The 144,179-nt window shown below is 39.1% G+C and overlaps 9 protein-coding genes and 1 long non-coding RNA gene across 16 annotated transcripts in view; 7 read left to right on the forward strand and 3 right to left on the reverse strand.

Annotated features, from left to right (window-relative positions):
* Nucleotides 1–12,908: 12,908 nt before the first annotated feature.
* Nucleotides 12,909–29,696, forward strand: kif22 (kinesin family member 22). 3 transcript variants are annotated; one of them, XM_053640333.1, is made up of 13 exons: nt 12,909–13,299; nt 13,820–14,012; nt 14,331–14,458; nt 17,185–17,339; nt 19,340–19,549; nt 20,279–20,672; nt 20,757–20,877; nt 23,699–23,819; nt 23,928–24,132; nt 25,152–25,240; nt 28,277–28,498; nt 28,600–28,659; nt 28,764–29,696. In XM_053640333.1, the coding sequence occupies exons 2-13, from the start codon at nt 13,822–13,824 to the stop codon at nt 28,791–28,793; spliced, it is 1,926 nt and encodes a 641-aa protein (XP_053496308.1). In that variant the 5' UTR covers nt 12,909–13,299; nt 13,820–13,821; the 3' UTR covers nt 28,794–29,696. The 3 variants fall into 3 exon arrangements, with proteins under 3 accessions (XP_053496308.1, XP_053496310.1, XP_053496311.1); XM_053640335.1 differs by lacking the exon at nt 12,909–13,299 and adding an exon at nt 13,431–13,716; XM_053640336.1 differs by lacking the exon at nt 12,909–13,299 and having other exon boundaries at nt 13,744–14,012.
* A 1,786-nt stretch (nt 29,697–31,482) lies between these two features.
* On the forward strand, nt 31,483–38,187 carry prrt2 (proline-rich transmembrane protein 2). Its single transcript, XM_053640684.1, has 5 exons — nt 31,483–31,778; nt 32,983–33,288; nt 34,336–34,646; nt 35,535–35,664; nt 36,584–38,187. Exons 2-5 carry the CDS (start codon nt 33,057–33,059, stop codon nt 36,598–36,600), a joined length of 690 nt encoding a protein of 229 aa, XP_053496659.1. The 5' UTR covers nt 31,483–31,778; nt 32,983–33,056; the 3' UTR covers nt 36,601–38,187.
* A 2,318-nt stretch (nt 38,188–40,505) lies between these two features.
* On the forward strand, nt 40,506–50,108 carry cep55l (centrosomal protein 55 like). Its single transcript, XM_053640263.1, has 9 exons — nt 40,506–41,465; nt 41,869–42,080; nt 42,601–42,873; nt 46,875–46,919; nt 47,024–47,174; nt 48,266–48,576; nt 48,814–48,885; nt 48,972–49,097; nt 49,415–50,108. The coding sequence occupies exons 2-9, from the start codon at nt 41,880–41,882 to the stop codon at nt 49,631–49,633; spliced, it is 1,398 nt and encodes a 465-aa protein (XP_053496238.1). The 5' UTR covers nt 40,506–41,465; nt 41,869–41,879; the 3' UTR covers nt 49,634–50,108.
* Nucleotides 44,268–48,106, reverse strand: LOC128617216 (uncharacterized). Its single transcript, XR_008387546.1, has 4 exons — nt 47,684–48,106; nt 46,859–47,026; nt 44,991–45,103; nt 44,268–44,412 (listed from the first exon to the last, which is right to left on the reverse strand). It is a non-coding gene; the product is annotated as an uncharacterized LOC128617216 (long non-coding RNA).
* A 378-nt stretch (nt 50,109–50,486) lies between the features above and the next one.
* rbp4 (retinol binding protein 4, plasma) lies at nt 50,487–51,918 on the reverse strand. Its single transcript, XM_053640264.1, has 5 exons — nt 51,770–51,918; nt 51,512–51,648; nt 51,320–51,426; nt 50,817–51,029; nt 50,487–50,696 (listed from the first exon to the last, which is right to left on the reverse strand). Exons 1-5 carry the CDS (start codon nt 51,869–51,871, stop codon nt 50,680–50,682), a joined length of 576 nt encoding a protein of 191 aa, XP_053496239.1. The 5' UTR covers nt 51,872–51,918; the 3' UTR covers nt 50,487–50,679.
* Nucleotides 51,919–58,068: 6,150 nt separating this feature from the next.
* On the forward strand, nt 58,069–69,218 carry pde6c (phosphodiesterase 6C, cGMP-specific, cone, alpha prime). Its single transcript, XM_053639883.1, has 22 exons — nt 58,069–59,052; nt 60,269–60,421; nt 61,169–61,258; nt 61,358–61,498; nt 61,615–61,689; nt 61,802–61,866; nt 61,982–62,048; nt 62,896–62,943; nt 64,085–64,234; nt 64,329–64,472; nt 64,576–64,641; nt 64,807–64,953; nt 65,356–65,463; nt 66,825–66,934; nt 67,020–67,107; nt 67,768–67,868; nt 67,955–68,062; nt 68,196–68,259; nt 68,345–68,419; nt 68,523–68,606; nt 68,816–68,960; nt 69,121–69,218. Exons 1-22 carry the CDS (start codon nt 58,585–58,587, stop codon nt 69,162–69,164), a joined length of 2,541 nt encoding a protein of 846 aa, XP_053495858.1. The 5' UTR covers nt 58,069–58,584; the 3' UTR covers nt 69,165–69,218.
* fra10ac1 (FRA10A associated CGG repeat 1) lies at nt 69,008–95,422 on the reverse strand. The gene is made up of 14 exons (XM_053639884.1): nt 95,109–95,422; nt 93,223–93,302; nt 89,826–89,918; nt 89,705–89,750; nt 89,260–89,336; nt 88,444–88,527; nt 88,270–88,354; nt 88,142–88,187; nt 73,551–73,664; nt 72,902–72,944; nt 72,695–72,825; nt 72,169–72,213; nt 71,906–71,990; nt 69,008–71,452 (listed from the first exon to the last, which is right to left on the reverse strand). The coding sequence occupies exons 1-14, from the start codon at nt 95,136–95,138 to the stop codon at nt 71,410–71,412; spliced, it is 1,002 nt and encodes a 333-aa protein (XP_053495859.1). The 5' UTR covers nt 95,139–95,422; the 3' UTR covers nt 69,008–71,409.
* Nucleotides 95,423–97,349: 1,927 nt separating this feature from the next.
* On the forward strand, nt 97,350–103,812 carry lgi1b (leucine-rich, glioma inactivated 1b). 2 transcript variants are annotated; one of them, XM_053640070.1, is made up of 8 exons: nt 97,350–97,933; nt 98,058–98,129; nt 101,727–101,798; nt 101,881–101,952; nt 102,056–102,127; nt 102,243–102,412; nt 102,588–102,752; nt 102,998–103,812. In XM_053640070.1, the coding sequence occupies exons 1-8, from the start codon at nt 97,740–97,742 to the stop codon at nt 103,810–103,812; spliced, it is 1,632 nt and encodes a 543-aa protein (XP_053496045.1). In that variant the 5' UTR covers nt 97,350–97,739. The 2 variants fall into 2 exon arrangements, with proteins under 2 accessions (XP_053496045.1, XP_053496046.1); XM_053640071.1 differs by having other exon boundaries at nt 97,868–97,933; nt 98,058–98,761.
* An 854-nt stretch (nt 103,813–104,666) lies between these two features.
* On the forward strand, nt 104,667–116,346 carry slc35g1 (solute carrier family 35 member G1). The gene is made up of 3 exons (XM_053640073.1): nt 104,667–105,233; nt 113,073–113,244; nt 114,385–116,346. Exons 1-3 carry the CDS (start codon nt 104,924–104,926, stop codon nt 115,130–115,132), a joined length of 1,230 nt encoding a protein of 409 aa, XP_053496048.1. The 5' UTR covers nt 104,667–104,923; the 3' UTR covers nt 115,133–116,346.
* Nucleotides 116,347–127,531: 11,185 nt separating this feature from the next.
* Nucleotides 127,532–144,179, forward strand: part of plce1 (phospholipase C, epsilon 1) — a 102,172-nt gene continuing 85,524 nt past the window's right edge. For 3 of the 4 annotated variants that reach the window (XR_008387505.1, XM_053640051.1, XM_053640053.1), the window contains exons 1-2: nt 127,532–127,994; nt 131,257–132,523. Coding sequence is in view for 3 of the 4 variants with exons in the window: in XM_053640051.1 (XP_053496026.1) it covers nt 131,435–132,523 (1,089 nt within the window). In the remaining variant the exon portion in view is untranslated. Of the gene's footprint in view, nt 127,995–130,338; nt 132,524–144,179 lie in introns of those variants that run through there. The other variant, XM_053640052.1, reaches the window with a different exon arrangement.

Genomic DNA, 144,179 nt, shown 5'->3' on the forward strand with positions numbered 1-144,179 from the left:
GCAAGAACAACATCTCGATTTTGACCTGCCAGTTCCTTGGATCGTGCTAGAAATAACCAGTCATCCAGGTAGTTAAGTAAGTGGATGCCCTGGAGTCACAATGGAGTCAGAATGACATCCATGCTCGTCGTGAAGGTGCAAGGGGATAAAGCTAGCCCAAAGGGAAAAACCTGATATTGATATGCATTGCCTCCAAACGCAAACCTCAGGAACTTCCTATGTTGCATAAAATTTATGATAGAAATAAAACAAATGGGAAACACATGTGGAAGATGAGAATTTATAAGAAAGAGGGAGCTACAGGTTAATAAGGAGGACTGGTAGGCATGTAATCACTAGGTGAAAGAGGTTAGGAATACTGGGATTGTTCGGGAGAATATTCAGGACTGCTAGGAGAATGCAGAGTGGGGCTGATGGAATCTGGGGGAGGGCTGAAGCCAGGGTCAGAGAAAGCCATATCTTCATCACAGGGTTTACAGGGATCCCCAGAGGTAGAGACCAGAGGTGGTTCTGTCTGAGTAGAGGCATCCACAGACACTGTTGCAGGGACGATCCTATAGCGCAAAGGTGGAGGGAAACCAGAAACACCAGACTCAGCTTGTAGGATGTCAATCAGTAGAGACAGATCAGCAGTAAGATGCACTAGTTGATAGCGAGTGTTCAGGTCCAGGCCTGAGTCATGGAAGCTCGGTGGAAAGACGGGGTGCTGGTCAGCTGTAAGGATAACCAAGAAAAAAAACAAAGGTACACTCTTTTCCTCATAAAAGAAAGCCCTCATTACATTACATAGCCTCAGCAGAAATTGGAAGCACATACACACACCCACACAGAACACATAGAATAAGATACAGAGAATAACGTTAACATTTATTTACATTTTAATAATCATACTATACATATACTATTGACAAATAAAGAAATACATACACTTACCCATGATAAAGAAGAAAAGTACAAAGACAGCTAAGGTCCTCACTCAATGATGGTCAGATCAAAATGCATCAAAAGCAGAACTTGTTTTTTTTTTTTAAAAAAAAAGGGAACTAGAAAAGTTCGAACTTAAGGGTAGGAAAAAATACCTAAAACTCGAACATAATGGTTTCGAAAAGTACCAGAAAATCAAACATAATGGGATGAGAAAAAACCTTAAATTCAGACATAATGGTTGTGGAAATCATCCAGAAATCATACATATTGGTATTTGGGCAAACCAATGGTGTATACAAATCTTGAAAAACTATATAAAAAGAAGCCCCTCAACTGAGGGGTTTTTAGATCACTGTGTGGATCTCGTGGGGTGGACAATAAATTTGGACCCTTGCTGTTCTCACTCATGGTTCTTTGTGGGGTTTTTTTCATCCACAAGTTGATATAAGTATTTGACTTTAAACTTGGTAGTATTTAACTTTTTGGAAAATTTGGTACAACACCTGTGACTGGGCAATATTTCTATGTGGAAATATGCACCTTTTAGATCTATCATCACAAACCAGTCCTAAAACTGAATCTGTGGAACAATACATTTGGGCATCAGCATCTTGAACCTGTATGTTCGAAGAGTACAGATCAGATGATGCAGATCTAAAGTTTGGCCGCATACTCCCCTATTTTTTGCAGACAAGGAAATAACGGCTGTTAAAACCTCCTTCCATCAGGGAACGGGGTACATGTTCTATGGCCCCTTTGTCCAAGAGGAATCTTACTTCCTGCACTAATGTCAGGCTCTGCTATGTGCTGACTACTTTGGTGAGCACATCTCTGAACCGGGGGGTTGAACTCTGAACTGGACCCCGTAACCCTTTTCTATGGTAGACAGAACCCATGGAGACACGTTTGGCAGTAGTTTCCATGCTGCCAGATGGTCTTTTAGTGATGTTAACTTTTCCACATTCTATTGGAGGCAAAGCATCAGATTTTCGTTACCCTGTGACAGCTTGCTGACCAGAGAACACTGAAAACTTGGGACAGCCTTGGCTAGGGGAGGCCCTACATTAATACTCTGGGCTAACTGCCCTAACAACCTCAGGTCCCCTGATACATCCCTCCACGGCCCTCAGGACCGCTCCTCCTTTGTCTGCTTGGCCTTTATGACCATTCTCAGCTCAGGCCTAGTAGCAGGCCATGACTGGCTATCTGCGGGGGGAGCCGGGCTGCCTCCCTCGCACTAGTGCTCGTGGATGCCTGGGTGAACTTGACACAACAGGGAAGGAACTGGCTGAATGCCGCCATATGTCAAGCTCACTCAGCAGGTCTGCTTGGTCTGCTTGGTAGGCCTGCAATGCTGCCATTGTCCGCAGTGACCCACAAGCAAGCCCCACTACTGCATAGGCCTTACCGACCCATGCCACGGTGGCCTTACATGGCTTGGATGAAAAAAGCCGGCCCCCCTTAATTACCTGCCGTCGATGGAGAGAGGTAGCTCATAAGCGCCTCCTCCACCTTCAGGAAAGCTAAATAGCCATGCCAGTCATTCCCCACAATGGCCAAATAATACGACATTGTAGGTTATAAATACGGCTTATGCATGGTTCTCTTCCAAAAGCCTGATATTTTGTCATGCACTTCTGGGAAAAAAGGTGAGTTTTCTGCAGTGTGAGGGATTTATTTTCACTGGGGAGAAAAAAGCTCATCCAGCCTTAGTAATCACTTCAAGCAGCTCTTTATATGCTGCTCTTAGTTTTTAGCACACCTTTCTGGCTCCTCTGAGTCAGAGAGGAATTTGTGTGTGTGTGTGTGTGTATGTTTAGGGTTTTTTGTTGTTGTTGTTTTCCATAGCAGAAGGAGGAGTCGCGACGCGAGCTCCAAAATCCAGCAGAGAGCCGGAACCGGAAGACGGAGCAAGAGAGAGCAGCGCTCGTCTCCAGCTCCTCTTCCAGATCCATATGAGATCCCCAGGACCTAAGCCGGCTGGCTGCCCAGATCCGCAAGGCTCTGAAACCCACGAGTCCCGAGCGGAGCTGCCTAATTCTAAGGCGTTCACAATGCATACAGTTAGACCTCTCGAGCACTGCCCTGGTGTACTCCATTCCTAGACACTTCACACAGAAAGTGTGTCCGTTCTCCCCGTGATGAAACGGGAGCAAGGCGTGTAACACACTTCCTGAATTCTCTCACTCATTTTTCATTGTTTCATTTTTTTTTTAAAAGAGAGAGAGGAAACAAAGAGTCTTTTTGTAAGCATTACACAAACAACTGACATGCAGTCTCGCTGAAGATAATAAGGTGTCGTTTATATATCACGTGCTTAATTGCCACATCACCTGATCATGGAAGGCATATAAATAGGCATGATGATACACAAGCTTCATACCGGTCCCACAGCGTTCAGCTAACGCAGCGGTTAACGCAACGTGGAGTTCCCTTTGAAAGGGAACTCTAGGGATGTCCCTGCAACTGCCTATTATGGGGTTAATCTAAAAATTCAGTAGATAGTAGCCTAAAGCATAAGCCAAGTGTGATAGACTCTTGCATTGAGGCTATGCTGTTATTAATGTCATCCTGTCGTAGCAAAATCTATGGTCATGAGCCACTGCTGATATAGATGCTTGAGTTTCTGAAAATGTGAATTTTAAAATTTGAATCTCTTTCGACTGAAATAAAACTACAATCCCAAGTTGGGACAGTATGGAAAATGCAAAAAAAAGAGGTAATTTGAAAATTCAATTCACACTGTATCCATCCCTCTTCTATACCTTCTTCTATATATTTTTCAGGGTCACAGGGAAACCTGGAGCCCATCGTAGGACACAATTCCACACACATATTCATACACACACACACACACACTATACAGATACTTTGAACATGTCAAACAGCCTACCATGCATGTCTTTGGACTGGGAGGAAACCCCCACAGCACAGGGAGAACACACAAACTCTGAACACACAGGGCCACCGTGGGAATCAAACCACCAATCCTGGGGGTGTGAGGCGAATGTGCTAACCACTAAGCCACCGTGTGCCCCCTAATTCACCCTCATGGGGGAATTTTCATGGGGGAATTTTCCCCCATTCATGCTGCCCTCACAGTTGTGCTAGTTACCCATGCCATGGGCACTGACACACCCCCATACCATGACAGATGTTGGCTTTTGGACCTGATGCTGATAACAGCTTGGATGGTCCTTTTCCTCATATGCCCGGAGAACACGACAGCTGTTTTGTATTTGAAATGTTGACTCGCTGGACCACAAAACAAATCCATCTCAGATGAGACCGAGCCCAGAGAAGTCGGCGGCACTTCTGGACAGTGTTGATGTATGGCTTCTGCTTTGCATAGTAAAGCCTTAACTTGCATTTGTGGATACAGCAGCGAATTGTGTTGACTGACAAAGGTTTACCAAAGTATTCCTGAGCCCATGTCAGGATATTCATTACAGACTCATGATGGTTTTTAAGACAGTGGCGTCTGAGGGATCAGAGATCACATGCATTCAGAAGTGGTTTTCTGCCTTGACGGATTCCCTGAATCTTTTAATTATATTGTGTACAGTAGAAGGTGAAATGCCCAAAATCCTACTGATTTGTCTTTGGGGAATGTTGTTCTCAAAGTGTTGGATTATTCGCTGAAGCATCTGTTGGCAGATTGGCGAGGCTCGACCCATCCTTGCTCTTGAAGGAGTAAGCCTTATGGAGGCTCCTTTTGTACTATGATTAGATGATTGCCCCATCTGTTTCACATCACGTTCTTATTTCAACTTGTCACATCACTATTAGTCCTAAATTGCCCCAGTCCCATGTTGCATGCATTAATTTCAAAATAAGTGTTTACCTTCAAAATACTATGTAATTGATTAGGTAAAACATCAAATACCTTATCTTTATATGTTTTTAAAAAATAAAATACAAGTCAAAATACATTTACAAATCACTCCTCTTGGTTTATATTAGCATTTTCCATACTGTCCCAACTTTTTCTTAATTGGAGTTGTACTTTGAATTTCAAGGAAGGTCATTCAAAACAATTTAAATACAGATATGTAGTTTTAGAAAGTAATATATTTTAATTATGGGCTGCGCTTATATAAATTATTTGAATTCAGTGGTGTTTAACTTTAATTGTTCATTATTAAATCAAAATAGATTTAAGCGAACCATTCACATCACATGTGTTAGGTTTGATGCACATGATTAATTTTGTGCATAAAATACAGTCTGGTCCATAAGTATTGGGACAGTGGAGAGTTTTGTCTCTTTACACCATTAAAATTTATTTTAAATGAACCAATCAAGATGTGATTGAAGTGTAGACCTAAAACTTTAATTCAAGAGGTTTAACATATGGTAATATTGCATTAACCGTTTAGGAATTACAGCTATTTGTTTACAGAGTCCATCCATTGTCAAAAGTAACAATGCTCAAAAGTAATTGGGCAATTGACTGATTAGCCGTTTCATCGCCCAGAGTGGCCTGTTTCCTCATTATTTCAAGACAAATCGATAAATCTTATCGATAGATAAGAGTTCTGGAGATGATTCCAGGTGTTGAATTTGCATTTGGTAGCTGTTCAAGGGAACTCTCAATATATGATCCAAAGAGGTGTCGATGCAAGTGAAGAAGGTCATCGTTAGGCTGAAAAAACAAAATAGACCTATCAGAGAGATAGCAGAAACTTTAGGAGTGGCGAAATCAACAATTTGGTAGATTCTTAAAAAGAAGGAATGCACTGGCGAGCTCAGCAACACCAAAAGGCCTGGAAGACCATTGAAGATAACTAAAGTGAATGATCACAGAATTCTTTCCTTGTCAAGAACACTCTAAAGGAGCTAGACTCAAAGTCTACAGTCAAGAGACACCTTCATGAATGTAAATATAGACAGTTTACCTCAAGATGCCAATCACTGGTAACACTCAAGAACAGAAAGGCCAGGCTAGACTTTGCTAGAAAACATCTAAAAAAGCCTGTCCAGTTCTGCAACAAGATTCTTTGGACAGATGAAACCAAGATTAACTTGTAGCAGAATGATGGGAAGAGAAGAACATGGAGAAGGAAAGGAAGGGCTCATGATCCAAAGCATACCACGTCATCTGTTAAACATGGCGGAGGGGGTGTTATAGCCATGGGCATATATGGCTGCCAATTGAACTGGGTCACTGGTGTTTATTGAGGATGTGACTGCTGATACAAGCAGCAGGATGAATTCTGAAGTGTAAAAAGCTATATGTTCTGCTCGGATTCAGACAAATGCGCGTCACAGTACAGATGGATAATGATCCAAAACATACCGCAAAAGCAAGGCAAAGAATTGGAATGTTCTTAAATGGCCAAGCCAATCACATGACCTCAAACCAATTGAGCATGCTTTTCACTTACTGAAGGGTGAAAACAAGTAGCAGCTGAAGGCAGCTGCAGTAAAGGCCTAGCAAAGCATATCAAGGGAAGAAACTCAGCATTTGGTGATGTAAATGGTATCCAGACTTCAGGCAGTCATTTACTGCAAAGGATTTGCATCCAGGTATTAAAAATAATCATTATATTTATAATTATGTTAGTTTGTCCAATTACTTTGGGGCCTGTGATAATGGAGGGACAAAAAATGCTGTGATTCCTAAATAGTTAATGCAGTTTAAAACCCCTGAAAATCTACACTTCAATCACATCTTGATTGCTTCATTTCAAATCCATTGTGGTGGTGTACAGAGGCAAAATTATGAAAATTGTGTCACTATCCAAATACATATGAACTTGACTGTATACTGTATGTAAGTTGAAATAAGTATTAGAACAAATGTGGGGGCACCGTGCAGAAATAAGCTTAGGTTAGCAACAGGAAATAAAATCAACTATGGTTGACTTTACATGCTTTTTGTTTTGTTTAGAATGTATTTCTGTTTAAATCTGAGGCACAATTTATTTTGTACACATTAAGAAAATTAAATAAAAGGTGGGGAACTAGAAATTTCATGTACCCTATTACTGAATCTTGAATATGAGGTCCTTGGTGCATAAAGGTACAGTTGTGCATTCCTGGCAGTTAAGACTACACTTCATTCAACAGCAGTTATCCACCGTGAAAACCTATGGTGTATGTTAAGCCTTTCTTCCATCTGTCCAGATTGCAGAAAAGTGATTGACTAAGAATAAAAGATACATCAGTCAGAGTCCATATGTTCAGGCAGAGCCAACATGCAGGTGCTGGGTCGGGTGTACACTTCAGGGTCACTGATGCCTAGTTCCAGGTCAAAGAATTCAGGAAGAAAAGCAATCGCATGGGAGGAAAATGTGAAATACAGTAGACAGACAGTATTTATTTTCATTTGTGATGTGGAGACAACATGCCACACTGAAAAGCAAAACATTCACTGCATTGCAATTATGTCACTATATCCCTTCTGTGAAAAATAAAAAACAATGCTGACTTCATGGCTGAAGTAAATATAATTCTCAATTGCACTGGAGTTAAAAAAAAATTTGCAGTGGTGCCAGACTGAGATACGATCCTTGTTCAGTCACAGTCCTAAGATGTACTCATGGGTGTGGTTGTAATGAGAGAAGGGGAAAACATCATGAAAGCATCACTTTCTGGCAGCATTACTGTCCACATAAAGGAACATCTTTTATAGTTTATTGCTTGTTTCTGCATTCTTACTACATTTACACCTGCATCTTTTCACAAAGCTTTTCACAATTTTTACTACAACATAAGTGTTAATGTGACTAAAAATACTGAAAGCTCTTAGCAGGGCCTTGGAGTTATGTTATCAAACAAAATCTTACTTCACCTTCTAATTAAGAAAATAGCCTTACTTTACATTGAATATATTAAAATCAAAACTGCGCAGTGTCAAATACAGTAAGCATCCCTGTGTTAATGTTATTGCACTTGCTGTGTCTGTAGGTCATTCAGAACGTTTATCCTGATAAATGATCGCCTCCCTTAATACCTGACTACATCTTCAACACGCACCAAAGCTCAGATCCTCCCTGTCATGCTGCTTCATACACACAGCCAAGAGACAAACACCATTCACATTCATGTTATTATCTTTATTTTGGGGGCACACAGTGGCTTAGTGCTTAGCACATTTGCCTCACACCACCAGGGTTGGGCGTTCGATTCCCGCTGCTGCCCTGTGTGTGTGGAGTTTGCATGTTCTCCTCGTGCTGCGGGGGTTTCCTCTGGGTACTCTAATTTCCTTTCCCAGTCCAAAGACATGCATGGTAGGCTGACTGGCATGTCCAAAGTGTCCATAGTGTCTGTAATGTGTGTATGTGATTGTGACCTGCAATGGATTAGCACCCTTTCAGGTTTGGAAAATCTCTATTTTCAAGTTCTTGAGGTGTTCCTGATTGTTGCTTATTTGTTCATTAATATGTATTGAAGTGAGCAGACCTGCACAATAGGGGGAAATAAACCTGTACACATTAATCGTTGACCTCCTGTTGTGGATCACACTGATTGAACCTAAGTTTTCCATTGTTTAGGCCAGTATTTTGAATACGGTGTCACGTCCCGAGACGTAATGGAGTTGAGTACGGAAGCAAGTGCAGGAAAAGACATATTTATTAAAGGAGACAAAGGCAGACAAATCCAAATCGTAATCCAAAAACGTAGTCAAGACAGGCAAAGGGTCGGGCGATCGGCAAACAGGCATAAACGGGACAAAGCAGGAATCAGAGTCGCGGTCACAGAACACAGGGTCAAAACACAAAACAAGAAACATAAACTCATACTAAGGACTGGGAGCGGAAAAACCAGCGTGGACTAAATGGACTAATTTAAAGTTTAACCTAACTAAATTTACCAAGGAACATAACATGGACAACGTATCTAACTATATTAACTATCTCTACTATAATACTCCGGAAGGTGTACAGGGAAGCGAGTGGTATATATCCCAAAGATAATCAGCCCTAAGCGCTGGCAGCTGAAAACAAAACCTTCACACTCTCCTCTGTACAATACAGTATATTGCACACATGAAGGGAAAAATTAAGAGCACCATTGAGGAGTTAGAGAGAGAGATAGGAACAATAGAAAATGATACAATCACTAAAAATCACACAGGGAAGAGAAATTAGGCACTAGGTTCCTATCTTCATGAGCAGGCCAAGGGGGCCCTTATTAGGGCCCAAATCTCTAACGTCAAAGATACTGATGTCCCAACCTCTTATTTCTTCAACCTGGAACAGAAAACCAGACCTCACAATCTCATGCTGTATCTAAAGTGCCCTGATGGAACTATAACTACAACACCAGCAGAAATAAGGAAGATTGCAGTGGACTTTTATAAGGATCTGTACTGTGCAGATGTCACTGACCCACAACGTAGAGAGGAGCTACTAAAGGACCTACCGAAACTGAGTAAAGGACAGGTAGAAACATTGGACCTGGACATCAAACCCCAAGAACTAGCTATTGCAGTACAGCAGCAATCCACTGGGCGAGCACCAGGCATCAATGGACTACCAGCAGAATTCTACAAACATTTATGGCAAACAGTGATAGCAGACCTATATGGCGTTTTTAAATGGTCTACAAACAATGGGAAATTACCCATCAGTTGCACACAGGCTATTTTATCTCTCCTCCCAAAAAAGGTAACTTGAGTTTTTAAAAAACTGGAGGCCTGTGTCACTTTTATGTACAGATTATAAAATTCTCTCAAAGTGCATGTCAAATAGGTTGAAGGAACACATAGGCACACTGGTAGAAGCAAGTCAAACATACTGTGTGGCTGGACGCACGATAATGGACAATGTATTTCTTGTACGTGACATGATTGAAGTGTATAAAATCAATTCATTAGCGCCCTCATGCTCTCCAGCGCGCTGCCTAAAGGGGAAACCGTGACATAACCCCCCCCAAGGGCGCTCGCTCTGCTTTTCTGTTCTGCAGAGGACATCGCTCAGCTTACCTGTTCCACTTAGGACGCCACCCTGCTTTCCTGTTTCGCTGAGGACGTCGCTGTTTTTTTGTTCCGCTGAGGACGCCGCACAGTCTCCTGGTTCAGCTGGGGACATTTTGCCCAGGGGGCCGGGACCGCCAATGGAGATAGATGTTTCATGGTGCTCCCGGCCCCCTGGGCAAAATGTCCTCAGCTGAACCAGGAGACTGTGCTGCATCCTCAACAACAGGAGGAGGATTACCAAGCTGAGCCACGTAAGCAGCAGGTCGCCAGGAAGTACTTGGGCTTCAATCTACCACCTATGTTCACGGAGAACTATGCCACACCACAACAGGAGGAGGAGTACCAAGCTGAGCCACGTAAGCAACAGGTCGCCATGAAATACCTGGGCTTCACTCTACCACCTATGTTCACGGAGGACTACGCCACGCCACGCCAACAGGAGGAGGAGTCCGGGTACAAGGGAGAGTCTTTGTTCGGGGCTAGTATCATCTCCCACCCTCCCTCCCCTATAATGGATCTAGTTCAGCAAACGGAGTCAGCGGAGAACGAAAGTCAGCCTCCCTGCTCGTCTGAGGACACCGCTCAGCTTTTCAGGTCAGCTGAAGATGCCGCTCAGTCACCCGGGTTGGCTGAAGACGTTGCTTCGTGTCCTGACATACCCAAGTGCTCCCCTCTGTTCGCCAACCGTGCGCCCAACGCCGCTGTGCTTCCCGGTTCAGCTGAGGACGTCGCTCTGCCTTCCTGCTTGGCTGAGGAAGTCACTCTGCCTACCTGCTCGGCTGAGGACCTCGCTCCACTTTCCTGCTCAGCTGACGTCGCTCTGCCTTCCTGCTCAGCTGAGGTCGTCGCTCTGCCTTCCTGCTCGGCTGAAGTCGTTGCTCTGCCATCCTGCTTCGCTGAGGACGTCGCTCTGCCTCCATGTTCCGCTGAAGACGTCGTTCCTCTTCTTTGCTGCGCACCGTATGTCACTCCCCCTTCCTGCTCCATGGAGGACATCGTTCCCCCCTTATGCTCCGCAGAGAGCATGAAAAACCTCACTTCTCTCCCTGGCCTCGTGGAGAACCTCACTCCCCTCTATGGCCTCGCAGAAATCTTGGCGCTTCCCTCGGGCCTCGTGGAGAACATCGCTCCCCTCTCCTGTCCTGCGAAGGAAGTTGTCCTGCTGTCCTGCCACGCAGACGTCGCTCTGAGCTCCAGCCCCGCTGAGGACGTCACTCTGAGCTCCAGCCCTGTTGAGGATGTTGCTCTGCTTACCTGTTCCGCTGAGGACGTCACTCTGCTTTCCTGTTCCAATGAGGATGTCGCTCTGCTTACCTGTTCCACTGAGAACATCGCTCTGCTTACCTGTTCCGCTGAGGACGTCGCTCTGCTTACCTGTTACACTGAGGATGTTGCGTTGCTTTCTTGCTCCGCTGAGAACACCGCTCAGTCTCCTAGTTCTGCTGGGGACATTTTGTCCAAGGGGAAGGACCACCAGATGGAGGAGCACCCTTGGGGGAGTTCTGTCATATATCAAGGAGGTAACTCTGGACTTCAGTTTCCATCAGCCACTGCACTGTACTACAGTATGTCACATGACCACCTGCACCTGAATCACGTTTCTGTTAACGACCACTCCTACATATAGCCACTGTTTGTACTGCTTCCTTGTCTCACATAATTGTCTTCTATGCTTTTGTCCACGCTTCCATGTTTAGTTTTTGCCACAGTATTTTGCCAAGTTGTCTTAGTATATTTTTTTGTTGTTTGTTCGTTTATTAAACTGTTTGAAAATCTGCGATTGCTTCCGCATCAACCTTGAAAAACGTGACACTCTCTCTCCCTTTCTCTCTCTCTCTCTCTCTCTCCCTGTATCTCTCTTTCTCACTTTAACAATACTTTTCGTTCTCAAAAATATATTAGAAACAAGAACAATTAGGAAATTTCAGCTGTTTGATTGCTTTTGTTAGATATACATAAAGATGTGCAAAGAATTCTGTACAAAGAATAAATATTTCCTTCAGTTTTCACCACCGGCTTGTGTGTTTTTAAAACCAATTAAATACCATGATCCCAACCATAAAACCAGTTTTAAACTTCGTTATTACACTCTGAACATTTCTAGAAATGTTCTACTAAATGTTTTAACTCTTTCGCCTATTGTAACACTGTTTATAATTTCATTCCTGCCCACTTTAACACAGTTTTCTTTCCTATTAGGTGTACAAAAGTTGCTGAAAGATGAACAACTAAATAATAAACCAGGACACATTTCATGTTGTGAGTATTTATACCTGTTTTAAGACAGTTATTACTTATAATAGTCTCTATTCACTGTTTACAGCCCGATAAAAACCACACAAAAACCCTGAACACTGAAAAATAATTATTTAGTAACATTACCCATGCTAACTAGCCGGCTAGCTAATATTAGCTTTGCTAATGTTCCTCCTCAGTGTAACTATTTGACTTTAGTAAACTTTAAGAAAAATATCTGACTTTTCTAACAAGATAGAAAACACAAAACAAGCGCTAACAAGCCCGCTAACATTAGGCTAATTATTATGTTTCTTAATCCATTAGCCGAATGGTTCATTTCTGCCAACATTAACATTTCTAAACACATTAACACTGTTTTCTCATACCTGTTCATTTCCCTGTAGTTTGTTGCTTGTACTTTAACACATTTAATAACATTTTAAGTGTGTTTGCCTGTTTTAAACACTCTTAAAACTGTCTGCAGTTCTGTACCCTTTATAGCTATAATGCTCAAACAGCTATGTGCTAATGCTAACAGCTAGTTAGCTTAGCAACAGGTCCTCCGCAGCATGACTATTTCACTTTATCCAACTTTTCTGACGTTTATATATATATATATATATATATATATATATATATATATATATATATATATATATATATACATACATACATACATACATACATACATACACACACACACACACACACACACACACACACACAGTGCAGTAATGTAGTGTTGATTGCCGTCTATCTCATCTCACTCACTCACTCTCTAAGTAAAATCCAAAATGTATTTTTTGCCTTTTGTTGGTGTTGTATAGATGGGGACGAAGTGGACTTTAATTTCTTTATTTTTATATCATTTAAGGAGGGAAGGGATGGGGGGGGGTGACATTGCTCATTTGAAACTGCAGGTGGCGCTCCGGCTCTTCACATGGATCCCCATAGTACCGATGACGAAAATGAGAGCGCGGCTTAGCCGGTAGCAGATTGGTCCGTTACTCAGTAAAAGGGCGGGGCATTCTACATTTGAAAATAGCAGTTGTTCAGGGATGCACCCACGCACGCGAGCGCGCGCAATAGAAGTCTTTTATTATACGGAACCCAAATGTTCTCATCTAATACGTTAATAAAATAATAAATTTTGCCGGTTTCACTCAAGACCATTTATAGTTGGTGAACGTAGTTGTGCTGCAGAAGCGGTAAGTTTGTTTGATATCGGCTCAAGTTTCAGCGTTGTACTTTTGAAACGTCGAGAAAATACAACTTAACTGGCTAGCTAATGTAAAAATACAACCCCCCGAAAAGAGGTATGTTTTTAATTGACTTTAATCTGTGGTGCAGTTTTAAATGGGTTAGTATTGTGCATGTGTTGTATAAAGTGTAAAAGCTGCTGGTCTTAGCGACACGTTACTGTACGTGGGACATTATAGGGTTAAATCTCCAACTAGTCGCCTGATATGTTGCTTCTGGTCGCGAATATAAAGACAATAGGTCTGGAGCTCGTGTAAGAGAAAATGTTTAGATACCAAATGTTAGTTCTGACACACAAAGATACAGTGGAACCATTTATCTACCGAGTTAAACGACTAAGACTGAAAATGGTGGCAGTTTCCTAGGTAGTTGGTTAGCCATTTTAAACTGACCCTCTGTTTTGACATGCTAATGGATTACTTTGGAGATATGTGGTGTAACTCCGCTGTATTTCTCTCTCTGTGTTAGAGATGGCACAGCGTGTTACCGTGAATGAGGCCGCTGGGCCTAAACGGACCGCCAGGGTTCGAGTAGCGGTGCGGCTGCGGCCCTACATGGACAAACAAGACGAGAAAGGCGAAGGGCCCTGTGTCCGAGGACTTGGACCTCAGATCCTGGAGATAGTCAACTGGAGGAACGCCACTGAGACTCTGCAATATCAGTTAGTTGGGCTTTGTGTTAGTTTTTACTCTCTACAGACATTTTGTCGTTTTACTATCCTGTTGCTTTGTTTATTATTTTTATTATTATTATTATTATTATTATTACTTGGAGCATCTTAACAGGTCTCCCGTGTGTGGTAGGCCCTGATTTGGTAGCTGGTGCTGAGATCAGGTTTCTCCCTGTAATTCAACCTCTGGCTCTTATTGTGCCTGCTGGGGACAACTGGGGAGACATTTCTGTTCTGTCTTTGATGATTTTAACGTTGAACGTTCTCAATCTCCGTGTTTGGCATTGTCACTCTTTTCCTTGTGTGTAGGTTTGACGTGTTCCATGGAGATCAGACGACTCAACAGGAAGTGTTCTTGTCTTCAGTGAAGCCTGTTATCCCCCACATTCTTAATGGACAAAATGCTAGTGTCTTCGCTTATGGACCCACTGGAGCCGGTATGATGTACAGAATCCATCCATCCATCCGTTTTCTGTACTGCTTATCCTGTACAGGGTTGCCGGGAGCCTATAACAAAAGGAACTCTGGGTATGCTCTGGACCTGTCGCAGGGCACAACCACATAGGGCTGCACGATTATGGTCAAAATGATAATCACGATTATTCATTGATTTTAGGGACAACATATTTTTATTGCACTTTCACATTTAAATAAACAGACCACTGCTTTTACCTCCATGTTGTGCTATATTCCTGTAATGTACAAATCTTTGCATCAAATTAGACTGGTCCTTAAAGTGCATCATCTCCTAGAAGGAAAATATGTAAAAATAAAAATGCCATCAACCAAATGAAAATATGCATCAAATATAACATTATGCAACCAAATGAAAACAATTCAGGCCTATGCAGAAAAGACAATAACAGTGTTTACAGGAGGAGAGACAGCCAAATCACCCAAAAGAGAGGTGCAGGGATGACGTCATTTTGTACTGGAACTCGGAAGTTAGCATCACACTGGCTCCCTTCGACAAAAACACTATGATTTCTCCATAGAATTTTGGATTATTACAAAAAAATAAGCTTTGTGAGCAACAAAAGTTTACAACACTAACCTGTTTTGTGCATCAAGATAATTTTCACAAATGAACACAACTTTTATTAAGTTTGAAGCCTAAGTACAATCACCAGAAATAAACATCTAACAGTATGCTATAAACGAACTACAGCACGTTCAGAGTCACCATCACGAAGCTTCCGACAACTTTTCACTTCATTTAAAATCATTTTCCATAATATAGATTTACTCTGTGGATGAATCTTCATCCATTTGTTGTGTTTTGTTTTTTTTTGGGGGGGGGGGGGGTGGTTGGGTTTTTTTTTTTTCTTCTCTTTTTTCTTTTGCGTGAATTGTGCACACCATACCGGAACCAGTTTATCTGCAAAGTTTTTTCCTGTTTGGCGTGATGACATTTAATGTCCCCGACAATGTCTGTAGTCCCATTTGCAACATGTTAGTGTCATGATTTCCCCTCACGCAAGTGCTGGAGCATGACATGAGCTCTGAAACCCGAAGCGAAGCTGGCAGCGTGAGCGCTAAAATGCTAACTCGTTTCCGGGTTTTGGAATTGCAAAATGACGTCATCCCTGTGTCGCTGTATGGTGACTGGCTGTAAGTTTAGGAAGTGCTTGATTTGATATGCAGCGGAGTTTTCTATAAGCGCAGGACGAACTTTAACGTCATTATTGCAGTTGATCATGTTCATGTAATCGTGGGCAGTTATCGGGATCAGTATTCGATTAATTGTGCAGCCCTACAATCGCACACGCATTCACATGCTACGGACAATTTAGAGATTCCAGTCAGCCTACAGTGCGTGTCTTTGGACTGGGGGAGGAAATCCCAAAGCACAGGGATAACATGCAAACTCTGTGCACACAGGGCATCTGAGAGACAGTTCATTATTGAAAAGTTTTGGGTTGCTCTTCATAGCTCAGTGTACTGGGGGGTTGTTTTTTTTGCTTGCTTATTTATTTATTTATTTTACTCCAGCAACTGAACTGTTAAATAAAAATATCGAAATTGATATGTGGATATAAAACCATTGCCATGATGATAAAAATGCTCCAATTGTGATTTGGTAGTTCTTCAGTGCCAGTGATCAGTGAGTAGGTTCAGAAGAGATTCATTAACCACCAGTACCTAAATGGCATTTGGTGTATATAAGTGCCTTGACATCTGTGTAATACGAGAGGGGCCATTAATACATTGGATAATCTAATCATAATCTTTAGGGCTATTTGTACAGGACTAGTTTTATATGGGGAGGTAACGTAATGATTACAAGAGCTTTTCTGTGATTTTAATCCCGTGCAAACTGGTCATGTCAGTTCTTTTTCCAGACTGCACGTCCCTGTGCCGGTGAAGATTACATCATCTCTTACCTTCTGTAAAACAGCCTGTAAAGAAAATAACCCCAGGTTAAACTAATCCTGTGCAAATGCGTTCTTTAAGTAATCCGATACTCTGTCAGAGACACAATAGTTCTAAATTGATTAAGTTTATTTAAAGATTGTACAAAATGTTCTCAGACTGTAAACCATGCTGAATTTATTACATTCAATACATAGTACGTTATAAACATCTTGTCTTACAGAAACTACTCAGCAGAGGAAGCAGGAAAACACATTCAAAAGTCTTATTTTTAAAATCTGATTTGAGCAGAAAGGATCCAGTCTGACTGTTCAAAATTCTTACTTTTCATTTAGAATATAAGCTATGTTTGTATGCACATGTGACTTAATTTAATAAGAAATCAAGAAAGACAACGTGGGCTAAAAATCAGAACGGAGGCCGGTTTTGAGCTGTGAGCACCTTGGCATAAACCCGTGTAAATACAAAAGTGTGATTGGACGCTTGTGTAGAAAGTGTAATCTAAGTTGTTTTAAGCTAATGCTTGCCTGCTCCCTACTACCAATTGTAGCCAGATTGTTACTGCAGCAGCCATGCGAATGCAGTCTGAAGAAATTTATTAGATTTAATTCCATTTAGTTCATTTTCAATGTGGACACCATTAAGATTGGATAGGATCTATTTCTATTACTTCCGGCTTTTCATATGATTTTATTTGGTGATTCTGACTGTAAATGGTCCTGTTATGTACTGTATGAGCTCATTAGTTACCATGTAATTTTTATTTTTATTATTTATTTTCTTTCTATAGGAAAGACCCACACAATGCTGGGCAGTCAGGAGCAGCCGGGTGTGATCCCCAGAGCTGTTCGTGAAGTTTTCCAACTGGTGCGCTATCAAATGAAAGACCAGGATGAATGGGAGTTTTCTGTAGGCATGTCATATCTGGAAATCTACAATGAAAAGGTAATAGTACGATGTATTGGCTTCCTTGTGTGATTTATAGCTACATTAACTTGCGATTCTTCCGGACCTGATGGGGGCAGCAAAAACGCGCAAGTGTTTTAGTCGTCCACAAGTGAAGAAGAGGAACGCCTATAAGCACACGGGAAAAACTACAAAAGATTAGCTTAGCTTAACAAGTTTAGCTCATTAGCTAATATCAGTGAATTTAAACTAATGCTTGCATTCAGAGTATAAGGTGTGTGCGTGTGCACGAGTCTGTGTGCATGCATGTGTGTGCGTTTAGGAGTGCACGTCCACTCATTATCAGACAGTGTTTGATAACTAAAATATAGCCCCCCCTTCTCTCTTTGCCAGTATTAGCCAGTGGAGGATATCCTCCAGGAGAGTTTTTATTTTTATACCACACCGTGGTATCAACTTTGGTATCGAGTATCGTGTACTTTTGGTGGTATCGGTACCGACTACCAGATTTTTGGTATCGTGACATCCCTACTGCAGACAATACAATAAATAGTGATACTTGTTCACCAGCTTATCACATGCGTACTCTTTCTTTTTTCTTTCTTTCTCTCTCTCTCCCCAATAACTGTGTATCAATGGCTCAAGCCTCTGCTTCACCTTGTGGCTGCATTACCACCCCGGTGCGTGTTGTTTTTCTAATAATTCAACGGCCTGTTGTCAATTATTCCATACGTATTTCTGGAAAATCGACATTTTCTGCCATTTTGTTTGTTGTTCAATCTGTGTGCTGTGGTGGACAGTAGGCTAACTTTTCCGTTATTTCAGGTCAGTTGGCAAAGTGTTATGGACCTGTAATGTGGTCAAGACCTGACCGGAACTACTTTAGCTGTGCATTTACTGAAATATATAATTTTGCACCTCAGAATGTCAGTCAGCCAATCAGAATCGAGAATTCAACAGCACTGTTGTATAAACATGGATAATCCTGTCGTCATCTGAGAACTATTGTTTTTAACGTCGTACGTGCACTAGTGCTAGGGATGGCACGATACCAAAAATCTAGTAGTTGGTACCGATACTAGCAAAAGTACACGATACTCGATACCAAAGTCGATGCCATGGTGTGGTATAGAAATAAAAAATTTTAAAAATAAATTTAAAAAAAACTCTCTTGGAGGACATCCTCGTCTGGCTGATACTGGCAATGACTGGGAGAGTAGGGGATATCTTAGTTATCAAACACTGTCTGACAATGACTAATAAGACACACACACAGCTTATAATCTGAATGCAAGCATTACTTTAAATTCACTGATATCATGGCAGGCCAAAAAGATTTATCAAAACCATTAACATTTGAATAATTATTAATGACATTAGGCTACATTTAGCTGACAGGACACGGGCTGAATGGTGATGCATGGTGGCTATCGCAAACATTACATGGAGCATAACGTTAGCTGGTTTCACGGCCACAATGCCAGCTGCCTCAAACAAACATAACATAGGACCTGTCTTTCAGGTGCTTCGCCAAATTCGAGGTGTTTCCTCGCTTTGTTTGGAATGAACAATAGCATCAGTTGCACACTGGCTTCAGAGTGTGTGTTATGTTTGTCATCTGCCTCGAATGCGAAGTATTTCCATATTTGACTCCTACCACCTTTCCTCTCAATGAGTCGGGGTGGAGTTAAACTTGTCGCCATCTTCTGTAGTTTTTCCCCGTGTGCTTGTAGGCGTTCTTCTTCTTTACCACTTGTGGACCAACTAAAACATTTGCACGTATTTGCTGCCCCCATCAGTTCTGGAAGAATTTCAACCTCAGTACCTTCATTACCAACAGTACCTTCATTATCAACGGTACGAACGGTACCTACGCTACTTCAGAAAAACAAGTACCATCACGTTTTAAGAATGTTTGTACCGAAGTATCGTTTCTCCTGACATCCCTAGCTAGTGCTACTGTGTGAAAAGTATGTTGAATGTTTTTATTTTTGTTATTGTTGTGGTTTGGACTGCTGAAGTCTGTTCTGCGGTTGCAGGTTTTGGACCTTTTGTCCCCTAACTCTCAGGATCTGCCAATCCGTGAAGACAAGGATAAAAACATCATTATTCCAGGCTTGACTCACACCCCCCTCTCATCTTTCTCCGATTTTCACACCCACTTTGTGCCAGCCAGTCTGAACCGCACCACAGCCTCCACCAAACTAAACCAGCGCTCCAGCCGCAGTCATGCAATCCTCCTCATCAAGGTACCATCTTCAGTCCTGCCTCCTGTAGCCACATGCTCATTTTTACTTGAAGCATCTTAACAGGTTGTGGTCTCTGTGTAGTAGATCATAATTTGGTAGCTGGTGCTGAAATCAATATTCTCCCTGCAACAAAACCCACTGGCTCTTGGTATGCCTGCTGGGGAAAATCAGGGTGAAAACACAAGATGTCTACTATGTTAAGCAGGTATTTCTGAATGTTGGAGCAGAGCAAGCTCTTGCTATCCAGTATGGTATACTGTGATCAGGAAAACTGAAATATTTGGTAATTGCATTGCACTACTGGCTTATATAATTTCATCAAAAAGCATAATTTTCCGAAATAGCTTGTTTTTCTAGATTGTTTTGATAACCTACTAGTAGGCTAAGTGTGAGCCACTTTAAATAAATATTCTACAGATTGCTCATAACAGGATTATTTCATATTTGCATTGCTTCAAGTGTTATGGCATTAAATATTGTCATCTTTGAATAAGTTGTAAGAAGCGATATACTACCCAAAACTGTGAAAATGGTTTGTATATTTAATACCACACATTTTTCATACTTTTTTACTTTTCAGTTAGTTATGAATAAAAGCTAGTAACGATCTAGTCAGGTGAGCAGGAGAACAAATGCTTACCCATTCCTATTGGCATTTATTTTTGTTAACCCTTTGGTTCAGTGACTAGTATGAAGACTTGGAGAACTTGTCTGTGTTTATTACCTCAGGTGGTGAAATGTCAGCGTGTTCCTCCTCACCGACAGCAGACGGGGAAGTTGTATCTTGTGGACCTTGCTGGCTCTGAGGATAACCGACGCACAGGAAACCAGGGCATCCGCTTGAAAGAAAGTGGTGCCATAAACTTGTCACTCTTCACCCTCAGCAAGGTTGTGGACTGTCTAAACACGGGGGCGGGGGGGCGTGTGCCCTACAGGGACAGCAAGCTCACCCGTCTTTTACAGGACTCGCTAGGTGGTTCAGCTCATTCAGTCATGATCACAAACATTGCCCCTGAATATAAATACTATTTTGATACATTCACTGCCCTCAACTTTGCTGCCAAATCCAAGCAAATCATCAACAAGCCATTTGTCAGAGAGACAGTGATGCCCCCCATGAATGGTGAGCATTTTCAATCCTCTAGGATCAGTTTGTTTCGTTTGTTAATAGCATTTATTCAGTAGATATGTGGATCTTTTCTTTCAGCTGCAGGAAAGAGGTCCAGAGAGGAACAAGATGCTAGGGGATCTGGAGAACCCCAGAATAAGAGGGTGAAGGAAGGCAAGAAAGTGGAGCAGCCATCACCCACACTCGCACACCCCCATAGGTATGTTGTTTAGATCAGTATGGGTTCAACACAAGCATTGAGAGCACAGTGTAGGCAATAAAATGTAGATATTATATTGTAACAACTACCTTAAAACAGTACAACTGTAGTTACCGTTTTAGGATCCCAGGGATCATAAAGTCAAAATTTGAATGGGAGTGTAAAAACCTGCCCCCTCGTTTCTTGGACAGGTAAAATCTTTCTACTGTTCTGAAAGACTTAACATTCCATAATTTGAGTTTGCTTTGGGCACATCTCAGAATCAGGTCTGTTAAACCATAAACAGGGCTCCAGACAAAAAAAAATATCTATTAAGCAGTCATTGGCTCTTATAAGAAAAAACCAAACAGGTGGCAAATTTTTAAACACTTAATTTCAGGTATTCTGGCGTGTTTGTACGTCTGGGCTCATTTTATAGCGTCAGCATTTTCATCCAAGTTCACTTAAAGTGGGAACTGAATGTCTTTTCCAACTTGAGAACTATACACAGTCACAAAGAATTGTTCTTTACATTTGTCACTGACCATAATTGTCCGCATCGTTTGGCCATTGAGTGTAGTGTGGCCTCCTCCTCTGTTTTGCAGAAAGCCAGCGTTTGGCACATGGTTCAGGATCAAACTGTTCAAGTGATGATCCTGATGAGGTCTTCCAAGGTTAAATTGCATACTTTTTGGTTTTGAGTTGAAAAGCCACATTCACACTGAACAGCCAAAATTGGTAGGACAAGCAATATCTAGGGGTGTGTGTGTATTATATATAATTACATAAAATATAGTAATAACTAGATGCAGTCTGCTCAAAGCACATGCTGTCGTCATACACATCCAGCACACATCATTAGTAATATTTGAGAGGTAAACTTGGTGAAAGGCAGCACTTTACATGCAATCATATAGGTGGTGTTGAATTTTATTTTTAGCTTCTTCCATTTGGTCTCATCATGTAGTTCACATGCACAAGACACTGCTTGTGCTAACCGGGGGTTTTAGGTCTTTTTTTTTTTTTTTTTCTCCTTTCTTTTTTCTCTCTGCGATTACATGCCAATGAGCTTTTTTTATGCTTTTGACTATTGCCCTGTTTTCTCAGTCTCTTTCTTGATTCATTGGTGATGAAATCAGTTTTCCCCACTATTTCTCTGCCCGCTTTGGAACAAAAGTCACAAAACATTTTCTGTACACGATGATCATACCTGAGCCATGCAAACTCTTGAATCCAAGAAGTCTTGAAATGCCTTTCTGGACTTTTACTCAGGCATTCATTGATCAACACGAAAGATGATCCTCTGCATCGTTTTCTGTCTCTCATGCTGGCACAATTGGATCCTGCTTTCAGCGTTGATGCTCAACAGAGATGAGGATTGTTTGAAAACAATTGACTTGTTACTCCTTACAGAACACACTAAAAACATATTGCATGCAAAAAAAAATTATCATAACGTGTGCATTTTCATATTTTCACCAGTAGCAATCTGAGCAGAAATGGTTTGAAAATTAATATTTGTCTGCAAATGCGACCATTTTAGGCGCAGTATAGAGCACTGATAAACCAGCATAAACGCACACATGTGCTAGCATCATGATAAATGTGTGGTGGGTTTTTTTTTGTTTGTTTTTTTCCCCCCCAATTCAATTTTATTTGTATAGCGCTTTTTACAAGAGAGATTGTCTCAAAACAACTTTACAGAAATATCAACACGGTATATAGATATTAAAAGTGCGAATTTATCCCAACTGAGCAAGCCACTGAGTGGCGACGGTGGCAAGGAAAAACTCCCTAAGAAGTTAAGAGGAAGAAACCTTGAGAGGAACCAGACTCCGAAGGGAACCCATCCTCATCTGGGTAACAACAGATAGTGTGAAAAAGTTCATTATGGATTTATATGAAGTCTGTTTGGCCTTAGAAGCAGCTGTAGTCCCAGCAATCTGGAATTGGAGTAGATGAGAGCTCCATCCAGAGATAGGACATCCGAAACGGATCAGGCAAGTCTGGAGAGCAGAAAGGATCAGGATCTCTAGTATCGCCATAAAATTGTGTGCAGCTCAACAGAAGGAGAGAGGGAGAGAAAAAATTATTAGGACTGTGCTTAGGAAAAGATCTTTCTATTCTGTTGTGCAATATATTGCCAATGTGGTCCTGTTTGTGGCCAATGAAGTAAAGATTGCACTTTAACAGGTCCTGGCCTTGTGTGGTAGGCCATGATTTGGTAGCTGGTGCTTAAAACAATGTGTCCCCATAGCGAAAAACCAGAGGGTCTTTATACCTTTTGGATCATTATTGGGGAAGACATGTTTATCTGTGGCTGTATCACTCTTGAATAACTTCTGTATTTAAAGGTTTGTCTGAAACGGTTGGAAAAAGGCTGTTTTTTTTTTTTTTAAAGGGGCTAACATACCTTAGCTGAGCTGACTTTCAATTATCAGTTGTCTTTCAGTTATTTATTTAGCTTATAGCACACTCCATAAATTTTTCAGTGACTACAGAGAAATTAATACCTGTATTTACAAGAACAATGTACATCTGCACCTACCATTGGAATGTAGTGACATTTTCCATAATCAAACACAAAATGTGTGGCCTGTTTGCCTCTGAAAATGCTCATAAAGCATCAAGGTGAGATTATAATTTGAGCACAGGTGAATTGCTTTCTGACTTGTAAGAAAGCATGACCCTGTTTTCAAGCATGACATTTACATACACCCACAATTACTTGGGTATACTGAAAGTCCCACAATGGTGAGCTACATTGTGTATTATTATTATTATTATTATTATTATTACTACTACTACATCAAAGTTCCACTTCTGTAATCTTGTCTTTCAGCCCAGTGGATTCGTCAGTTTTGGATAGACTTTTGGCTCTGGAGAAACTGATGATGGGCACCCCAGAGAGAGAGAGACTCAAGTTGCTCAAAACAGTTGCCCAGTCCCGCAAAGAGATACAGGTGGCCGAGTACTAAATATTCCTTTACACAGTATAGTCGGTTTGATCTCGCTCTGGTTCTTTATTACTCATAGGTGCCCCCTCTGAAACTTATTCTGAATCTCTACAGAGGTTGAAAGAGAAGCAAAAGGAGCTGGAGGAGAAGGCAGAGATGTTGAACAAACTAACAGGAGGCCAGAGTGGACTGAATGATGAAAGGGATGACTCAGCAAGCAGCATATCTCTCTTCAAAACAGATCTGCCCCCCCTCCAGAGGAAACAGTCCGTTTCAGCAAGACCCAAGAAACAACAGGCAATTGTCACCCCATTACAGGGTAAGATACACAGGCAGTGGAGATTAGGAATGTACTAAAATTCAAACTACTGCTGTAAAGGTTGTTTGAAAAATGTATGTTAATTGTCTTTAAAAATTGTCTTTTGTGGGGTAGATTGCAGGATTCTGCAGAAAGTGTTGCAGGCAATGTAGCACAGGCATGACGGCAAAGATTTAAGTTTGGGCTGTTAATTAAAATACCGGGAACATTTGGGTAGTACAGCAGGTGGTGGTAGTACAGAAGATAAGTTCACAAAGTAAGTTAGCGAGGGGGGGGAACCTAAGTGTTAGTTTAACACTGAATTCTATCATGTTCTGCTTTCTTCATTTCTGTTATACAGCCGGCCCTCTACATTTGTGGGTTTAACTCTGTCGAATTTTGATTATTCGCAAGTTTGCCATCGATAATTAAATGGGAATTTCTTTATTATAAAAAATTATATTTTGTACAAAGTTTTAGTGTGCTTTAAGAACTGCGGTCTGCGAACGCTGTTTGGGGATGCCACATTCTTTCTCAGTACTAACCAGCCTCACTCAACTGTTTTGTGTGTTGTATCTCATGTTTCTCTCAACTTCTTTAAAGTACAATAAAATATCGGCTGTTATGATGGGTCCAAAGTGTAGTGCTTCTGAAAGTGCTCCCAAGAGGCAAAAGAAAGTGAAGACCTTACAAGAAAAGGTCAAATTATTAGATGTACTTCATACCGCAAAGTCGGCAGCAGCGGTTGCCTGCCATTATGGCATCTGTTGTGGTATAACGTATTGTTTTACTTTTTGTGTGTTAAATATGGGGCTTGGAGATATTTGTGGTGTGGTGTCCTGTGCCCAAACCCCAGGGAATGTGAAGGGTCCACTGTACCTTCTTTTTATATAATATTTTTTTTTTAATGATTTATTAAACTCGCACTTGTGACCTCTTGGGTCTTCAAAACCAGATAATCATTATTTATCAATTATTTGGGAGTGTATTTTAAACATGCATGTCCTTCATATACTCTTCTTTGTCCTTCATATGCCCAGTGTCCCAGGTGCAGCCCCTGCAGGATTGTGCTGTAGTCTGTAAGGCATCCCAAACTATTGGCAAGAAGAAAAAACACATCAAGGCAAAGGTCAGCATTTTTCATGTTCTTCCTTGTTTTGTCATAGTCAATAAATGGATTTTGTTATATTTTTATGTTCTTCCCGAGTTGCACTTAACATTTAAGTTCTGGTGAGATAAAACATGTTTTGTCAGTATTACCAGAGACCTTGTAAGGAGTAGAGACCATTCACTGGTTGAATGCAATAACTTGTGATATATCGATTTTTTTATTGTCCCTACTCGATATAACATTGCCACTATGTCAGCAGTGATTGTTTTAGTACAACCTCAATTTTGAAAAAGTTGGGACAGTATGGAAAATGCTAATAAAAACAAAGGAGTGATTCGTAAATGTACTTTGACTTGTATTTAAACAAAAAACATATCAAGACAAGGTATTTTATGTTTCACTAGAGCTGTGTATTGCCAAGGACCTCCCGATACAATATATTGCGATACGATACATATTGTGATGTATTGCAACACTTTTTATTTGCATTGCAGAGTCACTAAACGGTGAACACACTGAAATGTATGAAGTGCATTTTGTCACTGAACACTTTTAACTAAAAAATGTAGATGCAACAAAAATCATCTAAAAATAAACTTCAGTTTTTATATATTTTGTTAACTTAATGAACTAGTCAGCATGTTGTAAAAAAAAAAAAAAAATTAAGTGCATAAAGTAAACATTCATAAAACTGAAACAACTTTTGAGTTGACTACAGTATGTTATTGTTTACAACATTGTAGAGCATACTAAGTGTTTACTATATGTTGACTCATAAATGACTACATTTTAAGTTTCCGATGTGATTAACTTTACCGGTCCTGAGTAACTTTAGGCCCTTCTGAAGTGAACACTGAACAAACTCTCCAACAACAAGGATATAGTAGTAGGCCTGAAGCCGGGGTTTTTCAACCACACTATAAGGACGCAAATCCTTACCAATGACATGCACCGCCGACTCGTTATCATCTTTGCACGAGCTGAGGTAGACGGAAGCTTGGTGGTATTATCAAGGAATCCGGTCAAATCTCGGTGCGTAAAGGGCGAGGCCGAAAACCACTTCTGAATGCACGTGATCTCCGATCCCTCAGACGTCACTGTCTTTAAAAACCGTCATGAGTCAGTAATGGATATCCTGACATGGGCTTGGGAATACTTTGGTAAACCTTTGTTAGTCGATACCATTCGCCGCTGCATCCACAGATGCAAGTTAAGGCTTTACTGTGCAAAGCAGAAGCCATACATCAACACTGTCCAGAAGCTCCGCTCACTTCTCTGGGCTTGGTCTCATCTGAGATGGACAGTAGCACGGTGGAATCGTGTTTTGTGGTCCGAGTCCACATTTCAAATAGTTCTTGGACAAAACAGCTGGGCCAAAGAGGATATGGACCATCCAAGCTGTTTTCACAGTCAGGCCCAAAAGCTAGTGTCTCATGGTATGGGGGTGTGTCAGTGCCCATGGCATGGGTAACTTGCACAACTGTGAGGGGACCATTAATGCAGAAAGATATGAACACATTTTGGAGCAACATATGCTGCCATCCTAAGCAGGACAATGCCAAACCCCATTCTCCCCAGATTACAAGCGCATAGTTGCGTAAGCAGAGAGTGCGGGTGCTGGAATGGCCTGCCTGCAGTCCTGACCTGTCTCCGATTGAGAGTGCCTTATCTTGCACCACACAATGAAGGCCCCATACAGTTGCGCAGCTGAAGAAATGGATAATGGATGAATGGGGGACAATTCCACTTCTTAAACTTGACCAACTGCTGTCTTCATTCCCAAACTCTTAAGTGTTATTAAAAGAAAAAGTAATGTTACACTGTCACAACTTTTTTTGGAGTGTTGCAGTCATCAGCTTTGAAATTAATGTATATTTTCAAAAATAAATTAAATTAACAAAGTAAAGCATCAAATTATGTGTTCAATAAAAATTAATTGAATTTTCAAATGACACTTTTGGTTTTTTTTTTTTTCTTCTTCTTTTCATTTTCCATACTGTCCCAACTTTTTTGTAATTGGGGTTGTTTTACCAGACCTGCTACTCTTCACCCATTTTCTATGGGAGTCTTTTTCTCCTAAATATAATTAAGCAATATTGCTTAAACTATCATGCTGTTGTACTGAATATCAGCATTGCAGTGATTCGGCCATAGGCCCTGCTGGTATTCAGTTCAGTTGTATAATTGTGTGTGTGTGATGGGGAACTTGTAAAAAGGCCTCCGTACAACTTTTATTCTGTTCTTTATTTCATCTGCGAGTGCTTTTCAGCATGTCCTGCTTCCATATACTACAAAAAACCCAAACTCTTACCCACTCATTGTTGTTCATGTTTGTTAGCTCTATCATCTCTCTCTCTCTCTATCTCTCTCTATCTCTCTCTGGCACACTGTCCCTACTGAGAGGAAAAACACAAGTAGGCTTCTGGTAATAAACCACAGGTGGGAACAATCATGTATTGCCTGCTGGTTTAACCCTGCTCTTTGAATTTCCCCTATGAGGACTCAATAAAGGTGCATCTTATCTCACTCTGTCCACTGCCGATGCTTGACCACACCACTGTTGTCACAAAGTGATGCTGCTTTTTATCCATTTTATTTTGCTATTAAGGAGTCCTTCGTGGGGGAAGACATGAACAGCTAACTAATGTCTGCATTCATTCAGGGTTCCTTAATAGGAAAAGGGTTAACAAAATTGCTCAATAACTACAATATCTTGCAGTATTGTTGATGCCTACATTACCAGTACATTTTCCAAGTAGTTCCTGACTATGCAGCTGATATTACACCCTCTTTGACTCACCTTAAACCTGGTGGAAGTGCTAGTATTAAATGTATTAATTGGACAATTATAACCAACAAACCAATCACCTTGTTCTATTGAAGAGTTTGACTTTGAATAGCTGACTTTTTTTATTATAAAAGTTACATGCTATCCTAGGCTTGTGTGATAATGATTTTACCCTGTTTGCAATTTTTCATTAAAAGAAATTGCAGGTGCAAATTTTATTAATTATATTTTCTTCAGTTTTCTTTGTCCTTTTGCTCTTTGTCCAGATCTCTGAAGGTAAGGAGAACAGTAGTCTGGAAGCAGCCTGTGAGGAAGAGGCAAACTGGGAGTCAAGGTTAGACTTGTCATTATTAGACCAGTCCAAGAAAAAGATTCTCCAGACACTCAACTCAGGCTCGCACAAAGAGCTGAAGAGTCTGCAACTCATTGGTGACAAGAAGGCCAAACTTATCCTGGGCTGGAGAGAAATCAATGGAGATTTCACACAGGTAGAAATAAGTGAAGTTAACATAAATTGTTTGAAGCATGCAGTTGAGAAATGGGTTCATGAGCTATTCCACTATTGTTCTGACTATTGTCCTCTCATTAGGTGGAAGATTTAAAGAAAATTGAAGGCATTACAGAAAAACGCTTTTCATCTTTTATTAAGGTAAGTGTATGCATAAAACACAGTAAAAGAAAAAATAAAATGGACTTCGTTTGTATGCTATTTTATGTTTATGAAATTAAAATATTCTGTTTCCTCCTCCACAGGCCAACATTCTAAGTGCGATGGGGAAGTGATAGTGTGTGTGTGTGTGTGTGTGTGTCTGTGAGTGAGATGCCATGTGTGAAGTTTTTTTTGGGTTGTTTTATCTTAAATTTTTGTACATATTTTTTTTTCTTTTTTTAAACATTTTTAAATTCCTGATGTTGCATTTAGGGCTTGTATTTAACTGTCACTGTATGTTTATGGTATGATTTTAATCCAGTGATAAACATGCTGCTTAATAAAAGCTGCTGCAGAGCCACACTGCATTTGTCAGTTTAATTTTTGCCTGATCGTCTCAGTTTTATTAAGATGACATTTGTCCGGACTTGTTTAATCCATGAACAGCTGAACATTGCAATTTCCTGTTTAGCTGAATCTCATGGCCTGAAAATAAAGATACTGTGACTTGTCTTCCAGCAATCTCAAAGTAGCACATAGGTTATGTTCTATTATAATTAGGCAAAGCATGGCAAAAAGGTAATACAAGTAATAATCATAAAGAAAATATACTTTTGCCTCTGTATTATAACTTGGCACTGGGTATTACATATTTTTGATGCACTTGTACTTTTACACCCTGCTTTGCAGTGACCTGTCTCTACTTTTCAGTAAGCAATTGCATTGTTCGAAGTCATGCCTAGCAGTTTGGGGCACTAGTGTTTCAACAGTTAAGGCACTGGTTTACTGATCAGAAGATTGGGAGTTCAAGCCCAGCACAGTCAAGCTGCCACTGCTGTGGCCCTGAGCAGGGCCCCCAAAGTCCCTGTGAAGTGCCTTGAAACATATAACATGAAACATTCAATGTGTTGATTGTAATTTCCAGTGAAACAGGAAGTCGGGGTGGGACATAGCTGCCCCCTTTTTAAATAGCCAATAGCATTTTGCTTACCTACCAGCAAGCAAATTTACAAATGTTGGGGGGTGGGGGACTTCAGATGGTAGAGAGCATTTGATTAGGGGTGGGGGGGATCTGAGAAGCTGAAGTGCAGAATGACGTCATCACAATTGTTGATCCGTATTGGTGGTAGAGAGAGACCGTAAAGTTTGAATGCATTGAATATCTTCTAAATATGAAGTGTGTCATTGTTTTGAAGCACACTAGCTTATATTGATGACCTTAAAGCTAACATTTGCACTAAAAGACACAAAACTTCCATTTTGATTTCATAAGGACTTTAACCATGTGTGCTCCATGGGTCCCATATGGCTGACCTTGTGCTCTGACTCCAACTTCCTAACAAGCTGGGGTATATGCAGAAAAAGAATTTCACTGTATAAGTAACAAATAAAAGTTGCTTTTTCTAGAAATTTATATCCATGTAGACCACTGACTGCTTTGACCTTAACAAAATTATTTTTTCAGTGGAAAATGAATGATTGATTTGTTTTCCAAAAAGGCTTCAATGCTGGAACTTAAGCACAATCCTGCCAGGGGTCATGAATCCTCCTTTTTTCGTGGATGGCTGTGCGAAGAAGGGTGTGGCAGGGGAGGAAGAAGCAGGCAAGCCTTCAGAACACTCACGATAAAGAATGGATAGTGACAAAGTTTGCAGTGGCAGCAGTATGCAGGGTTCTGCTGAGGTTGAGGACTTCTCTCCTCCTAAATCCCCATGGCTAAATAGAGACACAATAGATAGTGGTGCAGGTCCTCTGTCTGTGCCTATGGAGGAAAACACAACTGGAGGCAGCGCGGATAGGAGAAGTGTCGGAATGGTAGCTAGCTAATAGGCTCAAGCTTTTCACAAATAAAAAGGGGGAAAGCACTTCCCTTGAAGACAGCCTCTTGTTGCATAGTTTTGCATGCGACGGTTTGCGGAGCTTAAGCGATTTGATTGGCTCAAAAGGCAAGTAAAACTGTCCTGGTTAAAAATTAGTCTCATACCTCATTTGAAGGAATGGAAAAGTCCTCGGGACTGAGTAACGCATCATTGTGTAGGAGCAAGTCCGAAGTCCACTTTCTCCAATTCTCGTAGCTCTCCAGAGCCAACAGGCTGGCACTCTTACACCACTGAAACACGAACCATTTGAATGCTTCTCTCATCTACTATGTCTGTAGGAAAGCACCGTGCTGTCATGATTAATTAAGACAGCATCTTCTCATAGGATAAGAACATGCAGGCTCATGAATAATTGAGACTCCATGATGTACTATAGTACATTGCCACGTCACTGGCAGTGACACATGATATTTTAAACCGGAAAGACGAAAATAGCGGGGGGCCTCCAAATTAACCAGTTTTGCCTACAATTAAAATTAACGGATGCTAAGATTGTCTATGATGTGTGACACGAACACCTCTGTTAAAATCTCAGAAAATGTAGTTTAGTGTTTCATGATTCTTTAAGCTCGAGTCCCAAACCACATACTACCTTACTCATTAGTATGTCCAAGTCTCTACATAGACACAAATAATCAGGCGAGAAAGGAAAAGGGTCACATGTCCTTATATCACTAAATACAGCCTAACAGGAGATACAATGGGCAATGCGATTTAAACAAAAACCCACAAGATTAGTCATATAGTCAGTAAAGCTATATACTTATTTTTGTATTGAGTACAACAGGACCACGCGCTATATTCATGCCAGCCACGTGACCTGGACATCAGCCATGCATCAGCTACATACACATCCGTATCCACTCTAACAGTAAATAAACAATCGGTTCGGCCAAGTCACAAACCGCACACTCCTGTACCACAGAAACAGTCTGTGATGAACACTACTGTGACAGGCTGCTTAGTAAGGGAGTATGCGAATTGGGACGTAGCCTTGGTGTCTTCCCCGCTCCCCCGCCCCCTAGTCCTCCCATTCTGTTAGTTACCTCCCTGGGATGATGCTGCCTTCGCGCATCTCTCAATTTCATATCTAATTTAAAAATTAATATGCTCATCGGAGAAATACGACCGCGTGGGATTTTTTTTTTTTTAATTCTAATGCAAAATTAGTGATTAACAATTAGGGACAAACGCGCACGTGAAATCTGTGAGTGGCTTCAAGTGGAGAATGTGAATGAGGTAGGTTTATAACCCTTATAACACCTTATAACACCTTAGGAATGAATAGATAAGATATGGACAATGCGATTGTATTTTGGGGTGCGTGCGCGCGCGTGTGTGTGTATATGTATATGTGTGTGTGTTTGTGTGTGGAATGGGGGAGGGGGCTCTTTGTCTTGTTTTGCAACCTGCTAAGTAAGGTGAAGCCTACCTGTGGTGTTATTGACTCCAGTGCCTAGTCCTGTTTTTACCTATTGTATCTTCTGTACAATCATATTTTCTACCATTTTCTTTTTCTTAACATCCCAGAATGTTTTTGGTGATTTAGCTGTTTGTCATTCTGCCTTGATATGGCTCTCTTCATCCCTGTGGCTTTGTTCCTTTGCCCTAATGTTCTCAGGTCCTCAGATATTCATTTGTTTATTATTACTCGAGCCAGTCATCATATACTCATGCCCATAATGAATTCTCTTGATTGTTTAAAACACACACACACACACACACATATGAATCCCTGTATGGTAAATGTTTTGTTACATATATTTTTTTTCTGTTATTTCTTAACGCTGAATTCTAATTTATGGCCCTCAGTAATTTGCACAGCTTTATAGTTTAATCCAGGGGTTCCCAAACTTTTCCAGGGCAGGGCCCCCCAAATGGCATTAACATTTGACCGAAGCCCCCCTTTTGCAAGATATCTTTAAAACACATTAAAAATACAGACTTCTGCATATATCCCCCCCTTTTTTATTATTTATAATTACATCTTTACATTACATTACATTAGGAATTGATTTTGTGTGTGTGTGGTTGTCAGAGTGAGAAAGAGAAAACACACTAGTGGGAGGGATGGGCTTGGTGGCTCCAACCAAATTGTTGAGGCCCCCTGGCGGCCCCCAAGGGGGCTTGGCCCCCACTTTGAAAACCACTGGTTTAATCCATCTGATTCTGTGTGAAGCAGTAACCTGTTTAACAGTTGGGAGGAAAAAAACTCACATTTTATTTGATTTTAACTGATATCTTCTAAATAGACAGGAATTTGATGTGAAGGTATAAAACAATAAGGCTATGATTTACTGGCAGCTGGGGTTTTTGTTGTTGTTTTGTTTTTTTGTCCCTCACAGCCCATAGCACAAGAGTGTGATGATGCACCTAATTACACATTGCTGATCTGATCAGCGTTGATGACAGATTGCTTATAATGTTCTGTCCTACATTTTAGGTGGATATCTTATCCCTGTTCACACCTAACTGACCATCATCAATTTGGACAATCTGACCTCTTTCTCCATAAAAATGGACAACCACCAGACACTGACAGACTCATTGCTTGGACCCCAGGATAGAGAGCCATCAAGCTGTCAGACTCCAGGCCCTGTTACAACTCAGCCTTCTGAGACAGCCTTTTCTACACACAAGTCTGACTCATTCCCTTGCCTGCAACCCCTCTCATTGCACCAGCAAACCCAGGGAGAGGGACATGAGTCTGGAGTGGTCGTAGTAGTCGTCAAACAGAAGACTGCAAATGGTAGTAGTGTGATCTTTCTTGTTGAGGGCTGGGTTATATTGAATGCAATTGTTGGGGGGTTTTATTTTTTATTTTTTATTCACTTTAACCTTGTCTCTACAGTTGGCAGTGTGATGATCCTGGTGACTACAAAGATTCTGTGTAAATGTGCAATTATCCTCAAATGCCTGCCACCACAATAAGTTTAAATTCGTACACAGGACTCATAATAATGTCAGGAAAAAGAGAGATATTAGATAAAAGGCTTGTTTTCGTTTCAAAAGCTTGTAGATAATGGACCAGCTATAAATTATTGCGATGGTCTGACCGATGAAGCATTTTGTATACCTGAAAGCTACAGTGATTTATTCAGGGAGCACTTTATGTCAATGCTGATGGAACCAGCGGTTAACTGTTAAGCCAATGTAGCATACTGTAAATAATTTGCCATTCATTACAAGTGACAATCTATTGTAAGTAACCACAGTATATTTCCATGGTTTGTGGTGGGTTGACGGTCTGCTGAGTTGGACATTTTCATTATTTAAAAGGCCAGGGAGACATAGTTTATGAGGTCATTTTGAGTAAAAAAGCAAGATCTGTTTAATCCACTGAGAGGGTGTACACTTAATGTAATTAAATTTGTGCATTCTAATTAAAAATGGCCAGAAGATTGTCCTATCAGGAGAAGCAAGGGAGACCCTGATGTTATGAAGATTGGCACATTAATTATTTTTGTTTGGTGGTTAATTAGATTTTTTGTTTATAGATCAAAGACTGCCAGTGTGGTTTTCGATCACTGTCAGATGGGGAAGGGGGCATGTGAGACAGATCAGACTGCTTCCAGCTCAGCCATTTGATGGCTAGCTGAGACTAATGATAAGCTGTTTTCTCTGTATATATGTATAGATCAGTAAAGAAAAACGACTCTATCTATTATTTGTCTATAATCTTTCATCATGTACGTATCTTGAGAACAGCTGTACCACAACACCGTAATGAAATGTGGAAGCAATACAGTATCCATTATTCTGTACTGATTATTGAATCCCCCATCTCTGTCAACAGGTCATGGAGTCTACTCCTCTCCTCCAGAAGCAAAAACGTCAGTTCCCAGACTTTCCTCTCCGCCTCGGCGTCATCATTCCCTGCCCCATACACACCCCCCTCACTTTGGACGCACACGAAAGGGTAGCAGATCCAGTTCCATTGCTTACACAGCATTCTCCCCACGACCATCAATCTCTCGCCACTCCAGCTTGGCCACCAACCCACCGCTGGATCGCTCCAAACCCAAAGATTACCTTATCCTGGCTATTATCGCCTGCTTCTGCCCTGCTTGGCCAGTTAACATTGTGGGATTTGTCTACTCAGTCATGGTGAGTAGAGATACAGAATTATGTTTATCTTGTTTTGATGGGAAGGTGAAGATTGCACTATTATCATAATTATAATAAAAATCCAGAAATTATCGTAGACATAATCAGATCAGTATTGTTAAGCCCAGTTTATGTATGAAGGTCTGGAACCAGTATGATTGTCGTGTTGATACACTATATGGCCGAAAGTATATGGACAGCTTACGATCACACCCATATGTGGGTCTTCTCAAAACTGGATGCCTTTCCCTTCACTGGACCTAAGAGGTCCAAACCTGTTCCAGCATGACAATGCCCCTGTGTACAAAGTGAGCTCCATGAAGACATGAGGTGCCAGGTTGGGAGTGGAAGAACTCGAGTGTCCTGCACTGAGTCCTGACCTCAGACCTCAACCCCTCTGAACACCATTGGGATGAATCGAAACGCCAAATGCCCCCCAGACCTCCTCACCCAACATCAGTGCCTGACCTCACTAATGCACTTGTGGCTGAATGGACAGAAGTCCCCACAGCCATGTTCCAAAATCTAGCGGAAATCCTTCCCAGAAGAGTGGAGGCTGTTATACCACGAAAGGAGTTACCAGCACTGTATGATTTTGGAATAAATTAAAGCAAGCACATAGGGCTATGATGGTCAGGTGTACACATACATTTGTCCATGTAGTGTATCTGTTGATTATAGAGTTTGAAATAATGAAAGGAAGTAGTAATTCAATGGTTAATGTTCTGTGCCAGTGACTGGAAGGTTGTGAGTCTAAATCCCAGAACCGCCAGAGAGCTACTCTCAGCCACTCAACTGTGTGTTGCCTTACTGTGTAGAAAATTGTGTAGAAATGTTTGCCAGAACAAGTAATTAACATAAATGTCACTTTTGTCTATTTGTTTCTAGTCCCGCAACAGCTTGGAACAGGGGAATATCGATGGAGCCATACGGCTTGGCCGGGTAGCTAAGCTACTTTCCATTGTGTCAATTGTGGGTGGGGTTGTCATCATAGTGGCATGTGCTGTCAATTTATCAAGTAAGTGACTTCTGTTTCTGTTCCTTATAATACTATGCAGAACATAAATTTGTCTGGGTATGCTCATGCCTGTTTGCTTGCAAAAACACTGAAATGTGAAATAAAAATCATATTCTTAGAGATTAAAGTAAATTTTTAAAAGGCTATGGTAACTGACTCTATGGTATATTAATATTTTGTATGTGCTTCTTCCCAAAGACATCTCTTTAAGTGCTTCAGTTATTCACGTACATTAATTGTGAATAAAAAATATTTAGAGCTACTTAAATATTTAGTTCCTGTTTTGAAATGGGTGCCAGAGCCATATCTCTCTGCAGCTCTCACCTGGTTTCCCACTGATGCTAAGCAGGGTTGAGTACCTGGATGGGAGACCTCCTGGGGAAAACTAAGGTTGCTACTGGAAGTGGTATTAGTGAGACCAGCAGGGGACGCTCACCCTGTGGTCTGTGTGGGGCCTAATGCCCCAGTATAGTGATGGGGACACTATACTGTAAAAACAGCACCTTCTTTCAGATGAAATGTTAATTAAAAATCCCATGACACTTATCATAAAGAGTAGGGGTGTCCTGGCAAAACTCCCCCATTGGCCCTTATATATCATGGCCCTCTAATAATCTCCATCCCTGAATTGGCTACATCACTCTCCTCTCCACTAATAGTTGGTGTGTGGTGGGTGTTATGGTGCACTATGGCTGCCGTCGCATCATCCAAGTGGATGCTACACACTAGTGGTGGTTGAGGAGATTCCCCACAAAAGAAAAGTGCCATAATAATTCCTTAGATTTATATGTTTATTTTTCAAATAAAATATTCAGTGTATTCAAAAGGATTACTTCATTAACCCATTAACATCTATATTCTCGAAACCTTTAAAGCAGAAACATGTAAACTGTGTTCATTTTTTATGTGTGTTTTGCAGTTAATGTGAAATCCTGAGGTGAACTTTATGCTCTCGAATTCAGCTTCACATCAGACTACTGGCAGGAGACCATGCATCTATCTGTTCCTGTGATCACAGTTTTAGCTAGGTGGTTAAAAAGTAAGCTGACACATTGTTCCTCTCTAGCACTCTCTAATTAATAATAACAGTAATTCAAGGCTACATTCAACCTCAAACCCCACCACAAGAAATGGAGGAGAAATGCATGAATGTTTGAAGTGATGTTTGCAGCAGACTGTTTTAGCCAAAAGCACTTAATGGTCGTATTGAAAATGATGAAGCCCTAATCCACACACTATCCACATTATGAGAATATGGCCTGGTCAGGATGCACGTTTCAGATCAGCTGTGAGAATCGCACTGTGTCATGCAAAATATTTATGTCAGAAACTTTTCAAGTCCTGAGACTTTCCCTTGTCATGTGAAGAGGAGGAGAATACACATTGCACTTTTAGAGTGTTAAATGATATGGCCACATTGCCAGATACTGAAACCAGAACTTAATGTTTTAATGTGAAAAATGAACGAGGCATTGCTGGAGTATTAGCAGAAAGATGGCAGCTCATTAATTGATACGAAATTTCTGTCATTGAAAAACATTTTTTAGTTTGTTTTACACATATTGAAAAATATACATTGTAAAGTTGTTGTTTTTTTAGCTTATTTAAATTAACTATTTTTTAAAACTTATTGAACATATTTTTGTCACTGTGCTTGACATAACATTCACAAATTCTAGTAATGACTGAACCACTTGCCTTTATGTACTGGATTTACTGTATTTTATCTTGTGTTTTTGCTTATGTTTTACCATAAATTTTCATCTTTGTGATCATTTAAAACTGTAGGGTCATAAATATGGCCCTCAAAAAATGCAATAATGCAGTGACACAAATTTCACTTTTCTTGATTTCTTACAAAACGAAATATGTAGCCTGTTTGATTGGGGGAAAAAAAAAGTATGCAAGTGTTTGAAGAAAAATTTGGATGGTTTCATAGGACACAGGTAAAGCACTCATTGTTGTATATAGACTTTATATGCTGTGATTCTTTTGTACTGAAAGGTATTGTAGGATTCACGTATAAGCACTGTGTAACCTTTAAAATCAAACTTTTCTCACTCGTGGACTAACAATAAACCTCATGTTTCACATTATATCGCTATATATTAGCTAGTAATGATTAACCCTTTCTATACCTGCAGTGAGAATATTGGATTCCTGACAGTTAATATTAGTGATTTGGATTTATTTTTTATATATATTGTGGTATTTTTAATTATAATTTTGTGAGTAGTTGTCCACAATGTAGTTATAAGAAACAGATCCTTTTTACTAACAACAATATGATTTGAGTATTCAGAAAGTTGATGAACTGGCTGTATTTTTTCCACACTTTAATTTGTTTAACTTACAGTTATTGTCTGCTCTAAAAAGACAATGTGGTAGAACTGTTATGTTTGTTTTTGTTTTTTGCATTGTGTAAAACACGCATATTATAAGCATGGTACTTATATTTGCATGGTCTTTTTTATAAGTTGTGTATCCTTCACAGTGTGTATCTAAAGGAAAAAGACAATAAACTGCTGTATAAATATCTGTTATTAAGCCTAAGGAGCCATCTTTTTCTTTCTTTCTCTCTCTCTCTCTGATTGATTTTTTATTTTGCTGGAAAACTGTCAGCTTTTGTTAAAGTGCATAGGTTCTCAGAATTAGCACTGACATATTGAACTTGACAAGAGTATTAAAATGTGTTGATTTCTTAATGTTATTAGTGACAGTTATGAAGATAGAAAGTGGCAACATAGAAGAGTGCCAGTTTGCATGTGTGCATCTGTGTGACTTTATATGTCTTAGAGGGGAAGAAATAGTAAAGAAAAAAAAGAAAAAACAAAGATAGCAGACTTCGCATCAGAGTTCTTTCTGAAATGGAGAGAAACCCCTCCCAGGAGATCTTCATGTGAGAGAAGGAATAAACACATGAGAGAGCAGGACGGGAGTGAAGAAGGGAAGAGGTGAGGCTACATGCCATTACCCAGTGAAGCATGAGGAGAAAGGATGGAACAGGGAAAGCTGGGAAACAGGTATCCAGGAGGGAGTGTTAATGTGGAGTAACAGTCATAGAATTAAAAACAGAAGAATGGAAAATTCTTAAGAGGGAAAATACAGTCCCCTCTGAACGTATTGGAACAGCAAGGCCAATCAATTCTTTTGTTTTAGCATTACACTGAATACATTTGGGTTTGAGATCAAAACATGAATATGAGATGATGGATAAGAATTTCAGCTTTCATTTCCTGATACATCTACATGTGTTAAACAACTTACAACATGGCACCTTCTGTTTGAACCCTCCCATTTTTCAAGTGATCACAAATATTGGAACATGTGATAGGTGTTTCTTGCTACCCAGGCATGTCCTGTTAAATTGATTGCTTAAACAATTAATAGTACTGAATGTCTACTCTTGGTTTGAGCCCTAGGTTGTACCTGTGAAGACTGCATTTGTTAAAAAGGATAAACCATCATGAAGACCAGAGAGCTGTCTATGGAAGAAACGCAAGCCATTTTGAAGCTGAGAAAGAAAGAGGAAATTGATCAGAGCAATTGCATAAGCATTGGATATAGCCAATACAACAATTTGGAATGTCCTGAAAATGAAAGAAACCACTGGTGTACTGACAAGCAGACATCGAACAGGTTGGCCAAGGAAAACAACAAAAGTTGATGACAAACATTGTGAGAGCTGTCAAGAAAACCCCAAAAAACAGCAGTTAGTGACATCACCAACCACCTCCACAGGGCAAAGGCGAAGGTATCACAATCCACTGTTTGAAGAAGACTTTAAGAGCAGAAATTTTGAGGCTATACCACAAGATGCAAACCACTCATCAGCAGTAAGAATCAGAAAGCCAGGTTGGAATTTGCAAAGAAATACAGAGATGAGCTACAAAAGTTCTGGAACCAAGATTAACCTCCACCAAAGTGATGGAAATGCCAAGGTGTGGAGAAAGAAAATATCTGTTCATGATCCAAAACCTACAACCTCATCAGTCAAGCATGGTGGTAGTGTCGTGGCTTGAGCTTGGATGGCTGCTTCTGGAAAAGGCTCACTAATTTTTATTGATGATGCAATTCATGATGGTTGCATCAGAATGAATTCAGCAGTCTACATTAAGATTTCTAATTGGGAGGAAGTTCATCATGCAGCTAGACAATGATCCAAAAACACAACTCAACAAAGGATTTATCAGTGGGGAAAATGGAAGGTTTTAGACTGGCAAAGTCAATCACAACAGACTTTAACTCAACTGAGCAGCATTTCACCTCCTGAAGAGGAGACTGAAGGGTGAAACCCCCAAAACAACAACTGAAAGAAGCTGAAGTACAAGCCTGGAAAAGCAACACAAAAGAAAAGTGCAATGGTTTGGGGATGATAGTGGGTCACCAACTTGATGCAGTTATTAGGATATGCAACCAAATATTAAGTGTTATTTACTTTAAGACAATCTGTTTCATTACTTTTGCTCATCTAAAAATTAGGTGGTCTGTCACAAAATGTGCTATGTTCTAAGTTGTTTAACACATCTAGATGTAAATATCAGGAAATGAAAGCTGAAATTCTGATCTATCATCTTATATGCAACTTTTGATCTCAAGCCCAAATGTGTTCACAGTGTACAGCAAAAACAACAGAATTAGCCTTTCTGTTCCATTACTTTCAGAGGGGACTGTATTTTAGAGGCAGCATAAACGCAAAAAGTAAAAGTAACTCAGTAACTCATGTTCTCGTAACTCATTTTCTTGATTTTAAAACGAGCTGTACTTGTATTGCTTTATTTTTATAAATTGTGTATATAATGAATTAAAACAAATTAAGTCATCTTTCTCCGATTGAATGGCACAACTTAAAAAGGAAAGAAACCACAAATTTATGTTGTTTTTTTGTTGTTGTTGTTGTTGTTGTTACCAGTTGCAATACAGATGCATCACATCATTCCCCATTTTAGAAGCCTTCCTGCTGAGATCCTGAGAATGATACACAGACACACACACACACACACACTCACTGTGACGGGATTCAGTGTCTGAGAGAGAGAGAGAGAGGGAGAGAGAGAGATGTTTCTGTTTTTTTTGTTGTTTTTTTTTTACATACAAGATGACTTTCTGCTTTCAGGTTTATCTATAACATAAAAAAGTGTTGTTGTTATCATTGTTGTTATTTTAATATGGAGATGGTGAGGGAAAAACTGCTTATACCTGCTATAAGGTAAGTGATAATAGAACTAACTCGGCTCTGGTTCACAACATGAAATTCAATTGTATATGACGGGCATGACGTGTGTGTCATTAACACAGTAAAAATTGTCACTTTTAGCAAATTACTGTGGTATAAGTGGAATTAAACACTTCCGGTGTGCTGTTATAGGAAATAATCCACTTTATCTTGTTTTATTCCTTACTTAATCAATACCCTAAATGTGCTGACACCAGCAACCATAATAGTTTTATTATTATTATTGTTTAGTAGTTTTATTTATTTATTTATTATTATTATTATTTTATTTATTTACATTTTTACTCGAAAAACACGTTTTTACACCCTCATCCTTGCATACATACGGCTAAACAAACATTATCAAAGCTGCTCGCGAGAGGAGGCGGAGCTTGTCGGAATATGGGTAGGAAAAACAACTCTACTCGAACACACCCGAAATTTAAATATGCCGGAAGTGACGCAAGATGCGGCGCCGCATTTAAACTTGTTCTTAACAAGGAAGTGTGACGGGAAAAGCCCGTTTCTGTTATTCAGCGATGTTATGCTGTAGTTAATTACAAATTCTGCAACAAATACTACAATCGTAAGTTATCATTTAAAAAAAAAAATATTATTATTTGTTTTTTTATATATATGTGGAGTTGGATAGCTGTGTTACCTAGCTATATTTACACGCATTTCGGCTATGGCCTTTACTAGTAGATTGGTCTGGTAGAAAATTCTTTAATAAAAAAAAAGCTACCTTTTAACTTATAAGGTCTTATAATAACACCTTATAAACAACATTTAATCGAGGTGCATAAAAATACTTATACTAATTAATACTATTAATTACTATAATGTTTAATTACTTTTAGTATACTTCTATCTGTCTGCTGCTGTAACAGGTGAATTTCCCTCTGAGATAATTAAATCTATCTATCTATCTATCTAACTAACTAACTATTAAATAAATAAATGCTTGGTATACACTTGTTGTTTTCCAGGGAACACTCCAATGATGGCATCTAAAGGAGCCAAGGAAACTTTTGCAAATAAACTAGGATTTAAAAGCAGTGGTTCAAAGGCTGTAGAAGCTGAGCTTGAGAAACTGAAGAAGGAAAATGCCCAGTTGAAGAAGACTTTGGATGAAATTTCAAAACGAAACGGAAGGCATCATCTGACACGTCCTGATTCAGATAAGGCCAAGCTGCTGGAGGTGAGTCTCTTTTTGTCTGTAGAATTCAGACTATAAGGGTGTAACCATGGTATGGACATTGGTATGGCTTATTTTGTTAAATATCAAAAATCTAAAAGGTGTGCATTGTCTCAATCTCTTACAGACTGAGTTGCTAAAACATATCAACGAACTTGCGTTGAGTATGGGTGCAACCAAGTGTACAATTGGGGGGGCACACCTATTTTCCTTAACAAACGTTTATATATATATATATATATATATATAAGGAATAGACAAATAAATAGAATAGATGAAGAAAAGACAGATCCGTTGGCAGGGTTCATTGAAGGGGGGCATATATAAAATATTTTGTATTGTATATTGGGGGGGGGCAGATTGGTATTTCCTCAAAATGGGGGGGGACGACCCCCCCCCCCCCCCCGCCAGACCCCAAAGATTGAGTGGTTACGCCCATGCTTTGAAAGATGCACCCCATACAGGTCAAGGAACACTAACTTTAGCCTTTTTCTAACACAATGAGTCGCATTTTGTGTCCCAGAGAATTTTGTCACTGGAGACACTGAGGGAGAGAAATGCACAGCAGCTGCTGGCTAAAGAACAAGAGATCTCCAGCATGAGGCAGCAGCTGCAGGCTGAAGGTGGAGAGGTGGTGGCCTCGCTGCAGAACCTGCTGGATCAGAAAAGGCAGGAGGCAGAACACAGAGAGAAGCTTTTTCAAAACCTTTCCCAGGAGACCGAGGACCTGAAAAACAAATATTTGGCTGTCACTGCGAAGTGCCAAACACTTGAAAAGCACAGTACAGACATGCAGGTCAGTGACTTCTTTTTACTTTACATTTAAAAAATTATTTTTATTTGTTTGTTTGTTTGTTTGTTTGTTTATTTATTTATTAATTTATTTATTTTGGTGACTTATATTTACATCATTTGGCAGACATCCTTCTCTAAATCAACTTACAGAAGTGCTTTGTAGTCAAAACATATCCCCTGCTAGGATAAAAGCTAAAACCCTGTTTGAAAGGAGTACACCCAAATAAAAAACACCCAAGTCAGTTTTTTTTTTTGTAAGGACAGGCCAGAAATTCTCTTGAACATGTTCATATAGCCTGATCAGCTATAACATTAAAATCTCTGACCGGTGAAGTGAATAACATTTGATTGTCTCGTTACAATGGTACCTGTCAAGGAGTGTGATGTATTAGGCAACAAGTGAACAGTCAGTTTTCGGAGTGTTGGAAGCAGGAAAAATGGGCAAGCGTAAGTATCTGAGCGACTTTGACAAGGGGCAAATTGTGATGGTTAGAGGTGGACCATGGAGCAATGGAAGAAGGTGGCCTGGTCTGATGAATCATGTTTTCTTTTACATCATGTGGATGGCCTTGTGTGTGCGTCGCTTACCTGGAGAAGAGATGGCACCAGGATGCACTATGGGAAGAAGGCAAGCTGACTGAGGAAGTGTGATGCTCTGAGCAAAATTTTCTGCTGGGAAACCTTGGGTCCTGGCATTCATGTGGATGTTACTTTGACACGTACCACCTACCTAAACATTGTCACAGTAAAAGTACACCCCTTCATGGCAATGTTATTCCCTAATGACAGCGGCCTCTTTCAGCAAGATAATGTCTCCTGCCACACTGTAAAAATTGTTTAGGAATGGTTTGAAGAACATGACAAAGAGTTCATGCTGTTGACTTGGCCACCAAATCCCCCAGATCTCAATCTGACCGAGCATCTGTGGGATGTTCTGGACAAACGAGTCTGATTCATGGAGGCCCCACCTCGCAAATTACAGGACTTAAAGGATCTTGTGCTAACATCTTGGTGCAAGATACCACAGCACACCTTCAAAGATCTTGTGGAGTCCATGCCTCGACGGGTCAGAGCTGTTTCGGCAGCACAATGGGGACCTACACAATATTAGGCAGGTGGTTTTAATGTTCTTTCTGATCAGTGTATATTCTTCAGGAGTGAGCAAAGACTTCTGGATTGTGCTCATATGAAGTGGTACATTTAGAGATGCATTCATAGTTGGAAGACATCATTAAGTTAGTAGCTGATTGTGCTACTTCTGTGTTTTGACATGGTTTAAATTCAGTCTGAAACTATACTGTTTAAAAAAAAAATAATTATAATTGTCTCAGTATAACTTTATTTCGTGGTGTTTTTTGTGGTCCCCCCCCCGAAAACCTGTTCACTTTATTTACATTAATCACATCATATTCATAGAAGGGGGCACAGTGGCGCAGCCTCTCTGATCCAGGATCCCTGGCTTGATCCTGAGCTCAGGTTACTGTCTGTGTGCATGTTCTCCACATGTCCACCTTGATTTTCTCTGGGTTCTCCGGTTTCACTGAAAAATAAAACAGTAGGTGGATTAGCTATGCTAAAATTGCCTTTAAGTGTGAATGTGTGTGCGCGTAGTAGGGCTAGGTATTGCAACCAATTTGGCGATTCGATTCTTATTTATATGGTTTCGATTCTATTTTGATTCAATATTGATTAGGTATAAATATTTTATTTAAAATGTTAGTTTTGCCGACATGGAATCCATATTTTAATATAATTGCTGGTAACTGAAAACCTCCTACTTGGCTATATTACTGAAATACACATTTACAATTGTTTCTTTACTTTGAGTAACAAACATTGTAACAGGAAATCATAAATATGTGCACACAAGGTAAGCTCAAACTGCACATTAAAACCATTTAAATGTGCAACAGTGAAATTCATGAACAACTTGAAACATGTTTAAGAAATAAATCCGTTTTCAAAATTCAAAACATGAAAGATGGTGACATGTTCATGATGAGAGGTGAACTACAGATAATATCCTCTCAAGTAAAGCATGCACATTAAGAATATATCATTTATATCGTTTATATATATTGGAGATCGATTAAAATCGGAGAATTAGTATTTTTTTACCCAGCCTTAGTGCATAGTGTATTCCTACCACGCTTCCAGTGTTCTATGGATAGATCCAGATCCACCTGGACTCTGAGCGGAAAGCATTTACTGAAGATGGAGTGAATCACTTACTGAAAATGAATACATATTCATTTTAAGATTTATATTAGACACTGAACCACTAATTCTTACTGTTAGAGCATGCACAGACCATTGTTTTAAAGAGTTTTATAGGTTTCATATAATTCATATGTGGCTATACAAAAAGTGTGACCAGAGCTATATGCGGAGGAAACAGCATGATGAATAAAATTAACATCCAGAATGCCTCGTATTTGCTAGGTGGTGTTCATGGTGGATCGTTTAACACTGTTAAGGGGACTGCATTATGTACAGTATAGTGTTAGTAAGTGGAATTTGTTTCTGTAGGATTGCTTGAATAACCTGAGTATTCCTCAGTCTGTGCAGATTCAATTTAGATAAGATGATACTATATTTTATCCTAATTAAATAGCTCACAGGATCTGAATAAATTTAGGTCATTCTGTTTATTAGAGGTGAGTCGATTGATCGGCTATGCCTATTAATCAGCACCGATAACCGAACGCTGGAACTATCTATTGGCAAAATCCACACCAATAGTTTTTAACAGTTGCATCCATTGTGGGAGCAGCTGAGAATGGTCCGCTGTCATTATACAGTACAAGAGCTGGCCCTAGAGGCAAAATAAAAATTTATCACTGGCAAATTTTGTTGTTATTTGAAGTTTAAAAAAAAAGTATTCATTTTGGTGTCTCCTATTGTTATTGTTATTTGGAGTGTTACTTTTTGTTTCAGTTTGAATGCATATCTTCTTTTATTTACTTTAATATTTATGAATAATTGTTATATATAAATATTTAGTTATTTCATTTAAAAAGACTACAGTACATTTTCATGGTACAGTCGGTACTGTTTATTTTTACTGTTTAGGTTCAGCAATAGTTTATTTTTAGTTATTTTTTTCATTCAGTATCAGTTTTAATCAGTTTATTAATTGGATATTGGCAGGTACCGCCCAACTTGGTTATCAGTATCTGTAAAATCCACTATCAGTCGACTGTTTATATATTTACTGTAACCCAGTGCTCTCCCTGATGGCAGATGTCCACCTTCTAGCAGGTGTTTGTTTGATTCCACCCCACTAGATGGTAGTATTTTCTTAAAAAGGCTCACACACAATGTCAACACAACACATTCACCTGCTTGGTTTCTGCTGTGTGTTTGTCTGTTGTTTGTCAGGGTACCTCAAGCAAAGTTTCTAAAATTCATTAATAATTGTTTAAATAGTTTTCCCCTCAGCTATATTCAATACAAATCAACAGAGGTTCTAATCGAATGTCAATGAGTGGGACAGTAGTAGCTCAGCAGTTAAGCTGCTATACTAATGTCCTGAAGTTTTTACTTCAAGTTTCAAAGCTCTTAACCCTTTAACTATTGTGTTCTATGCTTGGATGAGTAATTTTGCATAAAATCTTTTCCCAAATAAATAAATAAAAATCAACAATAATATTAAAAGCGAATATTTTTACTTCATAGTGGTAAAAAGTGAAGAAACTGAACAGATGCAAATAACTGATCTTTCTTAATATGGTTTAAATCTTAAGCCTGTCAGTTTTCCTCTGGAGGCTAGCCCACTGTCTAGATAGATTTAATTTGTACTGAATAATTCTGAATGAGTGAGGTTTTTATGGAGAGGGTGGCTTTTCATGGTGGATGAGACAATTATAAAGTTGCAAGTACATTAAGATTGTACATCAGCTTTGAGTATTCAACAACACCATGGTATGAAAATGTTTTAATATGTGGTTGGAGTTTTATTGTGCATTAGTTGAAGAATCACTTACTTGATGTATTTAATAGGTTCCTTCAGGTGAGATTGCCATGGTCGAGGAGCAACTGCGAGATGTGAGTCGACAAACAGCATGACCCTTAGATTTTCTTTTCTGTTGCTGTTCAGTATAGTTGAACTCATTACCTGCCGACATCTGTTTTATTTCCCCCTGTGCAAGGCTCTGGAAAAAAATCAGCACTGGCTTGTTTATGACCAGCAGAGAGAGGCCTATGTTCAGGGGATTCTGGCCAGAAGTGCAGAGCTCGAGCAGCAGTTAAACCAAGCCAAGCAAACACTAGAACAGCAGCACAAAGAGACCAATTCAGAAGGTAGGGCCTCACTAAAAATCCCATTTCAGTAGGAAGTGATGTCACTGGAGTGAATCCCCTTCTTTTACATCCTACGAGAAACTCTGCATCTACAGGTGTTTTTAAAGGTCCACTTCAAATCTGCTCTTTTTCTTAGCAGTGACCATGTTCTTCGCTGTAACTGCATTATCAATTGGTCATTGATGGTTAGTAAATTATTCTAGCTGACATGTCAAGTTGTCTTATCTACATGGTCCACAAAGATCATTCAGCATGTTAACTTCAGATCAATTCAGCTAGTGCAATATACAACAAAAAAAAAGCTAAAGGGCAGGGACATTTTTTCCTAGAAAAGTAGGTTGCAAAATACAAACATCTACAGCAGTGTATCAACCGTAAGGCGCAACAGTAAATACATGTAATGGACTACAGTGGACAGGACTGAGATTAATATACAGTAGGTCTTTAGAGTGTAGTATAGTTAGGCAGTGAGACTTGAACTATATTTGTTCTATGTTAACGCTTCTTACCAGAGGCTGCATGTTTTGGGGGTGCCCAGGTTCAGCATTGATTTTATTTGAGATGTCACACCCCACAGTAGTGATTAATGGCTCAAATGAATGTAGACACTCAGGGCTTTAAGAATTTGCAGTATTTCATAAGTTTTTGGGGGGTTTTTTGCACCTAGCCTATTGGGTTTAAATATTATAATTTTATTGTCTGTACCAGTGTTAGTATGGAGAGGTGTGAATTGTTTGCACAGCAGGAGGCTTGCACCCCTCCCCTTTCCCATCACTCACCTCACCAGCAGCTAAACACATGATACTCTACACACAGAAACCCAACAGTGTCCTGACTAATCTTATAACGGACAACAAAAAACTATTTTTTGTTTATACTGATTGAGAAAGTCTAAGTCGGTAGTTAACATTACATAAACAAGATCATGCTATGTACTCCCAATTATCTTGCATTATTAACCATGTTCGCTTAACTTGAGCCTTTATTTAAAGGTTAATGGGTGCTTAAAGTTTTTCTTCATGAAAGGTAATTCATGAAACTTCATGAAAGGTAATATTCAGAGGTCTGTGTTTCTGACTACCATGATCCAGGTCAGTCATCTGCCTCCATGCAGCAGGAGAAGAAGCTGCAGGAGAGCCAGAGAGAGATGGAGGAGGAATGCAAAAGGGCAAGCCGCCTACAGGCCGAGCTGGTGGAGCTGAAAGCCAAGTATGAAGAGAAGAGCCGTGAGGTGGTGCGAGCCCAGGAGGAGCTGCAAGAGGAGCGGAGAAGTGGCCGACAGACTTTAGCAGAGGAAAGGAAGCTGAACACCGCGCGAGTAGCCAGACTGCAATGCGAGATAGAGGTGGCTAATGTAAGGCTTGAGGAGGAAAAGAAGAGAGCTGCTGAGCTGCTACTGCAGGTACGCTGGTCAGAGCAGCATGGGCAGTACAGTAATGTTACATTTGTAATAAATACAGTTTTTAGGTGTAAATATATTGTGTTCGTATCAATGAGAATGTTGGAAAACATCAAGTGATTGTATCTTATGTTCTTCCAAGTATCTTTTCAGTCCATGCATTGCACGTCGTGTGTATAGTACAGGTCAATTACACTGTCCCTGTCTCACCTACAAGTATAATGGTTTCTCCTTTGAAAGGTCAACCTTGTTCAGAAATCTCTACTGGCTCAGCATGAAAATCAGAAAAGAATGGCTGTTTTAGAGCAACAGGTACAAGATTTTGCTTCAGTGAACCTTTATAATACCAGAGAGATGATGGAACGATTCTCTAAAGCATTTCCAACTTTATTTGGCAGATCCAGTTGTCTGCTAGAGATTTTGAGAACGAGAAACTGGACCGACAAAGTGTACAGCACCAACTCCACAAAGTGCTGAAGGAGCTTCGCAAGGCTAGAGACCAAATCACATGCTTGGAGTCAGCAGTAAGTCCACTTTCACCACAGATGATTGATCAGACCATCTTGGCTCTTGTATGGGTTGATTTTAGTTAATTTGCCATGTTATTCAGAATGTAGCAGGTGTTCTGATGGAGAATCAGTGGTTCTAAACTGACACAAAACCCTATTAGTCTCTTTAGCAAGACACTTGATCCTTAACTCTTCAATTGTATGTTTATGTTCATATTTATATTCAGTATCACGTTTGGGGTAAAGTTGATTTTATAAGTAAATCAAAAAGTAATTCAGTTAATCCAAATCAATTAACTTTTTATTTATTTATTTTATATAAAAATTTAAAGAAACCGCAGCGAGAAACTCGGTTCTCTGAGCCAAGCTCATACACCAGGCTGGATTTGGATAAGAGGACCAGTCAGGACCGTATCCTGAACCCCACATCTCCATTAAAGAGCTCCAACACATTGGATGAGAGCTTTCTGGAGTGTCCCAACTGCAGGGCCTCATACCCTGTCAGCCAGCACAGAGAGCTCCTTGCACATCTTGACTACTGCTTTAATTAAGGGATTAAGGCTTGATATTGCTTATATTTTCCATTTTCCCCCCTTTTTTATGTCTTTGTATCAGATTTTTTTATTTTTGTATTCCAAAGAGAATTTAGAATGTTGTTTTTTCATTTAGTTTTGGATTAATCAATGGTGTGCTTGATAGGCCTTTGAGTATTTGCAAAGCTATTGCCTTTCCATTAATGTGGAGCATAATTAAAATACATGTTAACTTATGTTAGTTATTTTTGGGTAACTCTGTAATGTACGGAAGTGTCAAGTTTTCTTACCTAGTATCACCTCAAAGGTGTTGAAGTGGCACAGGATACACTCACTTTCAGTAGTCTGTCCTGATGCTGGAAATCAGATCTGTCTTGAATTAGGCTGCATGTGTGTAAATCCTTGTATTAGACCTATTTAAAGCATGGAGATTACTGAGACTGCAGGGGAAAGGAGGCTAAGGATTTCTCAATTCAGAAAATACACCCAGGTGGGATCCCTCACATATAGCTGCCAAGTAAGGTTAAGCAGAAAAAGCCTTATGATCTTTTTATCTTTTTATTTTAAGTAAATTGTATGTATGTGTAAAGCTTTTGTGGTGACAAAAAATGTCATTTTATAACATTTGTTATTGTATAATGCATTTCTACACCAGAACATTATGTTCAGACTTCCACTATAACTTCAGGGACCAGGAAAAAGAAAAACAGCACTGCTGCCAGTAAACAGCAAAGTAAATAGTAACCTCCCCTTACATTAAACGTCTGGATTGGTGGTGCTATTAACCCTTTCATGCAATGTTGTCCAAGCTCTTAAGTGCTCTGGTCATAGTGCTGTATGTTGATTAAATTAGCCATGAGACCCAACCATATCCAACATGAACATTTTATTTTAAAAAGTTCAGGTTAACTAATACAACCATAGTAGAAGAGTCGTTATACACTTATTAATGCTACAGTTCTGTTTTGGATAATGAATTACATTCATAATATTTGATATTCATTTACACTTGTATTGACATGAAAATTAAAAAAGGCTATTGATAATCCTTGAGTAGGATGGAATCAGGCATCACAGAAACCTGCAAAAATTGAGAAAAATGTGTAGTAATCCAATAGATTAGCATCATATCAGTTAAGTGGTGTGTTGGGTATGTTTTATTTATAAGCCATGGTCATGACATTCACAAACTGTCACTCACCGTTGTGGGCAACCCGCCTGTATTTGCCGAGAAGACAGATCTCTTGCTTCTTCTGTGTCACAATAATTTGGTCCTCAGGCCTCAAGCCATTTGGGTGGCGGGAGAAAATAAAGGAGTAGCCATCCAGGCATGTGCCATCTGTGTCCAGCTCTCTGCAGGCATAGTGCACGGCGTAGTTGTCATAATCGGTATCAATGACCCAGTGGTCATCATCTGATGGGACAGTCAGAAACAAGACAAGAGTTCAACCTTGAGCCAAGAATAGGGTTAAAGTACAAAATTTGCAGCGATGTGAGCTTTCAACATTTGTGCTTGTTTTTAATCTTTTTTTTTTTTCCTTTTTTAATGATCTCCCAGATAAACATGACAATGTTTATTGCAATGTGCTTAAAATCACCTAAAATCATTGTTACACCTCTAGGTGAGAAAAGTCCTCATATGACCAGACATCCTTGAAACTTTTCTTTGCATAAGTCAAAGTGAACAACTCTAGTTTCACTTACATCCACTCTGGAGATATGTAGCTGCACCCCAGTATTTCAGCTTGAACTTGGCAGGGTCTGGGGTTTCTTCAAAAGAGGCAAACATGATGGCACATGTCTCCCAGTTACTGAAATTGGAAAAGAAGAAAGAGATAATTAAATTTACAAGTGTGATTAATGAAATTGAAACTTTGGAAAATGTTTTGAACTAACTTCAGAATGATGACTCTGCCATAAGCACTGGCTGTCATTCTGCCATCGATGTCCACTTTGTAAGTGGCAGCAACGTTATCCAGAAGGAAAAGTCCTGATGGGTCTTTCTTTGCTACAGCGTACCATGTTCCTTGGAACTGCAACACACACACAGTAAATTGTGACCACAGAATGGCAACACACTAACAGAAAACTCTTTCAAAAGTACAAATGAAGAATGAATAGATTTTTTTTTTTTAAACAAGAAACTTTACTTACCCTGTACTTGTCAAAGTCCTCCTTTACTGGGATGTTGCTAACTTGACAATCTTGTGCCCAGCTTATGGCCAGGACACAAAGAGCAATTGTGAGCCTCAGCATGTTGCTGTGTCTATAAGATCTGAAACAGCATGAAAGTTAGGATGACATGGATTTTTAGAAGGACCCCCATTAAATCAATAGACTGCTACAAAGACCACAGATGTTCTACATATATTCTTTCTGATTTGTCCAAACAGTAAAGTAATAGCCTAGCAGAAGTTTCCAGAGAATAATTAGATTAGACCATAGCTTACCAGACGTATTGGATGAGTATCAGTGCAACGCTGTTACAGACTGAGCTTATATAGGGCTGACTCTGTAGACAATTTCGCAATCCCACCCAGAAACTGAAAACACACTCTCCAAGCATTTTTTTTCATTGGACAGTATTTTTTTTGCATAACTGCAAGAGTCTCATATATCCAACAAAACTTGATTTGACCATTTTGTCCCTCCCCAGAGAACTTGCATAACTGTGTTGCAAAACATTATAAGTAATAAGACATCTGGAAAACACCACTTCGTATTAATCATTGTTCCTGTCCATATGATCTATGTTTTTCCTCTGTTATTATTTGCAAATCTTTCAGTCAAGTCAAACTCTTTCTTTCAGAAATAAAAATGCATTCAGCCAAATGAACGGACAACACGATTCTGCTGTTTTTTGAGCTCTTTTATACCTACCCATCCCCACAAACACCCCCAGACACGTTCATCCACATACAACAGTTTCACAGACTTTGAAAGTGTCCTGGACTCAGATTTCTCATGTCTGTGTTCCAGCATATATACTCACAAGCAGTTTCAGAACAATGCTCGGAGTTCCTTTATTCACTGGGGGAAAAAAACACTGGCTGCATGTTCTGACTTGTGCTGCCTGTTTCAGTGCTCATGTTTACCATATTTTAAACGTGTGTATCATTGAGCAGGTGTTCTCTCCTGCTCAAAGATACACACAACTTACAGGTTTATTGGGGAAAATATGTTGCTTATAGCAGAGATCCTTGCATGCCTTACATCTTGCTAAAAGTATTAAAAAGACCGCTCACACCTTTCATTATAGTGTACCAATATGAATGTAAACAGATAATCATTCAATTCAATTCAATTTTATTTGTAAAGTGCTTTTAACAATGGACATTGTCTCAAAGCAGCTTTACAGAAACATATAAACACAGGATACAGATATTACATGTGTGAATTTAACCCTAATGAGCAAGCCGATGGCGACGGTGGCAAGGAAAAACTCCCTAAGATGAAATGAGGAAGAAACCTTGAGAGGAACCCGACTCAGAAGGGAACCCGTCCTCATCTGGGTAACAACGGATAGTATGAAAGTAAAAGAAAGTTCATTAGGGTTTTAATATGAAGTCTGTTTTGTTGAACTACTCCACTGTTCATTAAAGGAGATTTGCATGTGGTAATTGCAGCCCTAAGACCATAGTTCCCAGCGACCACAGCGAAAATGTCCATGTGGAAATTAGGTCCAAAACCATTTCCATGTTACTTCAAGTGGTACCATCCTAAGCAATCTCCAGACTGTACTGCTTGGGGTCATCCTCAGTGGCAGAATGTAGCCTCCAGTTGATGAGAGCTCCATCCAGAGGTAGGGCATCAGGATGGATCAGGCAGGTCCGGAGAGCAGAAAGGGTCAGGATCACTGGCATCTCCATAACATCATGTGTGGCTTGACAGAAGGAGAAAGGGAGGTAAAGAGAGAGAGAGAGATTGTTAGGTATGCTTACTATCCCATAATGGATAAGACTGTGTATGTTGCGTAAAAGAAAGTCTATTCATGGTAAGCTTGAGTAAACACATATGTTTTCAGCGTAGACTTAAACACTGAGACTGTGTCTGAGTCCCGAACACTAATTGGAAGGCTGTTCCATAACTGTGGGGCTTTGTAAGAGAAAGCTCTTCCCCTTGCTGTAGTCTTCGCTATTCAATTTACCAACAAATAGCCTGTACCTTTGATCTAAGTAGGTGTGGTGGATCATAAAAGACCAAAAGTTCACTCAGGTACTGTGGCGTGAGACCATTCAGTGCTTTATAGGTCAGTAGTAGTATTTTATAATCAATGCAAAATTTTACTGGGAGCCAATGCAGTGTTGATAAGATCGGGGTGATGTGGTCGTATCTTCTGGTTCCAGTAAGGACTCTTGCAAACTGCATTTTGGACTAACTGGAGCTTGTTTATTCTCCTAGTGGAACAACCAGACAGTAACGCATTACAGCAGTCTAGCCTAGAGGTGACGAAAGCATGAACAATTTTTTCTGCATCATGTAGTGACAATATATTTCTTATCTTAGCAATATTTCTGAGATGAAAGAAGGCTATCCTAGTAATATTATCTACATGAAAGACTGTAGTCAATAATCACACCAAGGTCTTTTACTGCTGCACATGATGAAACAGAAAGACCATCCAGAGTAACTATGTGGTCAGAAAGCTTATTTCTAGCTACACGTGGTCCTAGTACAAGTACTTCTGTCTTGTCAGAATTAAGTAAAAGGAAATTAATAAGCATCCAATGTGTAATGTCCTTTACACATTCCTCAAATGTATTAAGCTGCTGTCTGTCCTCTGGCTTTGCTCAAACATACAGCTGTGTATCATCAGCATAACAGTGGAAGCTAATTTCATGTTTATGAATAATTTGACCTAGAGATAGCATATATAAAGTAAAGAGCAGTGGACCTAAAACAGAACCTTGTGGAACACCAAATTTAACCTCGGTATGCGTGGAGAAGTCTCCATTTACATCTACGAACTGATAGCGATCATTCAAATAAGACCTGAGCCAGGAGAGGACCGTTCCCTTAATGCCAACAATGTTTTCTAGTCTATCAAGGAGAATAGTATGATCTATAGTATCAAAAGCTGCAAGTAACACAAGTAACACAAGCAGCGAGACACAACCCTGATCAGAGGCCAGAAGTAGGTCATTTACTACTTTAACTAACGCTGTCTCTGTACTATGATGAGGTCTAAATCCTGACTGATACATTTCATGAATGTTGTTCCTATGTAAGTATGAGCATAGCTGCTGTGCTACAACCTTTTCTAATATCTTGGAGAAAAGGGGGAGATTTGATATTGGCCTATAGCTGGACAGTTGAGAGGGGTCAAGGTCAGGTTTTTTAGTCAGGGGTTTAATAATTGCTAATTTAAATGATTTGGGTACATAGCCAGTGCTAAGGGAAGAATTGATTATTTTTTAGAATGGGTTCAGTTCCTCCCGGACAAATCTGTTTGAAGAAACCTGTAGGTAAGGGATCTAGTATACAAGTTGATGATTTTGCTGAAGAGATTAATGAAGTTAGTTCGGTCTCTCTAAGGGGAGTAAAACATTCTAATCGTTGATCAGATATTGCTATATTATCATCTACAGGGTTAGTTGTAAAACTGTCTGGTGGAGAGATAGACTGTTTTAGCATCGCTAAGAGATTTTCTATAGTTCAGTAGACTCTCCTTCCATGTTGAAATACTACCAATTTGGTTTGATGCCATTTATGTTCTAATTGTCGAGTGGTCTGTTTTAAGGTACGCGTTTGATCATTATACCAGGGTGCTAGCTTTTTCTCTCTAATTATTTTTCTTTTGAGTGGAGCCACTCTATCTAGTGTGTAGTGGAGCGTTGACTTTAAGCATTCAGTCACCTGATCTATGGGATCAGGCGGTGATCCAAATATAACTGATGTCTCTGGGAGGTTCTTGATAAAACTCGGTGCAGTAGCTGACATGAATGTACGTTTTACGCGGTAGTGTGGCGAGGTGCAAATATTATGATCAATACGCAATTTAAACGAGATGAGATAATGGTCTGAGACAACTTCAGACTGTGGAAGTGTCACTATATTTTCTATATTTAATCTGTATGTTTGTATGAGGTCAAGAGTGTGACCACCATTATGAATGGGTTCTATTACATTTTGATTGACCCCTACTGAATCTAGAATGGACACAACCGCTGTGCTCAGAGGGTCTTTTGGGTTATCAAAATGAATATTAAAATCACCAACGATTAATGCTTTATCTAGAGAAACAACCAGGTTTGAGATCTGCAAATTCACCAATTCATTCATCTTCAGTAAGCACTTTATCCTGGTCACAGGGATCCGGAGCCTATCCTGGGAACACTGCGCACAAGACAGGAATGCACCCTGGATGGGAAGCCGTCCATTGCACAGTATCACACATTCATTCAAAAATAGGGGCATTTTGAGTGTAGCTGAATCACATAGCATGTTTTTGGGAAGTGGGAGGAACCCAGAGGAAACCCAGCTTGACATGAGAAGAACATGTGACACTAGCTCAGGATCAAACCAGAGATCCTGGAGCTGAGGCTGAAATGCTATCGGTTGCACCACCGTGATAAACTGTACCTCCTAAATTATTTATAAAGTTACTAAATATTCTGTAAACTAAATTAATTTTGTCTAATTAACCCTACTACTTCATTAGAAACACAGATTTATAGACGTTTGACAAAAGCAATTAAAAGTTGTTTTATGCAAGACAAAAGCTGAAAAAAAATTTTTGTCTCCTCAGTCTTGGGCAGTTATTTCCCCCTGACAGGGATGTACCATTGGATGACTTCAGCAAAGTATTTCAGCAGTTCGAATCAAGCACTGAAAAAAATACTGTAGCAGAATTGAACAATGGGCCTCAAAAGAAAGAAAGAAAGACACCACAATCTCATAGATTAAAATAGATAAAACTCATCGTTCAATTATGACAAAAGAAATGCTGCTATGTAAACAGAGGATGGGCTGGTATGTCTGCTCAGGGCTGTAAGCAATAAACAAATGACTCAGCTGATGGAGGATTTAGTGCCTACTTGTAATTATTAATGTTATCCATCCAATTTCTGTACCACTTATCCCACACAGGGGAGCCTGGAGCTTATCCCATGGAGCTCAGGGCACAAGGAAGGGGACACCCTGGACAGGGAGCCAACCCATCTCAGAGTACAATCACACAAACACAATTTTAGAGATGCTAATCATGTTTTTTCACTGGGGGAGGAAACTGGAGTAACCGGAGGAAACCCCAATGCACATGAAGAACATGCAAACCCCACACATACAGGGCGAAGGTGGGAATCAAACCCCCGACCCCGGAGGTGCTAGGCAAATGTGCTAACCATTAAGCTAGCACGCCCTGTTTTGGCAATTGTTCTGTAGAAATCACCGCTAGACGCCAAAGCTACAAGGCACTTTACTGTGCTAGCATTTTTATTGCTTTGGATCTAGTGTGAATAGGAATACTGTAATCCTACAAAGTAATGATGGATGGATGGATGGATGGATGGATGGACTATCCAGAGGAGATATTTGGATGCTTCAGCAGCAAAAGAGATTTATTATTTTTTTTATTTAATTGTTTGCTTGTTTGTTTGTATTCATTCATTCATTCAGTTATTTATTCATTCATCTATTCATCTATTTATTTATTTATTTACAATTGAAAGGCATGTGCATGTGTGCATCCATGACTTCAGGATGCATTGGTGATTTTACCAAGGGTTTCAGCTGATCACAGTGTGTTGTAATTTTATCTTGGTTTATCATATACATGTGTGCTTTAGTGTAAAAAAAAAAAAAAAAGATCCTAGATAAGCTGTTGTTTATGTTCAGTCTTCAAAAACCTTCACAAACTATCATGGTATTGACATTGGATATACTGTATGGCAGCTTGCATTTTTCATACATCAGTCAAAATCATTTTTGGTGGCTCCAGCCTGTAAACTTCAGTGTGTAACCAATCAGTTGTGCAAACCCTCTTCAAGAGAGGACATCGTAGTAATCACCTCTTACTTAATCCTGGATTTTCTGTGCCAAGTACCAAAGTTGCAAAGCCTTCTGCTGTCTGACGGTCCATCCTCTTCCTCCCCCTCAAGATAGGGGGAAAAAAAGCTTGTACCCTCTTTTACATTCAGCAGCATAACGAGTCAGTCTTAATCCCATTGTTGGAAATAGATCCTTGGCACTGACTTGCAGACAGTGCAAACTGGCTAATTATAGCACACTTTTTTTGAATGTCACTTCTCACTGCTGTGCAAAACAGTAAAGTGACAGGATTCTTGAGGACAACAGTGCAAATTTTGCTTCAATTACTGATGCTTATCAAAACTATGAGCATTTCTTCCAAAGTGAACAGCAGATTCATAGTGATTTAAAGTTTTATGAACTAGTGTCTATTAGTCTCAATTCAAGGCTGCTAGACTTAGCTGGGATTAACAGGATGGATAAAGAACTTTAACAGGCATTCAGTGTTCTTGATTGCTCAGTTCAGGTATGTTATAAACATGCCTGAAGGATCAGGGGACCAGAATGAGGTCTAAGCAGGTTCATTACCCTGGTCTAAGTATATAGATTGTTAATATTTAAGCATCGTTCCAGAGAAATGGTTGACGTATAACATATCACATCATGACATTTAAAGCACAAAACAAGACTTGCCACTGATTGGATTGTAGAATGTAAAATTATCAGCGTGGGGATTTGCAGGTTAAGAAAGCTTAGGAGGTTTAATGTCATGACGTCACTTTAATTAGCAGTTGCTTTGATCCCTTCAGCCTGTAAGCCACTGTAGTCTTCCAGCTTGACGGAGAAGACCAGGAGCCTTTTTTTGCACTACAGTATAGGATACAACTGGGTGAAGGAGCTATCCAATAAAACAAGCAATACTGTTCCTCTTCTCCTTCTGGCTTTCTGCAGGTGATGCATCTCCTTTAAGGACCTCCTTACAATAACACACCTGATATAAAATGGCAGACAAGGACAGTGTGGAAAAATACTTGGAAAATAACCCACAGTTTGCAAAAGAGTATTTTGATAAGAAGCTGCGGTCTGAAGTTATCAATGCTGCTTTTACGGAGAAGCTCGAGATCAAAGATCCATCCTCGTACAAAGATGTCTGCCAGATCCAGGAGGCTGCTATCATATTTGATCTGGTCAGGGAATTACAGGGTGAAATAGTCATGGAGAAGAGCATGCACAAGGCCCTCCAGAGAATATGTATGCTAGTGAATGCAGATCGATGCAGCTACTTTATATCTCGAGCAAGGAATGGAATCCCAGAGCTTGCCACATGTCTTTTTGACATTACTCCTACCTCCACATATGAGAGCAATTTGGTCAACCCATTTTCTGAAATTGTGTTCCCCACTGACATCGGCATAGTTGGGCAAATAGCCACAAACAAAAAGGGAGTTAACATACCTGACGTGAAGCAGGTGAGTGCATGATCTCAAAAGTTTATCATTGTAAAGGCCCTTTGTTCTTTTTGCTAACTGTTATGCTTAATCTGTATGACAAATGTTTTTTTCATTGCAAACATACGATTGTAATTGGCCAGACAAATGGACATGCCACTTGTGTTGTAGCAGGGAAAAAAAAGAAGAAGAAGAAAAAAAACACGATTCCTATCTAAATCCAAGAATGTTATTAGTGTTATTAATGTTACGCCTTTATTTTGTAAATAAGAATACAAGCAATTTTAGGTGAAATTTTTAAAATTAGCTTCAGCAGTTATTTGTACTGTTTAAGCCACTGATTCGCAGAAGTATTCAATTAAAACCAAACCTTTAAACATACATGGATTAGTCATCTTTGCAGGCGATAGTAAGTATCCTGTAAGGCAAATTACTTTTCTCTCTTGAACTGTGCCATGTACACAAAATTAAGATTTGGAGTTTCCAAATAAAATTAGAGGACACTAGCTTCTCTTAAAAACAGTGTCATAATGAAATGAAGTTTTTGTTCATACTGATTCATTGAAAGAAGTGTTATTTGTGATGATATAAACATTTTAGAGAAGTGTAAAGTATGAAGATATCATTTGTTTTAGAGAATGAATATTTGCTACAAAATATATTATGCCCCCTTTTACACCATTACATAACAGAACATTTTCAAACTATTTTTAACGTTAAATGGCCAAAGCCAATTATGTTAAACACTGTTTGAGCTACAGCCAACAAGTGAACATATATAGCCACTAGATCTTAACAGGCATAAGAAGAAATTAGCATTCACTCTGCAATCTTATTCAGTCATAGTTATGTGAATGTGATGTTGGATACCTAAATGAGGAATATAAAAATAGTATCCCTCCATAAGTTATTCAACAGATGTCTAATTTGTTGTTAACATTCATGTGTACCTACAGGCTCTGTTAATTTCCATAATTACCACCAACCAATATTTTACCATAGTAGTTTGCATGCAACAATGTAATTTATTCACATCAGAATTTATATCAAATAAATCAGTAATTATCATGAAGATAAAGATTCATTTTCTCTCATTCATTCCTCCATTCATTTAGTTGTTCATTAACTACTGTTTTTCTTTTATTCAGACAAGATTTAACTCAGTTATCTGATGACCATGAAGCCATCAGTTAAATTCAGTAAATGTTCATTTGAATCTTTCTTCTCTTTTAACAAGAACCCCCGGTTCAGTGACTTTGTAGACAATCAGACAGGCTACACCACCAAAAACCTGATGGCTGCTCCAATTGTTTGTGGAAAGGATCTTCTGGGAGTCGTCATGGCATTAAACAAAGTCGGAGGAACAGAATTCTCCAAAACAGATGAACATGTAAGCGTAAATAACTTGGACTCTGAACTGCGAACAGTCACATTGGCACAAAATTGCACATTACAAAACATTTCCATTACATTCATGTTTACTCATTTGACATATACTGTTATCCAAAATAATGCAGAATAACAATGCATCTAGCATCTAGCTTTTAGAGGTCAGCAGTGATACAAGTGCTAGAGGACTAAGTTTCCACCATCTGACCAGAAACAAGTGCAAGACCAAGCCTGTAGGAAAAACTGATGGACACACAAATAAACACTGGAGCCCAACAGTCACACTACTTTCACAAAGCAGCAAGTCAATCGAAAAATTTAAAGGCTAACTTGCAACAATAGTAACACGCAGTGTAACAATACACCAGTATATATTATGTGCAACCAAAATATCACATTGATGCGACAATAAATATATTAATGGTGGAGATTAAGGTGAAATACAGAATATTTCAGGTGAAATACTTCCTTGTTTTAAATAGTCATTTTACATTTCACATGGGAAGTGACCTCATGACCACACGGTAGTCCAAGAACTGGAAAGTTGCATGCTCAAACTCCAGGCAAACTGCACACAGACATGTATTTAGGACCATTACGCTTACATTGTCATACTGCTGCAGTTGCACCATTTAGCAACATGCTTAAGTACTAAATGTCTATTTAACATTTATCGTTTGATTTTGATTTGCTTTCAGTTGCCACCAACCAGCAATCTATTAAAACATACATTTTGCTCTCTTCAAAGCTCTTCAACAATTACTTAAACTTTGCCTCGGTCATCGCTCTTCAACATTACACCAATTATATGTGGAATGTAGAATCCAGAAGAAGTCAGGTAACTTGTCAGTGGACAAGAACTTTCTATATTTTTCGCCATGATGTTTAAAGCCAATGGCAAAGCCACATGGCTGTTGTTCTTTCACTGATACTGCAGGTTCTTCTCTGGTCTGCCAGCAAAGTATTTGAAGAGTTGACGGACATTGAGAGACAGTTTCACAAAGCTTTGTACACTGTGAGGACCTACCTGCAGTGTGAGAGGTACTCTGTGGGGCTACTGGATATGACCAAAGAGAGGGTATGTCATTCATAGCAGACACACATAGCATCACTCGCTTATCATAAGGACCTTTTCAGCACTATCGTGTTCTTCAGATATTCTTGTCACCCATTCATTGTGTTGTTCTGGTTTAGGAATTCTATGATGAGTGGCCGATTAAACTGGGAGACGTGGAACCGTACAAAGGGCCCAAGACACCTGATGGCAGGGCATGTGTCATTTCACTGCCATTTTATTCTATTTAAAACAGTTAACTGAGGACAGTCAGTATGAGAGTCAGGCAGTCAGTATGACTGATATATTTCTTTGTATGCTTCACAGGAAATCAACTTCTACAAAATCATTGATTATCTTTTAGAAGCTAAGGAAGAAATCAAAGTCATACCGTAAGTATTATTTGTATTTTAACAGAACCACTGTGTCCACAGTACATGGCACATGTTCAGCTACAACAAATTGCATACTAAGCTGTATTGTGCTTGCATTTAATTTTCTTGGCAGGGGACCGCCTGCAGATCACTGGGCCCTTGTTAGTGGACTCCCCAGCTATGTAGCTGAAAATGGCTTTGTAAGTTCTTTTAATATATAATAATACCCTTGTTCACATCTTGCACATAATACTTACCAAGTATCTTAAAAAGGTTAAGTAACCATATGGTCTATAATTGAGAGTCTGCAGCTCTAAATATTAGATTTCCTGTTAGCCTTTGGTATATACAGTCATGTGAAAAAATAAGTACACCCCATGTAAATTGTATTTTTTATTCATTTATTTATTTATTATTTTATTTTTTTTTACATAATTGGGCAAGCAAACATGTGATCCTCTTTGAAACTGTGCCTATTAATAAAGGTGATACACTCTATCAAATGATACATAAAATTGACATTTTGTAGTAATTTTCACAATCTAAATTAACAAACAAAAAAACCAACAAAAAATAGATCAGTCACATGGAAAAAGTAAGTACACCCCTACATTTATCACACCTTAATATCCATAAAATTATAATCAGGTGTTCAAGATTGGGTGATAGTGATCAGAACCTGCTTAGGGAATGCAGGTGGAATCTGTCTTATTTAATCCTCTCACGTCTTCTGTCTGGTGTTGCCTTTGTTATTGAGGTTTGTGGAGTCATCATGCCAAGATCTAAAGAGTTCTGTAAGGTCTTCAGCAAAAAGGATTTACCACAAAAGAATATCACATCTATTAATATTTCTGCTGAATAAATGATTAAACACACTATTTTTCCTTGTGGTTTTGTTCAAGGATATTGACTTTATTAATAGGCACTGTTTCAAACATGATCAAATGTTTGCTTTTCCAAATATGTCCTTATTTTTTCCACATGACTGTATAGTGTAAAGTGAATCTGTTTTGTGCAATAAAAACACTGCTTGTCTGCTGTTTGCAGATTTGTAACATGATGAATGTTGCTGCTGATGAATACTTCACATTCCAGGTACGGTGCACAGAACAGTCCCCTTCCCCCACAGTATCACAGAATTAGCTGTTATATTACAATAGAATGTTATATGGTAATCACAATATTAGCTGCGATTAATTGTAACAACTATAACGACTTTCAATACAAGAATATACAGTATAAAGATGGGTGACAAATTAAAATAAAAATTTTTGCTTTGGGGGCATTTATTTATTTTTGCTGGGTCCACTGGTCCTCCTAGAGGCAAGGCTCACTGTAAATCAATCCAAAGTGATTCCAATGGATCACCTTTATCCTACAATGAAACATTTCTATCCTGATGCAAGTAGTCTCTTACAGGACTCCACCCCCATCCACAGGACACAAGAGCTCACTGAATGTTTGATGATCATGAAAATTACATAAATCATTTGCTCTGGCCTTCACTGTCACCAGATCACTGTCACCAACACATAAGGGGATTTTGCACATGGATTATATTAAATAGTGCTCTCCACCTCCATAATTTATTCATTCATTGATCATCTTCACTAACCACTTTATACTGGCCAGGGTCATGGTGGATCGAGAGCTATAGTGGTCGTAAGGCAGAAATTCTCTCTTAATGACACACCACACTGAGAACACACACATTCACACCTAAGCCAGTTTAGTGTAGCCAATCCACTATCCATGTTCTTCCTACATGGACAAGGGAGAACTAGTACAGAAAATCCACACAGACAGTAAACTAATCTCAAGATTTGAACTGGGGACTCAGGGTACCAAAACACCAATTGAGGGAATATCTTTTGGAAGAATGGTGTTTAGCCTTCCAGTACATTTACTGACAATTGAGGAATCTATGACAAGATGTACTGAAGTTGTTTGGGTGACTCGTCATGGCCCAAAACTTTACTAACACACTTTATGTTGGTTTTTCCATTAATTAATCACACAAGAAAATATTAAATATATAATTTAGAATTTGGACAAAAATGCATTGGACAATGCATGGTGTTCTGTCCTAAGTCTGAAATTGGTCAACTGAAAAGTTCCACATTAACATCAAGCCAGATCACTGTGTAATTTACACAGAAAAGTATGCATATGAGATTTGCCACTAATTGTGTCTGTCCATTTTTCTTCAGTCTCTGTCTATTTATTTTGACCTCAGAAAACAGCCGTGGATGAGACAGGCTTTATCATCAAGAACGTCTTGTCTCTTCCAATTGTCAACAAAAAAGAGGAAATCGTAGGCATTGCCACTTTCTTCAACCGAAAAGATGGCAAGCCATTTGATGAGCAAGATGAGCAGATCACTGAGGTGAAACAGCTACTACCATTACCATTCAATTTATTTAATGCTTCAGACGTTGGTGGGGAAAGGGCTGTGGTTGAGGTTTCATCTTCTCACACAGGCCCTCACACAATTCCTGGGTTGGTCTGTGCTCAACTGTGACACTTATGATAAACTGAACAAAATGGAGTGGAGGAAAGAAATTGCTCAGGAGATGGTTATGTATCAAACAAGAGCATCCCTGAATGAGGTCCAGGAGATCCTGGTGAGCTCACTACGTTATGAGTGTTCACTATTTAAAAAACTTTTTCAGTACAGGTCAGTGTCAATATTTCATCCATCTTACATGCTTTGTTCATGTCTAACAGAACACAAGGGAGAAGTTTAATAAAGAACCAGAGGAGTGTGATCAAAAAGAAATGTACAAACTCTTGGTAAGCCTTTTTCAGTCTTTACACAATGAGTAAATGAGTTGCAGCATCCATTTTCTGGACACTTTGTTCACATAATTAGCCAACAGTGTTTAAGCAGCATGGAAATAAAGAAGTTTGAATTATGTCTGATGGTGGGCTTACATTATCGCACATGCTCATAAACAGAGGGCAAACATACCTGAAGCCAAGGATGTTGACCTGCTGGAGTTCCACTTCAGTGACTTTCCTCTGTCTGAATTCGACCTTATCAAGTGTGGTATTCGCTGCTTCTTTGAACTTGGAGTGGTGGAGAAGTTCAAAGTTCCCCCAGAGGTCAGACAGATTTTCATGTCATTTGGATTTCCAGATAATGCACAACTTTACCACTTAAACAAATGTCAAATTGCATTCTATTGTGTGAATATGCTGTATGTGTAATTATTAATAACAAGTGTAATAAAAATTTGTTAATACTGTAATGTTGCCATCTAATTTAAAACTGCAGTGATATCGTACATATATTCTATAATGCTCAGTTAATTAAATTCAAAGATCATAACTGGATTATATATGCTGGTAATTACATGTGATTATTTGTTGTTTTGCCATATTATTTGGTAAAATTATGCTGCTGAACAGTGAGTCCTTAAAATAACCCTCTCTTCATTTTTGTTAACTCAGAGGTTCTCGATTGCATCTCCTAGTGACTTAGTGTATTTCCCAAACTTACCTCAGGTTCTAACCAGATGGATGTACACAGTCAGGAAGGGTTACAGAGACATTACTTACCATAACTGGAGGCATGGCTTCAACGTGGGTCAGACCATGTTCTGTTTACTGCAGGTGAGTAATATTTATTCAGTTTCAGTGTTAAGTGGAATCTGTTCCGGGACCCATAATTTAACACCTGGGAGACAGTACTATAATGCTACCTATGTTTAATGCATCCCCAAATCTCCCCATTAGCTACCAGAGTTATTAATAGTGTGAAGGAACCCCCCTTTGCTCTTATAACAACCTCATTTCTTCATGGCATGGATTCCACAACATGTTGGAAACATTCCTTTGAGATTCTGGTCCATGTTGATATGTTGACGTTGTATCATGTAATTCCTGAAGATTTTTCAGGTGCACATTCATGCTTCATATCTCCTGTGCTACCACATTCCAAAGGTGTTCTATTGGATTCAGATGACGTGTGCTTTGTGACATAATGCATTATCATGGTGGAAGTAGCTATTATATAATGGGTAAATTATGACCCTAAAGGGATGCATGTGGACAGCAACAATACTCAGATAGGCTCTGGCATTCAAAGATACTCAGTTGGTAGTGGCCCAATGAGTCCCAAGAAAACTGCAAGATGGGTCCAGGGATTCATGGTGTTGATGCTCAAATTCTGACCCTTAAATCTGCATGTCACAGAAGAAATCGAGATGTCATCAGACCAGGCAACCTTTTTTCTGATCTTCAACTGTCCACTTTCTGTGAGCCTGTGCCCACTGAAGCCTCGGATTCCTGTTCTTAGCTGACAGGAGTAGAACCTGATGAGGTCCTCTGCTGTTGTAATCTATCTGCTTAAAGGTTTAACTTGTTGTCTAATATGCTTTCTGCTCATCACGGTTGTAAAGAGTGATTTATTTGAGCTACTGTACCCTTCCTGTCAGCTTAAACCAGTCCTTTCTCCTAGGACCTCCCACTTTAACAAGGCATTTTCACTCATAGAAATGCCACTAAGTGGATGTTTTTGGTTTTTCACATCATTCTGTGTAACTCTAGAGACTGTTGTGTGTGAAGATCCACATGATCTTCACACACATCACATCCACAAGATTCCACATGGGAAAATTATTCAACAGAAATTTGAACAATTATTTGGTTCTAAAACGAGAGATCAGTCATGTCATGTTGCATCAGTCACCTAGCACTCAGAATGTAATAGACACTTGCAGTATCACGCCAAGGTTAACCTTGATCCCTTCAAACATGTGGCCTTCCCAGTGGGTGCAAGTTCACAAGAGAGTTCACAATGAGTACAGATTATCTGAGCAAGACAAGCAAATGTGTACACAAATGATCACTGGACATTGTCACCCTGATGTCTCTGTCAAATAAACAAGGTTTATTTATTTGTTCCTCTTTACCTAATATTTTACCACCACTGACTCGTGTCATATTTTACCTTGTTACTTGTTACTCTCCAGACTGGAAAGCTGAGAAAATACTACTCAGACCTTGATGCCTTTGCGATGGTGGCGGCTGCTTTTTGCCATGACATTGACCACAGGGGTACCAACAACCTTTATCAGACAAAGTATGAAATTGACTGTTTCTTTTAATCACAATCATCACTGGGTTTTCTTCCAGATGCACTCATAATAATTTTATTTCCATTGCAGGAGTGCTTCACCTTTGGCCAAACTTCATGGGTCCTCTATTCTGGAGAGACACCATCTTGAATATAGCAAGACTCTTATGGCAGAAGAGGTTTGGAAACATACAATGTAATTCAGATATGTAAAGCCTATATAGAGATTATGTACACTATATGGACAAAAGTTTGTTGACACCTGACCATCACACCTATATGTGCTTGTTGAACATCCTATTGCAGATTTAGTCCCCTCTTTGCTGTTACAATACTTTTGTGGTGGCTTTCCACTATTTTGGAGCTCGGCTGTGGGGAATTGTGATCATTCAGCCACAAGAGCATTAGTGAGGTCAGGCACTGATGTCAGGCAAGAAGACCTGGGGCGCAGTTGGTGTTCCTATTCATCCCAAAGGAGTTCAGCAGAGTTGAGGTTAGGGCTCTGTGCAGGACACTCAAGTTCTTCCACTCCAACGTAATCATGTTGTCATGACAAATGTTGACAAATGAGACACAAAAAAGTGACAAATGTTGTCACTTTGTGCACATGGGCATTGTCATGCTGGAACACGTCTGGGCCCCATAATTCCAGTGAAGGGAAATTGTAATGCTACAGCATACATAGGCATTGTATACAATTGTGTGCTTCCAAGTTCATTTGTGGCAATAGTTTGGGGAAAAACACATATGGGTGTTATGGTTAGGTGTCCCCATACTTTCGGCTATATAGTCTATGTAGGCATGATCCATCTCACAGTTTTGTTTTCTTTGGTCTGCAGAACCTAAACATTTTTCAGACTCTACAGAAACGCCAGTTTGAAACAGTACAGCATTTACATGATGTCTGCATCATTGCCACTGATCTGGCTTTGTACTTCAAGTAGGTCTTGTTCCTCTGACTTGCATCAATCCGTCTTAAAATATAACTGGTCTCTCTGAATGCTCTCTTGTTTCTATACCTCACAGAAAAAGAACATTGTTCCAGAAGATTGTTGATACCACAGAACCAATGACAGATGACAAGGAAGCCATTAACTTTGTAGCAACCAATCCCGTTAGGAAAGAAATCATCATGTAAATAAAATTTCCTTTGTTTTTTGTGTTTAGCAGAATCTAGAAATATTGGGTATCTATTAATTAGTATAAAGTTGTATATTGCTGGGTATTATTTTTGACATACTGTAATAATGTTTCTGGCTGAATACAGGGCAATGATGATGACAGGCTGTGACCTGTCTGCCATCACAAAACCATGGGAGGTCCAAAGCAAGGCATGTCATTTACAATTTACACACAAGTGGTCTGTAAAGTTGGTTGTCAAGCAACTTTCTGAAGAGTTTTTTCTTTCTGCTGAAGGTGGCTCTGATGGTGGCTGCTGAATTCTGGGAGCAGGGAGACCTAGAGAGGACTGTACTTGAGCAAGAACCTATTGTGAGTAATTTATATAGCACTAAAACCGAAAAGATCAATTAAGACAGTTTATCTAGGTTTTGTCCAGCAGCTGATAAATGTTTCTTGGGAAATCTTTCCTCAGCCCATGATGGACAGGAAGAAGGCGGATGAGCTGCCCAAGATGCAGTGTGGCTTCATTGATTTTGTCTGCTCATTCGTGTACAAGGTGAATTTGCTTTTCTTTTTGGTTTGTGAGACGCTCAGTGGTCATTTGGTCAGGCTGAGTACAGCAGTATCTCCTAGTACTTGCAAAGCTAAAGTTAAAGTACCTACCTACTTTTAAAAAGCTCTAGCTCCAAGCAAAGTCCCCGTTTAAGAAGGTTTTGAAAGGCAAGCTTATAAGCACATGGAGTAACTGAATTCTTGCTCATACAGGAATTTGCAAGATTCCATAAGGAGATCACTCCCATGTTTGCTGGTCTGAACAACAACAGAGCCCACTGGAAAGAGCTGGCTGATGTATATCAAGCCAAACTAGATGCCATTGAGAATGAAAAGAAGAAACAGGAGGACAAAAAAGGTCTATTTAAAGCCACTGATAAATCCTGATTAAAAAAATACATTCCAAACAGCCATAATTTTTTTTATTAATCAAGGGACTTCCATGTGATGGTAAGAACATTTAATTTGTTTGCTCTAACCCTTACCCTCTTTTTCCTGTCTGTCTTTCCCTATACCAGAAGTTACTGAAGGAGGGAAGTCTAAAACGTGCACCATATTTTAAAAAGAACCATTGGACAAAGAGCTTGACCAACCAGTTACATGTGACAGCAGGTGGAAGGTTTTTTTTAACCAGGTGGAGGTTTTTGGACCTCAGGATTCACCATTTTTGGTTGTTTTTCCCTTTCTGTAATTCTTTGACAAAAAAAACAAAAACTCTAAATCTATTACAGATGAAAGGGCTGATTCTGAAAATAACACAGAACACCACAGCAAAACTGGAAAATAATGTACAGTCTGGATATTGTTTGGTGTTTCTTTCATGTATCACTAGCTTTTAACAGATTTAAGATGGACAGATTTCAGTTCTTCCGGTAATTATCGCAAAAGTTGCAATATAACAGCTAAATAATAACATGGAATTATTTAAGAGATCAAAGTTTTTTTTTAAAATGCTGTCAATAATACTTCATTAGTGAGTTCATCATATTTATATATGAAATATATATTTATATAAAAAATACATTAATTTGTTTAAACAGTGAGAAGTGTTGGAGAAAGTAACAATGAAGAGGCAACTTGTGTTTTTTTTTCTTTTTGCCTAATACATTTTTAAAGACCATTTCAAAATGACTTGATGTAAAGGTTCAAGGCCAGAACTTGACTGATGTTAGTGAAACATTTTGAAGGGTTACTTCAGTGTGATGCACGAATTTTCAAGAATTGTCATGGATGCAGAGGGCCTGATAGTTCTTAGTGATTAATAATGCATTGAGATTCTAACAATATGATGAATGATGTCAATGTGCAGTTGGCTCTAATTAAAGCACATCTAGACTGATAGAGCTAAGTGGTCTTGCACATATCTCATATCACATGATCTAGCTTATTAAGATGGATATTCTGAAAGTGTTAATAAAAAAACTGTGTAGGATCAAGCAAGTACTGACAGAACTGAAATGTTGTAAGATCATTTAGGGCTTGAGGGGAAGCTTGAGTTCATTTAAGTTTAATCTTGACGGTTCTGCTTATGTAAAACAAATGACAGGAGCTATTCCTGTGTTATATAGAACCTACAGTAGTACTTTGCTCACATCTTACTAGGTCTGAATACAGATATGTAATCTCATTGTTGTCCATAATATCAGGAACACCCTGTCTGGTTTTGCAATGAGAACAACAACAATTAGATTGTAAATCAATATAGACCTTTAATCTAATAAGAGGCCAATGCTGCTTCTTTTCATTATAAAGGCCTTCACATGAATACGTTTCCTACAATGGTTCAAACAGCACTACTTTTAATACCTCTTAAACCAGATCTGACAGAACATATGACCGACCAATGTAATATTGAAAGAAAGATTTTATATCCAATGTCCTCTTACCTCACAGACTGACACATGTACAAGTTGCTATAAAACATACTATCAATAAACAAGTGAATTCACGGTTCAAAGATCTCCAATGTCCTGAAGATCCACTCTCTCACACTTATGACACTCATTCTACTGGCCTTTTCACACATACTGTATACTTAGCTATTTCTGTCAAAGGACACATGGAGAACTGGGAGGACTTGGACGGTACCAAGACATCTCTATCATCTCAGGGATTATCTAGTAAAGCTGGATCATCTCACAGTAAAGAGGCTCAGGTTGCTGGTGGCCTGAGACAGCTTGTTTCAGTCAAACTCTGAAACTTCCTTACTCTAAAGGTCAGACATGCTGTTCAAAACACAAACCGTTACAGTGCAAAGAGCTTTAAATGAGTTTGTTTGGTGTCTAGACATTCTGATTATTAAGTGGGCAGAATATTCACCTTCATGTGTGTGTGTGTGTGAGCGTGAGCACAAGTGATGGTTATGGACACAATGATTTTCACTGTTCAGCCTGTGAGAGAAATATTTGATATACTGCGTTCATGTTTAATAATTGAAGCCCCAAATTCGTCCCTTCACCTTGTTTCAAACAGCCTGCTACCAATTACTAAAATAAACATTAATTATTTAAAAATAATATAAAAACACAGAACATTCAACATATAATATTAGTAGCATATTTATCACACATTACACATAATTGGTTAAAGCAGTTATTAAATCGGTGCAGTCTGACACTCCCTCCACGAAGGAGAACCCTGAAGTAGAACCTTGCACAGCTGCTTATGAGTTTGTATAAATTGACATGTTCCTTGAACACTGTACACGTAAACTGTTTTAACTTCATGACAAAGCAGTGCGCATTTTATTCACTCTGTACATAAGCATTGTGGGAACAATCTTTTGGATGGTCAGCCAAGTCCCCTGCTCATAAAAACATGCCCTCGAAGTATTCATCAAACTCCTCTTCCCTGGAAAATAGAAACAAAATCACTCATGAGATTTCAGGAAAAGTTTCCTACATGTACAAATCCATCCATCCATCCATTTTCTCTACCGCTTATTCTACACAGGGGCATTGGGGAGCCTGGAGCCTATCCCAGGGAACTCGGAGCACAAGGAAGGGCACAATCGCGCACACATTCACAAACTATTGACAATTTAGAGATTAGCATATACCACATCAGCCAATCACTGCTGATATTCACTCACAAAAAAACACCATCATCTGTTACAATATGATCAACCCCACCTTCAGTTTTAGCTTAGCTCCTTACTCAAAAGTTTTCTCAATAGTTTTGTGAATAGGTCTTAAAAAGAAACCCTTGGAGCTTTTTAGTGGTACGATAAGATTTATGTGAATACAGTCACTGGAACTGATTATACAGTGTGTCTTAGTAAGACAGCAGAACTTGTAAGCTCACCGTGATTTCTCCTCCAGAGCAGGGGCTGGACCTTTCCAGAACTCCGACTCTGATGGACCTTCAGCCTCTTCTTCACTTTCCAAGTCTGACAATAAGACGAATTTAGATTTCATGCACAATGACCAGATTCAAAAACATGTTTGTAATTGAAAAATGATAGACTTTTGAGTGTCGGATGTGTTTACTGAGTGCATTAATTAGTGCTAAAGACAATGTTAGTGATGTTTGTGATAACTAGCAAGCAGAACAGAAGGAACACAAACCTTTCGCGGACCCATGGGAATCTTCAGAACTTGAGGAAGAGTCCTCTGTAGACAGGAAAATAAAGTGTGTTACACCGTGCACAACCGCCTGACATAAGTCATACATTAATGAGAAATCATTAGTAACTAAATATTATTTGAATAAATTACATTTTCCAATACCGCTGAAGTATTGGGATGCAATAGAAATGTTCAGCAACATGCATCAACAAGCTATATCTCCAAGTTATGACATCACACTTCAAGCACAGACAGCTACAAAAATGCGCTCTTGCTAGTGTTTTTCAGAGAAGTCTTTTAAAGAATGCAATGATCTACACTGCAGTTCTTGTATGAATCTGTCTATGTGGCCTTTAAGGCATCTGGGGGCAACATGGGGTTTCGGAGATAATGTAACAAGGCCCAATGTAAATGTAAGCATTATCTAAGCGTGACAGAGAACAAGAACGTTCAGTGACTCAAAGGTCGATGGCACAGATAAACCTCTGATAAAAAGAAAAGTGTAAATAAATAAATCAATTGTTGCCTTTTCGCCTCTTTTTGTGTTTGTGTTTCTCTTTGCGTTTGTGTTTAGACTTGCGCTTGGTCTTCTTGGCCTGTGACTCATCTCCATTCCCTTCTGGTCTGCATTTCTTCTTAACCTTGACCTCTTTCCTCCTGAAACAGAAATAGAAAATAGTGGAATAGGAATTGTGCAGAACAGTTAGACAAAATATAACCAAGATCGCCTTACTTGTGATGGTAGTTCAGTTTGAAGGAACATTCTGGACAGAGACCTAGAGAAGAAGAATCAGAGTGACATACAGTAGAAGCCAAAATCTTACTCAATAAAAAATAAATAAACAAAGCTTGAAGGTACAGAACAAGAGCACTGCAGTGTACAGAATTTCTCTCCGAAAATTAAATAGCATTAATTTAATTAATTAATTTAATTTTTTAAACGGTGCAAAAAAGCACCGTTTAAAAATATATTCAAAATGATATGAATACTTGCCTATGTCTTAAATCCAAACATCATGCATACTGTTAAAAACCCTCATGGATTCTTTGAACTGTTAAGGGTTCTTCACTTCTTTAAGGGCAGGGGTGTCCTAACTTAACCTGACAGCTGGTTGGAGTGAAAACCTTCAGGCATGTCGGCCCTGTGTGGATAAGATTGGACGCCCCAAAAGAGGTTCTACTTTGAACCCTCTTCTAATTGATTACCATATGCACTGCCTGCAGGAAGAGTTCTAAAAAGTATTGATCTGTGTGCAGGTAATGTATCAGGCACAGATGGCCTTTGTTTTTTAATCTAATGTAATGAGCTTAGATCCAGTGTGGGGCTCGCTGAGGAGAATGGCACAGAGGAAGATTAAAAGCAGTGGGGGTTGTTGCCTTACGCAGTTTCACCAGAGCGTTCCTCTTCTCGTTCTGTTCCACATAAGCAAAATTCACTTCCCAGCTCTTCAAGCCCTCATTCTTCTCACAGCGCTTATTCCCACACAGAAACTGGCCTGCAATGCATCAGCATACACGCTATGACATACACATGTATACAACAACAAAATATTATTATTATTAATAATAATAATAATAATAATAATAATAATAATAATTATTATTATTATTATTATTATTACTTATATAGTGTTTTAAAACCTGGAAGGCAACATGGTGAAGTGGTTTAAATAATATTAAATATGGTTTAAAAAGAAAAAAATTTTACAATTCATATGAATAGAAGAGAACTGAATAATGGACGGTAATATAAATGTCAAATAAATACTAGCAATGCAAATAAAACAATAGAAGATGTGTAATAGTGAGTTTCTATTTTTTCTGAATTTAACCTAAAAGTTATAGACAACAAGTTATGATCTAAAACACCTTCTTCCTCCACATTCATTAATTATGAAATAATTATAAGTGAAACATAATAAAGTTATTTTCTTCCCCCCACATTTTAACTGGAATTCAGCTCAGACTATACCCTTTCTTGATGTTTTCTTTTTTTTTTTTTTTTTTTTAGATTTGACACCCATTTTGTTGCAGGAAATAATTTATTATTTAAAATGCATCCTAAATGAAGCTGGCAGGTACTTCAGGGCTCAATATTGAGGAGAGACACGATATCACATATGAAGTCGGGGGTCGCTGATTTGCTGAAATGCATTTGGGATGCAGAACCAACAAAGTATTTCAGCAGACCGAATCAAGCACTAAAAAAATACTGTAGCAGAAACGAACAATGGGCCTCATAAAAAATAAATAAAAAATGAAAATTAATCATTAAATTATGACAAACGAAATGCCGGCCTATAAACAGAGGAATGCCGGTCTGTCCGAGCAGAGCCTTAAGTGATTATCAAATGACTGATTTTGGAATGAAATGAGGATTTAGAGCCTTCTTCTTCTTCTTCTTATTATTATTATTAAATAGATTTATTCAATAAATCTATTTAATAATAATAATAATTATTATTATTATATTCTATAATTATATAATATAATAATAATAATAATAATAATAATAATTATATAATATTATAATAAAATTATTATAATATTCAATAAATCTATTTAATAGAAGCATAGAATCAAGTCAAGAAACTTCCACTTCTGTCTTTCAGCCTTAACCTGATTGTTCATTTCATGCCACCAACTGTCTGTGGACTTTTATGGAGTTTTGTGGGCGTCACGACAGCTGTCAGGAACATGCTTTGCACGTTACAGGTGACCAACATACATACAGGAGTCTACACAAAGTCATCCATCCATCTTCTATACCGCTTATCCTTTTCAGGGTCGTGGGGAAACTTGGAGCCTATCCCAGGGAGCATGGGGGTGCCAATCCATCGCAGGGCACACAATCACATACACATTCACACACTACAGACACTTTGGACACGCCAATCAGCCTACCATGCATGTCTTTGGACTGGGGGAGGAAACCGGAGTACCCGGAGGAAACCCCCGCAGCACGGGGAGAACAATGCAAACTCCGCACACACAGGGCCACGGTGGGAATCGAACCCCCAACCCTGGAGGTGTGAGGCGAACGTGCTAACCACTAAGCCACTGTGTACCCTATACAAAATCATTTTATACAAAAATATAAATGACCCCACTAAAAGATTAAAAAATTATGCCCAATGTACGAAGAAAAAAAAAACCTGGTCATAGTACGTTATTTTTTTACTCTGGTCAGAGTCAGGGTGTTTAAAAGACTAATTTGTTTTTATTTTGGGAAACAGAACCAAGCTAGGTTTGTTAGAAAATATCTGAGCCAGGACCATAACAAATAGAAGATAACAGAGAACTGCAAGATAACCTACAACTGCAGGAGTGAGTTAGCAGTTTGGTATATGGGAGTGGAAGCTTGAGTGGAATTCAAAACAGTCACATGCACACCTCTAATTCAGAGTCCGCACTAATCAAAAGTCATATTGTCTCATTTATAGCCATAAACTAATTAGACCAGCACAGTCTAATAAAACATGTTTCAAGGATAATGGATTCTGGCAGAAGGTACATGTTGCTCAGTCTTCAAGATATTAAATATAAAAAAATTGTTTGACATCCTGGAGTGAGCTATTTCAGCGGGTGTAGACAATCTGGTCCCAGCGATTTGAAAACAGAGAAACGTTTCTTTCGTCAGCAATAGGGCTGATTTCATGGAGTTTGTTCATGGTGCACTGGTCCCACTCAGTTTGCCATCTATTGTTAATATATGAGTTTATTATGGGTTTTAGGTCAGTGGGAGATATTGGATACATCTTGAAATACGCTGATAGTGCCTTTTTTGCAGCAGTGTCTGCTTCTTCATTTCCAGGGATTCCACAGTGTCCTGGTACCCAGCAGAAATAGATATTAAAATTTTTGGCCTCCAGCTAAAGCAATTTGCAAAGAATCTTTATAAGCATTGGGTGATCATTTTCTTAGGGATGACATCGCTTGAAGACATGATTCTGAATCTGTAATTATCAGAAAGTTTTTCTGTTGCATAATCTTTATGAAATCCAGTGCTAAGATGATAGTGTTTGCCTCTGCTGTAAAAACTGAGCTGTGGTTGGGGATGGATATTCCCTTTTTTGTGGTTGATCACGAATGAAGATGATACAGGGTCTTCAGATTTTGATCCATCTGTATATGTTGGAGTATGTGATGGATATATTTCTCTAATGTAGAGGAGGAGTTGTTGAAAGTCACTTGGGTGGGTTTCAGATTTTTTGATTCTTGTTAGGTCTAAACTAATTTTTGTTTTTTTAAAGGTCCAGGGGGAGGGATTATACAGAAGTGTATCTGTTCCAGAATGCTCAGATCTACTTTAAGATTTCCTCATTCATAATTCGCTTTGGATAAAAGCATCTGCTAAACGAATAAATGTAAAAAGTAAATGAGATCTTGTAAATATGGTTTTATCCGCAGTCCAAATGGTCGGATATGTCTTGGTTTTTGTTTGTAAAGGCTAGGCAAGGCTAGTTTGAGGTATCTGTTCTCCAGAGAAAGTTTGGTTGTTTCTACATACAAACTTTGAGTAGGTGATGTTCTAAAGGCCCCTAATGCCAGTCGTATGCCTTGATGATGTACTGTGTCCAAGAGTTGGATATATGATTTCCTGGCTGATCCATACACTATCCATACATTCATCCAGGCATGATCGAATTAGTGTTCTGTAGAGATTTAAAAGAACTGAACTTTCTGCACCCCATTTTGTTTTAGCTAAAACCTTTATGTTCATGAAGTTCATGGCTTTAAGACATTCATCTTTTACAAATCATTATGTGAGGGATAAAACTGTCGAGAGTTAATCCAAGGAATTTAGTTTCCTTAACCACTCTGATGGAGAGGGCGTAGCTGGCAAAAATGCATACAAACAGTTTTGGTCAAAAACCATTTGATACTGACCAGGACTGCATTCTGTTAATTGCCAGCTGGATTTTCTGTTCAATGTTATTCATGTATTTGCCTCTGTAGCAAATGCCAATGTCATCCACATAAAGACTGCAATGGATATACGGCCCAATGGCTTTTGAGATGCCGTTGATTTTGATACTAAAATGTGTAACTGATAAGATGCTTCTTTGTGGTACTCCTAGCTCTTGTTTATGCGGGTCAGACGGGGTATTTCCTACTCTTTAAAATGTATGTTTGATTTAAAAAAATTAGCAATAAAAATGGGTAAGTGTCCTCTAAAACCATATTGATATAAATCCTTTAAAATACCGAACTTCCAAGTGATGTCATAAGCTTTTTCCAAGTCAAAAAAGACAGCCACTGCACGTTCTTTTCAGATGAAAGCATCTCGTACATAGCTTTCAAGGCTGATGTTGTGATCGACAGTAATTCTTCCTTTTTCTGAAGCCACATTGAACTTTACTTAAGGGATGTTGCAATTCCAGGATCCATACTAGATGTTCATTAACCATTCTCTCCATGGTTTTCATAAACAAAGTGTCAGGGCTATTGGGCAGTAGTTGTTGGGGTCGATATAATCTTTTCCTGCTTTTGAGATGGGAATGATTATTGCTTCTTTCCAAGAGAGTGGAATATTCCCTGATATCCAAATTACTGTTAAAACATTTTAACTCTAAGACAGGATAATGTGAGGCAATTAAAAAAAAATGATCGTGGATATCATCTGGTCCTACTATTTTCCATTCTCACATTTAGCTGCAATCAAAATTATTCAACCCCCATTGCAAATCAGTTTTATTGTCAAAATTTACAGACTTCCAGCTGTTTGCAATGAACAAATCAAACAAAAGCAATTGAAATCGTTCAACACAACAAATACTTCAAGTGGTTTCACCAAATTCAACTGAAAATGCAACTTATAATGATTTCTCAAGTCTCAAAATTATTCAACCTCTTCATGGCAGTCATCTTTAGTATTTAGTAGAACACCCATTCGCTGCAATGACATGCTGCAAACGAGATGCATAGCTTCTGGCAGCGTTCCTGAGGAATCTTAGCCCATTCCCTAACCCAGTTCAGTAATATTCTTGGGTTTGGATGCTGCAACCACCTTATTCAAATCCCACCAGAGATTTTCTATGGGGTTCAAGTCAGTTGACCATGATGGCCCTGTAGAATCTTCCAGGACATCTTCTGCAATCAAGCCTTGATGGAATTTGAGGTATGCTTGGGATCATTGTCTTGTTGGAATGTCCAATGACACCCAAAGTTCAGCTTCCTCACAGACGGCATGATGTTTTCTCCTAAGATTTCCTGATACTTCAATGAATCCATCTTGCCTTCTACACGCTGAAGGTTTCCAGTGCCAGAGGATGCAAAGCAGTCCCAGAGCATCACCGAGCCACCACCATGCTTGACTGTGGACAGAGAGTTCTTTCTTCATTCTTCTTCCTCCAGACATACTGCTGATCCATCGTACTGAAAAGTTCCAGTTTTGTTTCATCGCCCCACAGAACAGAATCCCAAAACTTCTGTGGCTTATTTATATGATATTGAGCCGACTTTTCTTGTGCTTTTGGGTCAGTAGTGGTGAACGTCTTGGAGTTCTGGCATGGAAACCTTCTGCGTTTAGTACACTGCTCACTGAAATCTCAATGCCTGTTGCCACCAAGTCTTGCTGCAGGTCTTTTGCAGTCACTCAAGGGTTTTCACAACCTGCCTTCTCAGAAATCTGGTTGTAGTCGTTAATAGCTTCATTTTTCTGCCCCGTACAGGTATTTCATATATTTTCTACACCTAGACAGTTCATGTATTTCATGTGTTCCAGCTCAAGCACACCTGGTGCAACTAATGAAGCCCTTGATCAGTTGCATCAGGTGTGCTTGAGACAACACCTGTTTTGCATATTTGTGCTGTTGTGAGGGATTCTATTCAGGGGGTTGAATAATTTTAGACTGGAGAAGTTGCATTTTCAGTTGAATTTTGGGAAACCACTTGAAGCAATCATTGTGTTGAACTATTTCAGTTGCTTTTGTTTGTGTTGTTCATTGCAAACAGTCTGCAAATTTTGACAATAAACCTGATTTGTAACGGGGTTGAATAATTTTGATTGCACCTGTGGGAAAATAGTAATATTTCCCCTGATTTATCTTTTTGGGGATGAACTTCTACTCCAACTATCCCTTTCTTTCATTTCGACATCTTTGGTTTGTTTTGTCTTTGCTATTTCATCTTTTTTTTTTAACTTGATCTTCTTGTATTTCTATTTGAAGTTTGGTTTTCTGTTCTGATTAGACTGAGAATTGATTTCAATAGATTCACTTTGGGTTCCTGTATTCTTGGTCTTTGGGAGAGATTTATTGCCGTTAACATTTTGAGGTTTATCTTTGTGCATCTAGGTGAAGTCTGTCTGGCATTCCATGGACTTCACAGATTTCGTGACAACAGAGGCCTATGTTTTATTCAGTGTAGAAGGATGGACAGCGTCTACCATTCTCCTTACCTCGGGGTAACTGATTTTCTTTGTGCATCTGATTCTCTGTATTTCCTTCTCCTTACTCCATGTAGGACATTGTTTTTATGCAGCCGAATGGTCTCCTGTACAATTACAGCATTTGGGTGGCTTTTGGCAGCTGTCCATGTTGTGGTCTTTTTCACCACACTTGCAACAGATGCTTTTATTTTTGCAACTATTTGACCCATGTCCATATTTCTGACAGTTAAAACATCACAGTGGGTTGGGCACAAATAATTCCACTGTGACTTTCTGACTTTCTGTGTGATCTGAACTGAATTCTTTCTGGGGGAAGGGCTTATTAAAAGTGATTATGTAGTACCAGTTTTGATTACTCAGTCCTCTCTTTTGATTATTATCCTTTTCACATTTACTACTCCTTGGGGTTTAAGCTCACAGGTAATTTCATCTTCATCTACGTCATTGAATTCTTTAGCGTGGATCCTTTGCTGTAGCTTAATGTTGGATGACGTGATGTCACGATTAGTGACGATTAGTGTGGCTTATAGTAAATTCATTCCACTAGAATTTGTCCAGATCATAACTTTTTCACTTCTTTCACTGTTCCTGCTATTCCGGTGATACCCTTATGTATAGTAAATGGAGATAGTTTAGTGATTGGCATATCTGATAATACTGCTTTGTGAATTATAAACCTTGTCTACTCTTCACTATTTGGCATGAATAAACATTTATTCTCTAAGATGAAGTCTGTATCCAAGTGTTTGAAAGTGTGTTTTGAAGCCATAATTTAAGTTTTTTGTTTCATCATCCTTATTCTCCACCCACCTTGGAGCCCAAATAGACAGGGATGCACAGTGCCGTGGAATTCCAGCAGATTATGCATCAGGGCAATAAGAATGATATACTTGAGCAGGTAAAGCAGATTATAACCCACTCTATCCATTCGATTGACCCTTAGCCAACGCTTACTGGGAATTCTTGAAATTTAGCAATTGTTAAGCTATCACAGAACTCTAAGAGCATGTCTTGGCCAGCCGACTGATTGGACTGAGCCATTCCAACCTCCCATCTAGGTGAAGTATGAGCCAAAGTACAGTGTTGAAACAGTGGCAGCCGCAACAAACCATATTTCTCTTCCTCCACCAACACAGATAACAACTTATGGCAAACAAGTCGCCCCTTTTATCGCTCTTTGAGAATAGTATTGGGATACGGAGGATCTATTTTCCTCTGGATCCTTACAGAGAGATGAAGGATGGTATAAGCACATCTAAGTGGAAAAAGTGTCTACAAAAGGTATAATCAAGAAAATTGTAATCCTAGTAAGGGGGACTCAAGGGTTATTCTCTCTTGCCCAAGGAGAAGACCCTAGCATTACAGAGGGAAGGAGCATACCACTGTTCCTCTCATGAGCTGGTACCAAGAAGATGGGTCCCGTGCTATAAGATGGATCTCATGAGAGAGAGAGAGAGAGAGAGAGAGAGAGAGAGAGAGAGAGAGAGAGAGAGAGAAAGCTCATTCACCCTTCACCTGAGCTTTTACCCCCAAGGCCAGCAGCAGGCAGGCTTAGCTACATGAGGTTTAATAGGGGATCCTCTGGACTGCTGCTGAGCAAAGTGCATCACACCACACCACGTAAGTGATGCGTCACACCACTGCTGGGCTTTCCCATCCATCTTGGCCAGCTTTAAAGGTCATTTCACCTTCATGTACCCTTCACATGGCTAACAGATCATTGTAAGTCTTCTATGATGTACTGTAGTGACTTGTACTTGTAGTGACTTGTGACTTATACTGATTGCACATATCAGGAGTATGGATCTGAAGAATCTTGTTTACGATACCTGTGAGAAACTGAGGCAGATAAAGGCAAGCTAAAATGATATAAATGGAGCCAGGGGGTCTGCAATAGATCTGAAGTTTATCAGCTCAGAGAATGGATGATTTCAGAATGATCCAAGAGAGGTGTTTATCTTAGCCTGCATACTGTTGACATTTTGCTGACTTTTGATCCCACTGTAACTGACCATGTGGAAAACAAAGAGGTTCCATTTATATGGGCAAGGTCTTCATATTGACTTCCACTAGCTGACCTTTAGTCACTGTTGAATGATTTTCAGGTAGCGAGAGTGACTTGATGTTGCACGGATTATCTCATCTCTGCAGTGACGTGTTTGTGACTTGGTTCCCTTCGCTTAAGCTCACGTGTCAAGCTGTTAAGTCTCTGACAAAAAGCGTCTTGAGTTAAAAGTTAAAACACATTATGGTAAACCCCCCCACCATCCTCTGCTTCAGTGGTCCACAAGAGAACAAACATCTCTGTTGTCACCTGTACTACCTACATCTGCAGTTTTATTCTATAGTTGCTGCTTGTGCTTTGTAAGTGTGTGTTTGGTTTTGGGGTGTGTGTGTATGTGTGCGTTTTGGGTGGGGGAGATGTTAATGCCACATCACTCCTCCAGCTTGTCCTGGTTTAACAACAGATGGTCTTGAACATAGACCCTGGGTAAATGCTACACACTGACACACACACCCACACAACAACAAGATAAAAGGGTACCACACTATTTCTGTTATTTGTACAAAAAAGCTAAAATGAGGGGCTACAGATGGCAAGTTAGACGATGGCAGCCAAGCATTTATCTGAGCAGTAAATGAAGTACGTCAAGTAATGTTTTGCAATTCTACATCAAATCTAAGTCTTCAGTCATGTACTTAATAATCAGATAGTTTGCTCTAGGTGTTTTATTGCACCTAAAACACTGCAATATTATTTTTAGGGAAAGCACATTGTACATGGTACAGGGTGCTTGCATGTATTAAAAGTATACTTGCAAACTAAACTAACCACATTTCTTGGTGTGTTTAACGTGTCTTATAAAGTTACTAGAGATGCACAGATGTGCAATTTTAAATAATAATAAAGGCAATTTTTCACGCTATCAGCCGATAGTTTAAAAACATCCGATGATCAGGGGCGATTATATCCTGTCAATCAAAAGAGGGCAGGAAAACACAACGATTTCATGCTGTGTGTAAAGATGTCTCTTGTACGGAACGTCGACAAAACTGTAGTTTGTAAACTCTGTAAGCTCGGCAAGTTTCGGCGTCGAGTCTATTTTTATATATATTTTTTACCGCGCTCCTCGAGCTGAATTAAAGCACCAGTACACCGTTGAAAGATTTAAATGAAGATGAGTTGACAAAAAAGTATATATATTGCACAGAAAATTATATTTATAGAGTAGTATATTTCATATCCAGTTAATGTTAATATACAAAAAAGCTTATATTATATATTACCAGTCTGATGTTCAGTGATGAAGTAGAAATGCTTTTGTTTTTGGAGAGTGAATGTGAGACTAACAGGAGGTTTTTTAGAATTCAGTCAATGTTAATATGAATTAATAACATTCAATAAGTTAATAATCTTACTTTAATCTTCAGAATTGAGTTCATGTGTTAATGTGAGTAATGTGTTTTGTGTTGATGAGACCAGTTACTGTGAAACAACTTGTTGAAATGGAGAGAATAAAGTTTTTATTTGCATTTCCTTCAGAATTGTGGAATTAATTTCATTTAAAAGAAGGTATAAAAGGCAGAACTATCGGTAACGGCCGATATCACTCTGGATAATCGGTATCGGTATCAGCTGAGAAATTTTGTATCGGTGCATCTCTAAAAGTTACTGAGGTTATTTTGTTGATGTCAGTTATTTTGATTCTGCATTTATTGCACATAGCACTCATATATCCTTAACATTCAAAAGTTTTGCAATCGAGTGTTATATTTGAAGCAGGGGCATTTCTAGGCTTACCTTACCCCCACCCCCAAAAAAAAAAAAAAAAAAAAACCATCAAGGACTTGTAGAGTACCAATTTGCTTGGCACAAACCGACAATATATGAGAAAAAGCTTGTGGACACCTGACCATCAAATGAGCTTTTTTCTGCTTTTTGAACATCAAATTCCAGATTTAGTCCCCCTCTGCTTTTATTATAACCTCCACTCTACGGGAAGGTTTACAGCAGATTTTGGAGCGTGGCTGTGGGGATTTGTGTTCATTCAACTACAAGAGCAGAGCATTACTAAGGTCAGGTACTGATGTCAGGCAAGGAGATCTGGGTGCAGTCGGTGTTCCAGTTCATCCCAAAGGTGTTCAGTGGGGTTGAGGTCAGGGCTCTGACCTCATCACTCCAGTTCTTCCACTCCAAACTTGTCAAACCATGTCTTCATGGAGCTCGCTTTGTGCACAGTGGCACTATCATGCTGGAACAGGTTTGGGCCTCTTAGTTCCAGTGAAGGGAAATTTTAATTCTTCGGCATACAAAGACAATCCAGGCAATTGTGTGCTTCCAACTTTGTGGCAAGAGTTTGGGGATGTTTGGGGGTGTCCACAAACCTTTGACCATATAGTGTATGAAGATATACAGATTTGCTTAAACAGGCCTATTCTGCCTATCCCAGACTCGGAACAGCCTATAATCTCTTATATTACAGCAGCTTAGCTCAAGTTGGGAAATCCAAACTAGTAGTCAATCGACTGCCCTATCTTGTTACCTAGCAACCGATGATGCACACAAAGCTGTTACATACAAACCGAACACCATATTTAAACCATGGTTAATCCAAAATGTTTCCGCATTATAAAGGATGTAAATGCAACTATTTTGAGTCATGTATAGAACACTATATACGGTGTACGGAGCATTTCAGATTCAGCCATAGCACCAGTACTGTTTTAAGCAAAACCACTTTATCGGTCTCTACAGTTAACCTCAACATAATATAGTGAGGTCATGAGATCGTAGCCTCCTAGAGCGAATAAAAAAAGTCTATTCACTCATGCATTATTCTAAAATTTAATTAAGTGCAATATTATCAATCATCGCCATACTTAGGGTTATGTGGCTACAATGCTCTAATTCCATTAATTTATCTGTGTCTAAATCATTTAGTTTATGGCCATGAAACAAATCTCAAGAAAGTTAACTCATAGCCTCAATATAATAAGTAATGGCCACACTTTCTATTAAAAGACATGCAAATATTTTTTGAAAAGGTTTTGGGTAACATGGCTGTAGTTTTACAAAAAATATATAAGTAGTGCAACCTTTCAGGCGCAAAAGGCAGGTGGCTGTGATTAACAAATTCTTTTGTGATTTATTCTTCCTGCTTGGGTACAGCCTAAAGGCTTGAAGCTCTATCTCCATCTAGTGGCACTATGGATTAGACCAGTGGTTTTCAAAGTGGGGGCCGCCAGGGGGCGCCCGGGGGGGCCTCAACAATTTGGTGTGCCCATCCCTCCCACTAGTATGTTTTCTTTCTCAGACAACCACACACACACACACACACACACACACACACAATCAATTCCTAATGTAATGTAATGTAAATATGTAAGATGTAATTATTAATTTAAAAAAGGGGGATATATTCAGAAGTCTGTATTTTTTATGTATTTCAAAGACATCTTGCAAAAGGGGGGCCTCAGTCAAATGTTAATGCCATTTGGGGGGCCTTGCCCTGGAAAAGTTTGGGAACCCCTGGATTAGACCTATGTCTTTCCAGCTCCAGAAATTATAGTACATGTTGGTGGGGGAAATCAACGCGTATGACAATAACATGGTTCAGTCTGTGGATGAGGCAACACACCCCATAACTTCTGTACACAGCTCAATGTTTAGTTGTAGCTAACCAACAAAGATGTATTTCTTAATATTCACATACATACACGCAAGAGAGAGAGCGCTTCAGTTAATGTTCACACCAAACAGCAAAATGGGGAAAAATGAGATTTCTGTGACTTTAACCAGGCTGAGTCTACAGTGAGCACAGATTCAAACATCACCTGGTCTTGTTACAATCTTAAACTGTCCAGTTTCAGTGAGCCCGTGCTAACTGTAGTCAAAGTTTTCTGTTCTTGACTGCAAAGAATGGAACACAATCTGGTCTTCTGTGGCTATAGCCCATTTTTCTGCTTTACTGCTCTCCACAGTTGTAAAGAGAAGTTAAGTGAGTTTCTGTAGGCTTCTTTTCAGCTCAAACCAATGTAGCTGTTCTCCTCTGACCTCTCTCATCATTGCTGCTCAGTGAATGATTTTCACACCATTTTGTGTAAACTCTAGAGACTGTTGTGTGTGAAAATCCCAGGAGATCAGCAGTTTCTGAAATGCTCAAACCAGCCCATCTGACACAAACAACCATGTCACAATTAAAGTCAATTAGTCATATTTTTCTCCCATTCTTAGGGTGACCATATTTTGGTTTTCCAAAAAGAGGACACCTTTTTTCCCCCCACATCACATAAATATATATAAATAAAATTGGTTTCAATCTGCCCATGTTTTACATTTTTCCTACATTCTTTTGAGTGCTCATGGAATAAAATAAAATATTAGATGTCGCAAGTGTACCTTCTACCATCATTTATACATTTGAATGACCATGTAATACGAAGCAGTGTGATAACATGAAATTAAAAATTAGCTTATATGGCCATTGGTATTGTTTCAACAGGAAACCTGTTATTTGCTGCTATTGTCAGGCAACTGTTTGATGCCGTACACAACAGCGCTAACCTTTGTGCACTCGATGAGAGAAGGCTAACGGTTGAGAGGCAAGAATTTGGTCAATAGTTGCTGCAAGCCTTTCATAATTGACCAATTGGTGTGTGAGAAGGTGGGAATTACAGAGAGGAGTTAATGCAAATATTCGCACACATGATGCAGAATTAGACCATAAGCACATCATAATGAAACTAAAGCCGAATCAAGTCCAGGAAAAAAGAGGACGTATGGTTACCCTACCCATTCTGATGTTTTTATGTGAACAATAACTGAAGCTTCTGACATGTTGCTGATGCCAAATGATTGGCTGATATTTGCATGATTAAGCAAGGGTATAGGAATTTCTATTAATATTATATAATCCAAAAAAATATCTTTGTTAAATATATGTGTACCACAATTACAGGCATGCCATGAATTCATTTGAGAAAAATATATGTGACGTATATTCCCACTATTATCTTACATTTGTTATTACACCTGGGTGACTAGGAACAAGAAATTGTTCAACCATAACTTCCTGTTTCACAGGGGTATAAATATGAGGTAACACATAGGCCAAATTCCCTTAGTCATTCATAACAATGGGAAAGACCAAGGAATATAGCTGTGATGTGCAGCAAAAGGTTGTTGAGCTTCACAAAATGAGAAGTGGCTATAAGAAAATAGCACAAGCATTGAAAATTCCCATTTCCACCATCAGGGAAATAATTAAGAAGTTCCAGTCAAATGGAAATGTTATGAATCAACCTGGACGTGGGTCTATGTTGTCTCGATGCTCTGTGAAGAGGATGGTTGAAGTTGAAGCCAAAAAATCTCCAAGGAGCTGGAGAATGGCAGAAGTTAGTTGCGCCTTGGGGTCAGAAAGTCTCCAAAACTACAATCTGAAGTCACCTACATCACCACAAGTAGTTTGGAAGGGTTTCAAGAAAAAAGCTTCTACTCTCATCCAAAAACAAACTCGAGCGTCTTCAGTTTGCCAGACAGTACTGCAACTTCAAATGGGATCGGGTTCTATGGTCAGATGAAACCGAAATAGAGCTTTTTGGCGATAAACACCAGAGGTGGTTTTGGCGCACACAGAGAGGTAGCCATATGGAAAAGCTCCTCATGCCCACGGTTAAATATGGTGGTGGCTCTTTAATGTTTTGTGTCTGTTTCTCTGCCAGAGGACCTGCACATTTTGTTAGGATACATGGCATCATGGACTCAATATCAACAGATATTAAATGAAAACCTGACTGCCTCTGCCAGAAAGATTAAAATGGGCCATGGTTGGATCTTCCAGCAGGACAATGATCCAAAACATGCATCAAAATCAACACAAAAATGGTTTACTGACCACAAAATCAAGATCCTGCCATGGCCATCTCAGTCCCCTGACTTGAAACCCATAGAAAACCTGTGGGGTGAACTGAAGAGGAGAGTCCACTAGCGTGGACCTTGAAATCTGAAGGATCCGGAGAGATCCTGTATGGAGGAACGGTCTCAGATCCCTCAACATGTATTCTCCAACCTCATTCAGGCATTATAGGAGAAGACTCAGAGCTGTTATCTTGGCAAAGGGAGGTAGTACAAAGTACTGACTGAAAGGGTAGCATTAATTGTTGAACACCTATATTTAACAAAGATTTTTTCGATAAACCTGTTTGTTTGCAATTGTTTGATATCCATGAGAGCAAACTATTTTTGTGTTTTTTTTTTTAACAAAAGATCAAAAGGTTAAACAATAAAGACAGCCTTCTTTGCTCATATTTACCAAGGCTGCCAATATTAGTGGAGGGCACTGTGTGTGTGTGTGTGTGTGTGTGTGTGTGTGTGTGTGTGTATATATATATATATATATATATATATATACACACACACACACACACACACATATATATATATATATATATATATATATATATATATATATATATACATATACATATATATACCAATTAAGTTTAATATTTAACAGTTAAAAAGATTATTTAGCAGAAATTAACCTAAGTGTGTTAAGTAGGAATAGAAAATATCCTGACCTTTTCCAGATATTACTTCACTTTCAATGCGCCATCTGAATCCAAACTACAAGGTGGAAACATAAAAATTATCATCAACTTCTCCTGAAGCAGTGATTCAGACAGTGCATCAGTGACAGGCGACACACCTTGTTTTCTTTGTATCTGCTGAGGTCAGCAATACAGTACTCCTTGAAGAGCTTGTCATAGTACTTCTTTGCAAGCTCTTTCTCCCTGAAAAAAAAAGTTTGTTCGTGTGTGAGACCAAAGTAGACAATTTAACTATGAATACACTGGGTTTTCGAATGTAGGTGAAACTTTACCACGTCATATCTTCCTCATCCTCGTCTCTCCAGAGGAAGCGATGATTTTCTCTCACCACGTCGAGATCCGTCTTGTCTTTTGCCCTGCATACAGAGCGCATCAAAATGAACAAGTTACACAACATGACGGATGTGTATTACAATATATGATAGACATTGTATGAAAAAATACATTTAAATAGGGGTGGGTGATATGACAAAAATATCATATGAGGATTCTCGATACATGTCACAAGATATATAGGTTTGCTAAGGAACGTCCAGCAAAACAATAGACTAGCTTTAAAAAAAATTGCTTGATGATACTTTAACTTTGTGTGTACAAAAACAAATGAATACTGAAAAGTAGGGAAAATTAATTTGTGAAATGTTATTTTTTTAATTCAGTTTTATGAGATTCCAATGAATCAGAAAAGCAACATATTGTGACATAATTTACCACAATATCGAGATTATATGGTCATCTCCCAGCCCTATAGTTAAATAGAAGTAACTTTGAGCAATATGGAACCACGCCTCCTTCACTAAGACTGACAAGCAGAGAGGGCAAGTTCCCTACATGACGACGAACACACACAGAGCTCATGAATCCATTTTTGAAACTGACAGACACCAGGAAGAGAACAAATTTGTTTATATTTTGGTGTAATGCTTGTAAAATAACAGTACACGAGTAATAAAGAGACAAGCTTGTGATATAGAGATGCCCAGATTGCTTCATTATACCCCGTTCTGAATCAGCACAATTGTATGATTCGAATCCTTCTATCTTTACATTCCCCACTTGATGGATGGAGAGGAGTGTCTCATACTCACGTGGATCTTTTTAAGTCCTCCAGCTTTCCTCCATAGTACAGTATGTAGTCGCTGACAAACTTCTTATGCCTGTCAAACTTTAAGACAGCATCAAGGATCAACAGCTCTTGGAGAAGCACTGTAAGTGATAACTACAGAGCTATAGTGGGTTACATTTATAATGCATCGTAGACTCTGAACACTGATCTGTGATCAGCACGATCTTGTTCTGTAAGAACAACCAATGAGGACGTAAAAGGAAAAACTCATCAATCAAACTACATTAACAAATATATAAAGTGATAATCATCAATAAGTTGTTTGTAAACCCAAGGTTGCTTAATGAAATACTGAACACCAAGTGTTTATAATCATAAACAAGATAATAAGTGTAAGTCATGACATATTTGGCTATAAAATGCAAAAATATTCAATCAAAAGTCATCAGTGTTGGCTCAAAGGATACAGCATTCATTGATATGAGATGGTGGCGACGATTTCTGGCCTCTTCCCTGTAGCACAACATAAAGCAGCATTAATACACAGCTATAGACCAACACTTCACACCTTGTATTATTCTCCTTTACCTGTCCCATTCATCCGCAGCCACATTTCTGTGAGCGACCTTGGCGCGCTTCCCTCTCTGGAACGGCTTCTGCAACAGCTCATCTTCACGTGCCCTGTTGACGAGGTGAAATTACACCGCCTTACAATCCATAACTCATCTTCACTGAACAATCATAATCATTAGCTTAATCAGTTTGTCTTTAGTGGCCGATCCAAGAATACAGTCCACTCCGAAACTATTGGAAATAAAGAGATGAGCCACAAAAGTTCTGAAACCAAGATTAAACTCTACCAAAGTGATGAAGAGGCCAAAGTATGGAGAAAGAAAGGTTCTGCTCATGATCCAAAACATACAAGCTCATCTGTGAAACATGATGGAGATATCATGGTGTCATGGCTTGAGCTTGCATGGCTGCTTCTGGAACAGGCTCACTAATCTTTATTGATGATGTAACATCAATTAAGTGAATTCAGATGTTTACAGGAACATGTTGTCTGCCAATTTGCAGAGAAATGCATCCAAATTACATGGGAGGAACTTTATCATGCAGGAAGAAAATGATCCAAAACACACTGCCAACTCAACAAAAAGTGGAAGGTTTTAGACTGGCCAATCAATCACCAGACCTTAACCCAGTTAAGCAGCATTTCACCTCTTGAAGAGGAGACTGAAGGGGAAAACCCCCCAAACAAACAACTAAAAGAGGCTGCGGTAAAAGCCTGGAAAAGCATCACCAAAAGAAAAAAAAACAACAACCTGGTGATGTCAATGAGTTGCAGGCTTGATACAGTTATTGCAAGCAAGGGATATGCAAACAAATATTGTGTTATTTACTTTCATTTACGTCAAGACTGTTCTTATACTTTTGTTCACCTAAAAATTTTATCAGTGGTCTGACACAAAAGGTTCTATATTTTATGTTGTTTAACACATCTACATGCAAATACCTGGAAATAAAAGCTGAAATCCTCTCAAAACTCTCGTCTTTTTTTTTTTTTTATCTCAAACTCAAATGTCTTTGGTGTTTAGCATGAAAAAATGAACTGGCCTTGATGTTCCAATAGTTTTGGAGGGGACTGTATATAGTTTTGGAGTCACTATAACCAGTGCTGGAGGTCAAGACACCTAAGGTATTTGTTTCTTACTCTCTTTTGACCAGTCACCAGTCTCCACCTACACACCTGAGAAAAGTAATTGTGACTGAGATAAAGAACTCATTAAAGCTGTTGATACTTTAAAAGAGATAAAGACCCATTTTTGACATTGTGTTGACTAACAAGGTTCAGATGGAAGAAAGTGTCAATTTAGAATATTTTACTATATATATATATATATATATATATATATATATATATATATATATATATATATATATATATACATACACACACACACACACTCAGCAAAAAAAGAAACATCCTTTTTTTCAGGAGACTGTATTTTAAAGATAATTGTGTAAAATCCAAATAACGATTACAGATATTTAATGGAAAGGGTTTAAACAAAGTTTTTCATGCTTGTTCAATGAACCATAAACAATTATTGTACATGCACCTGTGGAACATTCCTTAAGACACTAATAGTTTACAGACGTAAGCAATTAAGATCACAGTTACAATAACTTATGACCCTAAAGAGACCCTTTCTACTGACTCTGAAAAACACCAGAAGAAGGAATTCTAAGGTTCCTGCTCACCTTTGTGAACATGCCATAGGCCTGCTGCAGGGAGGAATGAGGACTGCAGATGTGGCCAAAGCAATAAACTACAATGTATGTAATGTAAGACGCGTAAGATAGTGCTACAGGGAGACAGGAAGGACAGCTGATCCTCCTTGCAGTGGAAAATTACGTGTAATGCTAAGAAATTTGTTGGAAATAAAAGCAGTTGAATGTGAGAGGAGCTTTCTTTTTTTGCTGAGTATATATATATATATATATATATATATATATAAATAAATATTTGCCCCATCCTGATTTCTTCTGTTTTTGTGTACATCTAATACTAAATTGTTTTAGATCTTCAAACGAAATACAACATAAAACAAAGGCAACCTGAGTAAACATACAATACAGTTTTTATTTATCTATTTTTTTTTTTTTAAATTAACAAAAAAAAAGTTATCCAACAACTATCACCAATGTGAAAAACTAATTGCCCCCTTAAACTTAAAATCTGGTTGTGCCACCTTTAGGAGCAATAACTGCAACAAAATGGTTCTGATAACTGGAGATCAGTCTTTCTCTTACTTCTAGGACAAGGATTTACTCTTCTTCTTTGGATCATTGTCTTGCTGCATAATACAGTTGCGCTTGAGTTTCATCTTACAAACTGAAGACCGGACATTCTCCTTTAGGATTTTCTGGTAGAGAGTAGAATTCATGTTTCCCTCAATTATTGCAAGTTGCCCAGGCCCTGAAGCAGCAAAGCATCCCCACACCATCACACTTCCACCACCATGCTTGATAGGTGTGATGTTCTTTTTGTGGAATTCTATGTGTGGTTTACTCCAGAGGTAACAGGACTCCTGTCTTCCAAACAGTTCCACTTTCGACTCATCAGTCCACAGAACATTCTCCCAAAAGGTTTGAGGATCATCAAGGTATGTTTTGGCAAAATTCAGATGGGTCTTGATGTTCTTCTGGGTTAGAAGTGGTTTTCACTTCGCCACTCTTCCATGGATGCCATTTTTGCCCAGTGTCTTTCATGAACAGTGACCTTTATTGATGCAGGAGAGGCCTGTAGGTCCTTTGGTGTTGTCCTTGGCCCTTTTGTGACTTCCTGGATGAGTAGTTGCTGTGCTCTTAGGGGAATTTTGGAAGGTCGGCCACTTCTGGGAAGGTTCACTACTGTGCTGAGTTTTTTTCCATTTGGAGATAAAGGCTCTCACTGTGGTTCTTTGGAGTCCCAGAGCCTTTGAAATAGCTTTGTAACCCTTCCCAGACTGATGTGTTTCAAGCACCTTCTTCCTCATCATTTCTGGAATTTCTTTCAATTTTGGCAGAGTGTGTTACTGGGTAAGACCTTTTAACCAACTTCATGTTGTTGAAAAAGTTCTATTTAAGTGTAGATTTGATTGAACAGGGTTTGCAGTAATCAGGCCCGGTTGTGTCTATTCCAGCTCAACCCCATTATGAATGCAGTTTCATAGATTAAGGGAATTAATAACTATGGGAGCAAATACATTTTCACACAGGCCCAGCTGGTATTGGATAACTTTTTTGCTTCAACAACTAACATTATCATTTATCAGCTTGGTTTAATTTCTGAAACAATTTAGTTTGAGATATACACAAAAACAGAAGAAATCAGGATGGGGCAAAACTTTTTACAGCACTGTATGTATGTGTGAGAAATACTATAGATGTTTAAAAATATTATTGTCCAACATGCAAACAGAAAAAAAAAACACCTCACCTCTTCCCTCCATGTTGTGATGAGCCTCCTCCACCTTCATCATCACTGAAATCCGAGTCATAACCACCACCTCCGTGCACCTACAGTATATAGTAATACCATTTAAACACATCCTAACTGGTAGAAAAGCAATGCTACAAGATGTTTCTCTCCTCTACTAGAATCCATGAATCATCCCTGGATGTGCAAATGATTGGGATTAGAAGAATTGTCTTGTCATCTTTCATTTATGGGACATGCATCATCAGCAGAAAGAGTCAAGGAGTTACAGATAATGCCAAAGAGCTGAAATGCTTTGTCATCTTTACAGGAAGTGAATGTCTGCTCCACTTCAGCAAAATGCCGTACATCTGATCCTGATCATCTGAGACTGTACACACAGAATCTGCGTAAGGTGAAGGGCAATCAATTCCCTCTCTCTGAGTCATTTACAATGTAATGGAATAACGACTGACAACTACACATCGAACATATGACTCACAAATGACAACAATGTACACTTGTATACAGGCATACAGCTCATGGGTCCTCGATTTGATCCTGAGCTTCGTCTACTGTCATGTGTTCATGTGGGGTTCCTTCCACCTCCCAAAACCATGCCTTTAGATTGACTGCCTATTCTAAATCTCCCTTAGGTGTGAACGATTGTGTGCATGGTGTGTCTGGATTGTCATCCCATAAAGGGTGCATCATTACACCTCGCACAAAGTGTTCCCAGGATAGACTACATATCCACCGCTAGTCTGACCAAGATTAAGTGGTTACTGAAGATGAACGAATGAATGAATGGCAATGTTGTGTGCGACTTTTCAAGGCATACGGTGTGTCTATGCAATAACCTGACATGAGGATACCCATAATGCATGTCAATCAGTGGTTAAATATGGACATACAGTTGAGTTCATAAGTTTGCAGAACACCCCTTGCAGAATCTACAAAATGTTAATAATGAAAAAAATAATGATAAGAGTGAGCAATAAAATAGCACGTAGTTTTTTTTATTTAGTACTGTCCCGAATAAGCTATTTCACATTACAGGTGTTTACACATAGTCCACAAGATGCGATAATAACTGAATTTACACAAATGAACCAGTTCAAAGGTTTACACACGCTTGATTCTTAATACTTTGTCGTTACCTGGATGATCAACGACTATTTTTATGTTTTGTGAGAGTTGTTCATGAGTCCCTTGTTTGTCCTGAGCAGTTAAACCACCCACTGTTCTTCAGAAAAATACTCCAGGTCCTGCACATTCTTTACTTTTCCAGCATCTTCTGCATATTTCACCCCTTTCTAACAGCGGATATATGATGAGGAGATCCATCTTTTCACACTGAGGACAACTGAGGGACTCGTACACGACTATTACAAAAGGTGCAAACGTTCACTGATACTCAAGAAGGCAACACTCTACATTAAGAGCCAGGATTTTTGATGACCACTGTTTTATATATATATATATATATATATATATATATATATATATATATATACATATATACATACATACATACATACATATTATATTGTATTGTATATATACATATACATACACATTTTGCAGATTCTACAAACGAATGTAAACTTATGACCTCAAGTGTACGTCTGAATCAATGGTATACATTTCGTTTCAATGCGGTATTTGTTAGCTAGCTTTCATACTTGATTGGCGAGGATTAAATGGACTCCCTGTAAGATATCCACGGTTCTCTATCTCGGGTACATAAGTCAATATTATAAAATTCCAAGCACTACACACGTGTCTATAAGAGTAAAGACGAATTTGGGAATCATCACAAGAAACACAAAAACACTAAGAAACACAAATCTATTTACAGCAAACAGTTCTGAGATTATCGCTTTAACTCATTTATTAATAACCACCTTGACGAGGTTGAGTCCACTCTGATCCATGCCTCACATCTGTGTTTACGCGCCAGCGGTAGTAGCGGTTTGTTCGAGGCGCGCAGTGATGACGTATGAAAAAAAAACCAAAAAAAAAAAAAACAGCAGCTCTCCATCCGCCTTTATGTAGATTATTAGTGAATATTTGATTCTCGCATGTGCTGCATTTCCTTAAACACATATACTACACATAAAAATTATTATTCTACTCATAATTATGAATAGCATATCTATGGTTTGATATACAAACGGAAATGCTAAATTGTCTTTGTGAAAGATGTGAAGAAAAGGTCTCATGGCCGCATAGACTAGCCTTGTTTTCATCTCTAAATGAAAATATTCAGAGAGGAGAAGGAGGAGGAGGAGGACTGGATGCATTTTTTTGTCAGACCATAACAACCAGTCTCTTATTCTGTGAAATGTTCTAGATGAAGGAAACTGCAGAGAGGGACAGCGGGTCAAACACTGAAACAAAAACTTGACTGTTTTTAAATCTTTCTGGGAAAAGATGAAAAAAGACCCCAGTGATCGGAACAAAAAACTGAGTTTACCATAACTGCCAAATATTTACTGCGGGATAAATGGACCGATGAACAGAAATATTTAGGTTCCTGTGACCCTGCTGAAAAACCCAGCTTACACCGACCAGCTACCAGCTGCCAAAACACAGGCCGGGCTGATCACAGTGGTAGAGCATCTATGCCAGCTGGTAGAAACGGAACAAAAATTCTGAATTACCACTCATAGACAAGTTACTTTTTAGAGAATAACACAACAGGAAAGACATTAAAAAATCTCATGAATAAGATAGCTGGGAAATAACTTACCAACTAGTAAACATGGTCTACCAGTTTACTCAGCTCAGCCTGTGTTTTGACAGCTAGTACCTGCTCAGAACATGCTGGATTTTCCCCCATGTTATTATAACATATTAGACATATTGTTCTATTTAATGTTATATTCTGGGGTGGAGTTAGCACTAGGCAAAGGTAGGCAACTGCTTTGGGCCCCAAGAAGCAATGACCACCACCAAAAAATGCAAAAGATTTGTCTTTTAACTTGGTAAATTACGCTAAATAATGTGTGCTGTAAATTTTAATATATATTCCAATACTTTGCCTTTGAAATCACTAAATCTGCCTCTGCTTACATTTATTCTGGTATAATAATCTATAAACCTACATCTGTCCCAGTTATTCCAGCCTCAACTAATGACATTGAGCTGAAAGTGATTCATCTTAAATAAATAGGCCATAATCAAGCAATCACATTCTTTCCTAATGAGTTCCTCAAAAATAATTCCACCATATTTTAATCCTTTGAAACCGTTGCACTATGCAATAATGTAATAATTGTCATCATGTTTTGTTATGTAACATTTATTTGAACATTTATTGGGCTGTTTTGTGCAACATTTAGCTACAATAGGCTATGTATTCTACTGTACAGTAACATATTTGCGTATAGCTATCAGTTACATGCTTTATATGGGCTGTATACGTTTGTTTCATATTTACATTGTTTTGTGACAAGGTTGGTAAAAAGAAAATTACTCAGCCCTGCTTTTCACAACATCTATGATCAGTGCATTATTACAGTAGCCTATCATTATTGTTTACACTGGCATACAGTCAACATCAACGATTGTTAAATGGTTCATTACAATTGCTTGCACGACAATTCATCTAAAATGAATTGTAACAGGTCTAAAAGCTATACTACTGCTAGTACAACAACAACAACAACAACAACAACAACAACAACAGCATGATGAGCACACACAGCAAAAATCAGCAGTGTTGATTTAACACCCACAGTGTTGAATTTACACCTTACAGTATTTATATAAGTCCATCGGACTCAAATAAACACTCTGGGTGTTAATTCAACACTAGGGATTTTACTGTGTAAGTAGAGCAGTATATATATGATATATATGGTGAGTATATATATATATATATATATATATATATATATATATATATATATGTATATATATATGTATATATATATATATATATATATATATATATATATATATATATATATATATATAAGCCCCTTATTTATTTAGGATATTCTTGTATAATGTTTGACATAAAACACGAAATAATAAAGCTACAAAGCCCATCGCGTCCTTTTCTTGGGACTCAGGTGCGTGTTTTTGTCTCATGAATATTCTGATAAGCTTTAATTCCCAGGATGCGCTCGTGCGCAATCGCAAGAAGGGAGAGAGAGAGAGAGAGAGAGAGAGAGAGAAGACCATTGGATCAGACCCTGTACACATCTTTATGTATTGTAGGAGCGTCGCCTTGTTGGGGTGGCATGCTCTCTATACAAGGCTGGCACGAGGCTTTATAGGGATTTCTATCCAATAACGGTTCATTTGATTGACGCTATACTCATTGTGCTACATTCGATTGAGTGTGTTTGTTTTGAACTGGAAGTCTTGGTCTTGCATGTGCTTTTTTGCATGTGTTTATATTCGGGACGAGACGCTTGGGTGCCTTTCTGAGACCGAGGCGCATCCGTATAGTTGTGGGTTTGCTCCGGAGCAGCTCGTGCGCTGAGTGTGTCCGTGTCCCAGGCTCTGAAGTGAACCGGGTCAGAATGGGACACGGCGGCGGGACACTGGGCTTCACTGTGACGCTGCTCTGCGCCGCAGCGCTCTGTCTCTCGGCTGAGAGCCGCAGGGGGAATAAACAACCCCGCTGCCCCGAGGGATGCACGTGCACCAAAGATAACGCCTTGTGCGAAAACATCAGGACTGTTCCGAACACCTTCCCTCCGGACGTCGTCTCACTGTAAGATCCTCCTTCTGAGATTTTCCTGAATAAATATCGAAATATATAGCTATATATAAATGTGTGTGTGTGTGTGTGTGTGTGTGTGTGTGTGTTCATGCACTTTTCCATGTCTCGCCAACAGATCCTTCGTGAAGTCCGGCTTCAGTGAAATCGCCCCAGGAAGCTTCCTCCACACGCCGTCTCTTCAGCTGCTGTGAGATCTGTTATCCTGTTATCCAGTAGACTCGATCCCATCCCAAACCTCTGTGTTTATTCGCCTACTGCTGTTTTAATACTAGTCTAATACAGCAGCACGCAGGCTTGGGCGTCGCCATGGCAACGCAGTGGCTGCGTTCTATTTTGAAGCATGTCTGTGTTGTGTAGTGCGTAGGCTACCCTTTGTGTTCCTGTGTGTCTGTTCTTGATTACTGAGCTGAGCTTGGATCGCAGTGTTAGGCGTGTAGATGTCTGTAAACAAACACTGTCTGTTCCCCTTCAGCAGAACCCTGCAGAAATATTAAAGAGTCCATTAAGCTCCGTATCTAATTACTTAAAACGCTTAAATAGGGTTGCCAGATTGAAGAGTCCAATTAAATCAGGAGCTAGGCGATAGATAGGCGAGCCAGATTGCCATACGGGCAGAAGATTGTGGACACCTGAGTATCATACCCATTTGAACATCCCATTCCTGATTTAGTCCCCGACACACCTTTGCTGTTATAATAACTTCCACTCTTCTGGGGAGGCTTTCCACTAGATTTTGGAAGGTGGCTGTGAGGGTTTGTGACTGGGGGTCAGGCACTGGTGTTGGGAGAGGTGCATGCGGTGTTCCAGTTCATCCCAAAGGTGTGTAATGGGGTTGAGATCAGGGCTCTGTGCTCTGACCTCATTGTCATGCTGGAACAGGTTTGAGTCTCTTAGTTCCAGTGAGGGGAAATTGTAGCCTAATACTGTGGCATACAGAGACATTCGATCTAATTGTGTACTTCCAATTTTGTGATAACAGTTTGGAAAAGGCCCACATATGGGTGTGATGGTCAGGTGTCCAGAAAACTTTGGCCATATACTGTATATTAACTGTATCAACTGTTTGTCCCTGCTAAAAATCAGCTACACAGTTCCAAAACACAGGCCGAGCTTGTAAAGCTAATAGACCATCTATGGTGGTAAGTGAGAAGTTGGAGAAGGAAACATTTTCTGAACTACCACGACTAATGCAGCACCACCCTGCTGAAAACAACAACAACAACAACAAACAAACAATAGAAACATCACAGAAATTCTAATGATTTCCACTACAAATACCATTACAAACCATCAGCTAACCATTAAAACCATTACCATTATTGGTCCTTAATGGTATCCACTAGGCAAAAAAAAAAAGACTAGACATCCCACCAATAGAAGGCAGCAAATTATCATTACAGTTTCCATTAAAAACCAATACAATTCTCATTATAATCATTAAAACCATTGCAAATTCTATGAGGGTTTATATATATTACAAATATTAAAAAAAAAAAAAAAAATAACATAACAGTAAGGCAATTAGAAAATCTCTAGCATTTACAGATCAGTTGAGCCAAGTAATAATGAAGCTGGAAATAACTCATTTAAGATGGTCTACTAGTTTGACCAGCTCGATCTGTGTTTTGGTCAGACAGAGCTATATTCTCCACCAGTGTTTGTTTTTTTTGTTTTTGTTTTTTTGTTTTTTTGTTTGTTTGTTTTACTTTGTTTGTGCCATTTTATAACTGCTTTAGCGTTCCTGCAAACACACTAATCTATATGGGATAGACTGAACCACATTTGCATAGAAAATCCACAATTTCCTTCAGAAATGTTATGGCAGGAAAGTCTAGTTTCTCAGACTATTTATTCTGCCAATATGAATTACTTCTAACTCTGCCTAGAAACGTATAGACCATAAGAGCTAACACTTAATTATGGCTTAAAGTAGTCAGTGCCACCATTCTCCATTCTAAATTTTGTTTAATTATATAGCTCTACTACCCAAAGACATTTTTTGTGTATCCCAAATGTGATTAAAATACTTCTAGTAAAGAAACACTGCCCAATCTGGCAACACTGCAATGTGCTGTATAAATTATGCAGTGCAGCTGCTCTATTGGGATTGTCATCTAAATTTTATGGTTTGAAGTCAGTCAGTATTGCTAAAAAGTTTCCTGTTCAGTGCCTAGGACTATATGTCTTGCATAAATGAATGATCATTTATTTGATTTCTAGAAAAACCTTACAAATTATGACAGCAGGAACAATCGCACAGGCTATTCTAGTCAGAAGTGAAAGCCTTAAAATGTTTAATGTTTAAAATGTTTAAGGAAATTGTCCTAAATAATGTTGCTATTCATTCATGTGACATTACTTTTACCTTACATTTAGCATTCAAAAACACTGAGCAGACTACTATTACTTTACTTACTTTATTAGATTTCTATTACATTGTCTGTAACGCCTTTTACTTTTGGTCTCGAGTGTCATGATTATATCCAGATCCAGACATTGTCCAAATAAAAATGAACGAGTAGATGCATCCAAGACACATGTGCAACAGATTAAAATCTGTTTGTTCAAACCACTTCAGGAGGTGGTCTTAGACACATTTTACATACGTGCATATACATTTGATAACCTATATCACTAGCAATAGGTGATGTTTTCAAATGTCAGTAAGTAATGCCAGTGAGTGAAGATTTCATAACACATAACATAGACAGTCTCCCCAGGATTTAGCGATTTTCCATTGCAGAAATTAATGTAAAATCAAGCAAACTCAAAATAAATTCTAAATTACCGCAGATTTTCTGCAGATTTGGGCCAAGACGCATCACCCAGTGCAACCATGAACATGAGTACAGCTAAAAGGTCTCATTTACTGTACCTCACTAGTGAAAGACTGTGCACACAATTTCATGAAATTGCAATTTAACCAATTCAAGTAGTTTTCCGCAAAGAAAAAGCAAAAAAAAAAATCTTATTTTGAATAAAACCGCAGCAAAAACAAGCATTTTTGGCCACAACAATCACAAAAAAAACCTCTGTGAAATCCTGTAGGGACTGCATAGAGCACTGAAAGTTGTTAAAATGCATGTGGTTAAATTATTATCAGGATACAATCTAGAAAGAAGCAGCAAAAATGCTGTGTTCTCAATGACAACATTGTCAAAACCTTCTATTTAAAGGAATACTTCAGGATATTAAAAAACAAAACAACAACTTTCTTTTTATAAGGATATAATCTGTGGTATTTACCCCAGAAAAACACTGGGACACATTCCTTGTTTACTTGATACAGTTTTATAGTAGAAATGTCAGGGTAAGAAGTTGAAATCTCTCAGTAAAAAAAAAAAGAAAATTACATACATGATCAGGCGAATTTAAAACTACAGCTGTTAACTTTTTAACAATAAAGGTCTTAGGATGAGATTTACAGTATATGAGAGAGAATAAAAGCAAACTCCAAACTCTGGAGCAATAGAGGGAAAAGTCACTCGTTTTTACACTTCCTCACATGCGGTTATGTGAAATCTGACGCACTTGTGTGTTTACTTTGACAGCCATTTAGTCATGTGACTACTTGCAACATAACCATACGTTCTTTATAAATTATATATTATTGAGAAACGTGTTTATCGATGCCTCAACAACTTCCATAAGATTAAAGTTTGTAATTATACTCTACAGAGACAGAAGATGGAGATTAGTATATTGTTTCATGCCAAGGTGTCATGGGAAAATTAAAACCATCTCAAATGTATGAGTGACACTAAAATGCTGATTTGGGTTACAGCTTGTTTACAGCCAACACTTTTGACTCTATTGATGAAGATGCGTTTCAGGGCCTGCCACATCTGGAGTACCTGTGAGTTGCATCGCTCTTTATTTCTTTTTAATGTAGTCAAATAAATGGAATAACTGTTACTAAATGTGACACTTGATTGCAGGTTTATTGAAAACAACAAAATCGGGTCCATGTCACCTTTGGCCTTTAGAGGTTTGAAATCTCTCCTTCATCTGTGAGTATATCAGAGCGTAATTTGTTATAGCAGGATAAATGATTAACTCTGTAGAAAGGGTGTGAAAGCTTTAAACGTTAATATTGATCTTTTTACTGATCAGGAGTCTTGCCTATAATAACCTTGAGATGTTACCCAAAGATGTTTTCAAGGGGATGGATGCCTTAACAAAAGTGTATGTTTTTGCACATTTCACAAATATAATATCACCTTTTAATGTTCATGACATCAACTTTACGGTAACCAGACCAAGCATGATATTACCTGCAAATATATGTATGTACTACCAGGGATCTTCGAGGGAACATGTTCATCTGTGACTGTAAACTGAAATGGCTAGTTGAGTGGATGCACAACACCAACGCGACAGTGGACCAGATACACTGTAGCGGGCCGCCGCTTTATCAAGGGAGGAAGATCAACGAGCTGATGCCTCAGGCGTTTGACTGTATAACTGCAGGTGAGGTGACAGTCCTCTATAATACTCTTAAATCTGACAAGACTGTTGATTAATTTTATGATCCCATAATACAAAACAAATCAAGAATGTATAAATCTCCAAAGTCAGGACAAGTATGTGAAACTGCAGTTTTAAATCTGAAATATCCGGCAGCAAAATCATCTTTCTGTTACAGAGTTTGTTTCCAAGAAGACCCTGAAGTTCGAGTCTATCTCAGCGGAGACCTTCACTGTTGGGAACGATCAGTATGCGGTGTTTGCACAGCCTTTTGCGGGAACATGTAGCTTCATGGAATGGGACCACGTCAACATGGAGTTCAGACCTTTTGACAGTATAGAAAGTGAGAGCCAGCTAATATACACAACTCAGAATGTTTGATTAGTTGTGTTCAGTAATGAGATCATTGGAAAATAAAAGTCTGAGTGTAAACAACATTCTTAAAGTCGACTAGTCCATTTCACAGCCACATATAGTATTATTACCTAAAGCTACAGTAAAGATTTTTACCTATGCTGAATGCTACTTGATTTATCACGTCACACCATGATGCCGTATTTAATTGGTATTATTTCTGTTTCTTCTTAGGTACCTCCACCGTGGTCTGTAAGCCAATGGTGATTGATGACCAGCTTTTCATTATTGTGGCACAACTGTTTGGGGGCTCACACATTTACAAGCGGGACACATCAGCCCACAAGTTCATCAAGATCCAAGACATTGATATCCTGAAGATCCGCAAGCCCAACGATGTCGAAACATTCCGCTTGGACGGCGAGTGGTTCTTCGCGATTGCTGACAGCTCCAAAGCAGGCTCCACTACTGTGTACAAGTGGAACGGCAATGGCTTCTACTCACACCAGTCTCTACATCCGTGGCACCGTGACACGGATGTGGAGTATCTGGAGATCGGTGGCAAACCTCATCTGATCCTGTCCAGCAGCTCGCAACGGCCCGTCGTCTATCAGTGGAGCCGGAGCCAGAGGTTTGAGCGGCGCACAGACATCCCTGAGACGGAGGACGTATATGCTGTGAAGCACTTCAGAGCCAGGGGTGAGCTTTATATCTGCCTGACACGCTTCATTGGCGACTCGAAGGTGATGCGGTGGGATGGTGCCATGTTCACCGAGGTGCAAAGTGTGCCATCACGTGGCTCCATGGTCTTCCAGCCTGTGACAGTCGGAAGCTGGCAGTACGCCATCCTGGGCAGTGACTACTCACTCACGCAGGTCTACCAGTGGGACTCCAAGAAGGGCCGCTTTGTGCACTTCCAGGAGCTGAATGTCCAAGCCCCAAGGGCTTTCTCCCTGGTATCCATTGACAACCATGAGCTCCTGCTCGCCTCCAGTTTCAAAGGGAGGACACAGATCTATGAGCACCTCATCATCGATCTGAGTAATTGAAGCAATGCTTGAAGGTTTTTTGCTAAAAGTGCCGGGGGACAGACCGATGGAGACGCGCTTGCTGTCAGGACTCACGTGCGTTATCTAGATGACTAACGATGCTTCCAGATGACCGCCTCTCTAGAAATTCTTTGTGTCCTCCACCATTGTTGTCATCATCTAGTCTGCACTTTTCAGTTTTGCTCTTTTTAACCCCTCCTCCTCTTAACAAAAGCCATTGTCCATGTATTATCTCCCTCTGAACAAAAGCTAGAGGGACAATAATAAAGAAACACAAAACTGCAAATTAAGTGATTAACTGTTGACACCATAATAGGTTGGCCAGGAAATTGTTGGCAGATTTTTTTTTACTGTAGTCTTAAACAGTTTGTAACTTTTATACAAAAAAAAAACTTCATCTGACTGACAATGTTTTTTACACTAATTATGGTAGTTTGAACAGACAATTTTGTAATCAGGTTAATCATACTGCAGTGAATTTAGACGTGATAGTATTTTGTAGGTATGTCATTTTAAACAGAAGGTTTTTAGCCGTGTAATTGTTTGTTCTTTGTCGTTACTGTGTAGAAATAATAAACCACTTTAATATAAATGTGACATCTGTTATTGTATTAAGATGATGGTTTGTATTTATTGAAAAATGACCTAAATCATTAAATAGCAAGTTATTCATGATTGTAAGCACGTTTTCTGAAAATGATTAGGAATCAGTGTCGTTGAGTGGGTCATTATGAGTGGGTAAAAACGCAGGGAAACCACTCGGTTGGCCACCTATATTACAGTATGGTCCGCCATGTTAAGTGTTCTTCTAAAGCTTAATTTCATTTTATATCTTTAATCCCTCACGTGCTTGCTAGTATGTATGCTAAGTGTGCGTCTCTTAAAACTGCCTTATTAAGCAGCAGCAAAGATAAACTACTAGTATAATTAGCAGTTTAGATTAGTGAGGTAGTGTGTAGAGCGCCCGCGCTCTCTCTCTCCCTCTAGTGGTAGAACATGGCGTTGCATGTTCACAGCGTGTGCAAGGTTAATCATTTAGCCAACTTCTACTCCTCAGGGAACAGAGTGACGAGGCGAGTCACCGAGATATGAGCACCTGTTGCATCTTGATATGGACGGTTTGAGGAACGGAAAGGGCGGCGACGATGATGATGGCGGACACACGGTTTTCTCGGTTGTCCCCTTCAGGGACGAGGACACGGCGTTTCCTAAAGTTGCGGGTGATGCGGAGGGGGAGGAGAAGGACGGAGAAACCCGGCTACGGCGAGGCAGTATCGGAGGACACGAGGAAGAAGGTGATGGCGGTAGCGACATGTCACAGGAAAACTCACGCAAATGGACGGAGTGTTTGTGTTTTAAAAAGGGGCACGAGCGCGACCCCGAGCCCGACCCCGAGGAGTCACGCGCCGCAGTTCAGAGAGGTAAGTGTGATCCGATCTGACCTCGGGCTCACGTGCACTTCTAAAACTACACTCGGTCACTAAATCTAAAGAAATCTATCCAGAAATGCTAGAGTTTGGAGGTTTTATTTGTTTCAAACGCGTGTCACAGACTTACAGGAACTTTGTGTGTTGTTCTTTATGAATGACTTCCTTTCGTTTTAAATGGATGCTAAGACGGTATTTAAAACACACACACAAAGGTTAAACCCCAATTGTTTACATATATTTTCCTCATCTGAACGACGTTAGAGACATGAACGTTTATTGTATTAATGTCCTGAAAGAGCAAGCCTCGCCGAAACAAAAGTGCAAGATGTATGTCGTCTGAGTTCAGACCCCCTGTACCTTCTTTAATCAGACTGGCCAATCAGAAGCACCCAAGCTTTGCGATGCTGGAGTTTGATTGGCTGGCGCTGAGTGCATGGAGTTCTGAAGAGGCGGGACATGTCAGGGCTGTCACGCTAACTCTCTAGTCTACATCACAAACATATGCACTTTCATAACGCGACTAAAACCGGAATACTCCACACGATTAATACGATTTGTGTTTACTTCCAGTATGACTTTAGTCTGATTAAGGTCGTCAGAAATCGCTGTTTACATGATAGATTATCATTAGATCAGAGTATTGTCTTATTCAGGTTAATATCAGATTATTGTTGTCCTGAATACTAATAATATATACTAATAATTAGTTCTGAATATTCTGACATGAACCCGATTAAGCCGATACTCTGATTAAGAAACTACCATGTAAACAGCAATTATTGATGACCTTAATACGGCTAAAGTCACCTGGAATAAAGCTGGTTTGTCGTTGGACGTTCGATATTCGCAGATTTGCGGAAATTAAGGGACCGTCTCTAAAGTTACATACGACATTGTTAAACACGTTTCTAACTTCAATAGCATTTGAAGGGAATGACTTACAGTCATATAACCAACTGTAAAGTGTTCATCTAGGTGTCAGGTATGAAGCACACCTTTTAGATTTTTGATATTTATTAAAATAAGCTATTAAATCATATGTAAATTAGATATGAATTTAATTTCACTATAAAATGGGCCCATACACAAAATATTCCATTATTTATGCGTCATACCTGACACCTAGGTGAACACTTTACAGTTGGTTGTGTGACTGTACATCATTCCCTTCAAATGCTATTGAGCTTTAAATTATGGTATATTTTGTGTATGTATGAATCCATGCAGTAATAAAATACATGGCAATATTTACATATGATTTAATAGTTTATTTTGTTAAATATCAAAAAATCTAAGAGGTGTGCATTATAGCTGACACCTAGATGAACACTTTACAGTTGGTTAAATGACTGTAAGTCATTCCCTTCAAATGCTATTGAAGTTAGAAACGTGTATAACGATGTCGTATGTAACTTTAGAGACGGTCCCTTAATTTCCGTATATCTGCGAATATTGAACGTCCAACGACAAACCAGCTTTATTCCAGTCTAAGGTCATACTCGAAATAAACACAAATCGAATTAAGACGTGTGGAGTACTCCTGTTTTAGTCACATTATCGACATGTACACACATGTACACACCTTAATCACATTATCAACGCTGTGTGAGAGTTTTCACCGCATTTTGTGATGTCACGTTCACACACGGCAGTGCTCAACCGTCTTACGGCAAACGAGCACGGCTGCATCCGAAACTGCGTACTTACCTGCTATGTAGTAGGTGAAATACATATATTTCGGCTACTATATAGTAGGTATGTGGTTTGGGACGCAGCCCACGGCTTCAAGCAGTTGTCTATCTGCACGTATAGCATGACAAAAGCTTTCGTGAAATTAAAAATGAAACACTCAAAACTGTATACGGTACCATAAAGAAGACGAACTGTATGTCGATACGTGAAATTCTGGAGGAAACGTCGGATGGCGTGGTGCGGGGACATAATGGCGTGTGACGTTAATCCATCTATGTTCTATAACATGTAAAACGTGAACATGAAAGGAATATTCTAAAAGCAACTCATGTAAATGCCTAAATCACAATATTGTCTTATTCAGAATAAGGTCAATAATTAGATTATTGCTGTCCATGTAAACGTAGTCAATTGAGAAACCATTCAAATTATGTTGTAATGAGAATTATAATCGTATAAATATAATCAGCGCTGCTGAATTGTCTAATCTGTTTTGTCAGAAGTTGTTTTCTGTACCTCTGAGAGTAGTGCTGGCTCGAAGTCAAATCCTAGGTTTCGTTGTATTAATGCGCTGGTCCGAATACCTCATAGTTTCCATAGTAACAGGAGTTTATGTGGCCGCATAAAAAGCCTTTTTGATGAACAGATTGTAATTTTCAATCTTGTAACGAGACATTTAACACTTACGGTAACATTTACTCATCTGTAACAAGCTGGTTTTTACTTTTTTGTCACTTCAGGACGTGCTATTATTGGAAAAGAATCAAGTTCGCATCACATCACATTAAGACTTTGATCAGCTTGTCATTGAGTAGTATCAAGATTACAAACAGTAAAATAACTGATTAAACTAGTTATGATCTACTGAAGTACCATCTATTGTTAGTTAACACTGCACAGAACTAGTTGGTTTTACCACTGTACATTATTCATGTCTGCTGGGAAAAAACCCCAACAGAAATTCTAGTGGATTCCACTACAAATACCATTACAAACCATCAGCTAACCATTAAAACAATTACCATTATTGGTCCTTAATGGTATCCAATAGACTTAACATGCCACCAATAGAAGGCAACAAATTACCAGTAGAGCCCCACAAGGACCATTACAGTTTTCATTAAAACCAACACAATTCTTATTATAACCATTAAAACCATTACACATTCTATGAGGGTTTCTGTTGTTTTTTTTGTTTTTTTCTGGTTTAGTGAAGAGCGGGTAAAATGACTCATCATTCTTCTTTGAGGGGAAATTGATTAAAAATCATTCCTGCAACCAGCCGAGTGAGTAGTGACCGTGTTATCTCCTGACCATAATGTCGCAAGGGATCGCAAGATCACCGGGAGTAATGCAACATCTGGGCATTCTTGTGGACTGTCCCAAAAAGTTTGCTTCAACACCCTCGCACCCATGTGCAGTATACGGTAATAACAGAAATCAGTTTTCCACGTTTTCACACAAGTAGTACAGACAGTTATAAAAAATATATCAATATATGAATAAATAAATAAACAAGGCCTATATAGTGACATTGACACGTTGTTTGTGTGGTTGTTTGCAGTAACTATATTTTAAATGGCGTTTCATTTAATCACTTAACAGTAAAAAATTAAAAAAGAAAAAATGTAAACAGTTAATGTAATTTGTTTTTGATTTGTCTTATTGATGGGGAATTTTATTGAGTCTTGTTCAAGTAAATGCTCTAGATTGAGAAGTTAGTGTGTGTGTGTGTGTGTGAGAGAGAGAGAGAGAGAGAGAGAGAGAGACACACACACACATTAGCGTAATTTATTTGAGGTGAATTGTGGCTTTATAATATCCAGTAAATGTGACTAAAGATCAACTCCAGTGAAATGTAATGAAAAATATAACAAAAATCGATACTTGATTTTGATATTTTGACCTTAAATTAAAGTAATTTTCCGTTACTAGAGTATTTTACAAAAAAAGTTCAAAGACTCTCATCCAGAGCACAGAGCTTATTTATTCCCACGCTGTAGACTATAATTATGTTGTTTTTTGTTGTTTTAAAATCCTGTTTATACAACGGTAGTGGAAAATTACAAAGCAACTGGTTTATTTGTGTTAAAACATGCATTTATTGCAAAGCTGCTGCACATACAACGTGGACGTGGACTCTGAACCGCTTAAGGCTGGTTTCTGTTTGGGGTTGGGTTTTTTTTTTTGTTTTTTGTATGTGTTTATTTTATTTTCCTGATTGCAGAGGGCAGACCCAGGAATTAGCATGCTTCTCCTTCAAACACATTTAACATCACCTGAAGTTCAGTGCCAAACAACGAAAATGAAGAAATGCAGCCGTCACCGTTCAACACTGTGCAGATCAAGCTTTTCAGTTGGCACTGCCCACAGCTCATTCACACCGGTCTTCATTTAGGTGCTTTCTCACTATGAGTAAACACTACAAGGTGTCCCAAAGTTCTCCGTACTTAGGGGACTACAGTATGTTTGCCAGCACCATGTCGGCTGCGCCTTCATCAGTGGATGTTTGTGGAGGTTCACTTCTCAGTTGGGCCGCAACACTCCCAGTCTTTCAGAATTTGTGAATACATTTGGCAGCAGTGTCGTGTGTTTGATGTGTAGCGGTCGACTGATCGGTTTTGCCAATGAATCAGCACCGATAACCGATTATACCCACCGATTCGTTTTTCCTGGTTGCGTCTGTTGTGGGATCGGAGTTGTGCCTGTTTTGTGTTTTTTGATTAATTTAGGATATCTTTATTTTTATTTGTTATGTGGAGTCTTACTTTTTGGTTTAGTTTGGATGTATATCTTTTATCACTTTAACATTTATTAATAGTTAATATACATTAATATTTCTGTATTTATTTCATTTAAAGTCCATTTTCATGGTGCAGCAAGTATTGTTAAGTTTTATAATATTCAGCGAGAATGATTTTCAATACGGTCTTCTTTTGTGCATTCTTAAAGGCTATCTAGAAAAAAAAAATATATATATATATGTGTGTGTGTGTATGTATATATATATATGTGTATATATATATATATATATATATATATATATATATATATATATATATACACACACACACACACACGGTCATGTGAAAAAAAATAAGTACACCGCATGGAAATATTTGGACAACCAAATATTTGATCCTCTTTGAAACAGGGCCTATTAATAAAGTTGATGCACTCTATCAAATGACATAAAATTGGCATTTTGTAGTAATTTTCACAATTTAAATTAACAAAAAAAAACCCAGATCAGTCACATGGAAAAAGTAAGTACACCCCTACATTTATCACACCTTCAAATCCATAACATTAGAAGCAGGTGTTGAAGATCGGGTGCCAGTGATTTAGAACCTGCTTAGCGAGTGCAAGCGGAACCTGTCTTATTTATACCTCTCTCGTATCTAGTGTCTGGTGTTCCCTTTGTTCTTGAGGTGTGTGGTGTCATCATGTCAAGATCTAAAGAGATCTGTAAGGCCTTCAGAAAAAAAGGTTGTCAATACCTATGAGTCTGGCAACGGATTTAAAAAGATCTCCAAATTATTTGATGTACATCGTTCCGTCCCAGTAAATTCAGCCCAAGAGCAGACCGTCTGATGCAAAACAAGTCTCCAAGAACCCCAAAATTCATCACAGGATTTGCTAGTAAATCTTGTAACTGTTGGTGTCAAAGTGCATGCTTCTACAATCAGAAAGAGATTGCACATATTTGACCTGCATGAGAGGTGTGCCAGGAAAAAGGCTTTGTAAGACTACAGTTTGCCAATGAGCATGTAGGCAAAGACCAGGCCTTTTGGAATAATGTGCTCTGGGCAGAAGAATCAAAGATAGAGTTGTTTGACCATAGTAACAGCAGACATGTTTGTCTCAGATCAGAGACAGCTTTTCAGCAGAAGCACCTCATACCAACTGTGAAGCACAGTGGTGTAAATGTTATGGTTTGGGGTTGCTTCACTTCCTCAGGGACTGGACAGCTTGTATTCATTGATTCAACTATGAATTCTGCATCATATCAAAGAGTGCTTGAAGATAATGTGAGGCCATCTGTCTGAAAGCTGAAGTTGTACAGAAAATGGGCCTTTCAACAGGACAGTGCTGATAAGCACCCTAGCACATCCACCAAGGAATGGATCAAAAAGAAAAGCCCTGATTTGAATCCAATTGAAATGTTGTGAGGGGATTTGAAACGGGCAGTACATGCAAGAAAACCCTCAAACATCTTGCCACTGAAAGAATATTGCATGGAAGAGTGGTCAAATATCCCAGCAAGCCTGGTGGACAATTATGTAAAATGCCTACAAGAAGCTATTTCGCTAAAGTGGACAATACCAACTTCTGAGGCCAAGGGTGTACTTACTTTTTCCACAGAAGAATATCACATCCAGACAGCACAGGCAAAGGCCTTTTGCCATTAAGCTTTGCCAGGGGCACAAAAGCAACAGGGTTTATAAAGTCGTAATCAGCTCACAGGAATTAAAGATCTTGTCTGTTGAGAATACTGAACACCATAATACACGTGACCTGTCCATGTAGCTTCTACTGGCAAATAATTAGCATGGAGTGGTTTTCTGTGGGTCGCCCCATGAGTACATAAGATCATTCAGTGACACAGGTGGTGTTTGAACATGGGGACATGTGACAACAGGCCACAGGAGTGGGCTTTTAATATGAGAAACAGTTTGTTTTTACCCTTACAGTGAACATCCAAATGGTGAAAATTCCTGTGGCTATCATTTTGTAAAAAGTACTATTGTCATCACAGATTTTCTGGGATTCCCCTTTGGGTTAGGCTAACAGTATGAAGACACTGTTCCATTTGCAGGGTATTGTGGATTTTTCTATAAATACTTATTTGTCAAATTTATATACACTATACATGTCATCAGCAAGACATGCTCTTTTTTTCCCCCTCATACAACTATATATTAATCTGTAATGCACAGCCATTATCACAGAAACCAGTGTAAGAATGATCAGGCCAGAGCTAGGCAGGGTAAACAGGTTTTAAACATGGCTTCATTCCAGCAGCTCATTACGTGTAGTATGACTTTGCAGTTTCCACATGGCGGTGTTTTATAGCATTTGATACGATGAGGGAAAAGTTTTAAATTATTTAAATGTTTGATCTAAAGGTTGCTGATATACCATCAGACTGGTATACTCTAGCAGTCCTTAAATAAATTATTGAACGTTCTTGCCATAGTGGTGGTGTTTTTTTTTTTGTTTGTTTTTTTTTACTTTTCATATTATCTAATATTATTATTATTATTATTATTATTATTATTATTATTATTATTATTATTATCATCTTTAGAAATGTTACTGTGAAGATACTGTGATATACAGAAACTTATTAGATTAAGTTATATAATTATACAATGAGTTATTCATGCTAGACCATCCCTATAAGGAAACTCGATTTAACCAGTCAAGTATTTCCTTATAGTAATTTCCTGTAGAACTGATGCAAGAGTCAGTTCAGGAAACACTGCCCATTTCTCTGTTTTGAAGTACCGCCATGGCCTTGGGATCTACAGTCCCAGGATATTTTCCAGACCCCATTTGAGGTCAGTATAGTTGATACAGTTTGGCTTGTGTTCAATCTAGGCTTTCCCATGACCTGATCCTCAGAAGTGGTGCACTCACCCAACAGGTAGCCAAGTGAACCAGGCTGGTTTTTTATTTCTTCAGAAATCATGAGATCAGCAAAACCTGATACGTCCACATGCTGATTCACACACCTCTATTCTTTCCTACTTCTGCATTCAGTTCATGGCGTACAAAGCCATGTCCCACAGTGAAGTCCTTGCATCGCATATCCTCATGATCCCAGCGATCATTTTATTGAAAGTTGGCCAAGTAGAAAACAATTCAAGGGTATGTTCTATCATGAAAAATAATACGTTCAGCATTAAAATGCTGATAAATTCATCCGCTAATATTAATCATGACACTACTGATAGACACGTAATAGTTTTGTGTTTCATCATTTCAAGAATTTTTGCTTTGTATTCCTTCACTGGTTTCAGTTGTATTGAAAGAAATGTTGAAGAAATGGAATTCTCTTCAAGGATGATGCTCGCTGTTTAATTGAATTGAACGGAATAGGTTTTGATTCTTCACGTTTCTGTTTTCCATCAGAGAAGAAAGCATGCTCTGGCCTGGGTCTCATCTACACCATCCTGGCCTCAGTCTTCTTTTCAGTTGCTGCTCTTCTCGTGAAGAAAATCAACGGGCTTCACGCGGTGGAAATCAGTGCAATCCGCTGCTTTTTCCAGATGCTGTTTGTCATGCCAGCCATGATCTACTTCAAGTAAGTTCTAGTCCAAGTCAGTGTGGATCAGCAACCTGACTAGTATTTTTCGCTGAAAATTAGTACAATAGTGAATTCTGACCATACATTCACACCATAATAACAATTTACACCGGTCATCCTGTTCAAAAGTTTACAACCCTCATCCCCTGGCTCTTAAAGTGGTATGTTGCCTTCTTGAGTATCAGTGAATGTTTGCACCTTTTGTAATAGTCGTGTACGAGTCCCTCAGTTGTCCCCAGTGTGAAAAGATGGATCTCATCATCGTATATCCGCTGTTAGAAAGGGGTAAAATATGCAGAAGATTCTGGAAAAGTAAAGAATGGGCAGGACCTGGAGTATTTTTCTGAAGAACACTGGGTGGTTTAACTGCTCAGGACAAACAAGGGACTCATGAAGAACTCTCACAAAACATAAACACAGTCCTTGATCATCCAGGTAACGACACACAGGATTAATAATCAAGCGTGTGTAAACTTTTAAACGGGTTCATTTTTGTCTGCTTTTTAAAAGCCAGACCGTATATGGGAACCTCTTGTAGGTTAGGAATGAAATGTGGAGAGGGGAACTTAAGAAACTTAAGGAACTTATGAATATGCTTGTTGCTTTGGTGCTAGCAGCTGTTACAGCTATAACACACCAGTAAGAGTGCAGTTTTACTGAATATCAGCTCGGCTGTGATTCGGTCGGCTTGCAGGCCGACTGTCGTAAGTAATCACAGCCGTGCCGATATTCAGCATAACTGTACTCTTGCTCGTGCAATACTGTTTTCATGCATCAGTTCTATAAACAAGAAACTAATATTGAATAAATGATATTTCGGATGTGATGCAGCCAAATGTTCTGTTTATATTTGCTCTGCCAATGGATATGGATTCTAAAGAAGCCTCACTCTCTTTATAGCATGCTAGGTAACTGGCTAGCTAGCTCACGTTGATTTGTATGTTCTTCTTAAAGGTGCTTCTGGCACAAGAGTGTATTAACAATTTCGAACTGGGAAGTGGAATTTTACGTGGCGAACACATACGAGCGGAGTGATGCACACAGTGAAACTTCCCAGTGCAGTTATAGGAAGTATAGGCACTCTTGGAACGCCGCTCAACCAACTCTTATAATTTCTATAAAATCACTTTGTTGCAGAATTGGTTTCCTGGGTCCCCGAGGTATGCGGGTGTACCTGTTTCTGCGAGGTTTCCTGGGTTCCAACGCTATGATCCTGCTGTACTACGCCGTGCTTCAGATGCCCCTGGCTGATGCCACGGTCATTACCTTCAGCAACCCTGTCTTCACATCCTTGCTGGCCTGGATCTTCCTCAAGGAGCGCTGCTCTGTCTGGGATGTCATATTCACCATCTCCACCCTCACCGGAGTTGTCCTCATAGCGAGGCCACCCTTCCTCTTCGGGGGTGAGATCTCTGACATTGAGAACAACTACGACAACCACTTAAAGGGCACCGTAGCTGCCTTCGTAAGCGCCATTGCGGTAGCATGCACGATGGTCATCTTGAGAAAGATGGGCAAGAATGTGCATTACTACCTCGCTGTGTGGTATTATGCTGTCCTGGGTTTCATAGAGTGTGTCGTGGTGTTGTTCATCATAGATGAGTGGAAAATGCCATCGTGCGGCTGGGACAGGTGGATCATGATGTCCATTGGGGTCCTGGGCATCGCTGGCCAGATATTCCTTACCAAAGCACTGCAGGTGGAGAAGGCCGGCCCGGTGGCACTCATGAGGACCACGGACGTGGTGTTGGCCTTCGTACTGCAATTCCTCTTCCTCAATCGCAAGCCGACATGGTGGAGCCTCGGCGGAGCGCTGTGCGTGATTAGCAGCACCACTGGCGTGGCGATCAGAAAGTGGTACAACAGTACTAGACATAACAGCTGAGTACCAGGCAAAAAAAATCCTCAGTACATAGAGTTGACATTTTATTGCGTACACCTTTCTAGTAGGTGAATAATAAATGGTCTGCACTTATAACGGCGACTTCTAACCTTAGTGGTTCATCCATTCACACACTCACATTCGCACACCAATGGCAGCAGTGCTGCTCTGCAAGGCAGTAGGCAACAAAAGCGTATTTTCCATACACGCCGAGTTCATTAGTCAGTTTATTATTTACTCCTAGGTGTACGCAACAAACTGGCAACTCTGTACAATGTCCTACTCTGATCGAATATTCTAAGTGAGATTTTTTGTAGCTGAGATATTCTTTACCAGTTTGTTTGGTAATTGTTATACCAAAGATCCTGGACTTTACCTACAGTACATTTAGAAAATGACTTTACATTTTATACATTACTATGGAATTTGCTACTATAACTTTTATATATCATTACAACCTCTTTATCATGTTTATCAGCTTCATAGAATTAACGTTCTATTTAGGTATACTTTATGTATATTTATTTTTCTAAATTAAACAAGAACGTATATTTATAGACATGTATTATTATAGACTGCTGGTCAGAAGATTATTCCGAAGTGCTTCTGCACTCGACCCCTGAAGCGGCATTATTTTTGAAATAAGAAAACTGCCATGAAATTTCATGGACACACCTGCTGTATCTTATTAGTAGTTTTTAATTGAGCAAATATGACATTCTAACTTGTACGAGTTTGACTCGATGTTATCAAGCACTTAAACCTTGTCCCAGTTTAGTCTAGGACAACTTACTGCACAAATGTTAACAAGATAAATATTGATTTATGCTTTTATTTATTAATTTATTGAAGCATATTGCACACAAATTGCACAAAAACAAAATCATGCAATGTTCTTGATTGCTAATATGACATGTTTTTACCCCCATTTGCAGTTCGTTCCAATTAATAACATTTGAACCTTTTTATTTTTATTTTTGTAATTTTTTTTAATGAATTCGATTGTAAGAAAAGCTTATCATGTGTAACATGGAAGCACTGACTGAGTCAGGGTAAAATCAAAAGCACTCACTGATTGTTTAGGGTAATTCTTATGTTGCCTTAAAACTTCGCCATGATGCAATATCTGTTCAAATCCATCCATAAAATAGTCCATCCATTGGTCATTTATTTGACTTTGAGTTGTCAGTTTAAATAAAGTCTGCTATTGATTTTAATCTATACGTGTGTGTGTTTTTTTTCATTCTTCATGAAGTACTACTAAATGTTAAATGATCAGTTGTTTTACACATATAGCAATAGTCACAAAACAGCATTATTAGCCAAAAATAATAGACATCTAAAAGTACCAGCGCTGATTATTTTCGTTTAACAGAAACGGGAGGTATAACATTATGTTGTATGCTTTAGTCACGTGTACAGCTGTCTTTAGTTCAAATGATGTGGTATTAACATGCCGGCTGATACACGGATTTATACCACAGCACTGTTTAAATGTCAAATGTGATTAATTTGCACATTAATACATTAATTAATACATTACAGCTAGACAATAGTGCTGGCTGTAAGATTTACAGTACATTAATGTGCTCATTCTAATGTGTTATCAGTCCCTCCAGGATTTTGCAATTTTGAGATCACGGAAATGAACGCAAAATAGGGCAAAGTCCGCAATGTTCGGCTGGGCTTGCGATTTAAAAAAAATAATTTTTTTCAAAATTACAGCAGTTTTTCTGGAGATTTGGGCCAAGACGCGTCACGTGACGTCATCGCAGCGCACATACAGGCAAAACCTTCGATTCATATGAGTACAGCTAAAACAGCTCATGTTCTCATGAACAAACATCAGTGCAAGAGACCTGATATACCATCAGACTGGTATACTCTAGCAGTCCTTAACTAAATTATTAGTTACATGCAAAACTGTTTAGTATAATTGCGATTTCGCCAATTTAAGTAGTTTTCCACGAAAAAAGCAGAAAAACTTGAAATCCTGTACAGACTGTGTTGCCATTTTTATGGGGACTTCTGTGAGGAGATCACAGGTCCTGGGGACGTTCCACAACATTAAATGCAACTCTAAACAGATAAAAGTATGATGTGTATAATAGGAACAAAACACTTTAGGATGTGGGGTTATAGGTAAATAATCAACTTTAGGGTCTGCATCACACTACCTTGGCTTTTTTTCTTTTCCTATAACAAGATGGCTTTTCATGTTTTATTTCTTGCTTTGTACGTAATCTGACCAACAATTTTATCCAAAGCAAATTACAAGTGAGACAAAATCCAGTCCAAGCCCTCCAGGAACTTTAACTTTGTTTACATGCACATCAAATTCCGTTTAAGGTCTATATTCGGATTTCAGAATACGAATGTTTACGAATTTGATGTTTTTATGCGTATAGGTATCGGAATATTCCTGTATACATAGTTGTTGTAAGTATGCCTGAGTTGTCATTGCTAAATACCTAGCCTACAGCTAAGCATCTGGTATCACCCACAATTACTTGTGGACTGAGAATGCACGTATATCTGTTTTCAGTGGATTTTCTAAGTAAGATGTTTACATGCGCCAAATTTCAGATTAAAACTGGCATATTTTGGGGGGGGGTCGGATCAGCATTTGGGGAATCAGAATATTGTCTTAATCTGAATCGGGCAGCAATTACATGACTCAATACTAAATAGAATATTACAAATTCCAAATAATAGTGGAATATTGATGTTCAGGTAAACATAGTCATTGATGTAGGGGCTGTGTGGAGGTGATGAAAAACAGGAAACAGCAAGGGGCAAGTGAAAACAATGTAGTGAACAGGAGGCTGCAGTCCATTCTGAAGTGGTGGTGACTATGCCCTACTCCCTCTGAAGGTTCCACCCTTCACAGTGAGAACTCTAAAAGGTCTCCAAATAGCCATTTGGAACGTATTTGAGCGTCATTTTATACAGCACAACCTCTGATCGTGATGTAAACAAGAACAAGTATCGCAATAAAATAAAGCACAAATGGACTGAGCAGCAAAAGCGTACCCATGCTGCCACCAGGTGAATTTAAGATCTGCTCTTTACTTAGTCTGAATGTAATCTTTACTTGTACTTTAATAGTACTAAATATTACAAAAGGATCATTTTGGAAAAACCCTTTGATGCAAATGCTTTTCATTCACTTCAGGATGGCGATGAGAAGCTTGGATAGTTTCCTGTGTGTAAGCGCACTAAAGCCGAGACCGTCCAACAAAGTCACAAAGGGTATGAATGAACAGGGTATGTGAAGGGTACAGGGTATGAACAGGGTATGTGAAGATGAACAAATGACTACAGGTTGGTGTGGGAGGTCAATAAAGGGTAAAGATCATAGCTTGAAGCTATGTGGTGTATTAAGGCCTTTAGCAAGTTTAAGTGAAGCAAAATGTATGTTGTTATGTTATTAAGCAGCGCCACCGTCCATAGTAAGATTACCAGGGAAATTGACTCCTCCATGTGGAGGCGTAGAAGATCCACTGACATTTGGTATAACTATATTTTATCAAATCATTGTGGTCAAAAACATAGGTCATGTCCTGGGCATAGCCGGGTAGGCCTGATTACAAGCAATGTGATATGACATCCTGAAACTTTGGTAGCTCCAGATTTTATGCTAGTGGTTGAGGTTTGGAAAAATTACAGTAGGGAAGACATGGCAAAGATGGCAGCAATAAACTATTGGACTAGTTAAAAAGCCAGTTTTTTTACCATTACCTCAAATGTAGTCAGTCAGCCAGTAGTGCACTGGAGGTATCCATCCATCCATTTTCCATACTGCTTAGAGTCACAGTGGAGCTTGGAGCCTGTCCCAGGGAACTCGGGGCACAAGGCAGGGGATACCCTGGACAGGGTGCCAACCCATCACAAGGTACAATCACACACACATTCACACACCATGGACAATTTAGAGATGCCAATCAGCCTACAACGCATGTCTTTGGTCTGGGGGAGGAAACCGAAGGAAACCCCCGAAGCACGGTAAGAACAGGAAGGCTCTGTGCACACCGGGCGGAGGCAGGATTCGATCCCCCAGCCTCACTGTGCCCAATAAATAATAAATGGAAAAACGCAAATACCGTCAGTGTTAATAGAGAACCTGAGGTGTCCAAAAAAAAAAAATAAAGTCAGCAGGACATTTGGTAGGCTACAGAAACATTTTAAAAAGAATGACAGACAAATGTAGTTTACCCTTCCAAACAATTGTCCATCTTTGTATTCCAGTTGCTTACTCACTTTTCTTGAAACAGTGTCTATAACACATTTCTTAAAACTGTAAACATCACACAGATGCTTCTCTTATATGCCTAGTGAGCAAAAGGAAACCTACTTTACGTGGGAAAAAGCTGTAAGTGGCCACAAACAAACTTGACATGAATTTTATTACATAAGTTACATAAAAATAAACCTGTCACATAGTGGATAGTTATAAGAACTATGCCAGATCCTTGTTCCCATTTCTTTTTCCAAGCTAATTTTGTCTACTACATTTCATGCATTGTAACAATGTTGGGGAAGAAAATCGTTGGTCTCTAATCATATTCCGTGACCTATATTTCATTTAGACTGCTTACATCCTGTGCCTTTACCTTCCACCTCTAGGTCTTCTACGTATATACTGTCTTCCTATAGAAGTTATAGAAGAGAAATAATTGATATGCTCATTATGCCGAGCCCCACACGAATTTATGGAGATACTAGAGATCCAGATCCTTTCTGCCTCTGGATGGAGCTCAAATCTTCTCTAATTCCAGACTGCTGGGACTACGGCTGCTCCTAAGGCCATACAGACTTCATATAAATCCATAATGAACTTTTTCACACTATCTGTTGTTACCCAGATGAGGACGGGTTCCCTTCTGAGTCGGGTTCCTCTCAAGGTTTCTTCCTCTTAAAACATCTTAGGGAGTTTTTCCTTGCCACCGTCGCCACTCAGTGGCTTGCTCAGTTGGGATAAATTCACTCCTTTAATATCTGTATACCGTGTTGATATTTCTGTAAAGCTGCTTTGAGACAATGTCTATTGTAAAAAGCGCTATACAAATAAAATTGAATTGAATTGAATTGAACTATCTGATATCACCCAGAAGAGGATGGGTTCTGTTTTAAGTCTGGTTCCTTTCAAGGTTTCTTCCGCATGTCACCTCAGAGTTTTGCCTTGCTCATTAGAGATAAATTTATATTCTGAATGTATATATTTCTGTAAATTTGCTTTGTGACAATATCCATTGTTAAAAGCACTATAACAAATAAACTTGCATTGAATTCTTTTTAATTTCTGTTATTCTCCACTGAAATTTGTTTACAGATGGAGCACTGTGTGAAGAGATTTGCACAAAAAAGTGCTCTGTAAAATGTTTTGGACCCAAAGTTTGGGCAAAAGACAGGTGAGCTTTGGATATTGAGAGGTGAGAAGTGTTTCAGTATGGTGTATGGACAAAAACTGCAATGAGCTGGACGTTGTATTCCAGTAGAGGGCAGAAGATGATGGTGAAGATGCAAAATGTTGTTTAACAATTTCCCCCTGTTAGATTATTACAGTACACTGATGATCAAATGTAACTAGCAGCAAATGTCTAGCAGCATTTTCAGCAGAAATAGTGAATTTTACTATATAGCCTTCCCCACACTTTATATTAAAGCCTTTCACAATCGGTGAGATATTCCCACTTGAGATATAACATGCACCAAAATGTGAAATTGTGGTTTGTGGTGAACATAGTTTCTCCACTGGACCTGTAATTACAATAAACAAATAAATAAAAACATCATTTTTAAACATTTATTTTGTTTATTCATTGGGGGCACGGTGGCTTAGTGGTTGGCATGTTTGCATCACACCTCCAGGGTTGGGAGTTCAATTTCCACCTCCACCCTGTGTGCATGTTCCTGTGTGTGTTCTCTTCAGGGGTTTCCTCCAGGTACTCTGGTTTCCTCCACCAGTCCAAATACATGCTTTGTAGGCTGATTGATGTTTCTAAATTGTCCATAGCGTGTGAATGTGTGTGTGATTGTGCCCTGAGATGGGTTGGCACCCCATTCAGGGTGTCCCCCGCCTTGTGCCCCAACTTCCCTGGGATAGGCTCCAGGTTCCCCGCGACCCTGTGTAGGATAAGCGGTACAGAAAATGGATATATGGGTGGATGATGGATGTTCATTCACTGATTCATTTTATGTACGCTTTTATTTAATTTAATACTGCTTATGTTTGCATGCTGTGTAATTTTACTCATTTCCTTTGCCCATTATTCTGTCATTTTTTTTGTCCATTATTTTTCAGGGCATTAACCTTTCTTTTAGAAGCCTTCCAATATAACATCTGAGAGTAAATGTCACTGTTAGTGTCATTTTGAACATTACGTCTGAATCACAACTGTAAACTGACAAGCACAAAAGAAAACTCTCTCCTTTCCAAAGATAAGCCATTCAAACCACCTGAGTTTCCAAGTATAAGATTCAGACCTTCAGTTTTTCATTCTAAAACCTACATATATTGTTTTAAATCTTCCCAGTTTGAATAAGTTTGAACAATAATCACTATTGCTGTAAACAAGTGAAACATTAGTAGTAATTCCAGTAGCAGTTTCCTTGATGAAATCTAAGACCAAAAAAAAAACCCCGGACTTTTCCCATGACGAAAACTGAACAGTGACAAAATAATAATTCACCTTTCTGTTCAAAATATGGCAAAATGTAAAGCTGTTTTCATCAACTAATAAAAACGAAGCAAAATTGGGTGAAACCGTAATAAAGACTGCACAAAGTAGAACTTTTTGCACCCTCATACTGTATTTGCTCACTCACTTTGCAAAGGTGAGAATTCACGAAGATGTGCTCCTTACTTGTTTGGTAACATTAGTGACCTTTTCGATTACAGTGCCATTATTTAGGGATAAGTAAGGAATCAAACACTTGAGGGTGTACTGTTATAGAAAAGTAATCAACAGTGGCAGATGGTGGTGATATTAGATGGGAGGGCTAAAATCTAATATTGATCAATAGCTCGAGAATTAAACTATTAGTTGGAAAAACCCCTGTCCTGCACATTTTAGTGTTTTCCCTGCTCCCAGAACACCTGATTGGACTAATCGGCTAATCCTCGACATCCTTTAAGTTGAAGGAGTTGAACTGGGTGTGTTAGAGCAGGGAAAACAATCAAATGTTGCAGGACTGGGTGTACTCCAGGACTAGATTTGAGAACCTGTGATTTACATTACAGCAGCTACAAACAGTCCTTCTCTCTTTTTTTCTCTTTCTTGAAGTTTAGACAACAGCACAGCTTGTCGCGTTACCAAGAAACCTGAAAGCACAAAGTTCCCCACTCTGAAGACACTCACATTTCAGAAAACGTTCTGACCATTACGAAGCTTTTACACCTTGAGACTCCTTCCCTAAATGTTAAATACCGTCTCCTTACAGAAAACTTTACCAAACGATTATACATTTTGCATCGTTAAATAACAACATGGTTTTTAATGCATTTATTATTAATCTTAGTGTCTGCCATACAAGTCCATGTGAATGAGATGCTACAAAAGCAATAATGTATTTGAACAAGCACATTAATATAGACACGTGATTTGCCTTGAAGCAAGCACTATAACAGTACTTTTATAGAAAAGTAATCGACATCTTCTGGCCAATCAGATTCCAGAATTCAGGTCTGTGGTATTAAATGTTTTATCTCCTAGGAAAAACTGCATCGAGCCATGTCGGTCTTGTTAGGCTAATATGATACTAGCATACCTGATGACACGCACCAGAGTCACTGAAATAAATTTATTTTATGAAGTGTATGTTGAGTTATAAATTAAAATAACATTATTAAATGCACTTTACTTATATGAAGGATCTACTGCATGTTGGAGACTCATAGCTACACAATGTTTCGACCACTCCATTGCACAACAAAGGAGAAGGAGAATGGTTTTAGTAAGCCTGTAATGGCAATATGCATTTAAACAGAAATCTGGCATTTCATTTAAGAAGGCATTCAAATTTAGAAAATTATTGCATTGCGGTTTGGAAACACTGAGGAAATTTAAAGGGGAAAGCGCTGAAAATCTAGTTTTTACTGACTTGAACAGTTTTAGTCAGCTAAAACTAGAAATAACCAAATGACTAAAATTTGACAAGTTCGATCATCTATTTTTGTCAACAGACCAAGACTAACAAACTAAATCCAAACCAGCTGTTACAATTAACACTGCTCGGCAGGGACTTGCTGTAAATATCCTCAAAATACAACTGCAGAACAAAAAGGGCCACAGGTGCTGTATATACTTGAACCCCAGGACATCAGAGTTGGGGTAAAAATTTAAGTGACTTCTCTGGCCCGTACAGTAGGTAGAGGACATACTCAATGGGGCCTGGCAAAAAGGTTTGTATTTTTGAGATGAGATAGAATTGGGTTCAAATATGTATGCAAAACCTTACATCTCTTAAAGTGTATATTATTTAGGGAAAAGCCATAACTTTGAATTCTGTTGCATTACATGCAGTGTAATGATTTGGCTCCAAATGGACTCACACACATTCCTTCTAGATGACATAAAGATTCCTTTAAGGGAGAACTGGGACCTGGAAAAATCATTACAACTCTACCCAAATCACATGGCTGGCACAGAGTAGTATGCATTTCATGTGTAGTCCAAATCTCCAGCAGAATATTCAACATGTTCTTCAATAATTTCTTTAGCCTGGCTGCATGGCAGAGTGTCAGTATTGTATACTAAACTGAAATAATTTAATAAGACATACATCAAGATAAAACATTAAACAATACTGCACTTAAGATGGAATATAACATGTGCCTTTACTGAGTTATATATGCAAGTTTTATACAAAGTATTACATTTACTGAATATACATTACTGTAGCAAGTACTTGATCAAGCTAGATAGGCACTGATCTTTAGTGAAATGCTTTACTTGCTGTGTGAGTGATGGACCTGTCTAATGGTGCAGGATGGGTAAATAGAGTTAAAACTGAACTTCCCATTTTCTTTGATTCATACCTGATGTTCACCTGTGGTAAATACAGTTGACTGGACATTATTTGGAAAGGCACATCTCCTTTGTATATGTAAAGCACCACACCTGACAATGCATGTTAGAGCAAAAAAAAAAAACAAAAGCCATGAGGTCAAAGGAACTGTCTGTAGACCTCAGAGATTGTGTTGAGGCACAGATCTGGGGAAGAGAACCAAAGATTTTCTGCAGTTTTGGAGGCCCTGAAGCACACAGTGGCTTCCATCATTCATACATGTAGGAAGTTCTGAACCACAGAGACTCTTCCAAGTTGAACAAATGAGGGAAAGAGCCTTTAGTTAGGGAGCTGACCAAGAACCTTAAGGTCACAGAGGTCCTGTGTGGAGAAGAGAGAACCTGACAGAAGAACATCTCTGCAGTACTCAACCCATCAGTCTTTTACGGTAGAGTAGCCAGTGCTCAAGACCTCAGATTGGGTGATGGTTCACGTTCACAACAATGAAGTATTGACAACAGAAAAGTGGCTTCGGGTAAAGGTCTAGAAATGTCATTAGAGCCCTGAATTTAACCTGTTTGAACATCTCTGGAGAGACCTGAAAATCCAACCTGATGGAGCTTTAGAGGTTTGGCAGATTGTTATGGGAGAAAATTCCCAAATAAGATATGCCCAGATTGTGGCACCATACCAAAGACTTAAAACTGTAATCTCTGCTTCAACAAAGAAGGGTCCGAATATTTGGATGTGATTTGTCAGGGTTTTTCTTTTCTTTTTTTTATGTATTTTAATAAACTTTTAAATCTTTTGAAAATATGTTAATGCTTTTTCTAGTCTAGTCTAGTTTTATTTAGTCTTTTGCAACATTATAAATGGACTTCATGAGTTTGCTGTAACATAACATAAATTAACATAAAGAGTATAAAAGAGATTTCACACTAGCATTTAGATGTTTATGTGCACTATATAATGGTTGCAAGAGACTATACTGATATAAGAAATGCAGCTCTTTCCTTATAATATGATTTTACTATATGATTTTCTAACAAGGTTTCCTGAAAGAGAAAACAAACACACTTCCTCTTTTGATAACATAATGAATGCGGCGAGCCTGCAACAACCATATAACCCTGCCACTGCAGTAGTATATGGCATTTAATGTTATACTCTTTGATAACATTTGATTAGATACCATGATGTGAAAAAGTCTCACATACAGTTTCAGAAACAGGTTATAAACTCTACCAGTGCTTGTTAGTAGGGTGTTACTTGTTAGTGGGGATGCCATTTTGCACCCTTTTCGAAATCTCTCACTCGCTCAGTCACTTTCAGTAATAGCTTTATCCTGGTCTTGATTACAGTGAGTCCAGAACCTAGCCTGGGAAATCTGGGTGTGAGGAAACATGGGGAGAACATGCACAGAAACTCCACACAGAAGATAACCCAATCTCAGGATCAAACCGTGGACCCTGGAGCTGTCAGAAGGCAATGCTTTCTGTCTTTCATCTGATAAAGTAAGGCAGCATACCTTTAAACTCATTCAATGTACAAAAGTGGTTCTTTAGGTATACTTGTACAATAAATGATGTAAGGACACCAAAGGTACAAAAGATGTACCCTTAAAAATACCACCCTAGTGAGACTACATGTACTAGTGCTGCAACGTATTTCTTGGCACCTGATGGGCCAGAACACCAGAACTACTGAATAGTATTTACTATAAACTTGTTAGTTCTTTAATTGTTTGTTCATTTTCAGTAAGTATGTATTCCTGGTCAGGGTTTCAGTGGATCCAGAGCCTATCTGGGAACATAGGTTGTGAGGCAGGAATACACCCTGGGTGGGACGCAAGTCCAATGCAGGGCACCACACACACCTAGGGTTTATTTAGAGTAGCCAATTCATCTACTGGCATGTTTTTTGGGACGTGGGAGGGACCTGGAGAAAACCCAGGCAGAACATGCAAAGCTCCAGACAGACAGTAATTTAAGCCTAGGATCAAACTGTTAACCCTGCTCACTGCACCAGGGTACCACCCTTCATAGTTCTTGACAATGCTTCAAACTACACATTGTATCATTACTTAACATTCATGCTCTCTGCAGCATACTGGCAAATTGCCTTCTAGAGTCAACTGGTATATACATTAGTCTAAAGAAAATGAAACATTTTGTTAAGATTTGTAGCTACATCTAAACTGTCCATGGTAACATAGTCAAACCGTTACAATCTCTCAAATCTCAATCTCAAAACACACACAACCATCACACAAACATCACACAACCCATGTTGCGCCATATACAAACTGATCCAAAGTTCAGCACATTGCACAATCATTCTTTAATTACTCCTAAAAAGAAATGTTCATGAACGCTTCACATAACATTAAAGCTTGGCATCATAAAGAAAAAGACTTACCTGACAGTTCTATAGTTTGCTTGGTAAAGGGAAACAATACATGAGTGGTGAAATGTTACTTTGGAACAAAAAGGGAGGGATTGTTCTCCTAACCATTGTAACATTGTAACTAAGAATGGTGGGAGATGAAGGCTGTGTTGGAATGATCAAGGTTCCTTTGTAACTTTCTTTGACCTTGCTTGAGAAAATGGCATCGGTGTTCCAAAAACTGTGTTGGCAAAGATGACAATTAAATACCACCAAACTACTCTTAACATTTCTGCCATGTAGTCTGTTATTTTGAACACGGCATTAGTGGACCAGTCAGTGCACTGATAATGGATTGGTGAAGCACAAATGACAAATCAACAAATGTATGTTGTTCAAATGTTAGTATTTTATTAACTTTCTATGTTCATTATATATTTATTTTGTAATATATTCAAATCTCATATTCATTCATATTTATTACAGGCTTTCAGAACACACACACACACACACACACACACACACTATATATATATATATATATATATATATATATATATAGATATATATATATACACACACACACACACACACACACACACTGAAGAAGAAAATCTTTTAGGATTTTCAAACTCCCACAGCAACCACTGTAATTTCCAATAACTTTTCAATAACAAGATATTATTAAAAGACAAGTTTAATAAAATAGTGTGATAGAATATGAGTTCTAATAAATTAAGATCCTCCAGGACAACCTGAAATTCCAACAGGATTTTTTGACAAGGGACATTACATTTACTGACAAGAAAAGGTACAGCTTATTACCCACCCCCTTTTTTTTCCTCTGAGAGTGTACTATATCAAAATAGTAGGTTATAATAATAAATTCACCGCTTTTATTTACACACACTAGTTAGTACAGTAGTATAGATACAGTTTTGGGAACTTTGTTTTGTTAGTTAAACGAAAGGCGCGGAGTGGTGACGTCAGAAGTTCGTATTATAACGTTCTAATCCGCGCGAGATTTGGGAGGTTAATTGGCTTGTCAATAGTGTGTCAGAAATACATATTTCTGGTCAATTACACGTAAAGAGCAAAAATGATATAGATAAATCTAAGGAAATGAGTAGGGTTTTATGGAAAAGAGTACAGACGTGGAGGGGGACCATTAAAAAACAAAACAAAAAAAAAACCAACAAATGGCGCATTAGGCTGGAAGGTGGGCTTGACGGTACGCGCGCGCTTGTGAAAGCAGAGCTGCGTGCCTGTTTCCCTGCATTCCTATGAAGTGACAATTCAAAGGCTCTCAGTGTGCAGACTTTGCTCACAGTGCAGGCAGTGTGCTCTCCCAATCTGTGCTCTCTGGTCATTTCAGCGAGGCTGATATCTCTTCGCTCTCATTCTGAACAAGCCATAAGCAACTTTTTAAGACGCGCGAGCTGTCCTCAACGTTAACACGTCCGTGTTTGAGGTGAGTGGTCTTACAACGGAGCCGATGTGCACGTGCTGAATACTGGGTTCTGTTATAATGCATGTTTGGAGTATTTGCGTTTGTTGCACGCGCGACTTCTTCAGCTTCTGTTAGGTTTGTATATGTTTGTGTTGGTGTTGTTTCATCCTTTAGAGCCTTGTTTTGAATGTTCATGCATAGGTCAGTTGAATGAACTGTGTTGGATGTGCAGAGATGATGCTCCAAAGGTTTAGTGCTCATGGGTTCCCAGCCCTGCTGGGGGAAAAAAACAAAACAATAGAAACCCTCATAGAGTTTGTAATGGGTTTAATGGAAACTGTAATGGTCCCTGTGGATCTCTACTGGTAATTTGCTGCCTTCAGTTTAGTGGATGCCATTAAGGACTAATATGGGTTTTAATGGTTAGCTGATGGAATGTAATGGTATTTGTAGTAGAAACCATTAGAATTTCATTGATGGTTTGCCAGCAGGGAAACCCTTCAACCTAGATTATTTACCTTCAAGTAGGCTAACATTATGTGAAATTTAACTAATAAATGCCCAAACCTGCCTCTTTCAGTTTGTGTAATATATAAATATTGTCGTCTTTACTATTTTTTTGTATTTTTATTATTGCAATTTGAATATAAAAAAAACTACTGACATTGCAACCCAGCGACATTGACATTTCTGTCATAGTCTTCAATGCCACCACCAATAAACCCCTTGGGGTTCATGAACTGTAAGGTTATTAGACCCTGTCTTCACCTAATGCATTTACTGGCGTCTGAAAACTGCTGTTGTTTTCATTCCAGTTGCACAGTAGACAAAATGCATGTGGCAAGTCTGCAGTATGCAGACTATTTGGAATGCATTTGAAGCTATTTTTCTGTGTTAAAATTTTGTGAAATTGGTGTATCTGTAGTTGTGATTTCTCCATCTTTGACGGTGTAACGTAATACGCTGAGGTTTTGCCGTTTTTTTTTTTCCAGTGGCACTTGGGCTGCTGATCTCCGTTCTTGGTTTTAGTGGCCTCATGGAAAATTTTATCAAATGGGATTGGCTTGGAAATGGAGGTCATATTGTTTGTGACCTTTTAATGAACCTTTGATGATCCTGGATCTAGGATCAAATTATTGCAGCTCGTTTGTAATGGCAGTAAAAAAGAAAGTTTAAACGCAGGAATCAAGTCGGCTCTGTTTTGGTCTGGCTAAAAGTTTGCTGCTGTTATCTCTTTAAATTTGACCAAAACACAAAGTCCATTTCCTCAACTGACACTGATCCAGAAATGCTATAAAAAATGTTTTATGTCCCTGTTACACTAACAGTTTGGAGTTCAGCCAATAAAACACTGTTTCAGGTCAAACACTCGCCTGTTGATGTGTCAAATCCTGTTCAATTAAACGACTGCATTGTTTATGCTAAGATGGATTTGTTGTTCCTAATACCTTATTTTAATGCGCCATTCACGTGAGTGTATGTGTGAAACTTGAACACACCTACATTTTATGTGGCAAAACTGGTAGCTCTGAGTTATCAGGCCAACACATGACACACCCACTGTCAAAAAATCAGTTGGAGGATTGTCAGAATGAAAGAATGTTATGAGTAAGTCTATGGACCAGGTGATCTCTATGTATGCAATTATGAATCCATACAAATTCATTCTACAGAATGTATGTATTTATATCAGTTCTACAAATCATGATTGCCTGCCGTTATCTGGTTCAACTTGTGCTTTATTATCGAGACCCATATCGTCTTCCCAGTTTGTGTTTTTGATTGTTTCACTGTCAGTTGTTGGATGTCGTCTTGTGTGTCTTCAGCGAGTGGCGCAGTTTTGTCTTGCTACAGCCTGCCTGCTTTTGAGGTAACCTCATTTAGTCATGGATGCAACTCTGCTCTAGTTGTTTAGCCTGTGTGGCTTTTCCCCTCCTGGCCTAAGCCCAGATGTGTGTGTTTTGTGGTTGTGTTAGCTAGTGGGTGTGCATGATTCAGGGGGCGTGGGGGAGGGGGGGGGGAAATTCCCGTAATTCCCCAAACTTCCATGCCTAATCACACAGCTTCACACCCTCCCTCGCCGCCAGTCTGGAAACAGTTGAAACAGGTTGCTGATGATGGAGGTAGGCATTTTGGAGAAAAGATTTAAATCAGGATTAACTTCTCATCCATTAAAATTGGCTCCAAGTTTTTGTTCGCACTGGATTTCTTTGTAGCCAGTCTGTTAACTTTGATCAGTTACAGTGTTTATTTGTAAAATGCACTTGCTAAATGAATGACCTGTTCGTGTTTGAGATCTGATATGCGACCTTTTACACTTAAGTAGATGTAACAGTTTTATTGCGCTTATGAGCTCATTTGGGAATCAACCTTAGCCTTCAGCACTCACGTCTGACTCTGAGGCATATTTAGCGAGTGTGACGTGAAAGCCTGTTACCTGCGAGCGTTTATTGTAAAACTGAGGGTGTGTTCTTTTTCATCTCCCACAATCACCTTGTTTACACAACGGCTGAGGTGCTCGAGAAACACAACGGGCATGTTTTACTTATTGTCAAGTTGAAGACGAGGCTAGGTGTTAGTCGATAGTCGATGCATCTCCTGAAAAAAAGAAATAACAAGTTAGGGTGAAATGTGTTTTCTGTTTTGGATAGTGTTGTACAGAAGCTTTTAACCACTGAGAAGATTTAGATGGTGATTTTGATATGTGTGGCTTAACTGTATAGTACTTTTGATGTTTTCCATCTTGGTGTCAATGATTTTTCTTCTGGACCCCTGTCCTTCCCTCATGATCTCGACACTGAACCCTGAAAGAAGGCTCCATGTTGCATTAGCTCAGAGATATATAACTGTGTGTGTGTGGGTGTGGGAACTATAGTGGTGGACCTTGACTGGCTGAACAGACCCAAAATCAATAGAACTAATCCCCCCTACTTTTCTAGTCAGTTTGGGCTGCCCCCAGCAAGGCCCCACATTCCAGAGGCCTACACATTTTTAAAGTGGGATTTTATTTTTCCTGATGCTCCAGGGCTGATTTTTTTTTTTTTTTTTTTGGCCAACTGTGATTTTCTCAGAGAAAACTATTTCTCAAGTACACGAGAATCTCACCTGATCCAAAATGGCAGCTAGAATATCACTTAATGTCTGCAAGGTTCCTGCTCTGTTTTCTTTTTTTTCCCAGTGGTTTTTGGAGGCCTTGCTTACCAGTCAAGTAAAATTTACTTTAATGGTATACTTGCTTATTAATGTTTATTTGTTTTTCCCCTATCTCTCCTTGTTTTTGCAGGCCATCAGATCTTGAGAGTAGAGGTTGGAGAAGACAAGGCTGAGCATTACGCAACCTGGGAGTGCCGCTCCTTATTTTGGAACTGAATTCTTCTTTTGCTTCCAACAAAAGTGACTCTTTTGGAACCGATATAGTTTTTTAAAAAAAATCCAGAACTGTGATTGAGTGCTTTTGTGATATGAGGGTTTGTGTGGAGGAACAGGTTGGAATTGGACTTCCTAGCATCTCTGTATCTTCGGAGAAGGCTGCTGTGATTCTGGGAGTCGGAATGGAGGCAAGAGCGGCTTCTTCTTTGACAAAATTCAGAAATCAGATGTTATCGTTTGGTTATGAGGCACATGAGAGAAGAAACTCAGACCCACTGATGTTTTGTTCATGTTCACATAGTCTACATCCAGCAGAGGATTGCTGTGACTCTAAATCATCTGAACAGATACGTATGGACTGTGGTACAAGAAGCCCTTTGGACAGCAGATCCAAGAGCTTGGACAGTCTGGACTATTTACACAAAGACTGCTGTTGCAGCACAGTGTCATGCCGCCGGGTGGAGGGATTGTGTTGCAGCCAGCCGTGCAGCACATGTGGGCCAGTGGAAACAGACGGTTGCTGCCAAGAGGCCGCCGTACATAGTGGAGGCTGGGAATCAGGGTTTCCGAGGAGAACAGAGGGGTTTTCTTCTGCTGCGACGCGGCTTGCTGGAGAGTCGCCAAGCCTAGATGAGGAAAGGCTCGGCACCAGGAGAATCAGCTTAGCGACGCTGTTCTTGTCACGCTTCCACTGCACGTGTGCCTATGGTGCAAGGCTGGAAGCAGGAACGCAGGGCCAGGTGAATTTTAATTCTGCTCATTGCCACAACAGAGTCTTCTCGAGCCTGGAGAGGCTCAACAAGAGATCCAAAGTCAGGTGCTCGAGGATGCCCTGCCAGGCTTCCACAACCTCAAAGCCTTCCTTAACTCACCAACACAGCGATGGCGAGGCTACAGCTTCCGATAGTGAGTTCACTCACAAGAAGGAGCGGTCCACTGTCCTGGTCCGGAGGTACCTCAAGAACAACCAGAAGGTCTTGAAGAAGGTGTGCACCGGCACCAGAGCGATTGTGAGGACTGGTCATATATCAGACCGAGCATGGCAGGCTGCTTATGGAAGAAGATGTCGTCTGAGCAAGGCCTATACCTTTGTAGACACGGAATACAGCAGAGTGCTCCATGCCATCCAGCTCCAGGTCTCCAGAGCTCTTCTCTCCTATTCAGGGGTCAGACTGGAGCAGGTAAGTTGTTTGCTCTTCATAGTATGTCTTCATGTGGGATGAATGGTTCCTTTGTGGTCAGGGTGTTATGAGTATTATGAAAGGCCTCTCTCACAGAGTCCCCCCCCCCCCCAATTCCAAAGCTGAATTCAGGATAAGTGTGGAATGCTCATCTTTGAGCAAACGCACATGTAATTATAATTTGTTTTGAACATATTCAGTGATAGACTGAGGTGTATAGCTGTTTATCACAGTGTGTTGAAATTTTAAAAATTTACATGTATTTAGGCAATTTGGGTTTCTTCGAATTAAATATGCATACATTTGAATACTCAGTAAAGTCACAAATTTAGTCTTTTGATGTGGTTTGAAGACACTCTCAAGAGAGACTTTTCCAGAGTAGTTTGCTGAAATTTTTTTTCAAAAAAAGTTTTGATCAGCTTTTTTGATTAGTCAAGAAAACACTGTGCACTGTTAAAAAAAAAAATCATTTCTTCCATTCTTCAGTGTATATAAAATGTAATGTGAATCCAACAACACTCACTTCTTAGAGGAATTACTCTATAATATCCTTCTCATTAGTGATGGGAACGAACATCTAAAGAGTTCATACATATGCAGGTCATCTAGAAGCCTGTGGTTCTTTAAAAAGACAATGCGGGTTAATGTATTTCCGCTGTAGTAAGTGTGGTTCATAAAGGTTTATAAAGGAATTTGACCTGCATATTATGTATAGTGACGCACAAATTGACCTGACAGTATACAAGACTTTCAGGGATATTTGACATGTTTGTGCTGTGGGCGGAGCTAAGTTTCAGATAATATTGCTAAGTTTCACATAATGCTGTGGTCTCAAGTGTAAAAAAAACAACAACAGTAAAATGACTTTTTGTTGTTATGATATTTCTGCTACTGTAGTGTAAGAGAAGACTTATTATAGATGTTGTTTATCAAAATTCTACTAAAAATGACTAATAATGAAGCTGTGAGTTGAATTACTGTATGCAACTGTAACGGTATGTTACTATGACTGCAGCTGTTTATAGGTAGAGCATTAATTTAGTACTGACTGGAAATACCTGTGCTTAATACGGTTTGGATGCACACCTTCCAGCCAATCCGAATCAAGTATTCAGACAGACCATGGTATAGGGATTATTAACTTGCATGACTCCTCAGATTTGATTCAAGTCATTTCATGTACATTTTCAATGGAACAAAGTCTGTTCAACAGTATGAGAGCATTTATACCCATGATATATGTCAAGACTTGTGTTGCATCCTGGATGCCTGTTTTCAGTTGATGTTTTTCCCTCAATAACTACATTATGAAGTGTTTTAAAATATTGACACTTTTTCCAGCGTACAGTCTCCATGGTTGGCAGTACTATGTGAATCTGACTAATATGACGAACAGGCAGTGATTCTGTGGATCCAGTGCCCAATGGAAAAACAGCCACTAGGGTTTTCCTTAATATGACAAATCATGGATATTTTGCAATGATGCAGTCGTCTAAAAAGTGTCAAGCCCATTGAGAGCAGACAATGCATGGTTTCATTTATTTAGGTGCACAGAATTTCTTGCAGCAATACAGGACTATGATTTATTAGAAGGCCACTAGGTTTTGCAGTAGGTCAGAGTCATAAACGGAAGCAGATCTTTGACCGATGGTCTTGTAAAACCTGCTGCTTGTTGTGCTTAGGATCATTACAGACCGTTCTGACTGGTTAGGACAGTGGAGCCCCTTGTTTAAGATCCTGCTGTGGCACTGCACTAGTTAAACACATTAGCGTTTTATTGCTCCTCTGTGGCACCAGACTGTGGCATACTTTACTACTAAGCTCATTTTTGACTTGTAAGAAGAACAATGAATAGGTTATCTAAATTGTATTAAAATGAAATAATTGCAGGATTGTTCCCATATGTAAGAGTGAGATCAGTTAAAATCAAATCAAGCTGTTTTTGTAAAGTCCAGAAAGACACAGGTTATCGTAATTGTTCTACATATTCCAAAGACATTACTGTTTCAATTAACTGAAGAGATTCTGTTTTACATCTGTGCTGCTTGGTGTAAATATCGCTGAGCTGATCCTGCACGGTTTTGAGGGTTTAAGCTTCTTGTTGTGGTGGCGCAGTAACTGCGTGCAACACTCAACCAGGGGAGAGATGGAAAGGGGGGAGCGGCAGAAGAGAAAGAGAGCTGCTCGTATTCACCAGGCCAATCTGAAGCCTCCAGAGACTTTGAGGTTCAATAGTGAAGGTGCACACATGCCAGCATTCTTTCCATGTGAGCTTAGGGTGGTTGTATTGAGCACAAACCCTGCTGTTTCCATGCCAGAATAATTCACATAATTTAATGGGCTGCGGAATTATGCTGGCCGCTTTTCCATAATGTGGTTCTTCGTGTGTTCTTGTTCACACAATTTGGCCTCTTGCTTCTTGCAGTCACCTTTAACTGGAGAATAAATTTAAGCCACAGTGTTATTTATGTGGCCTGTCTTATGTGATATTTAATTATGGTCTTGTTTGCTGTTCCTGCCTGGTAGAAGGATAAATACTGTTTCCACAGCTACCCTGGTTTTGGCCTTATCTTACCTTTTATGAGGTTATTTAATTGGTGAAGATGCTTCAGGTCAGTCTCTCTCTCTCTCTCGCACTTTACTCACCACTTCAGCTAGTGCACACCTGGCCTTTTTAATAAAACCCCACAGTCCTCCTCCCAATTAGTCTGAGAACCTTCCTTTCATTAGACCATGAGCTGTTTGCCCAGTCCACTCCATGGTTTGCTCTCAGTAATTGACTTGGCTGTCAGCAGATGTTTGCCAACCCCAAAGCTCCCTCCTCTATGTTAATAGTCCTTTGACACACAACTGAGAAGCGTCTGCTAATTGTCTATCTCATAAAGTAGCCATAGGAGAGGAAGTATGGTAGGTCAAGCCTGGACCTCTCCTGCCCTTGGCTTTCCGTCCTGCATTCCCAGTGGAGCCACAGTGCAAGACACTGGGGGATTTTTTTTTTCTCTCTCTTGTCAGCTCAGCAGGGCTTATGGGACTACAGGGACTAGAACAAGAACAAGGCAACACACTGGCAGCACATGAAAACAATCATCATATTCATCGACTGGATTGTAGCCAGTGGTTTGCTTCGTTGTAATAGTATGACCGAACTGAAAAAACTGGCGAATGGGGACTGCTGTAACTTTCCTTGTCATCAGAGGAAATGAGTGCAGAGCAGCAGAGTTCAACAGTACAGGAAGATAAATACAGCCTGGCGAAGCAGTGGTATGTGATTCCCTGATTAGTGGCTGTTATACATTGGCAGCGTTGACACAATTCTCCAAACAGGTAATGACTAATAACTCATGTGATAAGAGTATTTCTCATCATCAACAGCCACTGAGGATGATGTTAGTGGAAGAATTAAACACGAGGCATGTTCTCAGGGCAATGATGAACGACGTTTAACAGTAAAAGGCCCAAGTTATAGTACAGTTGTTAGCTTCTCAGTAATGGGGTTCCCATCAAGCTCTATGTACTTCTGAAATATAAAAATCTAAATGAAAACATCAGAAATGTATTAATTGAGCTAATCATTAATCACAGACTTATTTGTATGCTTTGGGGGAGGTGGAATTATTGCTGTATGGCTAAAGAGACGATACCTTAAAGGGAGATGGAAGCTAGTTTTTGTTGTTGATGTTGAAAGTGCGTTGTGGTCTCTGCTTTTCTGTGTGTTCTTGGTTGGAGCCTCTTTAGGATATTCACGTAAAAGTCGAAACACATAGTGTTTTCAACCAGCAGATGAGAAAAAGTTAAAGTTGTACGTAATCCCAGAATCCATGACCCCCCCCCCCCCCCCGATTAGCAATAACCTGCAATTCATATGCGTGATTCATATGCATGGCACATAAATAACCCGTCTGCGCAGTTGTCCAGGCCACACCTTTGGCTTTCCCTATGCACTAATGGAATATGCGAGTGGGGGCGGTTGAAGTTGGGCCAGCTATTACAGTTTGTTAAAATATGAATCTGTGGGATACTGAACAAACGGCATATTTATGTTTATTCTGGTTCCTTTTAACATGCAGAGAAATGATTTATAAATGCAACATCCGGTGTCGCCCAGATGAGGATGGGTTCCCTTTTGAGTCTGGTTCCTCTCAAGGATTCTTCCATATGTTGTCTCTGGGAGTTTTTCCCTTGTCCACAGTCAAGTGTGCTTTGCTCCTTATGGATGCATTTAAAATCTATATCCTGTATTTCTGTATCGCTGCTTTGTGACAGTGTCCATTGTTAAAAGCGCCATATACTGTAAATATAATTTAATCGAATTGTGTTGAATTTGCTTCATAACACTAGTGTAAATTCAAGTGTTTGTGCAAGTGGAAAAATAAATGTATGTGTGGTGTATTTTGTAAAAATACAGCAGGAGGGTTGGGGTCATGTTTTTACACTTGTAAGTTGTATGTCTCAATAAGTTTGTGTGCGTTGAAATGCTGATTAAAATAGAAACCTAGATGGTGACTAAAAACACCTCAGAATACTTTCGTTGTAAATCGGCCGTAGATGATTTGTAGTGGATTAACCTGAACTCAATTGCGCGATCTGATGATGCTTACCATGTAGCTCTTGTTCTGTGTGAACCATGCTAGTTTTTTTTTTTTTTTTTTTTTTTTTTTTTTAGTTTGAAGGTTGATTTAAAAATTTTTTGGTGTTTGAAAACAAGATTGTGTACAGATAAGCGATAACATGATTTGCGCCTTTAACTTTCCTTACTATACATGATACGCTTTTGAATCATGCGCTATGTTATGCACCAGATTGAAATTCGCAGACCTGCAGGAAGGAAGTGACGCTTTCTGATAAGACTGATCTCACTCTCACTAGCGCACACAACTATCATTGCGACCTCTGTGCCAAACACAATACTGGAAAGGACAGGACAGGGGCCACCAAGGGGATCACAATATGGGGAACAGAGTATGCTTTGTCTCTCTTGATCTTTTCTACTCTATAAGCTCGTGCTTACAAGCAGGTCCTACTCCTGAGACCAGCAAACTCTCAAACTGACGTCTCTATGCCTCTGTGACTACCAGGTCTCATTTACCTACAGCACAGGTTCACAATCCTGGTCCAAGAGTACCCACTCTCTTACATATTTGAATGGTTTCCCTGCTCTAGATTAGTTGAATTAGGCATGTTGTGAGCAGGGAAAATTAAACTAAATATACAGGATAGTGGTAGTCCAAGACCGGGTTTGGAAACCTATGATGTACTGTATAAAGATGACAGTGATAAGTAGTGTATTTCTATCCTTATCACTAAATTATTCCTTAAAAAGTAGAAATATAAGGCTATCCGATATCAGCAGTCGCTGATAAAATTTTGGTTCCTCCAAAAGTTTCTTCCTCCTATTCTGATGAGTTTTATTTGATCTGGTCATCCTTGGCTTGCTTTGTGATGGTTAAAGTGTTGATATCTGTAAGACACTTTGAGATCTGGAATACTTGAAATGTGCTGTAAAGACCGCTTGAAAATTTGAACTAAACTAATCTAAATTTAATAAGCTTCTGTTCAATTCACAAATGGACTTTTTATTGAGATCCACTGCAAATGTATAAGCCACATGGGCTAATGTCTGCATGTCTGATACTTTTTAATTTTTTTTTTTTTTTTTTTTTTTAACTCCAACATATGAATGGCTTTTCCTAGAAAGGACTTTCCTGGCATTTCCAAGAAATTGCTGATTTGAGTTGTTCTTTCGGCTGCTCGTGTTAGGGGTTGCCACAGCGGATCATTGGCCCGCATGTTTGATTTGGAACCGGTTTTACGCCGTTTTCCCTTCGACGCAACCCTCCCATTTTATTCGGGCTTGGGTTCGGCACTCAGTGGCTAAGTTGGAACTCAGGCCACTGCCACGGGATCCTTAGCTGCTAGACCACCAGGGAACACATTGCTGATTTGAGTAACAGATGGAAAATAACCCATGAGCATTCATCTTGACAAAAGTATATTGGTTGGAATTTTTAGAAACATGAACGAAGATATCAAAGTGTTACTGTGTGTATGTATTTTTTATATATATATATATATATATATATATATATATATATATATATATATATATATATATATATATATATATATATATATATAATATAGCCTATTTGAACTTGGTTTTTTTCCTGTGGCATAGGACTTGCCTGAAAACATTGCATGCACTGTATAGCGGAGAACTGTGCAACAAAACAAATCTCTCTTTGACAAATGTGAAAATACCAACTTATACTGAAAACAAAGACTTTGCTTTACCGAAAGTCTGTGAATCAGTTCTAGAGAATGACGGGAAATCTTCGTTACTGCGTAATACACACGTGACCTTGTGAGAAGTCAGGTGTGTGAGTGGGTGTAAACATGGCAGGACAGCACTGATTATAGACTATTCTTGTCTGAGAAAGCATGCTAGTTCATGCCTCTGGTTGAGTGACAAAGTGATTGAAATGCAAGTTTAGTTACCAAGACAGCAAAGCTCAAGGGAAAAAATGGATCAAAAGGGCAGAAGATTCCTCACAAGAATCAGGTGCTCTCCAGTGCTCTTGGAAGGGTCTTGCGGAGACAAACGACTGGTCTGCATCCCACTGTTTGAGCTGTTGTTAAAGATTTTTTCTTGCTGGGACTAACCAGTGTTTATTCGTTAGAACACCAATTACAAGAGCAGACTCAGATGTTTCCTTGAAAGGCTGCTTTCAGTAATCAGTAAATAGGAAAGGCATTGTTTATATGGACTTTCAGATGCCTCATGAGCTGAGGGCACACGCTGTGTCTCAGTTTGAGAGACACTGTGGATCTGAGGAGTATGAAATAATAAAAGCAAGCACGTTTAACACGTTCTCCCAGCTCTGCAATCTGGGAGAGCCTCAGAGTAGATGTCTTGTTCCAGTTAGGGTGGTTTGGTCAGATTATGAGGATGCCGCTTTGTTGGTGACCCCAGAGCAGACCAAAAACCTGCTGCAGAGATTATATCTCACATTTTGGTTTGTGAATTTCTGGGGATCTTCCAGGAGGAGCTGGATACAGTCTAGACTGACCCGAACTCAACCCCATCCAAGAAAAGCTCAATAGAAAATCAGTGAGTGAATGAGCAATATAACGATGCATGTTCGAGAGCCTTCCTGTTAAGGGATCACCTCGGGAGATAATTGAATGTCATCTTTATAAGAAGTGACAGTGCGTGCTAGAACAACAACAAGGTTTCATAATAAACGTTTCATGTTAAAATGGAAACAGGACTGTCAAGGATTACCTAGCCCAGCTTGTGGGAGTGTACCATCATCCTGCAGGTTTACAGTTCCAAACGTAGTCTACCGCACCTGGATTTGATATTCAGATGCTTCTCCAGACATTGATTGACTCTTTCAGGTATGTTCAAATCTGTTTTCTATTTAACTACCATCAGGAACAGGCTTGCAATTCTCCTCTCGTGACATGTTAAAAACATTTTTGACCGCAGTGGAGCAGCTTTTGCGTAGCCTAAAGTGTTACTTCTGGCTTTTATCTTCATTCTCCTTGTTAGAGCTTAATAATTAGCTGATGAAGCAAATCAAGTGTGTTAGTTCAGGGGCAGCACAGAAGAATGCAGAGCGTGGGCTCGTGGGAATAACTGCTTAAAATCAACAGCTTCTCCAGTTGTCTAATTAGCATTGTTGTGCAGGGTGGTGAACGTCGAGGAATGTGCCTAGTCGGCTGCTTTTCACAAAACTTTCTGGAAAGACAATACCATGCCTAACAGCCAAACCAAAAGCAGGGAGCAGAGTCGTTTACGTAAACATGATGCCACCATGTGGGAATATTGAATGTCCTAATTTGTTTATTGGCCTTGTAGTGAGCCGAATACGCTTCAGACACTCTTTAATAGATTCTGGCAGCACATGACTAATTGAATGAGGTAGAAATGCATTGCAGTGACGGAAACTATGTTTTTCTGCTTTTGATATTTCAATGTTTTGAGCATGGCGTGTGAGCATAATTTTGTCTTGGGAAAGTGGAAAGGGTTTAGGTCAGCATCCATGCTGAACTCTCTTGAGGGATGTAGCATTCCCAGAAGTAATCTGTCTGGGATGTGTATTTGTGCGTGTGTGTGTGTGTGTGTCCATGTGTCATGGAAAGCAAACAGCTTGGAGGTTATGGCAGTTTATGCTGTATAATTACATTAGGCCACTGACAAAAAGAGAAAACGAACTGTTTAGTTGATTCTGACCAACAGGTCTACACTCCTGGGCAAAAAATTGGGCCAAGCCCAAAATGGGAAAATATCTCGCTTTTACTTATCTTAATTTCAAACCATTGGTCAGAAAATTAGCATGAATTAAACAAATTCACTCCTGAGACCTCTGCTCGTTTACTTTTGCTGCAGTTTGGGGAAAAGCTAGAAACAGGGAAATTGACATAGTCTTCTTGTACAAAAAGTAAAATCGTGATAATGATTCAAATGTTTGCTGTAAAAATGGAAGTGGTAGCTCAGTGGTTAGGACGTTGGAATTCTGATCAGAAGGTCGTGAATTCAAATCCCAGTTCCGCCAAGCTGCCTCTGCTGGGCCCTTGAACAAGGCCCTTAACCCTCAATTGCTCAGTTGTATAAAAAAATGAGTTAAATACAAGTCACTCTGGATAAGGGCGTCTGCCAAATGCCACAAATGTAAATGTAAAATTCAAACTAACACATGTCTGGGTGCACAAAATCTCAAAGTAAAAATAAACTAAAAATTAAAAAGAAATAAATTGCAAGTTTCCCACAAGACTCGAACATTTAAAGAAATCAAAGGGAAAAGCTATCCCATAAGTTACTTTATCTATTTGTTTAATTCTTGCTAATTTCCTGACCAATGGTTTGTTGTTAAGACTTAATATTTTTCCATTTTTGGGCTAGGCCTTTTGTTTGCCCAGCAGTGTACATTCAACACACAACATTTGAACTATATTTCTTAAAAATCTCTTCCTACAAATCTCTCTGACCGATGTAATAATACCTTAAGACTTTGCTTTACCAAAAGACCATGATTCAGTTCTAGTGAATGATTGGAAATCTCCACTACTGTGTAATACACGTGTTGATGCAGGACAAATGTAAGGTGTGTGAGTGGGTGTAAATGTGGTAGGACAGCACTGATTATACACACTACTGGAAAGAGAAGGCATGCAAGTTCATGCCTTTGGTTGAGTGACAGTAATTGAGATGCACGTTTTTTTTTGCCAAGACGATAAAGCTCATTGGAAAAAATGGATCAAAAAGGTAGAAGAATCCTGAAAAGCAGGTGCTCTCCACTGCTCTTGGAAGGGTCTCTAACATCACCCCACCGTTTGAGCTGCTGTTAAAGATTTGTTTTGCTGGCATTGTTTATTTGGACATCTGTTGGGGCCTAATACCCCTGTATAGTGACATAGACACTATACTGTAAAAACAGCACCGTCAATCGGATGAAACGTTAAACCGAGGTCCTGAATCTACATGGTCATTAAAAATCCCCCATTGGCCCTTCTCTTTCATGGCCCCCTAACAATGGCTACATCACTCTCTCCTCTCCATTAATAGTTGGTGTGTGGTGGGTGTTCTTGTGCACTTGGGTGGTTGAGGAGATCCCCCCCATACTATGTGAAGCGCTTTGAGGGTCTAGAAAAGCGCTATATAAATGTAACTGTAAACATTTGAACTATATTTCTTAAAAATCTGCTCCTAAAAGGTACTTTTAGTACTATTAGGACTGATCGATGGAATTTCAAAGGTTTGGGGTATTCGTAATCCTTATTTATTCAAAATCAACAACCAAAAAAAAAAAAAATTCACTATTCTTATGTTTAATGGTTTAATAAACCAATAAAGTCAAATGGTTTGTTTTTAGAAGACTGTTGGAATTTCCTAAACGTTTTGGCTAATGGAGCCTTGTTGCTTTAAGTGGTCAGTCATTAGGGGTCAGTAGAGGTCTGTCACTAGGAGTACAGCCAGAGATTTTTCATTACCATCACTGTCCGGAACATGATGGGCCTAACAGTAAAATAAGTCAATTACATAATGAATGTGCCATCATATTATAGCATTGTTGTTTTATTCTGCTCATTTACCTATTAATTGGATGCCGTTTCACTGATTTTTATGTAGCGCCTTCTAATACATTACTCTGGATAAATAAATAACTACTTTGAAAGATTTATGAATAAATTAGGTTTATGAGTATATTATAATACTGTCTGCTTATGTTTTTTTTTTTTTTAAATTATTATTGAAGATATGCTGAATAAAGGTCACTTTAGAGAAAGCTTCACCATATCTATCTATCATTCTATGTGTGTGTGTGTATGTAAATAAATAAATAAATAAATAAATAAATAAAACATACTTTTAAATCTATTTCAGCTATATAGTAGGTCCCTGTGTATGTTGTTACTATAGCAACGATAACCCATTAGAATGAGCGAATTTATATAAACCTTGTAGCCGGCTGTCCTGTCTTTGGAAGTTAGTCAGCACCTTCTGACCAATCAGAATCAAGCAAGAACATATAATATATGTAAGGGATAATCCACGGCTAGGCGTGCGTTACATGATTTTAATGTAACTCGTACCTAGCCATGGATTATCCCGCTTATACCATGGTCACTTGCCAGCATTGACAAGTTAAAGCTGTCATTGATGTTTGCAGTACAAAATTTGACTGAAAGGATAAAAATAATGATTAATTTGAGTTAGTTATTGTAGATACGGGTCATTAGATCTATAATTCTGCACTTTCTAAATCATACACGGAGATAAAGTAGTGCGATAAGATTACATTTATATGAATGAATTGTAGTATATAGCTATGAGAGAGCAAGAGAGAGGGATTGTGCGTGTGTAAACCTGCGTCTGTGTCACGTCTCTACTAATAATGAAGCTGTGAGTTTCACTACTGTATGCAACTGTAACTGTATGTTATTATGGTTACATAATTGTTTATAGTTTATAAGCAGTGCATTAATTTAGAACAGTGATTAAACTGACCGAAATTACCTGTGCATAGTACAGTTTGAACACACACCTTTCAGCCAATCAGAATCGAGTATTCAGACATACAATGGAATGTATGTATAAAATTTAGATACCTGATAGTCCCATTCATTGTATTTCTGTCTCATGCCCAGTATTCTTAGGATAAGCTCTGTATCCAGTGCATATTCGCTCCCAGTGCATATAGTCTGTCCTATTTGAAATGCACTGTAGTTTTTTTTTGTTGTTGTTTGTTTTTGTTACAGTTTTGAAGGAGAGTTGCATGTGTCCTTTACAATGTGGTTATGTAAATATGTTTTTTTAATAGAAAATTTTTTTTTTTACTCCATTTCCAAACCCTATAATAAATTTCAGATGCCTAGAATGTGTTGTTTTCCCTGCTATACTCCAACTAATCATCTAGTTAATGTCATTTCTGAGTCAGTGTGGGTGTGTTGGAGCAGAGATACTGTAAAAACAGTAAAACATGCAGTGCAGTCTCATATTAAGTAACATGAGATTAGTCCAAATCTAATGTAGAACGATTGCACAACCAGAGCACAAGAATAAGAAAACTAACAAAATCACACAAAACATACAACAGACATTGGAGTAAATACCAGCGTGTGTAAGCAACAACAGTATTTCTAGATTTTAATA

Source organism: Ictalurus furcatus, chromosome 13 (genome assembly GCF_023375685.1).
Source record: "Ictalurus furcatus strain D&B chromosome 13, Billie_1.0, whole genome shotgun sequence".
NCBI classification, from domain to species: domain Eukaryota; kingdom Metazoa; phylum Chordata; class Actinopteri; order Siluriformes; family Ictaluridae; genus Ictalurus; species Ictalurus furcatus.

Coding starts and splice junctions, on each gene's coding strand:
- kif22 (XM_053640333.1), top strand. CDS start 13,822: ATGGCACAGCGTGTTACCGTGAATGAGGCCGCTGGGCCTAAACGGACC. Junction 17,340..19,339: donor TGGAAATCTACAATGAAAAG/GTAATAGTACGA, acceptor CTGCGGTTGCAG/GTTTTGGACCTTTTGTCCCC. Junction 28,499..28,599: donor TCAATGGAGATTTCACACAG/GTAGAAATAAGT, acceptor TCCTCTCATTAG/GTGGAAGATTTAAAGAAAAT.
- prrt2 (XM_053640684.1), top strand. CDS start 33,057: ATGGACAACCACCAGACACTGACAGACTCATTGCTTGGACCCCAGGAT. Junction 33,289..34,335: donor CAAACAGAAGACTGCAAATG/GTAGTAGTGTGA, acceptor CTCTGTCAACAG/GTCATGGAGTCTACTCCTCT. Junction 34,647..35,534: donor GATTTGTCTACTCAGTCATG/GTGAGTAGAGAT, acceptor ATTTGTTTCTAG/TCCCGCAACAGCTTGGAACA.
- cep55l (XM_053640263.1), top strand. CDS start 41,880: ATGATGGCATCTAAAGGAGCCAAGGAAACTTTTGCAAATAAACTAGGA. Junction 42,081..42,600: donor ATAAGGCCAAGCTGCTGGAG/GTGAGTCTCTTT, acceptor TTTGTGTCCCAG/AGAATTTTGTCACTGGAGAC. Junction 48,577..48,813: donor CTGCTGAGCTGCTACTGCAG/GTACGCTGGTCA, acceptor CTCCTTTGAAAG/GTCAACCTTGTTCAGAAATC.
- rbp4 (XM_053640264.1), bottom strand. CDS start 51,871: ATGCTGAGGCTCACAATTGCTCTTTGTGTCCTGGCCATAAGCTGGGCA. Junction 51,649..51,769: donor AGGACTTTGACAAGTACAGG/GTAAGTAAAGTT, acceptor TGTGTGTTGCAG/TTCCAAGGAACATGGTACGC. Junction 51,427..51,511: donor GGCAGAGTCATCATTCTGAA/GTTAGTTCAAAA, acceptor TTCCAATTTCAG/TAACTGGGAGACATGTGCCA.
- pde6c (XM_053639883.1), top strand. CDS start 58,585: ATGGCAGACAAGGACAGTGTGGAAAAATACTTGGAAAATAACCCACAG. Junction 61,499..61,614: donor TGGATATGACCAAAGAGAGG/GTATGTCATTCA, acceptor GTTCTGGTTTAG/GAATTCTATGATGAGTGGCC. Junction 68,420..68,522: donor TACTTGAGCAAGAACCTATT/GTGAGTAATTTA, acceptor ATCTTTCCTCAG/CCCATGATGGACAGGAAGAA.
- fra10ac1 (XM_053639884.1), bottom strand. CDS start 95,138: ATGGATCAGAGTGGACTCAACCTCGTCAAG. Junction 88,188..88,269: donor GCAGATACAAAGAAAACAAG/GTGTGTCGCCTG, acceptor TCCACCTTGTAG/TTTGGATTCAGATGGCGCAT. Junction 73,665..88,141: donor TGAAGTAATATCTGGAAAAG/GTCAGGATATTT, acceptor GATGCATTGCAG/GCCAGTTTCTGTGTGGGAAT.
- lgi1b (XM_053640070.1), top strand. CDS start 97,740: ATGGGACACGGCGGCGGGACACTGGGCTTCACTGTGACGCTGCTCTGC. Junction 101,799..101,880: donor CTGCCACATCTGGAGTACCT/GTGAGTTGCATC, acceptor ACTTGATTGCAG/GTTTATTGAAAACAACAAAA. Junction 102,413..102,587: donor GTTTGACTGTATAACTGCAG/GTGAGGTGACAG, acceptor TTTCTGTTACAG/AGTTTGTTTCCAAGAAGACC.
- slc35g1 (XM_053640073.1), top strand. CDS start 104,924: ATGGACGGTTTGAGGAACGGAAAGGGCGGCGACGATGATGATGGCGGA. Junction 105,234..113,072: donor ACGCGCCGCAGTTCAGAGAG/GTAAGTGTGATC, acceptor GTTTTCCATCAG/AGAAGAAAGCATGCTCTGGC. Junction 113,245..114,384: donor CCAGCCATGATCTACTTCAA/GTAAGTTCTAGT, acceptor ACTTTGTTGCAG/AATTGGTTTCCTGGGTCCCC.